Source organism: Amblyraja radiata, chromosome 3, assembly GCF_010909765.2.
Source record: "Amblyraja radiata isolate CabotCenter1 chromosome 3, sAmbRad1.1.pri, whole genome shotgun sequence".
In the NCBI taxonomy this organism is placed as follows: Eukaryota; Metazoa; Chordata; class Chondrichthyes; order Rajiformes; family Rajidae; genus Amblyraja; species Amblyraja radiata.
Window position 1 is genome coordinate 4577204 of NC_045958.1, and position 144179 is coordinate 4721382.

The 144179-nt window shown below is 45.6% G+C and overlaps 1 pseudogene; it reads right to left on the reverse strand.

Moving 5' to 3' along the window:
- Window positions 1-141983: 141983 nt before the first annotated feature.
- On the reverse strand, window positions 141984-142084 carry LOC116971664 (annotated as a pseudogene).
- Window positions 142085-144179: the final 2095 nt, after the last annotated feature.

Sequence of the window (144179 nt, forward strand, 5' to 3'; positions counted from 1 at the left end):
GCTGGGCAGGAGGCGGGCCGACTGAATTTGGACGTCACACGGCGTCGGGTGGTAACGTCATCACGCAACGGCATGCCGGGCGGTGACGTCATTGCGCAATGTCACACGCTAGGTGTACGCCGTCAGGACGCTGCGTACGGCATCAGGACGCTGCGTACGGCATCGAAACGCTGTGTACAGCATCGAGGCGCTGCATATGGCCTTAATGCGGTGTCGGGCTGACAGGCCGTTGCCGCGCAGAATTTTTGGACAGTGTCAGTTTTTCAGAGCCCCGCGCGATGTCGGGACCAGCTCCGCACAACTCCATACGGCTCCGGCGATCGAAGTGGGACCGGCCCCGCGAGGCCGTACGGCTCAAGCGACCACGTTAGGTCGTGCTTGCCGCATGCAGTCGCATGCTCGTGGGACAGGCCCTTTACCTTCAAGGATCCACTCTAAAAATGAGACTCTTTGCACTTGGACCAATGCAATACACTGCAGGTTAGTACTGGGTGAATACTAAAATCTCTAAACTCTGTTTGGTACATTAAATTTATCAATGATTTGCATTGGCACGATGGGCCGAGAATCTCAACATGCAATGTCTAAAACTATTTAATTTTTCGCAAGTCAATTAATTGCTTACAACGGAATAAATAAGGAACAGGATTCAATAAAGGTGCTGCAGGCTTTAATAGCAGATCAATCTTCATTTGATTGCACTATTTTTACTGACAGTGCCTACTTTATAAGGAGAACGGCTGACAGCTTTTTACTGACAGCACCTTCTGTACAAGAAAACTGCTGACAATGTGGCCATCACTTCTTGGCAATTACCTAACTTAACATCCTGACCATTAACTCACTCCAAACGCTTCACTTATTTTCCTTTTTGTGTTTTAATCTGGAGAAAAGGCTATTGCATTATTTTGCCTGAGATGCATCATTTCCAACCTCCACTCACCTTATATTTAATTCCGTTTCAAGGTAGTGCACAAAAACATTATCCGGGAGATCAGGCAACACCATATCCGCAGTATGTTTTTTGTTCCAGATTCCAACAACTGGAGTCTCTCTCGAGTCTCGAGTTTAAGGATAAGGGGGGAATATTTTAGGACCGAGATGAGGAAAACATTTTTCACACAGAGTGGTGAATCTCTGGAATTCTCTGCCACAGAAGGTAGTTGAGGCCAGTTCATTGGCTATATTTAAAAGGGAGTTAGATGTGGTCCTTGTGGCTAAAGGTATCAGGGGGTATGGAGAGAAGGCAGGTACAGGATACTGAGTTGGATGATCAGCCATGATCATATTGAATGGCGGTGCAGGCTCGAAGGGCCGAACGGTCTACCCCTGCGCCTATTTTCTATGCTTCTATGTCTCCATTTACTGTGATGTCTGTACAAGGTATGTCCACATTGAAGAAGTGTTCCACCTCTATTCGACGAGAGTTCAATGAGACCCTCTCTTACTGTCCCCCCCTCTGTGATTTTTACTGCTATCCTGCTATTTGATCATGCTCTCACCCAAACCTGCTAATTAAACCCCTTCTAGATCCACCTTTAGCCAATCTTTATCCCACCCCATCCCACACTTACATCTCGAAATATTGGCTAGCTGCACTCTACTCTTTCAGTCCAGAGGAAGGGTCTCGACTCGAAACACGACGTCCATTTTATTCCACGGATGCTACTTGTCCCTAAAGGAGTTTATTCTTTGCTCCAGTTTCCAGAATCTGGTGTCCATAATTGGGTATTTCTGTTCCTGAAAATTAACGTCTCTTTCCTCAATAAGCACCAAAACATGGATTTTAAATGCGGTTTACACTGTGCTAAATTTAAACTGCATGCTTGTTATTTTATAGAATTTAAACTAGAGTCATAGAGTCAAATAGTGAAATAGTGTAGAAACAGGCCCTTTGGCCCAACTTGCCCACACTGGCCAACATGTCCCAGCTACACTAGTCCCACCCCCTGCGTTTGGTTCATATTCCCCCCCCAAACCTGTCCTATCCATGTGCCTGTCTAACTGTTTCTTGAACGTTGCGATAGTCCCAGCCTCATCTATCTCCTCTGGCAGCTCGTTCTATACACCCACCACCCTTTGTGTGAAAAAGTTACCCCTCAGATTCCTATTAAATCTTTTCCCCTTCACCTTAAACCTATGTCCTCTGGTCCACGATTGTAAACAGAATATGCTAACTGCTGTAAATACTAACTGAACCGAATATTCTGAGGTATCCAACTCCCAGGCACTGGGGCCATGGATTTAATACAGTCATCAGCAAGAAGGTGAAAGGTCATCTCCTCAAGAATTCACATTATCCATTCAAAACAATGCAAAATACAATTCAACAAGCTGGCAATATAAATTGGCAAACCAGTAATTGCTCTTACAAAAATATTTAAGATAGCTGCATTTTCAAGCAAAAAAATGTCCTTGTAACAACAATATATGGAATATGAATTTAGTGAATTATGCTCAATCAACCAAAGCCAAAAATAATTGGCCAATACTTTTGGAAGGTCACTTTGGATATAAAAATGATTTGCACTTGACTCTATATAAATACCTACGTAATTTTAATCAAGCGAAACAAATCAATTTTTCAAGCCACTCTGTGTCCGAGCTGTTTTTAAAGCACAAACTTTCCTCTGATTAAACTGCAATTATTTAATGGAGCTAAAGGAATGGAAGGTATGGCATGTGAACAGAATGTTTTTGAAATTAGGAATCATGACTAAATTCCATTTAACTTCGGAGTCACGTGAGTGACTACGTGAAGAAGCCCGTTCAGCCGCACGTGCATCATTACGTCAGACGCATTAGTGCAGGCGGCCGGTTGGGGAGCAGGAGCTCCTCCAACGCGGGTACGTTTAAACTCAAGGTAAGCTTGTTTTGTTACCTGTTTTATTCAAGTTCAAGTTCAAGTGAGTTTATTGTCATGTGTCCCTGTATAGGACAATGAAATTCTTGCTTTGCTTAAGCACACAGAAAATAGTAGGCATTTACTACAAAACAGATAAATGTGTCCATATACCATGATATAAATATATACACACATGAATAAATAAACTGGTAAAGTGCAAATAACAGAAAGTGGTTATTAATAATCAGAGTTTTATCCGAGCCAGGTTTAATAGCCTGATGGCTGTGGGGAAGTAGCTATTCCTGAACCTGGTTGTTGCAGTCTTCAGGCTCCTGTACCTTCTACCTGTAGGTAGCAGGGAGATGAGTGTGTGGCCAGGATGGTGTGGGTCCCTGCAGGATGGTTCCCTGCAGGAACCTCTTGTTCCAGAGGCTTCCTGCCGGAAGATTCGCGAGGCCCGACGAGGGAACCAGCTGTGGGCTGTGGGGAAACCCCGGTTTTTGCCGCCAAGCGCGGGTAGCTGGGTTGTCGGATGTCACAAAGTGGGTCGCTGACGGGGGTCAGTGGCTTACAGGCGCTCCGGGTGCCGGGAGGGGTTCCGTCCGATAGGCACAGAGACGCTGGGGTTCCCAGGGAGGGGACCTCCAGTAGGCCGGGTGCCGGGTGGGTTCCCTCCGATAGGCACAGAGATGCTGGGGTTCCCAGGGAGGGGACCTCCAGTAGGCCGGGTGCTGGGAGGGGTTTGCCTCCAACAATAAGATTTATGCGGGGGTGTCCCGGGGAAGGGGGCCTCCAGTAGGCCGGGTGCCAGGAGGGCTTCCCCCCGATATGAATATGAATGCTGGGGTTTCCCGGGGAGGGGATCTCCAGTACACCAGGAGTCGGGAGGGCTTTTCCCTCCGATATGAATGTTAATCTTGGGGTTCCCATGGAGGGGACCTCCAGTAGACCGGGAGGGGTTTCCCCCGATATAAATATATATGCCGGGTGTCGGGAGGATTTTCCCCGATATACATATAGATATTGGGGTTCCCGGGTAGGGGAATCCAGTAATTATGGTGCTTGCAGACCGCAGGGATCCCCAGGTAAGGGGTTAAACGGACCGGAACGGTCAGCCTGGTGCCGGTAGGGGTTTTCCCTCCGGTAATATATAAGGGTGCTGGGATTCCCGGGGGAGGGGAAATCCACCAACTATGCGGTGCCCAGACCGCGGAGGTCCCCAAGATATGGGGTCAATCGACCCAAGTGGTCAGCCTGGTGCCGGTAGGGTTCCTTTCCGGTAAAAATAAATAATGTGGAAGTTGGCCAGGATGGAGCCTTATTGAGAGGAGGCTCAAGATAGATACACCCTAGCATCAGGAGATATGGCAGTGTTGGGCAGATGGGAGAGCCCGTGCCAGCAGCACCTTGTAACAGGGCTGCATAATCTATGGAAGTGCCGGCCTATTGCTCTAGGCCGTATCAGCAGCGCCTTGTATAGGGCTGTTTAAATGTATGGCAACAACACCTGTAGAAGGGCTGCATGATGTCTCCCTCATGGAGGAGGTGAGCTTACCGGGGCATTTTCTGACCCTGAAGGGTGGGCCTGTTGGAGAGGCTGCGCAAGCAGCGCCTTGTAGTAGGGCTGCTTAATGTCTCCCTTATGGAAGAGGAGAACATGCCGGGTCAGCGTAAATCTGATGCCGAGGCTGAGGTTATAGCGTGGAGCATACCTCAAGGGATGAAGGGCACATGTCAGAGGTACGATGCCTGGCAGCAAGGTTGCCATCCCAACACAATGCAGTGAACACCACTATCAGGGGACATTAGAGCCACCTGCCGAATCTTCTATTCAGGTAAGACCTATTCCACAGGCAAAACCTGAAGGACGAAGCATAAACTGTAGGACCAATTAGGCCAATGACGAGCAAGGCTTCATAGTTAGGGGAAAACGCACCCCACGGATTCATCGGCAGGAAGCGGTTCACTGAAGCTGGTAGCAGCATGAAAGCTGACCAGAGTTACTCTACAACTAAGTGACCACAAACAAGTTGGTAAGATTTACAATTGTTTGGGCTATACACAAATAATTGAGACATTGAGGCATTTTAGCCAGGTAACTGGACAATCCTAGTATTCCAAGAAGGTTGGAATTTGGCCTGAAGAGTGTTGAGCCAGGTCCAGTATTTTAGCCAGGTTGCCTTCAGGACAGGCTCGGAGATATGGGAATTGTCTTTCAAGGCAAGGTCAGAATTATGGCAAGAGTTGTCTTGGAACATGTGAGAATTATCGGAACTGGTCCAGAGTTGCTGTTCAGGGCAGACTCAAAATGATGGCAGGTGTGGCCTGTTCATTATGAAAGAAGGGTGATCAAATTTCATAGGGTTTTCCATGTACAATGATCATCAGAGATATTTGAAGGCATTGTTATGATGAGGCAATTTAAACAGTATGATAACAATAAATCATTCAAAGGACTACTTAGAGTTCAAAAACACTTGTGATGTATTGTCACACAGTATTCAGCATTGCTCCAGTAGTTGATCAATAAATATGTCATTATATTGCATTATGTTATATTGCAAAAAAGATGCTATGGCTTAACGTGGGAACATGCGAATGCCATCTCTAGTTGGAGGTGCAGGAGATTTGCAATGAGTTGTTAACTCTTCAGTATTGGTATCAACTATCTATAGACCCTACATGCATGTTATGGGTTAAAGAGTGATTGAGTGAATATGCATAAGGGCATGCTCAACTTCATGTTGATACACTAAGGCCGATAAATCCCCAGGGCCAGATAGGCTGCATCCCAGAGTACTTAAGGAAGTAGCTCCAGAAATAGTGGATGCATTAGTAATAATCTTTCAAAACTCTTTAGATTCTGGAGTAGTTCCTGAGGATTGGCGGGTAGCAAACGTAACCCCACTTTTTAAGAAGGGAGGGAGAGAGAAAACGGGGAATTACAGACCAGTTAGTCTAACATCGGTAGTGGGGAAACTGCTAGAGTCAGTTATTAAAGATGGGATAGCAGCACATTTGGAAAGTGGTGAAATCATTGGGCAAAGTCAGCATGGATTTACAAAAGGTAAATCATGTCTGACGAATCTTATAGAATTTTTCGAGGATGTAACTAGTAGCGTGGATAGGGGAGAACCAGTGGATGTGGTGTATCTGGACTTCCAGAAGGCTTTCGACAAGGTCCCACATAAGAGATTAGTTTACAAACTTAAAGCACACGGCATTGGGGGCTCAGTATTGATGTGGATAGAGAACTGGCTGGCAAACAGGAAGCAAAGAGTAGGAGTAAACGGGTCCTTTTCACAATGGCAGGCAGTGACTAGTGGGGTACCGCAAGGCTCAGTGCTGGGACCCCAGCTATTTACAATATATATTAATGATCTGGATGAGGGAATTGAAGGCAATATCTCCAAGTTTGCGGATGACACTAAGCTGGGGGGCAGTGTTAGCTGTGAGGAGGATGCTAGGAGACTGCAAGGTGACTTGGATAGGCTGGGTGAGTGGGCAAATGTTTGGCAGATGCAGTATAATGTGGATAAATGTGAGGTTATCCATTTTGGTGGCAAAAACAGGAAAGCAGACTATTATCTAAATGGTGGCCGACTAGGAAAAGGGGAGATGCAGCGAGACCTGGGTGTCATGGTACACCAGTCATTGAAAGTGGGCATGCAGGTGCAGCAGGCAGTGAAGAAAGTGAATGGTATGTTAGCTTTCATAGCAAAAGGATTTGAGTATAGGAGCAGGGAGGTTCTACTGCAGTTGTACAGGGTCTTGGTGAGACCACACCTGGAGTATTGCGTACAGTTTTGGTCTCCAAATCTGAGGAAGGACATTATTGCCATAGAGGGAGTGCAGAGAAGGTTCACCAGACTGATTCCTGGGATGTCAGGACTGTCTTATGAAGAAAGACTGGATAGACTTGGTTTATACTCTCTAGAATTTAGGAGATTGAGAGGGGATCTTATAGAAACTTACAAAATTCTTAAGGGGTTGGACAGGCTAGATGCAGGAAGATTGCTCCCGATGTTGGGGAAGTCCAGGACAAGGGGTCACAGCTTAAGGATAAGGGGGAAATCCTTTAAAACCGAGATGAGAAGAACTTTTTTCACACAGAGAGTGGTGAATCTCTGGAACTCCCTGCCACAGAGGGTAGTCGAGGCCAGTTCATTGGCTATATTTAAGAGGGAGTTAGATGTGGCCCTTGTGGCTAAGGGGATCAGAGGGTATGGAGAGAAGGCAGGTACGGGATACTGAGTTGGATGATCAGCCATGATCATATTGAATGGCGGTGCAGGCTCGAAGGGCCGAATGGCCTACTCCTGCACATAATTTCTATGTTTCTATGTTTCTAAGATGTGGCATATGATAAGCACGAGGGTGCAATCAGGGAAAAGATCCTGTAAAAGGTACATAATCTAATTTGCCACTGGAGTATCATTAAGTACAGATCAATGACAACACAGAATGGGAGTTGGACCACGCAGTATTTATGAAATTCTGATTTAATGCAACACCAAATATAGATACACAAAAATGCTGGAGAAACTCAGCGGGTGCAGCAGCATCTATGGAGCGAAGGAAATAGGCGACGTTTCGGGCCGAAACCCTTCTTCAGACTTGTTTTCGTGCTAATTAAAGGTTGCAAAAATGAGTGGCATAACAGTGGCGAAAGATGCATTCTCGCTACAAGCATGAGGAATGGTCTTTTATGTCTTCCTCCAATTTGCTTTATGAGTCGGGTCTTGAAATAGAGTCATCAAGAGTCGCTTTAGGTTCCAGCTGTGGAATTGGCCGATGCAGTTTGATCCCAGATTTGTCGGGAATAATAATAATGCAACATTATATGGTTATTTTAAATGTAACTTGCTGGTCCAGCCTGTGGCTTGAGAGATCAGCTGTTGCATGATAAAATCAATATATGTTCCACAGATTCTCAATAGAATGCTTACGGCTTGGGTTGTCACACCTATTTTTGTATGTATTCACAGTGCTGGAATGGTACCAAAAAGCGGTACTTTGCTGCTTCAGATGGGAAACGTTTGTTTAATGCTCGTGTTATATTTAAAATGGTACATATTCTGAGTTATTGCAGTTCATTTAAATGGTCTTTGACTATATTGAATTATAAGGTCATTAACTGTGCCAAGGGGCTTTCCATCAGACCTACTGCAGCTAAAGAGGTCCAAGTTGTTAGGTTCACCTCGGATATCGAGTTAGTAAAGGATATCTGTTACACAGGTTTCCCAGGACAAGTACAATGCAGTATGAGAGATTGACATTGTGTAACACTATTTGAACCAGGGGGTTCAAGCTACATTCTTAGCTTTGACCGGACCTCATTAGGTAGTTATCCTCCTGGCGCTGGTTAGCGCAACAGGTCACTCGCTACATTATTGTGACAGGAGAGGATGATTACATCTGCAAATATATGCATAGTATTTCATGCTATAATTAATTTAAGCAGAGCAGTAGGGGTGTCAGGTATCAAAATAGCTCAAGACATACCCAGGGACTTTTCGTTAGGTGGGGACACACATATACACCAATACGTCAAGGTCACCAAGAGCCTTTGAGACTCTGAGCTAACTATGATTGTTAGTTACAAAAGACGTTATAAGAACCTATCTGCTCAGATTTGTCAGGTGTTAAAACGGAATTGGTGTATGCAGGAGTAGATACTGATCCGGCTCTCGCTCCACCAAGGCTGCTATAACAGCAGCAGCAAGGGTTAATTACGTTCCACTGGACCACATACTAACGGCTGTAGTGTGGTCAAACAAACAATATTTCAAACATGTTATAATAACTCGTTGCCAGACTAGAGGTATTTGTCAATATATTTTATGTTCTGTTATAGGTTCCATCCGGATGAGAGATGTGACTATTGTTATTGCTTATTTAACAGCATCAGCATGTTTAAATCTATGTCATGACTGTATGCATTATGAATGTTTTCCCTCATTTGTCAATGAGGCAGTTGTGGGTGTATAGGCTTGTTTCTCACGGCATGAAATCACAGAGCTTTGAAATCTTCACGTAGTCACTCACGTGACTCCGAAGTAAAATAGTAGGATTAAACGAGAACTTACCAGTTTGAAGTTTGATCTTTATTTTATGAGGAGTTACGATGAGGGATTACGTGCCCTCCGCTCCCAACCCTCATTAAGATCATCTGGTAGTTCTAGTCTTCTTTCATCTTACTATCATACTTCAGTCACTATTATTATCTGTGATTTCACACCGCTGCCTTGAAAATTGGCGCACGTGCGGCTGAACGGGCTTCTTCACGTAATCCCTCATCGTAATTCCTCATAAAATAAAGATCAAACTTCAAACTGATAAGCTCGTTTAATCTTACTATTTTATTCAATGAAAGTTGAAGGATAAGGATGCGTTCAGTAAGAGCATTGGACGAAAAGCTGTGTAGCATTTTCTTTCTTTACTTCACATTTTATTAAATTACAATCTGATAAATTTGCCGTTATAATATTTGACACAGTGCTTCATTCTACAATATAATTTCATTATTTATTTATAAAAGCAGATTTAATAGATCTGGCAGGAAATTATTTTATTTTGTTGGATCACAAAATCCATGAGCTTCTCGGTTTGGCTTGGCTACACTTTGTTACGTGTTGGGTCTTTCATGATTATTCAGCAGTTAGATAAGCATTTCAGTGGCCAACATTAAAGGGCATCTTTCACAGATAAAAGTTGTTACTGCTAAATACCATGGCTTGGAAATTCTATTTTGCAGCACAATATTACAAGTGAATTTCTATGATAAATATGGAGCTAAATAACATCTGTAACTTTGTATAGACTGTGAAAGTCACAATTTCCTTCTGGCTACCATTCATCCGACATTCTAATGCATGGAGGACTTCAGACATATAAGCATATAACCATATAACAATTACAGCACGGAAACGGGCCATCTCGGCCCTTCTAGTCCGTGCCGAACACTTACCTGCACTCAGACCATAACCTTCCATTCCTTTCCTGTCCATATATCTATCCAATTTATTTTTAAATGATAAAATCAAACCTGCCTCCACCACTTCTACTGGAAGCTCATTCCACACAGCTACCACTCTCTGAGTAAAGAAGTTCCCCCTCATGTTACCCCTAAACTTTTGTCCTTTAATTCTCAAATCACATATTTAGGGGCAGCAAATTTTATTTTTTTTAATAACATCCCACAAGACACTCCTTCGTAGTACTGTTTAAGATGAATACCTCTGCATTAATATTTTGTTAACAATTTATTGAATTTTTCTTTATTATGTCTTATCCATGTGTATTGTACATACAGGCCTGTGATGCTGCAGCACGTAGGAATTTCATTTTTTCATTGTTGGTACATACGGCACTAAACAGTCTTAACTCTTGTCTTCCAACCTACAATAACTGTCCCTCAAGCCACCTGCCCATTTCATCCAGGGTGCAACAATCACCAGTTTCCACAACTCGATTACAACACTGGCAATCCATCCCAAACTGATCACAACTCCACATTCAATACCTCCCAATGACCCTCGAGGTCTCTATTTGCCTAATGCCCTATGTTTGCTTTTGAGCTGGGTATCTCTCCTCTACTATTTGTGAACTGTAACTTTCTATTTTACTTCGGAGTCACGTGAGTGACTACGTGAAGAACCCGCTCAGTGCGCATGCGCGGCATTACGCCAGCAGTGCAACAAGCGGCGGCAGCTGGAGTCAGGCTCTCCAGATGCAGGTTTAAAAAACGGACCATTAGGTAAGTACACTGAAGGTGGAAACTAACGAGAGGAGAGTTGTGTGTGTTCTTTCTATTTTACAGAGATGAGTACACTGAGGAAAAAACTCTCAAAGAGAACTGCCCCCCGCAAAACTCCACCAGAGGAGCGTTCAATCTCAGGGGGACAGCAACAGGCGGTGGGACTGCTCGTAGAGCGGTCCACCATCCCTGACACCATGCCAAGCCCAGTCCCGCTAATGCCTGAACAGCGGACTGGGAAAAAATCCGCCAGTAAAACCAACCGGCCGGTGGTTTCCAACTCGTCGGACGGGGACACGTCTCCACCTAAACGGAGGAGACACAGCCACATGAGCAGCATGGAACGGCTCTTGGAGCAAGTACTCCAGTGAGTGCAGGAAAGGCGCTCTCGCGGAGGGAGGTCAGGCACCCCCTCCACAGTGTTCTGTACACTGCCCTCTGCTCCCTCATTACTGGAGGCTAGCATTGGTGACCAGGACTGGGCTGGTCTGCAACAGGGGTTGGCGGACGAGATCGGGAGTATGCAGGAGGTGCAGGAGCAGGAAGAGCTGCTGGGTGTGGTGGACCGCTATGTAGCAACCCCACGTGCTGGAAGACCGCTGGAACCGAAATTAGCGGCCAGCATTAATCAGCTTTCAAATAAGCCCTTGCAGGACAAGGTGCTCTCTGAGGCAATGGATCTCTACAAAACACCAGAGAACTGGGAGGCCCTCAGAGTGCTGACTGTAAACAGCCAAATCTGGGGGCACGTGGGGGCACACATGCGCAATTATGAAGTTAAGCTACAGCGGATCCTAAGGCTCCTGATGTCGGCCATCACAGCCTCTGCTCGTTCTGTGGAAGACACGGAGATGGATACCTGCCAGCAGGATGTACTGGCATTAATGTGCAACACGCAGTACGAAATTAACAACTTCCGGCGGGAAATCATAAGACCTGCCCTCAATCCCAAGTTTGCTGGCTTGTGTAAAACCCCAGCCGCAGAGACGGACGCTCTGTTATTCGGGACGGACCTCAACAAAAAGTTGAAGGACATGGAAGAGGCATCAAAAAATTTCAACCTCATGAGGGCAGGCCCCGGGACGAGCAAACCAAGACTTACAATACCCAGGCGGCAGCACCCCCACGGCATCCACCAGTCGACGTCCTCAATATGGGACTGGTGAAAGCTCAAGGACCGCATTTTATCCCCAAAGATCTTTTTTAGATCAGGGCCCAGAGCCCCATGGAAAATGCGCCAACCCCCAACATCGCCAACACGTCAGACAAGAAAAATCTTCACGAACGCAAGGAAACAGAACAAACGACAATAACCCTGGAGGTAGGTGGGTCTGGTTCCTGCCAGCATATAGAGAGTAAGGGTGCTTTACTAACAGGATGGAGATTACACTTGTTCAAAACAGCATGGGATAATGTCACGAGTGACAAGTATATACTCAACAGCATTAGTGGATATAAAATACAATTCATGTCAGAAAAATCGCGGCCAGTTCAACATTTGCCCCAAAAGGTATTTTCTCCCTCCGTCAAAGAGAAACGTGAGGGACAAGCTAAACTGGTGAGACTTATCACAAAGGGGGTCATCGAAAAGACCAAACATGAACCTTTGGAATTTGTATCGAATATATTCACTAAAACTAAAAAAGATGGTGGGTGTCACATCATCATTGACTTAACATCACTAAACAAATTTGTTAAGTATATACATTTCAAAATGGACATTTTGGGAGACATTTGTTACTGCCAAACAACTGATTTCCAAAGGATACTTCATGGCAAGCATTGATCTTAAAGATGCTTACTATCTAGCACCCATACACAAGGATCATCGCAGATACCTAAAATTTATCTGGATGGGGCAGCCATGGCAATATAAAGCATTGCCTAATGATCTAACTTCAGCCCCAAGATTATTTACCAAAATATTGAAACAGGCATGGCAATACTAAGAAAACAAAAACATATTGTCATGGCATATCTGGATGATATTCTGATAGTAGGAAAAACAATGGAATTGGCTGTGGCAGCAGTATCAGCCACAAAACAGCTCCTGGAAACTCTGGGGTTTGTCCTACATCCAGATTAAATTGAAGCCATCCACTATCATCGACTACCTGGGCTTCACAATTAACTCAGTCCATATGACTGTTACCTTGCCAAAGGCAAAAATGGTTGAATTAGCACAGTCATGCAACAATCTAATGGTCAACGAGCGACCAACTATCCGACAAATAGCAAGAATAATTGGGAAAATGGTAGCAGCATTTCCGGCTACACAATTCTGACCTTTGCACTATCAAAATTTACAAAGAGCAAAGGTACAGGCACTAAAACGACATAAAGGTCACTATGATCGTATCATGAAATTACCCACTGCAGCAATATCAGAGCTACAGTGGTGGGTAGAAAACATTTGGCATAGTTTCACCCCTATCATTATCACTAACCCTACTTTAATTATTCAAACGGATGCCAGTGCTCAAGGCTGGGGAGTGACTAACTCCATATCCAGCACAGATGGGAGATGGACTAACATAGAGTCATCATTACTACTCACACTGGGCATTAACTATTTAGAGATGTTGGGCGCCTTTTATGGTTTAAAAGCATATAATCTAATATGCGGCACTTGCATGTTCGGTTACAAATTGATAATACTACGGTGGTGGCTTACATTAACCATATGGGCGGCATAAAATCATTATCATGCGACAAATTGGTCAATATAATTTGGCGTTGGTGTGTCGAAAGACATATTTGGCTATCAGCTACTTACCTACCAGGTAAGCTAAACACGGTGGCCGACACCAGGTCACGCAAATTCAATGATAACATCGAATGGATGTTAAACCCTAAAGTATTTGCGAAATTTATTAAGCAATATGGAATGCCAGATATTGATTTATTGCATCAAGGCTAAATCACTAGGTACCTATGTATGTCGCATGGGAACCAGACCCAGAGGCAGCAGCGGTTGATGCTTTCACGCTGGATTGGGGAAATTTCGTCTTAGAAACATAGAAACATAGAAATTAGGTGCAGGAGTAGGCCAGTCGGCCCTTCGAGCCTGCACCGCCATTCAATATGATCATGGCTGATCATCCAACTCAGTATCCCGTACCTGCCTTCTCTCCATACCCTCTGATCCCCTTAGCCACAAGGGCCACATCTAACTCCCTCTTAAATATAGCCAATGAACTGGCCTCGACTACCCTCTGTGGCAGGGAGTTCCAGAGATTCACCACTCTCTGTGTGAAAAAAGTTCTTCTCATCTCGGTTTTAAAGGATTTCCCCCTTATCCTTAAGCTGTGACCCCTTGTCCTGGACTTCCCCAACATCGGGAGCAAACTTCCTGCATCTAACCTGTCCAACCCCTTAAGAATTTTGTAAGTTTCTATAAGATCCCCTCTCAATCTCCTAAATTCTAGAGAGTATAAACCAAGTCTATCCAGTCTTTCTTCATAAGACAGTCCTGACATCCCAGGAATCAGTCTGGTGAACCTTCTCTGCACTCCCTCTATGGCAATAATGTCCTTCCTCAGATTTGGAGACCAAAACTGTACGCAATACTCCAGGTGTGGTCTCACCAAGACCCTGTACAACTGCAGTAGAACCTCCCTGCTCCTATACTCAAATCCTTTTGCTATGAAAGCTAACATACCATTCGCTTTCTTCACTGCCTGCTGCACCTGCATGCCCACTTTCAATGACTGGTGTACCATGACACCCAGATCTCGCTGCATCTCCCCTTTTCCTAGTCGGTCACCATTTAGATAATAGTCTGCTTTCATGTTTTTGCCACCAAAATGGATAACCTCACATTTATCCACATTATACTGCATCTGCCAAACATTTGCCCACTCACCCAGCCTATCCAAGTCACCTTGCAGTCTCCTAGCATCCTCCTCACAGCTAACACTGCCCCCCAGCTTAGTGTCATCCGCAAACTTGGAGATATTGCCTTCAATTCCCTCATCCAGATCATTAATATATATTGTAAATAGCTGGGGTCCCAGCACTGAGCCTTGCGGTACCCCACTAGTCACTGCCTGCCATTGTGAAAAGGACCCGTTTACTCCTACTCTTTGCTTCCTGTTTGCCAGCCAGTTCTCTATCCACATCAATACTGAACCCCCAATGCCGTGTGCTTTAAGTTTGTAAACTAATCTCTTATGTGGGACCTTGTCGAAAGCCTTCTGGAAGTCCAGATACACCACATCCACTGGTTCTCCCCTATCCACGCTACTAGTTACATCCTCGAAAAATTCTATAAGATTCGTCAGACATGATTTACCCTTTGTAAATCCATGCTGACTTTGTCCAATGATTTCACCACTTTCCAAATGTGCTGCTATCCCATCTTTAATAACTGACTCTAGCAGTTTCCCCACTACCGATGTTAGACTAACTGGTCTGTAATTCCCCGTTTTCTCTCTCCCTCCCTTCTTAAAAAGTGGGGTTACGTTTGCTACCCGCCAATCCTCAGGAACTACTCCAGAATCTAAAGAGTTTTGAAAGATTATTACTAATGCATCCACTATTTCTGGAGCTACTTCCTTAAGTACTCTGGGATGCAGCCTATCTGGCCCTGGGGATTTATCGGCCTTTAATCCATTTAATTTACCCAACACCACTTCCCGGCTAACCTGGATTTCACTCAATTCCTCCAAATCCTTTGACCCGCGGTCCCCTGCTATTTCCGGCAGATTATTTATGTATTCCTTAGTGAAGACGGAACCAAAGTAGTTATTTAATTGGTCCGCCATATCCTTGTTCCCCATGATCAACTCACCCGTTTCTGACTGCTGGGACCTACATTTGTTTTAACTAATCTCTTTCTTTTCACATATCTATAAAAACTTTTGCAGTCAGTTTTTATGTTCCCTGCCAGTTTTCTTTCATAATCTATTTTTCCTTTCCTAATTAAGCCCTTTGTCCTCCTCTGCTGGTCTCTGAATTTCTCCCAGTCCTCCGGTATGCTGCTTTTTCTGGCTAATTTGTACGCATCATCCTTCGCTTTGATACTATCCCTGATTTCCCTTGTTATCCACGGATGCACTACCTTCCCTGATTTATTCTTTTGCCAAACTGGGATGAACAATTTTTGTAGTTCATCCATGCAGTCTTTAAATGTCTTCCATTGCATATCCACCGTCAACCCTTTTAGAATTAATTGCCAGTCAATCTTGGCCAATTCACGTCTCATACCCTCAAAGTTACCTTTCTTTAAGTTCAGAACCATTGTTTCTGAATTAACAATGTCACTCTCCATCCTAATGAAGAACTCAACCATATTATGGTCACTCTTGCCCAAGGGGGCACGTACAACAAGACTGCTAACTAACCCTTCCTCATTACTCAATACCCAGTCTAAAATAGCCTGCTCTCTCGTTGGTTCCTCTACATGTTGATTTAGATAACTATCCCGCATACATTCCAAAAAATCCTCTTCCTCAGCACCCCTGCCAATTTGATTCACCCAATCTATATGTAGATTGAAGTCACCCATTATAACGGTTTTGCCTTTGTCGCACGCATTTCTAATTTCCTGTTTGATACCATCTCCAACTTCACTACTACTGTTAGGTGGCCTGTACACAACACCCACCAGCGTTTTCTGCCCCTTAGTGTTTCGCAGCTCTACCCATACCGATTCCACATCCTGCAAACTAATGTCCTTCCTTTCCATTGCGTTAATCTCCTCTCTAATCAGCAACGCTACCCCACCTCCTTTTCCTTTCTCTCTATCCCTCCTGAATATTGAATATCCCTGGATGTTCAGCTCCCAGCCTTGGTCACCCTGGAGCCATGTCTCCGTGATCCCAACTATATCATAGTCATTAATAGCTATCTGCACGTTCAACTCATCCACCTTATTACGAATGCTCCTTGCATTGAGACACAAAGCCTTCAGGCTTGTTTTTACAACACTCTTACCCCTTATACAATTTTGTTGAAAAGTGGCCCTTTTTGATTTTTGCCCTGGATTTTCCGGCCTGCCACTTTTACTTTTCACCTTGCTACCTATTGCTTCTACCCTCATTTTACACCCCTCTGTCTCTACGCTCACACATTTAGGAAACCCTTTCCCTTTAACTCCATCCTCCACTAGCCCATTCGACACCCCATCCCCCTTATTCAGTTTAAAACCACCCGTGTAGCAGTGGCAAACCTGCCTGCCAGAATGCTGGTCCCACACCTGTTAAGATGCAATCCGTCCCTTTTGTACAGTTCCCCCTTACCCCAAAACAGATCCCAGTGATCTAAGAATCTAAATCCCTGCCCCGTGCACCAGTTCCTCAGCCACACGTTCAGGTCCCGTATCTCCCTGTTCCTGCTCTCGCCAGCACGAGGAACTGGAAGCAAACCTGAGATAACAACCCTGGAGGTCCTGTTTTTCAGCATTTTTCCGAGCTCTCTAAAGTCACGCTGCAGAATATTCATCCCCTTCTTTCCGACATCGTTTGTGCCGACATGCACTACCACTTCTGGATGTTCACCTTCGCCCTTGAGGATTTTCTGCACTCTGTCCGTGACATCCTGGATCCTGGCACCAGGAAGGCAGCACACCATCCTCGCATCCCGTCTGTTGCCGCAGAAACCCCTGTCCGTACCTCTCACAATGGAGTCCCCTACTACAATGGCGTTGCCTGCCTTAGGCCTTTTTGGTTTTGGCTCAACAGCCCTATTCGCATCACAAGCCAGTCCGCCGCCCAGTGTAAACACCTCTTCTGTCCCGACAGCTTCTAAGTGGGTGAACCTGTTCACAAGAGGTACAACCCCCGGGGAAGTTGGCATTCCATGCTTCCCTCCCGTTCTCACTGTCTCCCACCTTCTCTCTTCCAGTACCATAGGTGTAACAATCGTACTGTAGGACTTGTCGAGGAACGACTCCGTTTCTCGGACGAACCGGAGGTCATCCACTTGCTTCTCCAGTTCCCCAACACGGCCCTTCAGGAGCTCTACCTGGATGCACTTTTCGCATTTGTAGCAGCTAGAGGCACCAGCGGTGTCCTTGACCTCCCACATACTGCAAGCATCACACTGAATCAGCTTGCCTGACATCTCCTTCTTTCGTCTCTACCTCTCAAGCGTATTGCGTGGTCTCCTCTCCTCAGCCGAAGACTCTCGAGCCAAAGACTCACACTTCCCTCACAAGGCCGCTCACTCACTGCCGCTCCCTAAGAGCAGTCTTACTTAAATTGACTGATAAATTGCCTGATTTACCAATTTACAAACCAAATTCCTCAGTTTTCAGCTGTTTTCCCAGCACTGACTCACTTCTCTCCTCCCACTTGGGCTAGAGCCAATCAGTCGTATCTCTTGCTAATCTCCTCCTGCTGCTGCTGTTGTTGTTGTTGTTGCTCCCAAAGCTATAGCAGTTCTGAGTCAAGTCTGCCTGTCCTTGACCTGTACTTAAACTGTTTTCACTTCTCTCCTCCTACTTGGGCTAGAGCCAATCAGTCGTATCTCTTGCTATCTCCTCCTGCTGTTGTTGTTGCTCCCAAAGCTACAGCAGTTCTGAGTCAAGTCTGCCTGTCCTTGACCTGTACTTAAACTGTTTTCACTTCTCTCCTCCTACTTGGGCTAGAGCCAATCAGTCGTATCTCTTGCTAATCTCCTACTGCTGCTGCTGTTGTTGTTGTTGCTCCCAAAGCTACAGCAGTTCTGAGTCAAGTCTGCCTGTCCTTGACCTGTACTTAAACTGTTTTCACTTCTCTCCTCCTACTTGGGCTAGAGCCAATCAGTCGTATCTCTTGCTAATCTCCTCATGCTGTTGTTGTTGCTCCCAAAGCTACAGCAGTCTTCTATGCTTTCCCTCCCTTCTGCCTCATCAGTCGGGTACTTCGCAAAATACAGATGGACTCTGCTTCAGGTATTTTGATGGTGCCCGACTGGCCTACACAGCCATGGTTCCCAGTCCTGCATGACATGGTGCTTGAATCACCAATGGTTTTTCCCAGTGATCCAGGATTATTAACTCAACCAGTATCAGGCATAAGCCACCCATGCCATGAGAAAATCAATCTCCAGGGTTGCAGGTTTTGAACAGACCTTACCTCATTTTCAAAATAATTGTATAAGGGGTAAGAGTGTTGTAAAAACAAGCCTGATGGCTTTGTGTCTCAATGCAAGGAGCATTCGTAATAAGGTGGATGAGTTGAATGTGCAGATAGCTATTAATGACTATGATATAGTTGGGATCACGGAGACATGGCTCCAGGGTGACCAAGGCTGGGAGCTGAACATCCAGGGATATTCAATATTCAGGAGGGATAGAGAGAAAGGAAAAGGAGGTGGGGTAGCGTTGCTGGTTAGAGAGCAGATTAACGCAATGGAAAGGAAGGACATTAGTTTGGAGGATGTGGAATCGGTATGGGTAGAGCTGCGAAACACTAAGGGGCAGAAAACGCTGGTGGGTGTTGTGTACAGGCCACCTAACAGTAGTAGTGAAGTTGGAGATGGTATCAAACAGGAAATTAGAAATGCGTGCGACAAAGGCAAAACCGTTATAATGGGTGACTTCAATCTACATATAGATTGGGTGAATCAAATTGGCAGGGGTGCTGAGGAAGAGGATTTCTTGGAATGTATGCGGGATAGTTATCTAAATCAACATGTAGAGGAACCAACGAGAGAGCAGGCTATTTTAAACTGGGTATTGAGTAATGAGGAAGGGTTAGTTAGCAGTCTTGTTGTACGTGCCCCCTTGGGCAAGAGTGACCATAATATGGTTGAGTTCTTCATTAGGATGGAGAGTGACATTGTTAATTCAGAAACAATGGTTCTGAACTTAAAGAAAGGTAACTTTGAGGGTATGAGACGTGAATTGGCCAAGATTGACTGGCAATTAATTCTAAAAGGGTTGTCGGTGGATATGCAATGGAAGACATTTAAAGACTGCATGGATGAACTACAAAAATTGTTCATCCCAGTTTGGCAAAAGAATAAATCAGGGAAGGTAGTACATCCGTGGATAACAAGGGAAATCAGGGATAGTATCAAAGCGAAGGATGATGCGTATAAATTAGCCAGAAAAAGCAGCATACTGGGAGAAATTCAGAGACCAGCAGAGGAGGACAAAGGGCTTAATTAGGAAAGGAAAAATAGATTATGAAAGAAAACTGGCAAGGAACATAAAAACTGACTGCAAAAGTTTTTATAGATATGTGAAAAGAAAGAGATTAGTTAAAACAAATGTAGGTCCCTTGCAGTCAGAAACAGGTGAGTTGTTCAGGGGGAACAAGGATATGGCGGACCAATTGAATAACTACTTTGGTTCTGTCTTCACTAAGGAAGACATAAATAATCTGCCGGAAATAGCAGGGGTCAAAGGAGTTGGAGGAATTGAGTGAAATCCAGGTTAGCCGGGAAGTGGTGTTGGGTAAATTGAATGGATTAAAGGCTGAAAAATCCCCAGGGCCAGATAGGCTGCATCCCAGAGTACTTAAGGAAGTAGCTCCAGAAATAGTGGATGCATTAGTAATAATCTTTCAAAACTCTTTAGATTCTGGAGTAGTTCCTGAGGATTGGCGGGTAGCAAACGTAACCCCACTTTTTAAGAAGGGAGGGAGAGAGAAAACGGGGAATTACAGACCAGTTAGTCTAACATCGGTAGTGGGGAAACTGCTAGAGTCAGTTATTAAAGATGGGATAGCAGCACATTTGGAAAGTGGTGAAATCATTGGAGAAAGTCAGCATGGATTTACAAAAGGTAAATCATGTCTGACGAATCTTATAGAATTTTTCGAGGATGTAACTAGTAGCGTGGATAGGGGAGAACCAGTGGATGTGGTGTATCTGGACTTCCAGAAGGCTTTCGACAAGGTCCCACATAAGAGATTAGTATACAAACTTAAAGCACACGGCATTGGGGGTTCAGTATTGATGTGGATAGAGAACTGGCTGGCAAACAGGAAGCAAAGAGTAGGAGTAAACGGGACCTTTTCACAATGGCAGGCAGTGACTAGTGGTGTACCGCAAGGCTCAGTGCTGGGACCCTAGCTATTTACAATATATATTAATGATCTGGATGAGGGAATTGAAGGCAATATCTCCAAGTTTGCGGATGACACTAAGCTGGGGGGCAGTGTTAGCTGTGAGGAGGATGCTAGGAGACTGCAAGGTGACTTGGATAGGCTGGGTGAGTGGGCAAATGTTTGGCAGATGCAGTATAATGTGGATAAATGTGAGGTTATCCATTTTGGTGGCAAAAACAGGAAAGCAGACTATTATCTAAATGGTGGCCGACTAGGAAAAGGGGAGATGCAGCGAGACCTGGGTGTCATGGTACACCAGTCATTGAAAGTATGCATGCCGGTGCAGCAGGCAGTGAAGAAAGCGAATGGTATGTTAGCTTTCATAGCAAAAGGATTTGAGTATAGGAGCAGGGAGGTTCTACTGCAGTTGTACAGGGTCTTGGTGAGACCACACCTGGAGTATTGCATACAGTTTTGGTCTCCAAATCTGAGGAAGGACATTATTGCCCTAGAGGGAGTGCAGGGATGTCAGGACTGTCTTATGAAGAAAGACTGGATAGACTTGGTTTATACTCTCTAGAATTTAGGAGATTGAGAGGGGATCTTATAGAAACTTATAAAATTCTTAAGGGGTTGGACAGGCTAGATGTAGGAAGATTGCTCCCGATGTTGGGGAAGTCCAGGACAAGGGGTCACAGCTTAAGGATAAGGGGGAAATTCTTTAAAACCGAGATGAGAAGAACTTTTTTCACACAGAGAGTGGAATCTCTGGAACTCTCTGCCACAGAGGGTAGTCGAGGCCAGTTCATTGGCAATATTTAAGAGGGAGTTAGATGTGGCCCTTGTGGCTAAGGGGATCAGAGGGTATGGAGAGAAGGCAGGTACGGGATACTGAGTTGGATGATCAGCCATGATCATATTGAATGGCGGTGCAGGCTCGAAGGGCCGAATGGCCTAATCCTGCACCTAATTTCTATGTTTCTTTGTTTCTATGTTTACCTAGAACTGGGACTGTCCGAACAAACCATCACCACCATGTCAGCATCCCTTCGAACATCCACCAAGAGGCAGTACCTAACCAGCATCAAAAAATGGGAGAAGTACTGCCAGGAAACAGGAACAACATATGCAACAGCCACAGCCACCAATGTACTGGAGTTCCTGGCCCATCTACACCATGATGATGGGATCAGCTACAGTGCCATCAACACAGCGCGGAGTGCGTTTTCTGCTTATCTCAAGCCACCACCAGGACAACAGGCGATGGGATCCCATCCACTGGTGGTAAAGCTGATGAGGGGCATTTACAATATCAAGCCCCCTAAGCCCAGGTATACCCACATCTGGGACATCAGTGTGGTCCTGACATACCTCAGGGAATGGCCACCAGCCAGATCCCTCGGCCTCGAGCAAGCTACACTAAAGACACTCATGTTGATGGCACTGGTATCCGCTCAGAGGGTCCAGTCTCTACACATGCTAAGGCTGGACAACATGGTGACCACCCCAGATCAGATTGCATTCAGCATACAGGGTCTGGTGAAACAAAGCAGGCCAGGAACAGCCAATCCAGTAGTGGTATTCCAGGCCTACCCACCAGAGCCACAGTTGTGTGTGGTGACCCATCTACAACATTACATCGACACAACCTATAATATCAGAGGGAGTGAAAAAGCCTTATGGGTCAGCCACAAAAAACCTCATGGCCGGGTAACGAGCCAAACCATTTCAAGATGGCTCAAACAGGTGCTGAAGGCTGCCAGAATAGATACTAATACATTTAAATCTCATTCCACTAGGGCAGCATCTACATCAACGGCAGAGAGAATGGACGTACTGGTTGACCATATTCTGAATACAGCAGGATGGTCGAGGGAAACGACATTCAGAACTTTTTATAATAAGCCGTTGACGAAACCTGATTTATTTGCAGCCAGAATATTACAAGCTGCAAATATTTAATTTAAGCCCGGGGGGAGCAATTATTTTTTGTTATTGTTAATAAATACCTTTTGTTTCTCGAAAAACAGATTCATTGGTTGGTTACGATAACACTTCCTCGCTCAAGAACTTCGGCAGTGAGTGAAATAAAACTGTTACACGGTTTGAAATCACAGAGCTTTGAAGTCTTCACGTAGTCACACACGTGACTCCGAAGTAAATTAGTAAGATTAAACGAGAACTTACCAGTTTGAAGTTTGATCTGTATTTTATGAGGAGTTACGATGAGGGATTACGTGCCCTCCACTCCCACCCTCATTATATGGATCAAACTAAATAACTGATGTCTCCTTTTCTTTATTATGTTTACTTCAAATAACTGTGTCTATCTGTGATTCCACACCGCTGCTTGGAAGTATGCCGCGCATGCGCGCTGAGCGGGTTCTTCACGTAATCCCTCATTGTAACTCCTCAAAAAATACAGATTAAACTTCAAACTGGTAAGTTCTCGTTTAATCTTACTATTTTAGACAATAGACAATAGGTGCAGGAGTAGGCCATTTGGCCCTTCGAGCCAGCACCGCCATTCAATGTGATCATGGCTGATCATCCCCAATCAGTACCCCGTTCCTGCCTCCTCCCCATATCCACAGGCTCTGCTATTTTAAGAGCCCTATCTAGCTGTCTCTTGAAAGCATCCAGAGAACCTGCCTCCACCGCCCTCTGAGACAGAGAATTCCACAGACTCACCAATCTCTGTGAGAAAAAGTGTTTCATCGTCTCCGTTCTAAATGGCTTACTCCTTTTTCTTAAACTATGGTCCCTGGTCATATTTTGGGACCATGTTTCCTGCCTCTAGTGTGTCCAAACCCGTAACAATCTTATATGTTTCAATGAGATTGCTTCTCATCCTTCTATATTCCAGAGTGTACAAGCCCAGCTGCTCCATTCTCTCAGCATATGACAGTCCCGCCATCCCGGGAATTAACCTTGTAAACCTTGTAACCTACGCAGCACTCCCTCAATAGCAAGAATTTTCCTTTGTCATTTCTTGTTGACCATAGAATGTTGTAGCAACAGGCCAACAAGGAAAAACTCCTTGGCCTTCGTTGCATTACAAATTCAATGTGTCTTTCCTTAGTCTGAGAAAACACTGTCAAATTTGTTTTTTGTAATACCACATACTAGTCATTTATGATGCAATAACATAAAGATATTGGAGTAGGTAACTTCTTAGCACTTTGTGGATTGGTATTCCTTGCCCATTATCATTGCATATCTGCATGGTGCCCATGGTGAATTGTTCATGGAATAGAGCATTGTGAAGCCATCAGAAAACATGCCCTAAAGAACACAAAGTGTTGGAATAACTCAACAGGTCAGACAGCATCTCTGGAGAACATGGGTAGGTGATGTTTCGGGTCAGGCCGTTCACCCTTCTTCAGACGGATTGTAGAGGGTGGGATGGCGAAAGCTGGAAGACGGAAGAGGCAGGACAAAGCATGGCGGGTATTAGATTAACACAGCCCGGGGGGGGGGTGGATTAGAACAGAGATCTGTGATAAGAACAATATGTGTGTGTGACAGGTTAGAAGAGTTGCAGATTATGAAGCCAGGGGGAGGTAAATAGCATAAGGGGTGGGGGGATGCGTAGGGGACAGAAAGATGGAGTCCAGGTGGCGCCCAGGGAAGGGAAGAGAGTGGGAAGAGAGGAGGGGTGATGAAGGGAATGAAAGAGGGGAGGAGGTTTAGTTTGAGGTTATCTGAAATTGGGGAATTCATCGTTCATTCCTTTGGGTTGTAAGCTATCCATGTGGAATATGAGATCCGGTTCCACCAGTTTGCATGTGGCTTCACTTTGACAATGGAGGAGGCCCAGGACAGATAGGTCAGTGTGGAAATGGGAAAGGAAAGTTAAAATGGTTAGTAACCGGGAGTTCAAGTAGACCTTGACGGACCGAGTGCAATTATTCAGCGAAATGGTCGCTGAGTATACGCTTGGCCTCGCTGGCCATACAATGAAAGTAAGGTCATTGATGAAGCAGCTGAAGATGCCTGGGGTGAGGATACTGCCCTAACAGACTCTTGCCGTGATGCTGCGATGAATGACCTTCAATAGCCACAATCTTTGTGTGAGTTATGACTCCACCCATTGCAGTTTTATCACCTTGATGCCTTATAACCCTGGATCCTTCATCCACACTCAATCAAGTGCTGCCTTGGTGTCCGAAGCAATCACTCTCACCTTAGCTAAAATGTATAAAACTAACAAAGCTCAAACTCAATGATCCAGGGTTTAGTTTGGAGAGGCACAAAGGCTGATTCTGTCCCTGGACAAAGAATATGTAAACAGCATGTTGTCTCACAGCACATATTATTAACTTCCCTCTATCAGCTTCCCTCTCTGTGATCATTACCTTTTAAACAATAATAATAACAGTATTTAAAAGACACTTGGACTGGTACATGGGCAAGAAAGATTCAGTGGAATATGGGCCAAACGCAGGCAAATGGAACTAGCCTAGATGGGGCATCTTGATCGGCATGGATGGGTTGGGCCAACGGGTCTGTGTCCATGCTGTATGACTCCAATCCTAACAATCTTTGCTTCCATGCCCATTCCACACATTCCCCTTTTGCATGAAATAAGATCAAGTTGCTATTAAAACTGAAAATATTATAAATATTCAGGAGACTCAAGAGATTGCCGATGCTGTAATCAGGAGCAAAAATCAAATGTGCTGGAAGAAATCAGTGGGTCAGACAGCATCTATGGAGACAGAGTCCATGGCCATTATAGTCAACACATAATATTGAACAACCCTTTGCCTCAATAGTTGCTGTCTGACCCACCATCAGTGGTTCTGTGTGTCGTTCTGTGCGATTCTGTCTATCAACATCTGTGGTAAGAGAACAGAATTGGCCTTTCAGATGAATGTCCCTTAATTCGGCTTGAAGGGCCGAATGGCCTACTCCTGCACCTATTTTCTATGTTTCTATCAGAATCGATTATAGAAAATATTAATTCTGTTAAGGGCCTGTCCCACTTTCACGACCTAATTCACGACCTCTGCCGAGTTTGCCCTTGACTCATACTCGGTATAGAAACATAGAAACATAGAAAATAGGTGCAGGAGTAGGACATTCGGCCCTTCGAGCCTGCACCGCCATTCAATATGATCATGGCTGATCATCCAACTCAGTATCCTGTACCTGCCCTCTCCATACACCCTGATCCCTTTAGCCACAAGGGCCACATCTAACTCCCTCTTAAATATAGCCAATGAACTGGCCTCAACTACCTTCTGTGGCAGAGAATTCCAGAGATTCACCACTCTCTGTGTGAAAAATGTTTTTCTCATCTCGGTCCTAAAGGATTTCTTCTTTATCCTTAAACTGTGACCCCTTGTCCTGGACTTCCCCAATATCGGTAACAATCTTCCTGCATCTAGCCTGTCCAACCTCTTAAGAATTTTGTAAGTTTCCATAAGATCCCCCCTCAATCTTCTAAATTCTAGCTTGTTCAAGCCGAGTCTATCCAGTCTTTCTTCATATGAAAGTCCTGACATCCCAAGAATCAGTGTGGTGAACCTTCTCTGTACTCCCTCCACGGCAAGAATGTCTTTCCTCAGATTTGGAGACCAAAACTGTACGCAATACTCCAGGTGTGGTCTCACCAAGACACTGTACAACTGCAGTAGAAGCCTCCCTGCTCCTCCGAGCATGGTCGTCACGAGGTTGTTGGATGTCATAGGTAGGTCGTAGGTAGGTCGTAGGTACTCGTGGCATCAAGTAGGTCGGGGCGTTTTTTCTAGCCTAATGAAAAATGTCCATGAGTTAAAAAGGTCTTGAATTTGGTCATGAAAGTGGGACAGGCCCTTTATTCTCTTCACAGTGGCCATCAGTCTAGCCGTATATTTTCTGTTTATTTATGTTTCTTTTCATTATCCACATAAGTATTTTTTTAAGATAAGCTTGCATAGTACTTGTGTATCTGAGGAACATTGCAAATCACTTTAAAACCACAGGAGTTAGTTTTGAACAACGATCACTATTGCAATGCAACAACAGTGCCAACTAATCTGTTCACAGCAAGCTCCCGTCAACAGCAATGAGATAATGACCAGATTAACTGTTGCAGCAATGTTGATTGAGGGATAAATATTCATCAAAGCATCGGAGATATGAAAAGTGAAATGCTGCAGATGCTGTTTAAGCTCATCTCCTCACAGTTTATACAAATGCCGCATCAGCACCTCCTGCGTATTCTCATTGATGAGATGGTTTTACCACATTGGCCTCATCAGTCACCTCGGAACCCAGGAAACTGGAAAAGAATCAAGTCATCCTCTAACCTGACGGACAGCCTAAGAATTTTTGTCACATTGAAATATCAAAATGCTGGTCTACTGCAAAGAGAAATCAGGAAGTGTCAGATGCTCTCGGTAGCTCCCGTATCATTTGCAAAGAAAGAAAAAGAGATAACATTTCACGTTGATAACCAACCTTCAGAATTCAGCAATGCAATAAAACCATATTTGAAGTAGCAGAGAGGGTCTTCACACTAACACATGTTAGACAGGTACATGGATAGGACAAGTTTGGAGGGATATGGACCAAATGCAGGTAGGTGAGACGAGTGTAGCTGGGACATGTTGGCTGGTGTGGGCAAGTTGGGCCGAAGGGCCTGTTTCCATGCTGTGTCACTATGAATCTTTTACTCCATGTCCGAGTTATTCTCGGCACCCTCGTCCCCCCCTCTCTGCTACTTGTATTCATACTGTCATAGTTCAGATGATGGGCCATCAACATTAAACATTAGGTCTGATTCTCGTTCTACAGAGAATACTCGAGTTATCAAAACCTTCTTCAAAACTTGCACCATCCACCTGGGTGAGCAGATAGTGACCTTCCAGCAACAGTATAACAATGGATTGCAACCACTGGTTTTCTTTGATCAATCCAGTAAGTTGACCAGATGATGTTGGACATCACCTTGTAACTCAAGATGCAATTTTCATTACTGAAAGTCATAGGATGATCAAGTCAAGTCAAGTTTTATTCGTCACTTGCACATAAAGTGCAGTGAAATTAATTTGCCAGCAGCGGTACAATAAAAAAAGAACACACAATACACAATACAAAATTAACACAAACATCCACCACAACATTTATCACTGTGGTGGAATGAATAAAGTTTGGTCAGTCCTCCTCCATTTTCCCCCGTGGTCGGGACCACAACCCTCCGCAGTCGCCGCTGTGGGCGTCCAGATGTGCAGACAAGGTAAGTCCTGAATCGGTGCTTCCCCACTGGAGACCGCGGCTTCACGATGATGTAGGCCGCAGGCCGGCGGTCGAAGATCTAAAGTCCCCGCCGCGCTGCAGCCAGAAGCACCGCAGACCGTAGGGCCGGCGGTCGGAGCTACTCTCCAGGGATCCCCGGTGAGGGAACCCGCTCCGGATGGTAAGTCCCAGCAGCACCCTCGGTTAGAAGTAGGCCACGTGCCGGCGGTCGGAGCTCTTCTCCTCCGGCCGGGATCCAACGAGGGATCCCAGGCTCCGGAAGCCACGCCAGCTGGAGCTCTGCAGACCACGGCTTCAGGCTGCCGCGGGCAAGTGAACGGAGCGCTCCCCCCCGGCGACCCCCGGCGAGGGCTCGCCCGCTCCGCGACCAAAGAGAAAGGCGGCACCGATGCTCTATGTTAGGCCGCGAGGGAGGCAACATGGAAAAAGTCGTCTCTCCGTGGAGGAGGCGACTGAAGCGGTTTCCACCTTACCCCCCCCCCCCCCCACACACACACAAGACACACCAAGAAACATTAAAAACATACATTGAGACACTAAAAAAACAAAAAAAGTAGAAGAAAGTAATACGCTGCTGCCAGGACAGCCGGCTCGCAGCGCCCCCACCGGCACGTAGATATCCTTCCTTGTGCACACTCCTTCTGAAGCATCGCAGTGAATCTTGCAGCATGTTGCCAACCCAAAACCACGTCTGTCCATTCCCTCCACAGATGCAGCCTGACCCGCTGAGTTCCTCCAGCACTCTGAACTTTGCTCAAGGAGTGGGTATTCTGCAGTTCTGCAGATCTGCAGTTTCTTCATCGATAAACACATCAGATGTGTGTTGGAATGTTCACCACTTACATGAACGGGTGTAACAGTAACATTCAAGATGTTCAGCAGAATCCAGAACTAATACAAATACGATCGGTGTCACATCCATCACCCTAAAAATTAATTTCCTCCATTACTGACATGTAACGAGACATTTGCATAAGTGCATGAACTTCAAATAGTGCAGTGCATTTACTTGCCAAGTGTATATGTATCTCTCAACTCCATTCCCTATGCAAGAGAGAAGGATAAAACTGGTGTGCACATGGTCATAGGGTCATACAACATGGGAACAGGCTCTTGGCTCACCTTGCCAACGCCGACCAAGTTGGCATAGTGAGCTAGTCCCATTTCCTGTGATTTAACTCCTTGCTCTCTAAATTAATTGTATCCATATTTCTGTCCATATGTCATTTAAAAGTTGTAATAATACCTGCTTCATGGCTTCCTCTGGCAGATCATTCCAGATATGGACTATACTCTGATGAAAAAAGTTGCTTCTCAGGTTGCTTTTAATTTCTCCCTCTCACCTGACTGACTTACCATCACCCGGCGGGGTCACAACATCGGAAGCCTGGATCACCTCAGCGCAGAGGGAGAACAAGGAGGGAAGGGACAGAGACTTTAAGACTTTTGCCTTCCATCACAGTGAGGAGGTGCCTGGTGAACTCACTGTGGTGGATGTTAAATTTATGTTTATTGTGTGTTTTTCTTATTTTTATAATATGTACGACTGCAGGCACGAAATTGTTGTTTAAGAATCCTTTACTCTGGAAAAATTACCGTGAATATTGACTTTATCCATCCCCTCATGATGTTGTACATCTCAATAAGGATAACCTTCAGCCTCCTAAATAGTCACAGAAATAGTACACATTTATCCAACCTCTCCCTATAACACAAGCATACACGCCCAGGTAATGTGCAGGTGAATCACTTCTGCACCCTTTTCAATGTAAAGACCTCTATGCCATAAGCCAGAACTGCACACAGTACTCCAAGCCCATGATTTGTTCAGCTGCATCATGTTGTGCCAACTTTTGTACTCAGTACCCTTCCCAATGAACGTAAGCATGCTAAACACCTTCTTCACCACATTGTCCATCTGATTTGCCACTTTTAGGGATCCATGCACCCGTACTCCCAGATCGAGGGCCTGAGCTTTAGGGGGAGGGTGAGCAAGCTAGGACTTTATTTCTTGGAGTGCAGGACGATGAGAGGAGATCTTTTTGAGGAGTACAAAATCATGAGAGGAATAGATCGGGAAAATGCGCGGAGTCTTTTACTCAAAGTAGGCGAATCAAGAACCAGAGGACATAAGTTTAAGGTGAGGGGAAAAAAAATTAATAGGAACCTGAGGGGCAACTTTTTAACCCAAAGGGTGATAGGTGTATATAACGAGCTGCTGGAAGATGTAATTGAGGCAGATAGTATCGCAACATTTAAGAACCATTTTGACAGGTACAGGGATAGCATAGGTTCAAGGGCCTGTTCCACGAGCATGCGACTCCATGCGGCAAGCGCGACCTAAAGGGCCGGTCCCACCAGCATGCGCCTGCATGCGGCAAGCGCGACCTAACGCGGTCGCTTGAGTTGTACGGCCTCGCGGGGCCGGTCCCACTTCGATCGCCGGAGCCGTATGGAGTTGTGCGGAGCTGGTCCCGACATCGCGCGGGGCTCCGAAAAACTGACCGTGTTTAAAAATTCCGCGCGGCAACGGCCTGCCGCCTCGACGCCGTGTCACTCACTCGACCTCCGCGCGGCTCCCGCTTCTGGTTTGGTCACGCTTGCCGCATGCAGGCGCATGCTGGTGGGAGCGGCCCTTTAGGTCAATGTTGCCGCATGCAGGTCGCATGCTCGTGGGACAGGTCCTTTAGGAGGATATGGGCCAAATGCAAGCAGGTGAGACATCTTGGTCGTAAATGGGGCATCTTGGTCAGCATGATCAAGTTGTGCCGTAGGACCTATTTGTACTCGTCTGACTCTATGCATCTCTGATTATCTCTCAGTTCTGAAACAACCTACATTCACATGGTTTACTCGATTGCTTACAGGTTTTCTTCCAATTTGCACATCATCCTGATTACATCGTCATAGAGTCACAGAGTGACACAGTGTGGAAAAGGCCATTCGGCCCAACTTGCCCACACCAGCCAACATGTTCTAGCTACACTAGTCCCGCCTGCTTGCATTTGGTCCATATTCCTCCAAACTTGTCCTATCGATGTACTTAGGATATGTTTCCTAATCCCTTGGGTTTAAATCCTCAAAATCCCCATTCAAATGTGCAGTGGTAGTAACTTCAGCAGAACAATTGCAGCAATTATAGTTGGTGGTTCAGCACCACAATCTTCTAAAGTGGTGAATGGACAGCCAATTCAGGCCTTGCTAACAGAGCCCTCATGCCGTGACTTCATTAAACAATTCGAAAAGATAGCATTTTATTCTTTAAAAATTTGTGAAGCAGGGAATGTCAGTCAACCAAAGAAAACACAGAGTTGGTTTGGCAGAATGGTCAGAGAAGTCATTTATTTTGGATAGATTGAGTCCACAAGGGGATTAAAAAATAATAATGTAGATGTTTAAGTTAGTTCTCTCATGTTTCAGAGAAGCACTTCAGCTTGGCTTTGATAAAGGTGCTAAAGTGTGCTGTACTTTTAACCCGTTCACTGCCAAGTTTTTTTTTACATTATTGGCCATGACCCAAGTATACCCGGGGGTGGCACAGAATAGGTTAAATTGATTTGATTTGGTTTCAAAGTTGTGTGTGGTTTGAACTTTATGGAGGATGGAAGTTGGATAACAGCAAGAACAACATTTGGGAAACCAGATTAACCTGATTCAGAATTAGACTTTGATCGATGAAAATAATCAGGGCCCGACATATGACAATCCTCTGGCACCATTGCCCCTGTGCTCATCTTTGGGTTCTACTGCAAATGGTTTTGGGCCATTTTGAATTTATGAAGATATATTTTAGTGTCAGAACTGTTCACAGTGAAAACTGTTTTCATCAAATCCATCGCTTTGGAAATTTGAATGTGTCAAGATAGCTCAACATCATCTCTATATCACTGGAGATCATCTTCATCACCAAATTAAGTTTGTCCACATGGTTACTCTAATTTAAACTATAGGACTAATAGGCTGGAACCTTTAATCTTTCACATTTTAAATTATACCTCGAAGTACCCTGACCTTGGCAGTGTCACAAATAGAAAGGTTTCTATTCTGAATTCTGAATTCACAAATTCTGAAGAAGGGTCTCGACCCGAAACGTCACCCATTCCATCTCTCCAGAAATGCTTCCTGACCCACTGAATTACTCCAGCATTTTGTGTCTATCTTCTGTTTAAACCAGCATCTGCAGTTCCTCCCTACGCAAATATAAAATTGTCCACTTCCCAGTATTAGCAACAACAGGCATGTAAATCTAAAATAAATATATTGAGGAAGCAGTTAGAGGGAAATCAAGTCAAGTCAAGTTTATTCGTCACATACACATACGAGATGTGCAGTGAAATGAAAGTGGCAATGCTCGCGGACTTTGTGCAAAAAACAAACAGACAAACAACCAAACAAACTATAAACACAATCATAAACACACACATATTCTTTTACATATTAAATATTGGAAGGAAAAACGTTCAGTAAAGTTAATCCCTGGTGAGTTGGGAGTTTACAGTCCGAATGGCCTCTGGGAAGAAACTCCTTCTCAACCTCTCCGTTCTCACCGCATGGCAACGGAGGCGTTTGCCTGACCGTAGCAGCTGGAACAGTCCGTTGCATGGGTGGAAGGGGTCTCCCATGATTTTATTGGCTCTGGAGTTGCACCTCCTGTTGTATAGTTCCTGCAGGGGGGCGAGTGAAGTTCCCATAGTGCGTTCGGCCGAACGCACTACTCTCTGCAGAGCCTTCTTGTCCTGGGCAGAGCAATTCCCAAACCAGATGGTAATATTTCCGGACAAGATGCTTTCCACAGCCGCTGAATAGAAGCATTCGAGGATCCTCGGAGACACTCTGAATTTCCTCAATTGCCGCTGCTGAAGCTCAGGTCGGTCTCCGGCAGGAAAGGTCGCGCCATTTCATAGCATAGCAAATCATAGCAATTCTGCAATAATTTTGAAGCAATGCTTCAATGGTACTAACGGGTGGCACCGCATGCGCTAGCCTTGCCAGTCCATTGTTTTTAGTCTGTCTAAAAAGTATGTTTTTGGAGGTTTCTCAGTCTATTTTATGTGGGGGGTGGGGGAGGGGAGAGGGGAAACCGTTTCCCAGTCATTACCTTGTTGAGGATGCGTCTTTTCTCCGTTGTATCATCCTCCCCCCCACCCCCCCACCATCTGGATTGGCGCGACCTTTCCTGCCGGAGACCGGCCAGAGCTTCAGCAGCGGCGCAGCACTGAATTAACATCATGGAGTGGGCGATGCCTTACCGGGGATCGCCGTGTTGGAGCTCCGCAGTGTTGGGCCTACTATTTAACAGCGTGAAGCTGTGGTTTGCGGAGCTTCTAGCCGCAGGCGGCGCTGACTTTAACATCTTGGAGTCCTGGGATGCTTTGCTGAGTGTCGACAATAGACAATAAACAATAGATAATAGGTGCAGGAGTAGGCCATTCGGCCCTTCGAGCCAGCACTGTCATTCAATGTGATCATGGCTGATCATCCTCAATCAGTACCCCGTTCCTGCCTCCTCCCCATATCCCCTGAATCCACTATCTTTAAGTGTCCTATCTAGCTCTCTCTTGAAAGTATCCAGAGAACCAACTCCACCATCCCCTGAGGCAGAGAATTCCACACTCACAACTCTCTGTGAGAAAAAGAGTTTCCTCGTCTCCGTTCTAAATGGCCTACCCCTTATTCTTAAACTGTGGCCCCTGGTTCTGGACTCCCCCAACATCGGGAACATGTTTCCTGCCTCTAGCATGTCCAAACCCCTTAATAATCCTATATGTTTCAATAAGATTCCCTCTCATCCTTCTAAACTCCTGTGTTGAATCTCTGCCCAGCTCGGCCTGTAGACCTCGGGAGCCGCGGTCTCCGGTAAGAAGGGGACGATTCGGAAACTCCAAGCCGCTGAGTGTGTTCTTCTGTTCCGACGTCGGAGTTCCATCATCCCGGTGAGAGGGCCTGAACATTGGGCTGCCATAGTGGCGACTGCGGAGGGCTTAAAGGCCCCGACCACGGGTGAACAATGAGGAAGATGACTGAACTTTATTGCCTTCCCTCACAGTGGGAAACGTTGATTCCACCGTGTGGGGATGTTTATGTTAAATTCTATCGTGTATTGTGTTCTTTTTTATTCATATGGCTCTATGGTAATTAAAATCTCACTGTATCAATTGGTGCATATGACAATAAATGTAACTTGAACTTGAACTTGAATGATACTATATTGTCGCATTTTCCTAGTGTAACAACATGTCTCTTTTAAGGTTTGCTCCTCTCCCAGCAAACATGCCACATCAAGTCCAATTAAGGGTCAGTGGACCAATTAACCTGATCCTACAGACCTACCCCTTATAAAAAATGTAAACACAAAAAGCTGGAGCAACTTAGCGGGACAGGCAGCATCTTTGTAAAGAAGGAATAGGTGACGTTTCAGGTTGAGACCCTTCTTCTAGCAATGTTACAACATTTTGAGTCTGCAATTTATCCCATCAGATAAAGCACAAAATAAGTTTCATTTGACACCTAATTCACTTTCATATCTTCAGTATTAAAAAACTTATGCCCATTTTCATACTCGGAAATTAGCATCTTGTTCCCTATTGATTTTCCATTGACTTAACACAAAAGCTGTGATCGAGGACAGTGAAATGGCCATAACTTTCTTAAAAATTAAGAGAACTGAAAGAAATTTTCAGTTATTATAGATTGAAGCATTCTGAAACAAATATTAAACAATCTTACTTGGATGACCTGAAATTATAGCATATAATTAGTTAGTTTCCCAATTGTAGCTAATTCCAAACTTCAATTACTAGATCTAAACATCTATCCATTTCTTAAGAAAAGATTAACATTTTTAAATAGCCTTTGTGTCCAAATAACATTCACAAAGAAATCACAATAAAACATGATTTTTAAATCTCATTTACATTAATTTATAGGCCAAATGGAAGGAATTTAGTGTTCAATTGCTGTAAATTAATGGCCATTTAAATCAGCTTTCGAGTGGGATCCTGTGGAACTCTGTGGAATGCGCTGGTTTGGAACGTTCCCATTGCGGTGGATTTGTACCCCATATGCCCAGAAAAACACTGCAGGATTTAATGGCCCCCAAATTAGCTACTCGCAACATAAAATTTTATATAAAGGGATCTTAAGAAGCCCTTTTTAACGTAAAAATAAACAATCTACCTTCCGTTGTCCCCTGCATGAGATCCATCCCGTTGTCGGCGGTTGCGGGTTTAGAGGATGATTTTTAACCTACTATAACAATTAAATTAACCAATTTAGTTTAAAAATACCTGCAGCGAACGAACCTCGCAGCGATTTTTCGTCAGCAACTAAGTAGGCTGAACAACCTCGATTTGCATAGCCTAGGGAAAATCGCGTTTTAAACCCACCCCCCTCTCAAAGGCACCAAAATCGCGCACACGGGCAGCGACAGATCTGCAGCGCCGCTGAAGGTAGGTTTTGCAACATACCTACTTCTTCAGACTGAAAGTCACGGGAAAGGGAAATAAGAGATATAGATGATGATGTAGAGAGATAAAGAACAATGAGTGAAAGATATGCAAAACAAGTAATGATGATAAAAGAAACAGGCCATTGTTAGGAATGGAGAGAGAGGGAATGCCGGGGTTACTTGAAGTTGGAGAAATCAATATTCATACCACCATCCCTCCACCACCCAAGTCGCACCATCTTCTCATTTTCACCCAACAAACAGCTAACAACGGCCTGTTTCCTTTATCATTGGTACTCTTTTGCATATCTTTCATTCATTGTCCTATATCTTTCTCCATCATCGTCTATATCTATAATTTCCCTTTCCCAGGACTTTCAATTGTGTCAACCTGAAACATCACACATTCCTTCTCTCCAGAGATGCTGCCTGTCCCGCTGAGTTACTCCAGCTTTTTTGTGTCTATCTTAAACCAGCATCTGCAGTTCCTTCCTACACCGACCTTTTATAAATGCTGGCCCAGGGAGTGGGGGAGTCTCTTGTTTGGCTCTAGAAATGAAGCCCATTGGCTGAGTTCACCTTTCCATGGGTGTGTGCGCCAGTGTATTGATTATTGGTCTGGTGCCACACTAGATACAGTGACATTCTTTGTTCAGTGGGATCATACTATACATAAGCACAATCATATATACGTATAGGAGTGCAATAATTATAGTGTAATGTGTATCCTAGTGTAGCATTGCGGTTGTGGCAGTAATTGGACTAACTATTAAAATGTTGTGTGGGTTGGGTCATAGGTGATTGGAGCTGAATGGGAAAAGGATATAGCAGAGGATTGGAATCATCGCAGTACGCCGACCAACATGTCCCATCTATACTTGTCCCACCGGCCCATAACCCTCTAAACCTATCCTATCCATAGGTGCCCTGCAAAGTGGAGTTAAGGGCCTGTCCCACCAGCATGCGACTTGCATGCGGCAAGCGCGACCTAAAGCGCCTGTCCCACGAGCATGCGACATGCATGCGGCAAGCGTGACCTAAAACGCCTGTCCCACCAGCATGCGACCTGCATGCGGCAAGCATGACCTAAAGGGCCTGTCCCACCAGCATGTGCCTGAATGCGGCAAACGCGACCTAACGTGGTCGCTTGAGCCGTACGGCCTCACAGGGCCGGTCCCACTTCGATCGCCGGAGCCGTATGGAGTTGTGCGGAGCTGGCCCCGACATCGCGTGGGGCTCCGAAAAACTAACCGCGTTTAAAAATTCCGCGGGGCAACGGCCTGCCGGCCCGCAGCCGCATCAACGCCATAAGTCACTCACTCGACCTCCGCGCGGCTCTCGCTTCTGGTTTGGTCACGCTTGCCGCATGCCGTACGGCTCAAGCGACCACATTAGGTCGCGCTTGCCTAATGCAGGCGCATGCTGGTGGGACAGGCCCTTTAGGTCGCGCTTGCCACATGCAGGTCACATGCCCGTGGGACAGCCCCTTAAGTGTCAAGTGTACCACTCTGGACAGGACCCTAAGATATACTGACACCATTAGTCAAATCTTTAGATCTGTTTTTATTTGTATTTTCCAGATCAATACATTTTTAGATATTAAGGGACATAAGAAAGATGAGTAAGATGTAGGAAAGTGATGCTGAGGTAAAAGGTCAAGCAGGTTTTGCAGTACTGCAAATGGCCCATGCATGTCAATTGGTCCAAACACATTCAGTGATATTTACAGATTATTCATATAGATTTAAATATTATAAATTGCAAACAAAAATCAATTAAAATGTAATTAAGCAAATAATTAAAGTTGAGACAAAAGGAACTGCAGACACTGGAAACAAGGGTTTTACACAAGCAATAAGGGTCATGAGCTGAAACGTCACCAATCAATGCTCTCCAGAGATGCTGCCTGACTTGCTGAGTTACTCCGGCTCTATGTTTCACGAATAATTGGAGTCATTAATCTAACGTAAAATGACACAAGCACTAACTTGAACTTAGTTTTTATTTTGTGAGGTCAGGAGCCCCAGACAAGTGAATGTGTTGCCAAGCTTCGCCAACCCTGCTAGTTTATTGTAGCCTTTAATTTAGACTTTAGAAACAGGCGCTTCAGCCCACCAAGTCGTTGCCGACCAGCTATCACCCTATACACTAATGTCCCCTGTCCCACTTAGGAAACCTGAACGGAAACCTGAACGGAAACCTCTGGAGACTTTGTGCCCCACCCAAGTTTTCCGTGAGGTTCCCGGATGTTCCCGGAGGATTTTGTCAGTCTCCTTACCTGCTTCCACTACCTGCAACCTCCGGCAACCACCTGCAACCTCCGGGAACTGCACGGAAACCTTGGGTGGGGCGCAAAGTCTCCAGAGGTTTCCGTTCAGGTTTCCTAAGCGGGACAGGGGGATAACACTATCTTATGCACTCGGGAAAATTTACAATGTTTACCAAAGTCAATTAACCTACAATCCTGCACATCTTTGGAGTGTGGGAGGAAACAGGAGCACCAGGAGAAAACCCACATGGTCACGGGGAGAACGTACAAACTCTGTACTGTCTTGTTAGCTTGGAGAGGGCTGGAAGCACTTTGCATCTTGTCCTCCTCCCTAGCAGTTCAGTGCCCTGTGATGGTAAGTCTAGTGATAGACCAGGAGAGGAGACACTTTGTTATCTGACAGCCCGATTCTCTCAGATATCCATGTTAGGCCAAGCTCATCTTGAACTCTGGGAAGAGCTTAGCCGTAAATGGGTAACAGTCGGCAGCACCCGATGGAAAACGCTGTTGTCCGTCAGCTCGACCCAGCACCTTATATATCTTGGGTAATTATAATTTATTTTTAAGTTTTACCGAACAAAACGATTGCAAACATTATCGACGCACCAGGCATTGCGAAAGATTGTTCTGAAGTATTTTGCTTTGCTTTAATACCACCAATCTTGCTGGATGAGGTGCAGTCAAGAATGGATCTAATCTATTTGCAATTACTATGTGACACAGACTATGTCAGCTTTATTACCGATCATTTACATGACTGGTATAAAAATGCGAGTTAGAAATGTATGAAGATAGATTTATTCCAATTAGAATAAAAGGCCTGGAAATAATATTCATGAGGGCAAAGCTTGGAGTATTTATCTAGACACTAAACACATACAGTAAGTACTATTTAAAATCTCCCATGAATATAATTAAATCTTCTTAAATTAATTGCTAAAAATAGATGTTATTTTCTCCATATAATTATAACGCGAAGTAAAACTAATAACGCATTCATGTGGGTTATCACTTTCTTTTCAACACACATCAGTTAACATATAATTTTCATTCATTTTTCCAAAAAATTACACATCCCTTGTTTGGCTCACTTATAAACAGCTAATCAGATTTTACATGAAAGTGTGAAAGCCCACTTGAAATAAAAGTAATTTGCCACCATAGGACTAGTGCTTTGGCCTTTTGTCAGTGTGTGTCTGACAGAGCTATTAAGTTATGCTGATTTACATTTTTTTTTAAATGAGTGTTAGTAATTGATCTGCAATGATATGTTAGTCTGTATTTCCATTATGAAATTAGTACATCTACCATCAAGTTTGCATAAGCTCGGTTTAATATTGAGTAGGGATGTGAACAAGGTTGGTGGCATTGAGCTAATTGAAACTAAGCTTAGAGGAGCATGACTATTTTAATCAGTAATTTATAGATAAATAAGCTTTTTAGATATCCACATGATAATGCAGAGAATGGAGAGATATGGATCATGTGCAGGCAGAAGAGAACAGTTTGGCACCGTGTTTAACACAGACATCATGGACCGAATGGCCTGTACCTTTGTTGCACCATTCTATAATCTAAAGAACCTTTTCTGGCTGTTGTATCCAACTTTTGAGTGGCAAGGGGCAGTACGGTGGCATAGGGGGCGGCACAGTGGCACAGCGATAGAGTTGCTGCCTTACAGCGCCAGAGATCCGGGTTCGATCCTGACTACGGATGCTGTCTGTGTGGAGTTTATACATTCTCCCCGTGACTGTGTGAGTTTCTCCAGGAGCTCTGGTTTCCTCCCACATTCCAAAGACATTCAGATTTGTAGGTTAATTGGCTTGGGTTAGAATTGTAAATTGTCCCTAGTATGTAGGATAGTGCTAGTGTATGGAGATCGGTGGTTGGAGTGGACTTGGTAGGCCAAAGGGCTTGTTTCTGCACTGTATCTCTAAACTAAACTAAACTTATTGATGAGGCACTTCAAATTTCTTCAGCAGAGCATCAGGAATAGAAGAATGAGGAGGGTAGGTAGACAATTGTATTACAAATCCCAGTACCAATTGACTGATAATAAAAACATTAAATGCTGGGAAAAATTCAATAGACTACATCCAGAGGAAACTGACTAATTTCGCCAACAGACTGATGCCTACTTGAGTAAATTTACAAATGGGCTTTTCAAAGTAGGAAGACAATTCAAACATGGTAGTGTCCTGTTGCAAACAATGGATATTTACAGGTAGCTAAATTCCAAATATGGAAACAGATTTATTAAAATGTTTCAATTGAGGTTGTGTACCACATAATTCAACAATTCTATATCCAATACAATTTTCAGGCACAATTGCGCAAGGCTTGTGCCATTCCAAGATCCAATCGGACACCTTGTCCATGATGCAATATTATGGGCCTGTTCCACTTAGGCGATTGTATGGGTGATTACAGACCACTGCCGCAAAGTTTTCAACGTGTTGAACATTTTCCGGTGACAGTGGCGACAATTTGGGCTGCCGTAGGTTGTCGGCAGGTGTCGTGAGGTGAATTCCATTAAAACTAGTCCCTGGCAGTCGCTTAAAGAGTCGTCTAAGCGGGACAGGCCCATAACCTAGCCTTTGTAACAACGTATGAGCAGGTTTCGAGGATTTAGATTAATGATGGAGGAAGAATACTCAACAATGAGGAGATGAAATATTTACTGAAACAACAATAAAACTACATCACATTCTTTGCAGCTGTTATCAGGCAACTGAACCATCCAATCAACAACTATTGGGTAGCCCTGAGCTACTATCTGCCTCATTGGTGACCCTTGTATTATCTTTAATCTTATGCAGTCTGGCTTTCTCACTCCCTCAGAGCCATAGAGTGTTACAGTGCAGAATAATATCTGAGGGAGTATGTGCTGGTGTAAATATGCTCCTAAAGATTACCCCCCTTAGTCTAGTTCAGTAAAAACATTGGGTCAAGCACTGGACCAACTAGAGTTTATTTTGAATGAACAACAAATCCCTCTATACGATACCTAAACCACCGCGGGTCCGATCCTTGTCTCTGCCTGGCCAAGCCCTTCAGCCTCGTGCAAGGAGACACTATCAAAAGGTCACGCAGTCCCAAGCGCCCTTCCAGAAGATCTACACCGATTCAAATGGGCACTACCTTTTATAGGTCAACGAACCATGAGGGTTCATGGTTGGGGGACTGCCAATAAAGTATTATTGGCAGTCCCCCAACCCAATTACAAAGAGCCCCAAACAATGTTTCTCCAGAAGCTTCCGGAAGGAAGTCAGTTAACTGAATAATGCAACATTTACCCTGGCAGTATAAACAATTCAGCCAGGGCTTCACACTTCGGCCAATCACCAAACAGCAGGGCAACTGTCTTGCAACATTATTTACATTATTTACAATCCCCTTGCAGTAATCCAATCAAACCCATGCATCTACAACACCTTAAAGTTTCTCTGCAACGTCCTCATAGATATCAATTGCAAGGACAGCTGGACATTCCTTATCTGATGTGTTGATCTGGGACTGAGACTTCCTGGCATCAGCTTGCAGCTTGAGCTTCTCACAGAAAAAGGCGAACATGCTCTGTAGATGCATAAATCCTTAGCTTTATTTAGCTCTATCTTGGCCAAGATTGGCTCTGGAGAGGGTCCAGAGAAGATTTAAAAGAATGACTCCAGGGATGAGGGAGTTAGCATATGATGAGCGTTTGACAGCATTGGTTCTATACTCAATGGAGGTTAGCAGGTTGAGGGGGGAACTCATTGAAACTTACAGAATAATGAAAGACATAGGTAGAGTGGATGTGGAAAGGATGTTTCTACTGGTGGGAGAGTGTAAGACCCGAGGCCATAGCCTCAGAATTAAAGGGCATTCCTTTAGAAAGAAGGTGAGGAGGAACTTCTTTAGTCAGAGGGGAGTGAATCTGTGGAACTCATTGCCACAGAGGGCTGTGGAGGCCAAGTCAGTGGATATTTTTAAGGCCAAGATACACAAATTCTTGATTAGAATGGGTGTCAAGAGTTATAGGGAGAAGGCAGGAAAATGGGATTAGTAGGCAGAGATCAGCAATGATTAAAAGGTGGAGTAGGCTCGATGGGCCGAATGGCCTAATTCTACTCCTATAACTTGTGAACATGATAAGCACACTGTTCAGCTCCCCATGCCCATGCTGACCCTTGCACATATCTATACCAGCCCCATTACCAGCATGTGACCCATAGCCTTCTATGTTTTCACAATTCAAGTCTTTTGCCCTTTACACTGACTCCCATGGCTATCTGGACTACACTTCTTCCCACCCTGCCTCCTGTAAGGACTCCATCCCCCACTCCCAAATCCTCCGTCTACGCCGCATCTGCTCCCAGGATGAGGCATTCCACACCAGGGCATCTGAAATGTCCTCATTCTTCAGGGAACGGGGATTCCCCTCCTCCACCATAGATGAGGCTCGCACCAGGGTCTCTTCCATACCCCTCAACACTGCTCTCTCTCCCCATCCCTGCACTCGCAACAAGGGCAGAGTCCCCCTAGTCCTCACCTTTCACCCACCAGCCGTCACATACAACAAGTAATCCTCCGTCAGTTTCGCCACCTCCAACGTGACCCCACCACTCGCCACATCTTCCCATCTCCCCCCATGTCTGCCTTCCGCAAAGACCGCTCCCTCCGCAACTCCCTTGTCAATTCTTCCCTTCCCTCCCGTACCACCCCCTCCCCGGGCACTTTCCGTTGCAACCGCAAGAAATGCAACACCTGTCCCTTTACCTCCCCCCTCGACTCCATTCAAGGACCCAAGCAGTCGTTCCAGGTGCGACAGAGGTTCACCTGTATCTCCTCCAACCTCATCTACTGCATCCGCTGCTCTAGATGTCAGCTGATCTACATCGGTGAGAATAAGCGGAGGTTGGGCGATCGTTTCGCCGAACATCTCCGCTCAGTCCGCAATAACCGACCTGAACTCCTGGTGGCTCAGCACTTCAACTCCCCCTCCCATTCCCAATCCGACCTCTCTGTCCTGGGTCTCCTCCATTGTCAGAGTGAGCAACACCGGAAATTGGAGGAGCAGCACCTCGTATTCTGCTTGGGGAGCCTGCATCCTGCGGGCATGAACATTGAATTCTCCCAATTTTGTTAGCCCTTGCTGTCTCCTCCCCTTCCTTAGCCCTCAAGCTGTCTCCTCCCATCCCCCAGCCCTCGGGCTCCTCCTCCTCCTTTCTCCTTCCTTCTCCCCGCCACCCCCTATCAGTCTGAAGAAGGGTTTCGGCCCGAAACGTTGCCTATTTCCTTCGCTCCATAGATGCTGCTGCACCCGCTGAGTTTCTCCAGCATTTTTGTGTACCTTCGATTTTCCAGCATCTGCAGTTCCTTCTTGAATCCTTTGCCCTACTGGCTTTTCTTCTCCCTAAATAAACGGAACTGCTTGATGAATGCAGTTATTGTCGTTACCCTACATCTGTACACTGTGGATGTAAACATGCATTGTATTTCCGCTGACTGGTTAGCACGCAACAAAAAAGCTTTTCACTATATCGAAGTACATGTGATATTCAACTAAACTAAACTAACCTGGAAGTAAAGCCTTTTCTCGCAAGAGGAAAATGGCTACATTTAATTAGCACTTTTATATTCTGGCAGCTGCAACAGGGAGGTGGTGTGTATTACATCTAGTACATTAATCTCAGGAATCAACACTGCATTGTTATTTCCTTAAGTCCCAAAACAGCTCTAAAGTGCCGGTTCCACATCGCAGCCTGACAACATCTGCATGAAGCAGATCATCTGCATCTTCACTTTTGAAGGATTTGCAGATATTTGAAAATGCTTTCTAATTGTAGGCTTGCATTCTAACAAAGATAGGGCAGCGTTCATTTCAATTATTTGTAAATTTGATCTTCAAAGTGCACTCAGGATACAAGGGCTCCCCAGAAAAGCAGGTGAATGGCAAATGGCAATACCTACAATATGTGCTGGAGTGTTAAAGTGGACTGCAGCGGTTCTTTGGATTCTGCTGAATAAGCACTAAAATCTGAGCCGAGTTTGGGGCATGTGCAGTGAATGAGATGTTCAGGTTCTCTTTTGTGTTGCTGGTACCAGAGGCAGAATGATAAACAGAATGTCCTCCATTGAAAGTCGGAAAACTCTCAACTGATGGCAGAGTCTGATACAGTAATGTATCAATAATACCACATGATAGAATGCATTCTGTTCTCAAAGGAACCTTAAGACCATAAACCATAAGACATATGCAGAATTAGGCCATTTGGCCCAGCCATTGGATCATGGCTGATCTGTTTTTTCCCCTCTCAATCCCATTCTCCTGCCTTCTCCCTGTAACCTTTGATTTACAAATTAAGAACCTATCAATCTCCGCTTTAAAAATATAGCAAGTGACTTGGCCTCCACAGCAGTCCATGGCAATAAATTCCATAGATTCACCTCCCCTTGGCTGAAGAAATTCCTCATCTCCATTCCTCTCCACATGTGCACCGTACACATCTGGTCAACTATCCCATGCTGGAATCGTTGCTTTGATATAATGGCCTTTAGAATTGTCAACACATTGCATGTGTTCCAGATCACAATTTTCTTGCTGTCACCTGTAAATATTAAACTCTTCACATGAAACTTAAAGGAGGTGCTGACAAATCTTGAAAATAACTGCTGTGGTTGCATTGCATATTGTACTTTGTTGAATACCACAAACAAAGTCATGACAATTTGTAATTCGGTGAGTGGAGAAATAGGTGGGATTCCAGATGGGACACAGGAGGGTGTGGGGGTGAAGAGAATGGGGAGGTAGGGGGTTGGGGAAGAAACGAGGGTGGAGGGTTGAGAGGTTATCTATAATTCGAGAATTTACTGTTCATCCTGTTGGGTTGTAAACTACCCAAGTTATCATCCACTCACAACCATCAATGTTCGCTCCCCCGACCCCAACCACCAATCTCCCCTCCCCCCAGCCTACCCCCTCAACCACCAATCTCCCCCACCCCCCTTCCCCAACCACCAATCTCCCCCACCCCCCCTCCCCAACCACCAATCTCCCCTCCCTTCCACCCTCCCCTCCTCTCCCCAACCACCAATCTGCCCTCCCCCACCCTCCCCAACCACCAATCTGCCCTCCCCCCTCTCCCCCAACCACCAATCTCCCCTCCCCCCACCCTCCCCCCTCAACCACCAATCCCCCCCACCCCCCCTCCCCAACCACCAATCTCCCCTCCCTTCCACCCTCCCCCCCTCTCCCCCAACCACCAATCTGCCCTCCCCCCACCCTCCCCCCCTCCCCAACTACCAATCTCCCCTCCCCCCTCAACCACCAATCTCCCCCCTCCCCAAACTCCCCTCCCCCCCTCTCCCAACCACCAATCTCCCCCCCACTCCCCCCCTCCTCCCACCCCTCCACCCCCCCCCAATGCCATTTATTAGGTATGATTGTTAAGTAAATCTAATGTACTTTAACCGAGATAGAGGACGCCCTTCGCCTATGTCCAGCAATTACCTGCCACGCATTGTCCTGCCTTACTTCTCTCCCAGCATTCTTCCCCCTCACACCCCCCCCCCCCCCCCCCCCCACACACGCACAATCAGTCTGAGGAAGGGTCCTGACCTGAAATGACACCTATCCATGTTTTCCAGAGATGCAGCCTGACCAGTTGAGTTACTCCAGCACTGTGTTCAAGAAGGAACTGCAGATGCTGGAAGATCGAAGGTACACAAAAATGCTGGAGAAACTCAGCGGGTGCAGCAGCATCTATGGAGCGAAGGAAATAGGCGACGTTTCGGGCCGAAACCCTTCTTCAGACTGATGGGGGGTGGGGGGGAGAAGGAAGGAAAAAGGGAGGAGGAGGAGCCCGAGGGTGGGGGGATGGGAGGGGACAGCTCGAGGGTTAAGGAGCTGCAACCACTACCAGTGGCAGCTGCTTCCAGGAATTCACTTCAGCCTGTGCTTATGTTCAATGGAGAGTGAACATAACCCATAACTGGAGATAGACACATCAAGCTAGAGAGAAGGAATGGGTGACGATTCGGGTCTAGACACTTCTTCAGACCCGTCTCGACCCGAACCGGAAGAGTTCTCCAGTACTCCAGGTTACTCCAGTACTTAAGGTTACTCCAGTACTGTGCCCATTTGTGTATTAACCAGTATCTGCAGCATTCTGTTTCTATCATTCCATAGTAGTGAATCTTAAAGACACTCAGCTTTTCTCCTGAACACATACAGTAGCTTTATTCTTCTTGTTTGTGCTGCAATGCTAAGCCTAAGTACATTATATATTCTTTGGCTTAGCATCTTCATTAAGAACAAGGGGTAAGCCATATAGAACGGAGATGGGGAAACACTTTTTCACACAGAGAGTTGTGAGTCTGTGGAATTCTCTGCCTCAGAGGGCGGTGGAGGCCGGTTCTCTGGATACTTTCAAGAGAGAGCTAGAAAGGGTTATTAAAGATAGTGGAGTCATGGGGATATGGGGAGAAGGCAGGAACGGGGTACTGATTGTGGATGATCAGCCATGATCACATTGAATGGGGGTGCTGGCTCGAAGGGCCGAATAGCCTACTCCTGCACCTATTGTCTATTATCCATTGTCTATTGTCTTTGTGACAACCCGGCTGAAACATGGTTGAAATGGTTCTCTCTCATGATACTCAAATGATCTGCGGATGCTGGTTTAAATCGAAGATAGACACAAATAGCTGGAGTAACTAAGCGGGACTGGCAACATCTCTGGAGAGAAGGAATGGGTGATGGTTCGGGTCGAGACGGGTCTGAAGAAGTGTCTAGACCCGAATCGTCACCCATTCCTTCTCTCCAGCTTGATGTGTCTATCTCCAGTTATGGGTTATGTTCACTTTCCATTGAACATCAGCACAGGCTGAAGTGAATTCCTGGAAGCAGCTGCCAGTGGTAGTGGTTGAAGCATACAAGATGGTGACATTTAAAATACCTTTGGATAAGCATATAGATATGCAGGAAATGGAAGGATATGGATTATGCGCAGGTGGATAAGTGATGGTATCATGCTGGACACACATATTGTGGGCCGAAGGGCCTTTTCCTGTGCTGTACTGTTCCTTGTGTAGGAGACAACTGCTGGTTTAAATCGAAGGTAGACACAAAATGCTGGAGTAACTCAGCAGGACAGACAGTATTTCTGGAGAGGAATGGGTGACGTTTTGGGTCAGTTCCTCCAGCATTTTGTGTCTCCCTGTACTGTTCGATGTTCTATGTCCTCATATGACAAATGTTTGTCCTTAAGGGACAAGAGTTTAGGGGTAATGGGGCTTTTTCACGGGGCGAGTTGACGCAAGATGTCACCAGAGTGAAGTGGTCGTGGTCCAGCACGAGTCTCGCACGATATAACGGGGGTAGATAAAGAGTTCCCACGGTACTCGGCATTTCTGTTATTTGTGCGAGTGACTTGTCCGTTTCCCGAGCTTTCCCGTTAAATCTTGAATGAACATCGTGAACTACACGTGACACAAATGATGTAACTTTTTTTTTCACACACTATAAATATCCTCCCTTGGTTGAATTGGCTCATTTGGAGACATGTTTTACTGTGTATGTGGGAGACACAGATGGACTGAGCACAGTACCTCGGTCTTACTGTGTGTGGGAGAGGGGGAGAAAGAGACGTACACTCACAGAGGCAGAGTCTCTCAGCCTGTGTAAGAGGGAGGGAGAGAGAGAGAGAGGCACACACAAGGTGGATGTGAAATCTCACCTGCCTGTTTCAGTGACAGACACCCGCCGCCAGTAAATGAAGACACCCCCATCTGTCTCCCCCTCCTCTCCCTCGACTCCCCCACCTTTCCCTCCCAACTCCAGTCCCGTCCCGACCCCCTGGGAAACTGAATAGAGCAACAATATAGATATAGAAACTGAAACAATATAGAAACTGAATAGAGCAACATGGCAAAAACATCTCTGACACGCTTTACCCCCTTTCTTTGAGATTTTCTGGGAGCCATCTCTGCAAGTGTTCCTGTTAAAAAGATTATCCAACAATGACAATTAGGTGGGACGTCCTCGAAGGACACATGTTCCCTTGTCGATATTGAGACCACCTTTTTTACTCACCTTCTGTCCCCTCTGTCCAGCTTCCGGGTTTACCGTTCGCAGGAGTTCCCACGCGCTATATCTCTAAAATCTGAAGTTAGGTAATGTCTAAAGGAACTGCAGACGCTGGTTAATGCTGATTAATACGCACAGAAGGACACAAAATGTTGGTGTAACTCAGCAGGTAAGTCAGATCTGGGAAGAAAAACATAAAAAGCTGGAGTAAGTCAGCGGGTCAGGCAGCATCTCTGGAGAAAAAGAATAGGTGGCGATTCGACAGCCTAATCAGAATTGAGTCTGAAGATGTGTCTCGTCCCGAAACATCAGCTATTTTTCTCCAGAGATGTTGCTTGACTCGCTGAGTTACTCCAGCTTTTTGTGTCTGTCTTCGGTTTAAACCAGCATGTGCAGTTCACTCCTTACACGGGTCTCTGTACAACATTGATTGGTAGCGTTCCGGACCCTGCTTCGGAAAGGTATCGATCGCTAGTCGGCGAGGACTCCGACCTGTATCTCTCAAAGAAGTACATGTGAAAAATTTCTCACGGACCATAAAAATGCGTAACGTAAAAAATTCAGTAAAGTCCCTTTTAAAGTCCCTTTTAAAGATTATAGTTATTTTCTTGAATCTCATTAACATAACTCATGAATAAGTTGATGTCCATATGCGGATGCAAATCTTTATTTTTATTTATTTTTTAAATTCAATCCCACAGAAGACAATATTTACTCACCTTCTGTCCCCTCTGTCCAGCTTCCGGGTTCACCGTTCGCAGGAGTTCCCACGGTACCCGCAAGAGTTATTACGGATATCGCACTGGCCACTACGTCCATATAATGTTGCAATGCTCAACCACAAGTGTACAAGTCACTCTTGGAGAAATTCAAACTTTCTTGAATTTTCTCCCGAGTGACCAAATTACACGATGACCTGCCGTTAGCGCTACGGTGGTCCACGGTGGTCCACGAATGCCGCACTGTTATCGCACGAGGTTCCCACGATGTTAAACTCTGGTTAACTCTTGCGTCAAGTCGCCCCGTGAAAAGGCCGCTTTATATGAGGGGGGACCTCTTTACGCAGAGAGTGGTAGCTGTGTGGAATGAGCTTCCAGTAGAAGTGGTGGAGGCAGGTTCAATTTTATCATTTAAAAATAAATTGGATAGGTATATGGACGGGAAAGGAATGGAGGGTTATGGTCTGAGTGCAGGTAGATGGGACTAGGTGAGAGTAAGTGTTCGGCATGGACTAGAAGGGCCGAGATGGCCTGTTTCCGTGCTGTAATTGTTATATGGTTATATGGTTATGAGGCCTAATCCACAATTCATGGATTCACAAATAACTCAAATGTCATGTCTTCACATAAACAGCTATATCACCTACCTCTCTCATTTATTCCGTGTTGACATGTTCAGTGACCTCAGCCCAGACTTTGACAATATTGTTTGCCTTCAGAAGGACCTTCACTCATTCCGCAAACAGAGCAGGTGGCTGCGTATCTTGGTGCTTCTCAAATGAATCAATATATCTGACTGATCCGCTCCTACTATCATCTGTTCTTTGCCAATGAAATCCTGTTCTGTGTTTTCTTTGCACTGGATCATTGCTCCACAAACAACAGCATTTGAACGTCAGTTCCATTGTAGATTCTTTAGTAATGCTGCCTGGATAAGCAAGCAACAACAAAACAAAAACCTTCCAAAATGCAGTCGTTTTGTTCAGCTTATAGAAACAGTGCGGAAATGGCCCTTTGGCCCACCATGTCCACACTGACCAGTGATCCCCGCACACTAACACCATCTTACACACATTAGGTACAATTTACATTCATACTAAGCTAATTAACCTACAAACCCGTACGCCTTTGAAGTGTGGGAGGAAATCCGAAATTCACATAGAAAACCCAAGTCTTGGGGAGAACATACAATCTCCATACAGGTAGCACCCATAGTCAGGATCGAACCTGTGTGTCTGGTGCTGTAAGGCAGCAACTCTACCGCTGCACCACCATGACGCCCTAAGTAATTCTCAACTATCTGCTGTGCCTAATACAACAATCTATCCAAGTCATTGCACATGCCAAGCTTGTTGCGTTAGGGTTCTCTAACACTTTTAAACACTCCAAATACAATTCAAATTTATGCTCTTAAAGCCGCAGGGCAAAGTATGTGTCTGTCATATTTATTTAATTAATTGTTTGAAGATCCATTGCCCTTCTTTTTTGAGCTCCATGTCTGACCACCAGCATTTCTGGTCATATTATTCTTCTGGAGAATTACTGTGCTTAACATCTTTTGATTCTGTTTATGATCATCACTGATTAAAAAAACTAAATGGCTGGTCTTCATGAGCAATAGTTTTGGAGCCAATGATCTGTTTTTGTTACGCTGATGGCAGATCAGGGTTGCATTCAGAGGGGATAGGTTATGCAGATAACCAATCACCCCAATTCTCCAGCAACATAAGTCAACTTCACCACTTGTTTCAGATTGCAAGAATCAAATTTATTTAACAGAATTTAAGAATAAGGGGTAGGTCATTTAGGACTGAGATGAGGACAACCTTTTTCAGCCAAAGTGTGGTGAACCTGTGGAATTCTCTGCCACAGAAGGCAATTGAGGCCAATTCACTGGATATTTTCAAGTGAGAGTTAAGGGCCTGTCCCATGAGCATGCGGCAAGCGCTACCTAACATGGTCGCTTGAGCCGTACGGCCTCGCGGGGCCGGTCCCACTTCGATCGCCGGAGCCATATGGAGTTGTACGGAGCTGGTCCCGACATCGCGCGCGGCTCCGAAAAACTGACACTGTTCAAAAATTCCGTGCGGCAACGGCCTGCCGGCCCGCAGCCGCATTGAGGCCGTACGCACCGCCTTGACGGGCGTACGCACGCACCGTCTCGATGCCGTACGCACGTCTTGACGGCGTACGCAGCGTCTTGACGGCGTACGCCTTCGCTCGAACTTCACTCGACCTCCGCGTGGCCCCCACTTCCGGTTTGGTCGCGCTTGCCGCATGCAGTTGCTTGCTCGTGGGACAGGCCCTTAAGATTTAGCTCTTAGGGCTGAGGAAATCGAGGGATGTGGGAAAAAGGAGGAAAGGGATACTGATTTTGGATGATCAGCCATGATCATATTGAATGGTGGTGCTGGCTCAAAGGGCCGAATGGCCAACTCCTGCACCTCTTTTCTATGTTTCTATGTTTTTAATAGAAATCTGAGGCTAATAAAATGACTTGCAATGTATGACAGCTGCACCAAATCTAAACTGTACTTGGCAAATGGTGCAACCAAAATATAAAGCAATTATAACTGAAAACATAAGTAAGTGCTTGCAATCTATTTTTAAAAAACTAATTGACGGGTGGTATACTCCGTCATTCAACCACACTCGGGTGGAAAGGAAGCCGCACTTCCGCCTAACTGGCGCCGATGAGTCCAGTGATAGTACCTGTACCACATACACCACGGCGGCACCCCCACGCCCTGTAAAATGGAACCCACTGGGTGTGTTGCCGTGGGCCGTGGACCTACCTCTGGTTCCCAGGAATGCCAGGGGTGAACTTCAGGGCATGGAAGAGACCAATGCCATGGAGGGGATGCTATTACCTGGCATGTGTGGTACCCCACCAGAGACACTTGCCATCCTTATCCTCATACCCCCAGCAAGGACATGAGAAACGGGCTATCACGGAGGCCGTGAGGTTTCGGGCAATTGCATTTGGTATAGAGAAGGGTTTTGGCCCGAAACGTCACCTATTTCCTTCGCTCCATAGATGCTGCTGCACCCGCTGAGTTTCTCCAGCGTTTTTGTGTACCTTCGATCTTCCAGCATCTGCAGTTCCTTCTTGAACACATGGGTAATGATGGCTTCAGCCATGGGAGAAATAACCAATGAGACGGCAGACACCTTGAGTTGGGTAAAAGAGGCCATCACAGAACAATCAGCGGAAGTAGTGCCCATTCGCACTGTAGCCCTACAGAACCGCATGGCCCTAGATTTCATCCTGGCTGAGAAAGGGGGTATTGTGCTTTGATCGGGCGGGAGTGCTATACATATTCCAGATGATTCAGAGAGCATCAGCAACCTTGCTGACCACATCTGGGAAGCCGTGGATAAGACTCGAACGGTCGGAGAACAGTACCACGCCTGCAACCCTTTCGGGATGTTTGGAGGTTGGTGGACAACAGTGGTGCACTGGGGACTGACCATTGGAACAATCTTGTTGGCAATTATATTACTGCGTTGCATGTGCGGATTGGCATCAAGACCCGCGTGGATTTTACTAAAGCCTGTGGGCCGGATATGACGAATTAACGCCTGCGGACCGGATGTGACGGTAACCAGACTGTTCGAGGGGTGGAATGTTGGGCAAGAATTTTGCACGAACAGTCTGGGACCCATAGCGCTGTGGCCATATCGCTATGTCGGCCTTGTCGTCTTCGGCAGCCGCGGGCTCCAACCAGGAAGCGGCCGTTCCAGGTGGCTCAGCCACCAAGAGGACTCTCCCGACGCCGGGGCAAGACCACCCGGTGAGAACGGCCAGGAACATCGGGCCTCCATAGAGGCAATTGCGGTGGCCTCAATAGGCCTGACTTTGGGGTGAACTTGGGGTGGGGACTGGACATTGTGCCTTCCCCCACAGTGCTATCCACTGTGGGGGGATGATTTTTTTGTCTAATTGTAGTCCTGTAGGTCTGTGTCCAAGATGGCTGCCGTGAAGAGAGAGTGGACGCTGGCGCGCTTTGGCTGCCGCTGCTCTCTCTTCACACTGTATTTTTGATTTTCTGTTTTTGGATTGAATTCTGTTTTTAATTTGTGTCTCTGTGATGTCTTTTTTACCTGTTCTATTCCAATTATATGTTTTTATTCCGATTACTATGTAAGGTGTCCTTGAGATGTCTGAAAGGCGTCCATTAAATAAAATTTATTATTATTATTATTATGTTCAGTGCATAGCGCTATGTTTAAACCCCATAGCGCTGCAGCTGACAGCGCTTTGTTTAAATTCCCACGTGTTAAGCCAACAGCGCACTGTTTAAACCTTTGCGTGCCAAACCGGCAGTGCTGTGTGTATTACCTTTACGTGGCAAATCTGTAGCGCTGTGTGTATTGATTTGCGCTCCAAGTGTGTAGCGCTGTGTAATGCTTTACACACCAGTCTGCGGCTGATAGCGTTTTGTACCCAAAGGCCTCGCTCGGATGCAGTCCCCTGCCATTGGTTATAGTTTAATTTTGGAGCAGCGCTTTTGGCCAGGACCTACCGGCTGTTATTTACATAACTGATTTCTGCCTGAATAAAGGCAGGCGCCGGTAAGCCACAAGGTACGGTAGTTCTTGACAAGAGGGGTTCACCGACGGGCTGGGGTGCGATCAGCGCTGGGAACGGAGGCAGAGAGAGAGGGAGGTGCGCTGCTGTAAGAAGGCCTATTGTCTATTGTCCATTGTCTAATGTCTATTGTCTATTGGACCCCGCGCATACCGAGATATGTATTGTTTCTGCTCCCTCTCGTGCCAATAAAACCAATTTGTAACTTAACGGACGAGTGTGCCTTTTTTCTGTTCTGCTAGTCAGATCCTTGAACCTGTTCCCTTGTAACACTAACTTGGTTGTTTTCTTACAAATTGCCGTGCTGTCCTGCAGTAGGAATGAGAATGGCCATTGTGGCTTACCTGACCTGGGGAAATGAATTGCAGATGAAGCATGTGTTTTGTTACAGGCTGTGGGATTTTTCATGGCAGTGAACGTGACTGGTTTCAGATCTTTACCTTCTCAGATACAGATACAGATACAGATACAGATAGCCTTTATTGTCATTCACACCGAAGTCTGAACGAAATTTCTTGCCTGCAGTCATACATACAATACAATAAAAAACAACAATAAACACATATTAACATCCACATTCAGGTGGCTGAATTTGCTCTGAAGCTATTTTTTCCACGGGTGAATGGCAGATTTATTGCCAGTAATGACACTCTCACCCAGAATGTGTCCATTGATGAGTAGAATCACATTCTCCATTCTTTCAGCAGCAATATTCGAATCCAGCAAAGGTAAATGGACAAGATCAAAAATTCTCCCTTCCAATGGAAGAGCCATGTGAAATCAACTTACTCAATTTTAACTATTAGCATGGGATGTGTCATAATTTTAAGCACAATTCTATGCATAATATTAAGCTCAACAGCACTGAAACACACAAACCTTTTAATTTTGGTCTCTGGTTTTTCTTTAGCTTTCCCCAAAACTAATTCAGGGCTGCACTTGGCATTGATTCAATCATGGCTGATCTACCTTTCCCTCTCAGCACCAGAGACACGGGTTCGATCCTGACTAAGGGTGCTTGTCTGCATGGAGTTCCTCCTGTGACCTGCGTGGGATTTCTTCAAGATCTTCGGTTTCCTCCCAGACTCCAGTGACGTACAGGTTTGTAGGTTAAGTGGCTTGGTATAATTGTAAAACAATTGCATAAACCATATGGATACGGCTTTTATTGCTGATTTTAAATGTTGTTGGTGGCAAAAAGCAAAAAAAAAAATTTAAAATATGATTCATCTTGAATTATACTTTTTGATGAGTAGTTCAACTTACCTGAATTTACCACCTGTGAACACAAAACTCATGCCCAGACAATATTTTACTCTCTATTGTTTACGAATGTCACCTGAAGATATCCTCAAATGTCAGCACCTTCGAGTGTTGTCTAAGGTAATCCAGTGAGGTATGTATTTATCTATGCCAGCTCCCATTCAGAGTGCTGACCATTCACACCAGTGCTGGAGCATCTACAAACAAAAACACACCATTGTTTGCAGTTATAGGAGCAGAAGTAGACAATTTGTCCCATTAGAATTAGAATTACCTTTATTGTCATTCAGACCTTATGGTCTGAACGAAATTTCGTGCCTGCAGTCATACATACAATAATACAATAATAAACAACAATAAACACAAATTAACATCCACCACAGTGAGTCCTCCAAGCACCTCCTCACTGTGGTGGAGGCAAAAATCATAGGGCTGCAATCTCTTCCCTCCTCTTCTCCCTCTGCGCTGAGGCGATTCCCCACCGGGCGAAGGTACAAACAGTCTCGCGGCTCACCGAACCCCGCAACGGGCCGGCTCAAACACCGCGGCCCGGGGTGGTCGAAGCTGCCGCCCTCCAGTCCAGTGTACGCAGCCGCTGGCCTCCAGCTGAACCCCGGACTCAGGTCACCGCCGCCAGAACGCCGTCCCAGCCACCGGAGCACCATTCCAGCCCCGAGCCGGATCGCCCTCATGTGAGTGCCGTTCCTCCCTCGGGCTGGGCCGCTCCAACGGGAGCGCCATTCCACCCTCGAGCTGGGCCGCTCTTACAGGAGCACCGTTCCTCCCTCGGGCTGGGCCGCTCCGACGGGAGCGCCATTCCACCCTCGAGCTGGGCCGCTCCGACAGGAGCGCCGTACCTCCCTCGGGCTGGGCCGCCCCGACGGGAGCGCCATTCCACCCTCGGGCTGGGCCGCCCCGACGGGAGCGCCACAGCCCCTCACGGGAGAGTCTCAGCCCCGCGCCAGGCCGCCCTCACGGGAGCGTCACAGCCCCTCACGGGAGCGCCGTTCCAGCCCCGAGCCGGACCGCCCTCACGGGAGCGAGCCCAGGGCAAGTCCTGAATGGCTCTGCCTCCGGAGTCTCGAGGTCGCCAGCTCCGCCATTAGGCCTCAGCGCAGACGGAGGCAGAGAAGGGGAATACGACACACCCCCCCCCACACATAAACACAACCTAAAAACCAAAAACTTAACTAGACAAAATGAAAAAAAACAACACAAAAAGGTAAAAACAAACGGACAGCAGGCGAGCCGCTGCTGCCAGGGCAGCGCCGCCACTTCCGGAGAAGTCAGGTTCACCAGCCGCGGTGAACCCATCCCATCAAGTCCACTCCTCCATTCAATCACGGCTGATCTATCTTTCTCTCTCAAACCTATTCGCTGCACTGGCAGCAGCCTCTACCTACAGCCTGTCTGTCATTTCTATCTTTTTTTAAATTTTCAGTTAGTCCAAAGCCTGTTTTGGGGGGGAACTTTTACCTTTCTATGTGGGGGAGGGGGGCAGGGTAAGGGGGAAACCGTTTCCCAGTCTCTTCCTGACGGGGACGCGACTATTTCTCCGAGTCGCGTCCTCGCCCCCCACCTCGCGGCCTACCAGCTGGATCAGAGCGGCCTTTCCTGCCGGGGACCGAGTACCGGACCAGGGCTGCTACAGCGGCGGCGCAGCGCTGGAGTCACCGCGGAACGGGCGATGCCTACCTGGGTCACCGTTTGGAGCTCCGGAGCGTTGGGCCGTTGCTCCAACATCGTGGAGCTCTGGTGCGGAGAGCTTCCAATGCTGGCGGCGCTGACCGTCATCGTGGAGTCCTGGGGCGCCTTGCAGAGGGTCTCCAGCAGCAATCTCCACCCGGCGCGGCCTACGGACTTTGGAAGCCTCCGACTCCGGTAGGAGGGGGCCGACTCTGTGTCCACGCCGCTGAGGACGTCCCGCAGCCCCGACGTCGGACTTGTATCACCCCGGCGAGCGGGCCTGGACATCGGGCCACCCGTAGCTGCAACTGCGGAGGGCTTGAGGAGGCCCTGACCATGAGGAACAGTGGAGGAAGAGACTGACTTTGGTGCCTTCCCACACAGTGGGAAACTCTGATTCTGCTGTGTGGGGATGTTTTATGTTAAATTCTATAGTGTTGTGTCCTTTATTTTTATTGTATGGCTGTATGGGAATTTCATTTCACTGTGGCATCTGGCACATGTGACAAATAAATGTATCTTGTATCTCGAATCTTGAATCTATTCTCTTACCTCCTCCCCATGACCCCTGACACCCGTACTAATCAAGAATGCCAAGAACTCCCTTATGCCCCTGTCCCACTTAGGAAACCTGAACAGAAACCTCTGGAGACTTTGTGCCCCACCCAAGGTTTCCGTGCAGTTCCCGGAGGTTTTTGTCAGTCTCCCTACCTGCTTACACTACCTGCAACCTCCGGCAACCACCTGCAACCTCCGGGAACCGTACGGAAACCTTGGGTGGGGCACAAAGTCTCCAGAGGTTTCCGTTCAGGTTTCCTAAGTGGGACAGGGGCATAATTATTCAACAGTGTTTAATGTTACCACTTAAACACTGTGTCTACCTTCATGAATCCAAAGAGCTTCAATCCATGAGAAAAAAAACTAAACTGTTGGAAGATCTCAGCAGATGAGGCAGCCACTGGGGAAGGAAATAGACAACATTTTGGTTCATGAATTTTTGTCATGAGAGAGTGGCAACATTCAAGTGAGTGGGGCAAGTTTTTTACACAGAGAGTGGTGGTTGGAGGTAGATAACATAGAGGCATTTAAGAGGGTTTTAGACAATCATATGGAATCACATGGATATGCAGGGAATGGAGGATTAAGGATCACATGCTGGCTGAGGATAACAGTTTAACTTGGCATCATGTTTGGCACAGCCATTTTGGGTCAAAAGGCCAGTTCCTGTGCAGTCATTTTGATGTTTGACAAAGAACGCAAAAAAAGTATGCCTATTCGGAGAAAATTATATATTAAACCCTCATGAAAAGGATTGAAGTCTAATTTAGTCAAGATATTAAGGTATAATTTCCTACTAGTATGCATACTATTGTATTCTTTGTCAAACCATCACCGGCAAGTGGTTTAACATAGGCGCGATTTTATGCACTCGGTATTGTTACAATGGCTACTGACAGCTTATTGCCACCCACACACGAGCTGCGATGAAAAATGCCTGTGGGTGGACGAGATAGTGAATGAATAGATAGATGTCTGGTGTCTCCCAAAAATACTTCAGGTGCCAGAACTATCCTGTCGACTGACCTACATATATCAGTGAAATTTAGTGGAGTTCTTATGATGTTCAAATGTATTGACAAAGATTTTACCTCACAGACAACTAAGGAGCAGTGGAAAAGGATGACTAAAAAAATGCAACACAAAAGGTTTGGTGGCAAAATGTAACATAATCGGCAATTGACTGATGATTTGTAGTTGCCAATACCATGAATTAGGCACTTTGCAAATCAACAGCCAATTTGCAGCATGCTTGATGGGATAACCATTGATCAATGAGTCTGCTCAATTGCTGCTCGGGAATATTTGTTCATGTCATCTATAATAATAGCCATTCTATCTGATGTATTGCATTCTATTAGTAGCTTAGCAACAAACCCACATGATAGTGTTTACAACACAGGCATTGACAGCTGCGTGTTTTAATTAATGACAATATTAATAAGGCGTAGGGTGGCACGGTGGCGCAGCGGTAGAGTTGCTGCGTTACAGCACTTACAGCGCTAGAAATCCCGCCTACGTGTGCCTGTCAGTACTGAGTTTATACGTTCTCCCCGTGACCTGCGTGGGTCATCTCCAGAATTTCCGGTTTCCACCGGCACTCATGTTAATCCTGGCTAAATTGGAGCAGCTAGGACTTCAAAATGGGGTTAAGTTTCAGGGCTGCTGGGAGATTTGGTTAAATTGGAATTGCTCTCTGCAGAGCTGGGACAAGCTGTGGAGAGGTGCCAGAGTGTCTGGAGCTTAGGAACAATTTGCAAGCAAAGAATGGGAAGATCTGCAAACCCTGTCAATTTGGCGCAAAATGCATAGAATGGATTGGATGGCTGCGAACCAGACATACACCTTGTAAATAGTTGTAAATAATGTTGCAGAGTTCTACTTTGCCGAGTGTTGATTGGATGAGGTGTTGAGCCTTGTCTGGGTTTTCTGTAAATCAGGGTAAATGTTTCTAAATTGGCTTCCTCTCGAAGTACGTTTTGAATACAATGTATTGAGCTGTTGCATCATTGGGTTAGGGGAATGCCTGTTATATATGGGGTTAATCGATATCTGTAATTGGGTTATTAAGAGACTACCGCCATGTGGTTCGGCCCCTCAAGGTCCCAGGACATATAAAAGTCCGCGATGTCGAAGCTCAGCGTCGATCTTCTGGAAGAACGCTTGGGACTGCGTGAACTTCTGGATTGTCGCTGCCTCAGCTAGGACTAGAGGGCTTCAATTCAATTCAATTCAATTCAATTCAATTTATTGTCATTTGGACCCCTTGAGGTCCAAACGAAATGCCGTTTCTGCAGCCATACATTACAAACAAATAGACCCAAGACACAACATAATTTACATAAACATCCATCACATTGCTGTGATGGAAGGCCAAAAAAACTTCTCTCTCCACTGCACTCTCCCCCCCGATGTCAGAGTCAAAGTCAAAGTCAAAGTCCAAGTCAAAGCCCCCGGCGGGCGATGGCGATTGTCCCGTGGCCATTAAAGCCACGCCGGGTGATGCAAGGTCGCACACCGGGTCTTGGTGTTAGAGCCCCCGGCGTGCGCTCGCAGAGACCCGCCGCCATTCCAAGCCGCGCGGGGCGGTGCTGTAAGGCCCCGCTCCAGGAGCTCTTCAACCCCGCAACTCGGGCGGGAGAAGTCGCCGCTGCGGAAGCCCCGAAAAGCGGTCTCCCTCCAGGGACCCGCGGGCTCCCGGTGCCGCCCGCCAAACCCGCAGTTGCAGCCACCGAAGCTCCGGGGGTCGGGCCGCAGCAGCGCTCCACCACAGCTCCACCCGCTCTGGACTCGGCCAGCTCCGCGACGGTGAGGTGAGTAGTCGGCACCAGAGCCCCCGGTCTTCCTGTTGGAGGCCGCTCCTCGTTGCAGCCCCAACGACAACGGAGACCCGACAAAGAAAAGGTCGGGTCTCCCGTGCAGGGAGAGATTTAAAAGTTACCGAACAGGCAAACACGGGGGGATAGGTACAGTAGTTGATCTGTAACGAGGTTTTGGTCAAATAAAATTGTGTTGTTTCAAGTGCTTGATTCAGTGTTTTTACTAAAACTAGACTGGGGGGAAGATTAGAAATGAGCGATTATCACTCCAAACTAACCCAAAAATATTACATAGAAATGACAGCACAGAAACACTGTTCAGCCCAAACATTGGGCATCAACGCCCATTTTCCAATGAGTTGTGTTTCTTTGCATTGATGCTTTCCTTAATCATCATCTAACCTATTGCTAAAAGTTGTTTGTTTCACAAGATATGGTTTTATTTTTCACAATCTTACGATCATTGCAAAAAAAGTACACCAGATAATTTTTCCACCTTACCATAAAGCATGTTTTCCAGAATGAATCAGTCAGAAAATCAATGGTACATTTGCCTAGAAAGACATAGTGAATTCCTAAAATAACTTGTAGGCATAATCTTAATAAAACTCTGGATGTGAAAGAAAATGTTAAGAGTTATGTTGCCATATCAGAACAAAAACATCCTGAATGTTAATGTGAAGATTTTCTCCAGAAACTGTTTTCAGGACGTTTCTAACATGAATGAGCATTGCAATCCTCTCATAGATATAAGGAGCTGCAGATGCTGGTTGACACAAAAGGACACAAAGTCATAGAGTCATACAGTGCTGAAACAGGCTCTTCAGCCCAACTTGCCCATGCCGACCAACAGGTTGCATTAGTCACACCTGTCTGCATTTGGACCATATCCCCCTAATCCTGCTTCATCCATGTGCCTATGTAAATGGTTCTTAAACATTCCAATAATATCTGTGCTGGAGTAACTCAATGGATCAGGTGGCATCGTTGAAGGACATGGATAGGTGATGATTCTGGTCAGGAAACTTCTTAAGACTGATTGTGTGAGGTGGGGGGAGGAGAGAGTTGGGAGAAAGGAGAGGCAGGTAATAGCTGGATACTGGTGAAGGGAGTTCTCTTCTTCAGTTACAAACATAGAAACATAGAAAATAGGTGCAAGAGTAGGCCATTTGGCCCTTTGAGCCTGCACCGCCATTCAATATGATCATGGCTGATCATCCAAAATCATTACTCCATTCCTACTTTCTCCCCATATTCCTTGATTCTGTTATCCCTAAGAGCTCTATCTAACTCTTTCTTGAATACATCCATTGAATTGGCCTCCACTGCCTTCTGCGGCAGTGAATTCCACAGATTTACAACTCTCTGGCTGAAAAAGTTTTTCCTCATCTCAGTCCTAAATGACCTATCCCTTATTCTTAAATTTTGACCCCTGGTTCTGGACTACCCCAACATGGGTACATTTTTCCTGCATCTAGCTTGTCCAATCCCATAAGTTATTATTTTTAATGAAAGAAATGCTGATGCTGGTAAAATTGAAGATAGACAAAAATGCTGGAGAAACTCAGCAGGCGTGGCAGCATTTATGGAGCGATGGAATAGGTGACGTTTCGGGTCGAGACCCTGCTTTAGACTGATGTGGGGGTGGGGGGGGGAGCGGGAAGAAGAAAGGAAGTGGCGGAATCATTAGGCTGTGGGAGAGCTGGGAGGGGGAGGGGAAGGAGGGAGAAAGAAAGGACTACCTGAAATTGGAGGTCAATGTTCATACCGCTGGGGTGTTAACTACAAGCAAAATATGAGATGCTGCTCCCCCAATTTGCAGTGGGACCCTCTGACCATGGAAGAGGCCCAGGACAGAAAGGTCGGATACGGAATGGGAGGGGGAGTTGCTGAGCCACCGGGAGATGAGGTTGGTTATTGCGAACTGAACAGAGGTGTTGGGCGAAGCGATCGCCAAGCCTACGCCTGGTTTCACCGATGTAGAGCAGTTGACACCTAGAGCAGTGGATGCAATAGATGAGGTTGGAGGAGGTGCAGGTGAATCTCTGCCTCACCTGGAAAGAATGCTCGGGTCCTTGGATGGAGTCACGGGGGGAGGTAAAGCGACAAGTGTAGCATTTCCAGTGGTTGCAAGGGAAAGTATCAGGGGAGGGGGTGGTATTCCTTATGTTCTTTTATATCCTGGGGAGCTGTGTGCGCAGCGGGAGTGTACTGGGGATACGCGCGGGCCCGATCCACCCGCAGAACAACCACGCCGCCGCCGACCAGAACGATGACCGAAGTCCATGACGCGCCCCAGTAGACCCGACTTGTCCCATAGGCTCACATTGCCCCTGTCGTGAAGCCGGGCGGCGAGGCCTGTCTGATCCGAAGGAGCCTCAGCGGAGTCAGTGAAGTGAGCCTCGGTGGCAGCAGCCGGTGCCTCGGCAGCAGTGGGCTCTCGGCAGCAACGTGGGCGACGGTGGCAACGGGAGCCTCGGTGGCGGTGGGGCCTGGCAGTCGATGAGCGCGAAGGGGGAGGGGAAGACAATGGGGATCCAGCGTGGAGGAATCGCTGTGATGGACGGTGGGAGAACAAAGGGGGAGGAGGGGGTGGGCACTCTCGTGTAGAATCCTCTGCCCAGGGGATAAGTCTGTGTTTGTTTGTTTGGTTGTTCATTTGTTCTGGTGAAGTCGCTGTGCATACGGCAGCCAAACAACAGTCGCTTGTCTTTTTATTTTTGTTTTCACGTTTATGTGTGTTGTGACTGTCGGCAGACCAATTTCCCTCCAGGGATGAATAATGTTTTATCGTATCACATCGTAAATGTTTCTGTAAAATTCATCCTTATAAATTTCAGTGAATATAAGCCCAGTTGATCCATTCTTTCATCATATATCAGTCTTGCCATCCCGGAATTTAACCTGGCGAACCTCCGCTGCACTCCATCAATAGCAATAATGTCCTTCCTCAAATTTGACCAAAACTGCACACAATACTCCACGTGTAGTCTCACCAGAGCTCTGTACAACTGAAGTAGGACCTCCTTGCTCCTATACTCAAATCCTCTCGCTATGAAGGCCAACATGCCATTAGCTTACTTCACTGCCTGCTGTACCTGCATACTTACTTTCAGTGACTGATGTACTAGGACACCCAGGTCTAGTTACATGTCCCCTTTTCCTAATCTGAAACCATTCAGATAATAATCTGCCTTCTTGTTCTTGCTACCAAAAGTGGATAACCTCACATTTATCCACATTATACTGCATCTGACGTGCATCTGCCCACTCACCCAACCTATCCAAGTCACCCTGCAGCCTCACTTTTTCTCACGTAGTGTCATGAGTCTGTGGAATTCTCTGCCTCAGAGGGCAGTGGAGGTCGGTTCTCTGGATACGTTCAAGAGAGAGAGCTCTTAAAGATAGCGGAGTCCGGAGATATGGGGAGAAGGCAGGATCGGGGTACTGATTGGGGATGATCAGCCACGATCACATTGATTGGCGGTGCTAGCTCGAAGGGCTGAATGGCCTACTCCTGCACCTAATGTCTATTGTTTATTGTCTATTGTCATGTCAATACCCCTACCCCCAATTCCATGTGCTCTAATTTTGCAAACTAATCTCTTGTGTGGGACCTTGTCAAAGGCTTTTAGAAAGGCCAGATACACATTAAAGCACATTAGATCTATTTAACAAATCACAACGAACAAACACCAAAGGAATAACACTGAAAATGTTGTGAATAAGTCAGGCAGGTGCAACAGCTGTGACAAATGCTGTTGGCCTTTCTCTTTCTCTTCCCATAGGTATTGTCTGATCTGCTGAGTATTTCCAGCATTCTGTTTTATTTGATATTTCAAATATCTCCAGTATCTTACTTCTAGAGTACAAAACTTAACTTCAGTGCAAATCAATTTTATTTGTATAAGAAAATATGTGGCTACCTGTTGTCGAGTTGGACATCTCCAGATCTAACAAATAGAAAGGTTCAAATTCAAATTCAGAATAGTTCATAGTATGTACACCAGGATGCCATGAAATTCCTTGTTTGTATGAAGCTTGCAGAGTTACTTAGTAAGCACTTGCAGAGTAAACTTAGAAAATTCTTACGGGGTTGGACAGGCTAGATGCAGGAAGATTATTCCCAATGTTGGGGAAGTCCAGAACTAGGGGTCACAGTTTAAGGATAAGAGGGAAATCTTTTAGGACCGAGATGAGAAAATCATTTTTTACACAGTGAATCTGTGAATCTGTGAAAATCTCTGCCACAGAAGGTAGTTGAGGCCAGTTCATTGGCTATATTTAAGAGGGAGTTAGATGTTGCCCTTGTGGCTAAAGGGATCAGCGGGTATGGAGAGAAGGCAGGGATGGGATACTGAGTTGGATGATCAGCCATGATCATATTGAATGGCGGTGCAGGCTCGAAGGGCCGAATGGCCTACTCCTGCACCTATTTTCTATGTTTCTATGTTTCTAGACACTACACAGTAATGATAGTTACGATAATAAATGCAAAGATGAATGTGAAACAGCAGAGTGGTATAAAGATTATGGTGCAATCTGAGGTAGTGCCAAAAATATAGTGGGGTTGCAGTTGGTTAGGAAGGCTGACAAAGAATGCAGCAGGACGTAGAGTAGTTACAGATGTGGGTGGAGAAATGCCAATGAAGTTTAATCCATTGCATTTGGTAGGTCATATGTATGGGGAAAGTATACAACTAATGGCAGAACCAGCACTAGTGCTTGTAGCCGGTACAATAATGATGTTAAAGAGGGTGTTAGATGGGCACAAGGAAATGCAGGGACTGGAGGAGAATAGATAATGTGCAGACAGAAGGGATTAATTTAATTTGGCATCATATTTGGCACAGACATCGTAGGCTGAAGGACATGTTCCTGTGCCATTCAATGTTGTACAAATTAATCAACAATAACAGAATATAAGACTTGACGCTCATTTTCCGTAAATTGTTATATTGTGTTAAAGGTGTCCAAACATTCAAGGAAGTACACGCTCGAAGTAGGAAATGAGAAGTTGTATTTATTGCAAAGATGAAGTTGTGAGAATAGGCACCCTCAACGCATGTGGCCCTTCACCTCCTTTCCCCATCCTGTAAATCCTGATATTGTTCCCAGAGTATTGGTGCTCCTGGCGTGACTGGCAGCTTACAGAATGTTCTGCCAAGCAAGCTGAATCCATCATTGCCATGGACGTCTAAAGATGATGCTGTTACTCCAGCGGTGAGGTGTCTTTAATGGATATTAGTACTGAGGGACTTTATGGAATTTACACAAAGCTTTGCCAACCTGAAATCCTTACAACCATTCCTACATATTGTTCTGCCTTACAGGGCTTAAGAATATACCTCTGTGAAGAGCACTGGTCAGGGAAGTATAGCTATTAAAATCTTTTCTACAAGCGGTGTGTATTTTTGCCCCGCATGAGTTAATTAGGTCTTACTGTATGCGTTCTTCTTTGAGGGACTGTTGCTGCTAAAACATGCCCCAGTGATTGGTTGCTGTACTTTAATCTGCAGAATCCTTTCTTGATTTTCCTTTCTAGGATATAATACATGAACTTTAGGTTTGTCCACAGACCTTTCTGCACTAAATTCCTTAAGCAACCAACAGATGATGAAATAACACTTGTGTATTGAGCATCTGAGACCAGGTGAATTGAAATGAAAACTGTAAATTTATCTTTTCTTCCTGTGATTACGCAATTGCTATATTTTGCTTTGAGTAGCAAGAAAATGTCCCTTGCAATCCATTACATGCACCAGCCCCGAGCCTTGCTTTTCTTTTTTTGGCTGGATCTTCCCCTCTGCTTATCACCTGCAGTGCCATCTGGGACTAGTAAGGTGACACACCTCAATGACTACCAACCAATGGCACTACCAACAGGTGACACTAACTTCTGTGATGATGATGTGCTCTGAGAGGTTTATTTATAGAAACATAGAAAATAGGTGCAGGAGTAGGCCATTCGGCCCTTTGAGCCTGCACCGCCATTCAATATGATCATGGCTGATCATCCAACTCGGTATCCTATACCTGCCTTCTCTCCATACCCCCTGATCCCTTTAGCCACAAGGGCCACATCTAACTCCTTCTTAAATATAGCCAATGAACTGGCCTCAGCTACCTTCTGTGGCAGAGACTTCCAGAGATGAGTAAAATGTTTTTCTCATCTCAGTCCTAAAGGATTTCCCCTTTATCCTTAAACTGTGACCCCTTGTCCTGGACTTCCCCAACATCGGGAACAATCTTCCTGCATCTAGCCTGTCCAACCCCCTAAGAATTTTGTACGTTTCTATAAGATCCCCCCTCAATCGTCTAAATTCTAGCGAGTACAAGCCGAGTCTATCCAGTCTTTCTTCATATGAAAGTCCTGACATCGTAGGAATCAGTCTGGTGAACCTCCTCTGTACTCCCTCTAAGGCACATACCAACTCCTACCTCAGCAAGAAACTGAACCAACTATAATCCCCACAATAGATCAATAGGGGATACGATCTCGTTGGGTCTCCATTGTGCACTGGCCCACTTGGACAATAAATACATATATGTCAGGCTGTTGTTCATAGACTACAGCTAGGTAATAAACACCATTATCCCCTCCAAACCTGTTACGAAGCTCAGAGAACTAGGTCTCTGTGCATTCCCTTGCAACTGGATCCTCGACTTTCTTATCAACAGAACTATCTGAGTTGCACTTGGGACTTTTGGCTCCTACAGCATGGAAACAGGTTCTTTGGCCCAACTTGCCCACACCGACCTAGAGGTATTGCCATAGAGGGAGTACAGAGAAGGCTCACCAGACTGATTCCTGGGATGTCAGGACTTTCATATGAAGAAAGACTGGATAGACTCGGCTTGTACTCGCTAGAATTTAGAAGATTGAGGGGGGATCTTATAGAAACTTACAAAATTCTTAAGGGGCTGGACAGGCTAGATGCAGGAAGATTGTTCCCGATGTTGGGGAAGTCCAGAACAAGGGGTCACAGTTTAAGGATAAGGGGGAAGTCATTTAGGACCAAGATGAGAAAAACATTTTTCACACAGAGAGTGGTGAATCTGTGGAATTCTCTGCCACAGAGGGTAGTTGAGGCCACAGCTCAGTGGCTATATTTAAGAGGGAGTTAGATGTGGCCCTTGTGGCTAAGGGGATCAGGGGGTATGGAGAGAATGCAGGTACAGGATACTAAGTTGGATGATCAGCCATGATCATATTGAATGGCGGTGCAGGCTCGAAGGGCCGAATGGCCTACTCCTGCACCTGTTGTCTATGTTTCTATGTTTCTATCCCATCTGCTGCATTTGGCTCATATGCCGTTAAACCTTGTTTATCCATGTGTACTGTCCAACTGTTCTATTTATACTCGACCCTCCATGTGCAAAAGTTCCTTCTCGGATTCCTATTATATCTTTCCCCTCTTACCTAAATCCTATGTCCTCTGGTTCTTGATTCCCGCTACTCCGGGTAAAATACTGTGCATTCACATTCTCTATTGCCCTCATGATTTCATACACCTCAATAAGAGCCGTCCTCAGCATCTTGCACTCCAAGGAAGTCTGCTCAACCTCTCCCTACAGCTCGGGTCCTCAAGCCTTGGTAACATCCTCGTAAACCTTTCCAACACTTTTTCTAGCTAGGAAATACCTGTTAGAGTATTGCATTCAACATATCCAGCTAAAGGGAGGGTACAAAAAATGGTGTTAACTGAAAGAGATAAAAGTATCAGAGAGGATAAATGAAATTAAGCCATTTAGTTTAGTTTAGTTTAGTTTAAGAGGTACAGCATGGAAACTAGCCCTTCGGCCCTCCAAGTCCATGCAGACCAGTGATCACCCTCACACTAGTTCCATTTTATCCCACTTTTGCAACTTACACACCAGGGGCAATTTACAGAGGCCAATTAACCTACAATTCTGCACGTCTTTGAAATGTGGGTGGAAACCAGAGCACCTGGAGAAAACCTCACAAACTCCATATAGACAGGACTCATAGTCAAGATCGAACCTGGGTGTCTGGCCCTGTGAGGCAGCAGCTCTACTTCTGCGCCACTGTGCCACCCTAGGTCTTTTAATCTCCACCAATAATTAAATTCTGAAGGAACAGGCGTCCACAACTGCAGGTTAGGGACGACAGATGGCACAATGGGCTAAGTGTTCGGCTGGCGACCGGAAGGTAGCCGGTTCGAATCCCGCTTGGAGTGCATACTGTCGTTGTGTCCTTGGGCAAGACACTTCACCCACCTTTGCCTGTGTGTGAATGTGTGTGAATGTGTGTGAATGATTGGTGGTGGTCGGAGGGGCCGTAGGCGCAGATTGGCAGCCACGCTTCCGTCAGTCTGCCCCAGGGCAGCTGTGGCTACAGAAGTAGCTTACCACCACCGAGTGTGACTGAGGAGTGAATGAATAATGCGATGTAAAGCGCCTTGAGTATTAGAAAGGCGCTATATAAATCCCATCCATTATTATTATTATAATATCAAGTCCCAGAGAGATGGCTTGACAAAAGTTAATGCTCACCCTGCTGCCAAACAGGTAATTGTACTGGAACGAACAGCTCCTTCGACTTTTTGGTTGGATTTAGTTTACTGCTTTTTCGCGCAACACCACACTATTCAGGATTGGTGAATGGAGGAGTAAATGATAACATGCTGTTTTCGAAAAAAACTTGCTGAAATGTAACATCTCCGGCAGCAATTTTCTAGTTTCCACATTTAGCCATTGGCGTGCAGTCACTGAAAATTGCTGTAGGATTTCCACATAGGCAACAGTGTGGGATGTTCACCTCACAGTTTGTACTAGTATTATACCTTTCTAGCAGATTTAATCACATCTCTGTCATTTTCATCCTCTCCAGGACTGCAGGGAATTTGCAAAAGAAGCGAAACTTACAAAAGTTTATAATACTAATTATAGGTTTGCCCGTAATTTCACACTCCAAAGATCTTTAGGAAGTTTGAGGTCATAATTTAAATTTGCAATATTGAACAAAGCCATAACATATGGTGGTTTAACCTTGGTAATCAAGTCAGTATTTATAAAACCATGAACATTTCTTTCAACACACACCAATGATAGTTTCAACCACTGTGCTCCAAATGTTTTCGTCAAGATGTTCTATTCTGTTGTTCACAGTTGGAAGGAGAATTGTATTAATCAGAAGTGGAACTCATTCTTGAGCAAAACTTCTTTGATTTCCCCATTGAAATAAAATTCCACCGAGTCTGTAAGGTATTCAGAGGTGAAGCCAACTTAGAAGCAATTCATCCGTGACTGTGTGTAATGAACCGGATTTGAAAAGGGAACTCAAGGTAAAGGAGCCATTAGGAGGTAGTGACCATGATATGATAAGTTTTAATCTACAATTTGTGAGGAAGAAAGGAAAATCAGAAGTGTCAATATTACAGTTGAGCAAAGGGGACTATGGAGGTATGAGGGAGGAGTTGGCCAAAGTTGACTGGAAAGAGTCCCTAAGCAGGGATGACAGTGGAACAACAATGGCGGGTATTTCTGGGAATAATACAGAAGGTGCAGGATCAGTTCATTCCAAAGTGGAAGAAAGATTCCAAGGGGAGTAAGGGGCGACCGGGGCTGACAAGGGAAGTCAAGGACAGTATAATAAATAAAATAAAAGTATAACATAGCATAGAAGCCGGATGATTGGGAAAACTTTTAAAGAGCAACAGAAGATAACTAAAAAGGCAATAGGGGAAGAAAATGTGAGCTAGCCAAAAATATAAAGGAGGATAGTAAAAGCTTATTTAGGTGTATGCGGAGGGAAAAAAAAGTTAAGGCAAATGTGGGTTCCTTGAAGACAAAAACATGTCACATGCACCAATTAAGGTACAGTGAAATGTGTTATCATAGAGCCATACAATTAAAAATAACACAATACACATTAGAATTTAACATTACTGTCCACCACATTATTCTTCACTGTGATAGAAGGCACCAAAGTCTTCCTCCTTTGTTCACCTGTGGTTTGACCCTCCATAGTCGCCGTACGGGCAGCCCGATGTACAAGCCCTCTCATCGAGATGATCGAAGCTCTGATGTCAGGACAGATCGAACACACTTCCTTACCAGATACCGGAGAATCGGCCACTTCCTTACCGGAGACCGCGGCTTCAGGATGTTATAGGCAGCAGGCCAGCAGTCGGAGCTCTACTCCGGCGATCCCCAGCAAGGGATCGGCCCTCTCCGCGGTGGTAAAGTCCGCACCACGCCTGCTGCTAGAAGCTCCGCAGCCCGAAGCTTCAGGATGTTATAGGCAGCAGGCCAGCAGTCGGAGCTCTACTCCGGCGATCCCCGACATGGGATCGCCCCGCACCATGATGGAAAGTCCACGCTGTGCCCGCTGCTGAAGCTCTGGGCCAGCACCAATCCAAGTTCTTAGGCTGCGTGAAGGAGGCGAAGAAGTGACAAGGAAAAAAGTTGCATCTCCGTCGCGGTAGATGAGTGAAAACGGTTTCCTCCTCCCCCCCCCCCCCCCCCCCCCCCCCCCCCCCCCCCACTCCCAAGACATACCGAGAGACACTAAAACATACATCTGGACATACTAAAAAAACGAAAAAAGTCTAAATGACTAATCCGCTGCTGGCAAGGCAGCCGATGCACAAGGCCACCCGATGCAGTTTAATGTGGATAAATGAGAAGTTATCCACTTTGGTGGCAAGAACAGGAAGGCAGATTATTGTCTGAATGGAGTCAAGTTAGGAAAAGGGAAAGTACAATGAGATCCAGGGTGTCCTTGTACATCAGTCACTGAAAGTAAGCATGCAGGTACAGCAGGCAGTGAAGAAAGCTAATGGTATGTTGGCCTTCATTACAAGAGGAGTCGAGTATAGGAGAAAGTACAGGGCCCTGGTGAGACCACACCTGGTGTATTGGGCACAGTTTTGTTCTCCAAATTTGAGGAAGTACATTCTTGCTATTGAGAGAGTGCAGCGTAGGTTCACGAGGTTAATTCCTGGATGGCAGGACTTTCATATGTTTAAAAAATGGGGCGACTGGGATTGTATACACTGGGATATAGAAGGATGAGAGGGGATCTTATTGAAACATATTGAAGGGATTGGACACGCTAGATGCAGGAAACATGTTCCCAATGTTGGGGGAGTCCAGAACCAGGGGCTACAGTTTAAGAACAAGGGGTAGGTCATTTAGAACGGAGACGAGGAAATTTTTTTCACCCTGTGAGTTGTGAATATGTGGAATTCTCTGCCTCAGAAGGCAGTGGAGGCTGAATCTCTGGATGCTTTCACGAGATAGTTAGATTGAGCTCTTAAAGATAGCGGAGACAAGGGATATGGGGAGAAAGCAGGAACGGGGTACTGATTGTGGATGATCAGCCATGATCACATTGAATGGCGGTGCTGGCTCGAACGACCGAATGGCCTACTCCTGCACCTATTGTCTATTGTCTATTGCCTATTGTCTATTGTCTGTTGTCTAAATGAGCAATCTGGTGGTGGCTGTATGTCACACTCGATTTCTCAAATTGATATCATTAACTTCAATGGAACTAAATTATGGAGGTAGTTTGTGATGTGTATTGGCTTAGTGTGTGTGATTGAGGTCAAATTCTTACCATAGGTCCTTAGCTTAACCGCACATGATGTTGATACATATCAATATTTAAGCAGTAATTAAGAGAGTTAAACTACTTGTTTATCCCCTGGGTCGATCATGCAGTTCAAGTGGCTTTCTCCAGTGTGTCTACTTCATTATTACCGAGCAATCTGCTTCACCTATTTTCTTTAAATCCTTTGGGCGGCAAAGTGGCTTCACTGCCAGAGCTGCTAACTCACAATGTCAGAGACCCGGGATCAATCCTGACCTCAGATAGTCTGTGTGGAATTTGCATCCTCTCTCTGTGACCGCATGGGTTTCCTCCAGGTATTCTTGTTTCCTCCCGTAACCCAAAGACATGTGGGAGTGCAGGTTAATTGGCTTCTGTAAATTGCCCCTAGTATCTCAGGATTGGATGTCAAGTCAAGTATCAAGTATATCTTTATTGTCATTTTCCTGAGTGCTCACATACCCAGAGGAAACAAAAAAACGTTGCTCAACCAGTGTCCATTCAGTGTGCAGTAAAAAATAAATAGAAATAAAAATACATATATCATGAACAAATTAAACACTCAACTCTCTACTAAACATCATCAGGCGTTCCGATCGACAGCTGCGGCAGTGTGTCCAGGTTGGTGGTTGGTGCGCGATACTTTGGCAGGGGGCAAAGTCCGTTTATCAGTCTTATAGCCTGCGGGAAGAAGCTGAGGAGCATCCTGCTGGTTTTGCAGCTAATGCTCCTGTACCTCTTCCCAGATGGCAGGATGGAGAATATGTGATGCGATGGGTGGTAGGGGTCTTTGATGATGGAGATGGCTCTGCTGATACATCTCTTCCTGTATATGTCCAGCAGGAAAGGGAGTGGAACACCAATAATCCTGCTGGCGGTCTTCACAATCCTGTCTAGTTGGTGCCGTTCGTACGCCTTGCAGCTCCCGAACCAGGAAGTGATGCCGTAGGTTAATGTGCTCTCGATTGTCCCCCTATAAAAAGTTCGTAGGTGTGTAGTGGGGAGACCTGCTTTCCGTATGTGTGTAAATTGTGTTGTGTCTTGGTTCTTCTACTTGTTCGTATGACTGCAGAAACCAAATTTTGTTTTAAACCTCATTGAGGTTCAAATGACAACAAATAAATTGGCGACTGATGATCAGTACGCACTCGATGGGCCGAATAGTCTGTTCCCATGCTGTATTTCTAAAACTAACATTATTTCTGTCACTCGGCCACCTGAAAGATGATTCTGGATCACAGTCAATATCTCTTCACATTTGTCTTCCTTTCAGGTTTAGTCTTTGTCATTCATTGCTCTGAGCTGACTGGAGCCATCTGGCAGTGCTGGCTTGAAGGGCCTAATGGCCTACTCCTGCACCTATTGTCTATTGTCCATGAGATGCCATCAGGCAATCCTATCCTGGGTTGAAAGCTCCCAGGCTCTGCACATTTAATAGGCCATGAAATTTGATTAAGGAGGTGACCAAATAAGGAAGCAAAATTCAGAGGGAGCTCCAGATGTATCTGAAACAACAGAGATTGTGGCCATTCCTCTCAAGCAGCGTTCAGTAACTCAAGAACATAATTAAAATGATTTCACCAAGGCTGCTATTTCAAACGGAAATCAGGGATTGCTGTAGAAACAAATACAGATGCTGGTTTACAAAAGGGAAACAAAATGCTGGAATAACTCAACGGGTCAGGCAGCAGCTGTGGAGAACATGGATATGTGACGTTTTAGGTTGGGACCCTTCTCCAGACTGATTGTGGGGGGGAAGAAAGATGGAAGAGAGGAGAGCCAGAACAATGTGTGGCAGGTAGACAAAAATGCTGCAGAAACTCAGCGGGTGCAGCAGCATCTATGGAGCGAAGGAAATAGGCAACGTTTCGGGCCGAAACCCTTCTTCAGACGGGGAGAAGAAAGGAAAAAAGAGGAGGAGGAGCCCGAGGGCTGAGGGAGAGCTAGGAAGGGGAGGAGACAGCAAGGGCTAACAAAATTGGGAGAATTCAATGTTCGGCACCAGAGACCCGGGTTAGATCCCGACTACGGGTGCTGTCTGTACGGAGTTTGTACGATCTCCTCATGTCCGCATGGGTTTACCATTGTTCCCGATGTTGGGGGAGTCCAGAACCAGGGGCCACAGTTTAAGAATAAGGGTTAGACCATTTAGAATGGAGATGAGGAAAAACTTTTTCACCCAGGGAGTTGTGAAATCTCACCCAGAGAGTTGTGGAATTGTCTGCCTCAGAAGGCAGTGCAGGCCAATTCTCAGGATGCTTTCAAGAGAGAGTTAGATAGAGCTCTTAAAGATAATGAAGTCTTGGATTAATGTAATAACTCCAGGGTTATAAGAGATAAATTGAAAATGTGTATATATATACATAGAATTGAACACACGTGTTTGATTTGTTCTCTGGGGTTTTTTCTGTCCCTCTCTTTCTGAAGTCTTTTCTGTTTTTATCTGCTCTGGCTGGATAATTTTAAAAGAATATGAAAACGGCCCGCAGCCTTTTACGATACATTGTTAAGGGGATGGAGCTCAATGTACAACATCAACAACGGAAGTCTACAAATTTTTCCACCATTGGTGGCTTTTTGTTTTTAAGGTATCGCCTCCTAGATACCTTAATATCACTTTTTTTTTAAATTCACTACCACGAGTCTTATTTGTTATTTTTTTTAATTAATATCACAACACGTGCTTTCTTTCTTTTTTATTACAGTACAATAGAGGAAGGAAATGCAAAATAATTCTAAAGGGACTGCACATACTGGTTTACAAAATGGTTCACATTTAATAGTTACTTCATAAGACATATAACATAGAATAGAGCAGAAACAAAGAACTGCAGACGCTGGTTTCTACCAAAGATAGGCCGAAAGTGCTGGCGTAACTCAACAGGTCAGGCAGAGCGGCCCGCCGAGTTACTGCAGCAATCTGCGTCCTAAGAGAGGCATTCTATTTTCAGCTTTGCCACTGGAAGTATTTGCCAGGTAGGTAAATGCTCCCTTCATTGTCTAGAGAGCATTTATCCATCAGTTGATGTTCCACATGTGAGACCAACACACATGATGTTGTGCGCAAATTGGCCAGTGAGGGATGCTTATTCTTCAATAAATACTTTATTGGCTGTTTTGTTGTGACCTGAGATTGTGAATGGTAAATATACATCTATTTTATATAGTATATGCCACAGCCCACTGTAAAAATAATATTCTTCCCATCCTTGAAATGTATTTTTATCCCACCAGCTGACAGCCAAGGTAAGCTTTCTATGTTTCTTTTATTCCTTTGATACTTCATTAGACAGATTTCCTCAATCTTATTTAGCCTGCTGACAAATGTTAGTTTTTCTGGGCTCTGCTTGTTATTTAAACCTATCGTCGCTGGTGTCACCTTGGGTAAATCTCACCCACAACCAATCCTTCATATAGGTTTATTGTGTGACACTGGAAACCAGAATAAAATGTTCCATGCACTTCCAATTGCTTCGCCGCTGGTACGTGAGCGGCACGGTGGCGCAGCGGTGGAGACTTAAGGGCCTGTCCCACGAGCATGCGACTGCATGCGGCAAGCGCGACCAAACCGGAAGCGGGGGCCGCACGGAGGTCGAGTGATCCCGTACGAGTTGACGTGAAGTTCGAGCGGTCCGCGGGAAGTTCGCGCTAGGCGTTTGCCGTCAAGACGCTGCGAACGGCGTCGAGACGCTGTGCACGCCCGTCGAGGCGGTGCGTACGGCCTCAATGCGGCTGCAGGCCATTGCCGCGCGGAATTTATGAACAGTGTCAGTTTTTCGGAGCCCCGCCCGATGTCGGGACCAGCTCCACACAACTCCATACGGCTCCGAACGCCACCGACTACATGAGTCAAGATCATCCCGTTAACGGGGGCTCGAGGCCCACGACCCAAGAAGAACACAAGGGAAGGACTTGAACTTTATTTCGCCTTCCATCACAGTGAGGAATGTGTAGGAGTCACTGTGGTGGATGTTCATGTTAAAATGTGTTTTTGAGTGATCTGTTGCTTTTAATTGTATGACTGACCTGGCCAATGAAATTCCTCGTATGTTGCAAAACATACTTGCCGAATAAAGTGTGATTCGGATTCTGATTCTGATTCTGATTCTGCTTGCTGTCCAACAATGCACAAATTCCCTCTCGGCAACAAGGATCATATTTCTCAAAGCAGGACATAAATAAGGATCCTGATGGGATGGTCTGGAAGATATTGTCCAAGACTTTTGTCCAATCGCTATGTCAATAAAGAGAGAAGCTACAATAGTGGATTGCTTCATTCTCTAAGCTGCATCAATGCATATCTTCACACTAACCCTTTAAATATTGGATGTCATTGTAACTTTCTTATGACGTTTTTGTGATTAATTTGTCATCATGTTCGGTTCAGGTATTCTGGGTTGAAGGACCTGTTCCCTTGCTGCACTATTCTGTGGAAAAGGAAGGAACTTCAGATGCTGGTTTCAACCAAAGATGGACACAAAATGCTGGTGTAACTCAGCGGGACGGGCAACATCTCTGGAGAGGAGGAATCCTCCAGAGATGCTGAGTTACTCCAGCAACTTGTGTCTATCTACAACATTCTATGACAGGCACAAAGTGTTGGAGTAACTCAGTGGGTCAGGCAGCATTTCTGGAGAAAAAGGATGGGTGATGTTTCAGTTTGGGACCTTTCTTCAGACTCAGAAGAAGGGTCATGACCCGAAACTTCACTCATCCTTTTTCTCAAGATATGCTGCCTGACCCACCGAGTTACTCCAGCACTTTGAGCCTATTTGTGGTATAAACCAGCATCTGCAGTTCTTTGATTCTGCACTATTTTTTTTATATATGACTTATGAATAGACAATAGACAATAGGTGCAGGAGTAGGCCATTCAGCCCTTCGAGCCAGCACCGCCATTCACTGTGATCATGGCTGATCATCCACAATCAGTATCCCATTCCTGCCTTCTCCCCATATCCCCTGATCCCGCTATTTTTAAGAGCCCCATCTAGCTCTCCCTTGAAAGCATCCAGAGAACCAGCCTCCACCCTCTCAGGCAGAGAATTCCACAGATTCACCACTCTCTGTGAGAAAAAATGTTTCCTCGTCTCCGTTCTAAATGGCTTACTCCTTATTCTTAAACTGTGGCCCCTGGTTCTGGACTCCCCCAACATCGGGAACATGTTTCCTGCCTCTAGCGTGTCCAAACCTTTAACAATCTTATATGTTTCAATGAGATGCCCTCTCATCCTTCTAAACTCCAGAGTGTACAAGCCCAAGATGTGATGAAGTAACTATCACAATCACACAATAATACTTTATTAGCCAAGAATGTTTTGCAACATACAAAGAATTTCATTAGCCGAATCAGTAATACAAATAAAAGCAACAGAACATACAAAACACATTTTAACATAAACATCCACCACAGTGACTCCTCCACATTCCTCACTGTGATGGAAGGCAAAAATAAGTTCAAATCTCTTCCCTTCATTGTTCTCCCGCAGTTGAAGAAAGAGTTGAGAGTTAATAACCACATCACACCCAGTGGTGCTGTCTTGTGAAAAACACAGAAGATGGGGTGATATTGTGGCTTCTATTGATAAATCTTCTGCTTTTCAGTCTACCACATAAATTCCAAACCACCGCCCGTGTTCACTTGATTCCCAGTTAATATTAATATCTTGTTACAATTCACTCATTTACTAATCCAAAAATATTATTTGCTGAAATAAATCTACATGATTAATCATTTGAAAATATCAATACACTTTTGCTTCTATCATTTCCCCTAGGGAGCTGTTCATATAGATTCATATCTGAGCTCGTTTTGAATTGAATTTCTTTCAAATGCTGGTTGTTTTACAGTCATAGATCCTTGGAAACAGGGCATCAGGGTCAACTTGCCCATGCCCCATCTATGCTAGTCCCACTTCCCTATGTTTGGCCCAAATCCCCCTAAACCTTTCTTATCCATATACCTGCCTAATTGCCTTTTAACTAATGTTACAGTACCTGCCTCAACTACCTCCTCTTGCAGCTTGTTCCATTTCCCACCCTCTGTGTGAAAAGGTTGCCGCTCAGGTTCCAATAAAGTCTTTCCCCTCTCGCCTTATTCCTTTGTCCTCTTGGTTCTTCATTCTTGTCCACTCAGTAAAAGACTGTGCATTCATTTCTTATAGAAACATATAAAATTCTTTATGGCTTGGACAGGATAAATGTTCATGATGTTGGGGGAGACCAGAACCAGGGGACACAGTTTAAGAATAAGGGGTAGGCCTTTAGGACTGAGATGAGGAAAAACATTTTCACCCAGAGAGTTGTGAATCTGTGGAATTCTCTACCATAGAAGTCAGTGGAGGCCAATAAGCGAGTTCGGTATTTCAACTGTGCATGCCCAGGTCATAGGTCACTCGAGATAAACATTCTCAGCAGCTGAGCTGCTGCATGTATACAGACCTGCGTTTCATCCATAGTCAGGATCGAACACGGGACTCGGGCGCTGCAAGCGCTGTTTGTTTGCTACTGGAGTTAGTGACACTATTTCTCCCTTCTCCACTGGTCCATGCAGAAATCTCAGCAGTGACAATCTAATGTGACAAAAACGTGCGTGAGAGGGCCAATTTCTCGGCATTAATATCGGAGTTTGGGCGGAGGTGATGACATGCCAGATGGTGGGGACTATTCACAGGAAGAGAAAGGCCTTAGGGTACAAACCAGAACCAAGATATTACAAAGCATCAAACGTCCTGGAGTGCTGATGTTGATGATGTTACTGTGAAATGCGCCAATTGGTGGTGGTTTATTTGGTGAGCTTATGTGGATGTAGTGGGGAAACAAGGGGTCACAGTTTAAGGATAAGGGGGAAATCTTTTAGGACCGAGATGAGAAAAACATTTTTCACACAGAGAGTGGTGAATCTGTGGAATTCTCTGCCACAGAAGGTAGTTGAGGCCAGTTCATTGGCTATATTTAAGAGGGAGTTAGATGTGGCCCTTGTGGCTAAAGGGATCAGGGGGTATGGAGAGAAGGCAGGTACAGGATACTGAGTTGGATGATCAGCCATGATCATAGGAAAAAGGGAGATGCAACGAGACCTGGGTGTCATGGTACACCAGTCATTGAAAGTAGGCATGCAGGTGCAGCAGGCAATGAAGAAAGCGAATGGTATGTTAGCATTCATAGCAAAAGGATTTGAGTATAGGAGCAGGGAGGTTCTACTGCAGTTGTACAGGGTCTTGGTGAGACTACACCTGGAGTATTGCGTACAGTTTTGGTCTCCAAATCTGAGGAAAGATATTCTTGCCGTAGAGGGAGTACAGAGAAGGTTCACCAGACTGATTTCTGGGATGGCAGGACTTTCATATGAAGAAGGACTGGATAGACTCGGCTTGTACTCGCTAGAATTTAGAAGATTGAGGGAGGATCTTATAGAAACTTACAAAATTCTTAAGGGGTTGAACAGGCTAGATGCAGGAAGATTATTCCCGATGTTGGGGAAGTCCAGAACTAGGGGTCACAGTTTAAGGATAAGAGGGAAATCTTTTAGGACCGAGATGAGAAAAACATTTTTCACACAGAGAGTGGTGAATCTGTGGAATTCTCTGCCACAGAAGGTAGTTGAGGCCAGTTCATTGGCTATATTTAAGAGGGAGTTAGATGTGGCCCTTGTGGCTAAAGGGATCAGGGGGTATGGAGAGAAGGCAGGTACAGGATACTGAGTTGGATGATCAGCCATGATCATATTGAATGGCGGTGCAGGCTCGAAGGGCCGAATGGCCTACTCCTGCACCTATGTCTTCTTCTCCCTCAATCAAGCATCCCCACCTGGATTTAATTACATTTCCAAACCCCGCCCCTCCCGCCATGGAGGTGGCCTCGCTGTTGTTTTCAACCAGAATTTTCGTATCACTGAACTCACCTTCCCCCCAGTAGCATCATTTGAATTCCTCGCCTTCAAAACCCTTTCCTCCATGACAGTCATCCTCATTTACCGGCCACCTAAACCAAACCCTATCTGACTTCACTGAACTCCTCACACTTGCCTCATCCCTCTCCCCACGTCTGCTGCTACTTGGTGACTTAAATATTCACATGGACTCCCCCACCTGCAAGCTTGCATCTGAATTCGCCTTTTTACTTGACAACTTCTCTCTCACTCAGCACGTCACCTTTCCCACCCATGACAAAGGTCACATCCTTGACCTGGTCTGCTCCACAAATCAACCGGTACTCGACCTCCATCCATGCCTCTTCCCCCTCTCTGATCATAAGCTTATACGGTTCACCATCCCTTCTCCGACACCTCGCCCCCGCTTCCTCCGAGAAATCACCTTCCGTAATCTAAAATCCATCGATCCCCACCATCTCTCTGACCTCCTCTCCACCACTCTCCCCCTGGACTCAACCCATATCTCACCTGATGATCTCACAAACCATCTCAACTCCACCTTGTCTACCTCCCTTAACACTCTGGCCCCCCTCAAAACAAGAACCGTAACTTTCAACACATCCTCACCCTGGTACACACCTGCACTTCGTAAACTGAAACAGACTGGTCGCCGACTTGAACGACTCACAAAGAAATCATCTCTCACAGTCCACCTTGAAGCTTACAAACTCCACCTCACTGACTACAAAGATGCTCTCATTGCTGCAAAATCTGCCTACCTCTCCTCCATATTCACCGCTCCCTGCCTAAACCACAGAACCCTCTTCTCCACAATGGGCAACCTCCTCAAGCCTCGAGCAAACACTCTCCCTACCTCTACTCCGGATCTCTGCAACTCATTCCTCCACTTTTTCGCTGCTAAAATCAGCACCATCTATCAATCTTTATCCCCTGTACCCGACTCCCCAGCATCTACTCCACCACCTACCAAGGCCCCTCCTTTCAACATCTCCACTGACCTCCTTACCCCTCCTCCACACTGCTTCCTCTCCCATCTTGACCTGGTCACCCCTATTGAAATCTCCAAACTCATCAGCTCTTCCAAACCCACTACCTGCTCCCTCGACCCTCTCCCCACCCCTGCTGAAGTCCTGCCTCTCCGTTCTCTGCCCCTACCTCACTAATCTCTTCAACTCCTCATTGTCCCAAGGAATTGTCCCCTCCGCTTTCAAAACTGCTGCTGTCACACCAATCTGAAAGAAACCTGGTCTTGATCCCTCCTCTCTCATTAACTACCGCCCAATCTTAAACCTCCCCTTTCTTTCAAAAACCCTGGAGCGTATCGTTGCGTCACAACTTCATTCCCACCTCCTTGCGTATAACCTACTTGAACCCCTCCAATCTGGCTTTCGCCCCCTCCATAGCACGGAAACTGCTCTCCTCAAAGTCCTCAACGACCTCCTCACCTCTGCTGACACTGGTTCCCTCAACATCCTCATCCTCCTCGACCTGAGTGCAGCCTTCGATACAGTGAACCATAACATCCTGCTCACCAGACTCAAAGACCTCGGCATTGAAGTCTCTGCACTCAGCTGGCTCCGTTCCTACCTTTCCAACAGATCCCACTTCATCTCTCTCCATAACCACACCTCTGCTACAGCCACAGTCACTCAAGGCGTTCCCCAAGGCTCCGTACTCGGCCCCCTCCTCTTCATCATCTACATCCTCCCCCTTGGTCAGATACTCCGCCACTTCAACCTGGACTTCCACTGTTACGCTGATGACACCCAGATCTACCTCGGCACCAAATCCCCCCACAACCCCCTCCTCTCCCATATCAACCCCTGTTTGTCAGCTATAAAAACCTGGATGCAACATAACTTCCTCAAACTCAACAGCGATAAGACAGAATTCCTCCTCATAGGCTCCAAAGCCACATCAGCAAAATCAATAACCCCACTCTCACCATCGACGGCACCACTGTCTCCCCATCTCCCCAGGCCCGCAACCTTGGCGTGATCTTTGATTCCACCCTCTCCCTTGAGCCTCACATCCGCCATGTAATTAAAACCTCCTTCTTTCATCTCCGCAACATCGCCAAACTCAGACCCTCTCTCACACCTCCCGCTGCTGAAAGACTCATCTGTGCCTTCATCTCCTCCCGACTGGACTATTGCAACTCACTTCTCCTTGGCATCAGCTCCACCTACATCAACCGACTCCAACTGGTCCAGAACGCAGCCGCCCGACTCATCACCCACACCAAATCCTGGCATCACATCACTCCAATCCTCAAACAACTTCACTGGCTTCCCATCTCCCACCGGATCACCTACAAAATCCTGATCCTCACCTACAAAGCCCTCCACCATCTGGCCCCCCCATATCTCACTGACCTCCTCTCCCCCTACCAACCCTCACGGTCCCTCAGATCCTCATCAGCCGGTCTCCTCTCCATCCACAAGTCCAACCTCCGCAGTTTTGGGGACAGAGCCTTCTCCAGGGCAGCTCCCGGGCTCTGGAACTCCCTCCCCCAACTGATCCGCAATTCCGTGTCCCTCACCATCTTCCAGTCCCGCCTCAAGACCCATCTCTTCACCTCTGCCTATCCTTAGCCCCACGTCCCCGTCCCTTTTCATCTGTGCATTAATTGCCTCATATTGTGTTTTGAATTGAATTCTGTCTTTACTTTGTGTACTAGTCATGTCTCTACTATTTATTTCATTCCGCTTACATGTTTTTCCTCTACCTGCTAAATTTTTGTAAGGTGTCCTTGAGACTCTTGAAAGGCGCCCATAAATAAAATTTATTATTATTATTATTATTTTCTATGTTTCTATGTTTCTAAATCTGGCCAATTCCAAGCCCCGGGTTGGACCCTGAGCTGAGTCACTGCCTGTGTGGAGTTTGCACGTTCTCCCTGTGCAATATAACATTGGTTTCCTCCACATTCCAAAGATATGCAGGTGCGAACGAGCGATCGGCGTGGGGTTGGTGGACCGAAGGGCCTGTTTCCGTGCTGTGTCCCTAAACCATATTAATCTAACTAGGTTAAGGTAATCATCGGAGGATGCAGGGAGTGTGGATATGGGAACAGATGGGTTGAAGGGAGGAAGGAAAGTTGTCTGGGACCAATTCCTGGGATCAAAAAGAACTATGCCGCTTAGGTGAGAGGGGAAAGATTTAATAAGAACCTCAGATTCAACTTTTTTCACATAGTGGGTGGTGGGTGGAAGTTACTCAGGCAGGTGTAACAACATTTTGAAAGTCATTTACACATGTGCATGGATAGGAACCCTCTCTCTCCCCCCCCCCTCTCCTCCTCTCCCCCTTTTTTTTTTTTTTTTTTCATAACCAAAAAAGAAATTACATTATATCAAGTGTCATTATAATAGAACATTACATTCATTGTTCACAATACTCTCAACCCCACGCGGTGACCAGCGCCCACGGAAAACCTCCAAAGTCCCCGTGGACACCGCGTGTTCCCTCTCCAGGGACACACGTGCACGGACGTAGGCCCGAAAGATTGTCAGATTCTAGCCTGACCATCGACCGCCTGCTGCCTGGACCCGCGAATGGCCATCCTGGCCAGGCCCAGGAGTAAACCGACAGGTAAGTCCCACCCCCCCACTCGGCTCTCCCCACACCCTGCCTTGTGTCCAAACACAAGAATCGTAGGACTAAAATGCATCCAGAACTTTAGGAACAACCCCTTCAGATATTGGTACAGGGGCAGTAGCCTCTCACACTCCATATAGACGTGGAACCGACGAGCCCGTGAACCGACTCAAAAGTTTGTTACATGCCACCGCTCTGTGCAGCACTCTCCACCCCAGGTCCCCAATGTAAAGGGGGACAACTCCCTTGTAGAGGGACCCCCACTGGGGACCTTCCCCGCCTTCAGGTGGTAACACCGTCCGCCATGGAGTGTCGGGACGGGAAACGTAGGCAAGGAGGTGCAGAATGTGCAGGAACATTCTATACAGTGAGCGTCTCTTCCCGTCACGAAACGGCACGCTAATCATCTCCAAAAGGCGGCTCAGGTTGTGTGGAGCCGGTGCCCGAGATATATCCCGGAACCGAGGCCCGATGAGCAGATCTGACGGAGCGGGTAAAAGCTCATTCAAAACCACTCTAGGCTCGCGCCTCTCCTCGACACCCGCCATTACTGGGTGAGGACCGGCCACTCCCGCATCCGACACATCCCCCTCCCCTCGTGGAGCAACACGCTGGCTGAAAACAACCAGATTCCTTACTCTTAACACATCCCGCTAAAAAACAGGCAAACCCCTTAGGGCGGGTCGACTGATGCCCGCCACCGGGAGCCGTGAGACCCCCCTTAGACAACGACCCCGTCGGAAAAAATACGTGGCCAAAACGTGCCATCTGGGGGGGTTCTCTATATACATATACCTCCTCAGAGTCCTGAGGTGGAGAGCCGCCACCTGGGTACGCACGCATACCAAGGACTGGCCGCCCTCCTCTAACGGGAGACTCGGGACCGCTGCGGAAACCCAGTGCTTCCTATTTCCCCAAAAGAAGTCCACCAGCTTCTTCTGTAAAGCATTTACAAAAATGGAAGGCGGGACCAGAGTAGCCAGCCGGTACCATAACATGGAGGCCACCAGCTGGTTTATGACCAACACCCTCCCCTGAAAAGAAAGAACTCCAAGCAGGCCTGACCAGCGCCCCAGCCTGGCAACCACTTTCGTCTCCAACTCCTGCCAGTTTGCCGGCCAAGCATCCTCAGTGGGACTCAGGTACACCCCCAGATAGAGGAGGTGCGTGGTGCTCCACGCAAACATTACCATAATAATAATAATAATAATACATTTTATTTATGGGCGCCTTTCAAGAGTCTCAAGGACACCTTACAAAAATTGAGCATGTATAGGAAAAACATGTAAGGGGAATTAAATAAATAGTAGAGACATGACTAGTACACAAAGTAAAGACAGAATTCAATACAAAACACAGCATGAGGCAATTAATGCACAGATGAAAAGGGACGGGGACGTGGGGCTAAGGATAGGCAGAGGTGAAGAGATGGGTCTTGAGGCGGGACTGGAAGATGGGGAGGGACACGGAATTGCGGATCAGTTGGGGGAGGGAGTTCCAGAGCCTGGGGGCTGCCCTGGAGAAGGCTCTGTCCCCAAAACTGCGGAGGTTGGACTTGTGGATGGAGAGGAGACCGGCTGATGTGGATCTGAGGGACCGTGAGGGTTGGTAGGGGGAGAGGAGGTCAATGAGATATGTGGGGGCCAGATGGTGGAGGGCTTTGTAGGTGAGGACCAGGATTTTGTAGGTGATCCGGTGGGAGACGGGAAGCCAGTGAAGTTTTTTGAGGACTGGAGTGATGTGATGCCAGGATTTGGTGTGGGTGATGAGTCGGGCGGCTGCGTTCTGGACCAGTTGGAGTCGGTTGATGTAGGTGGAGCTGATGCCAAGGAGAAGTGAGTTGCAATAGTCCAGTCGGGAGGAGATGAAGGCATGGATGAGTCTTTCAGCAGCAGGCGGTGTGAGAGAGGGTCTGAGTTTGGCGATGTTGCGGAGATGAAAGAAGGAGGTTTTAATGACATGGCGGATGTGAGGCTCAAGGGAGAGGGTGGAATCAAAGATCACGCCAAGGTTGCGGGCCTGGGGAGATGGGGAGACAGTGGTGCCGTCGATGGTGAGAGTGGGGTTATTGATTTTGCTAAGTGTGGCTTTGGAGCCTATGAGGAGAAATTCTGTCTTATCGCTGTTGAGTTTGAGGAAATTATGTTGCATCCAGGTTTTTATTGCTGACAAACAGGAGTTGATATGGGAGAGGGGGGGGTTGTGGGGGATTTGGTGCCAAGGTAAATCTGGGTGTCATCAGCGTAACAGTGGAAGTCCAGATTGAAGTGGCGGAGTATCTGACCAAGGGGGAGGATGTAGATGATGAAGAGGAGGGGGCCGAGTACGGAGCCTTGGGGAACGCCTTGAGTGACTGCGGCTGTAGCAGAGGTGTGGTTGTGGAGAGAGATGAAGTGGGATCTGTTGGAAAGGTAGGAACGGAGCCAGCTGAGTGCAGAGCCTTCAATGCCGAGGTCCTTGAGTCTGGTGAGCAGGATGTTATGGTTCACTGTATCGAAGGCTGCGCTCAGGTCGAGGAGGATGAGGATGTTGAGGGAACCAGTGTCAGCAGAGGTGAGGAGGTCGTTGAGGACTTTGAGGAGAGCAGTTTCTGTGCTATGGAGGGGGCGAAAGCCAGATTGGAGGGGTTCAAGTAGGTTATACGCAAGGAGGTGGGAATGAAGTTGTGACGCAACGATACGCTCCAGGGTTTTTGAAAGGAAGGGGAGGTTTGAGATTGGGCGGTAGTTAATGAGAGAGGAGGGATCAAGACCAGGTTTCTTTAAGATTGGTGTAACGGCAGCAGTTTTGAAAGCGGAGGGGACAATTCCTTGGGACAATGAGGAATCTCCTCTGGCAGGGAGTCCACCTGCCACTGACCCACTAAAAGTCCAGAGCACTTGCTCCAATTAATCCTGGCAGAAGATGCAGCCGAGAATATCTTCTGGCAATCACGCATCCTCCGCAGGTCACCAGGATCGGTGAACATAAGGAGTACATCATCGGCATATGCCGAAAGAACCAACTCCACCCCCGGGCGAGGTAGGGCCAGGCCTGTCAACCTCCTCCGAAGAAGACACAGGAACGGCTCCACACAGACCGCGTACAACTGACCTGACATGGGGCACCCCTGACGGACCCCACTCCCAAAATGAAAGGGAGCCAACAACGCACCATTAACCTTCACAAGGCACTCCACTGCAGCATACAAGAGGCGGACCCGGGCCACAAAATGCGGTCCAAATCTGAACGCTTGCAACGTCCCGAAAAGGTATTCATGCTCTACCCTATCAAAAGCCTTCTCCTGATCAAGAGACAGAAAAGCAGCTGACTGACCAGTTCCCTGTGCTAGATGAATCAGGTCCCTAACCAGGTGGATGTTATCCTGAATGGACCGACCAGGGACTGTGTAGGACTGGTCATGGTGAATCAATTGAGACAGCACGGAGCCCAGGCGATTTGCCATCGCCCGTGCAAAAACTTTATACTCTGTGCATAGGAGAGAGACCGGGCGCCAGTTTTTCAACAGGCGGAGTTCCCCCTTCTTGGGCAGCAGGACAACAACTGCTCTACGCCACGAGAGGGGCATCTCCCCGGTCGCCAGGCTCTCCCCCAGAACCAACATGTAATCACCCCCCAGGATACCCCAGAAGGCTCTTACAAACTCTACCGTCAGCCCATCCAGCCCGGGGGACTTACCCCTCCTGAGCTGATGCAATGCACGAGTCAACTCCTCCAAAGATAAAGGGCCATCAAGAAGATCGGCCACCTCCCTATCTATAATCGGTAGACTCTCCCACAGGTCCTGCTGAGCTTCCCCACTGACTCCACCTGCGGAGAACAGGGATCCATAAAAGGACCTGACCAATGCACTAATCCTCTCTGGATCCGTGACAGAGGAGCCATCATCTGCGAGCAGCTCTACGAGCTGCTTGCAGGCTCCCCGCCCCTTCTCCAGTGAGAAAAAGAAAGGCGAAGCTCGATCCAGATCGTGCAGCATCTGGACCCGCGCCCTCACGTAAGCGCCTCGGGACCGCTCAAGTTGCAGGTTCCTCAAGGCTTCCTTCTTCTCTTGAAACACACCCCATTCGCAAGAGTCACCTCCAACCTGACCCAGGCGAGACTCTGCGTCCATCAGCTCCCTCTCAAGCTTCTCAACCGCTGAGTCCCGCCGCTCGGTCGACCCCCACGTGTATTCCTTACAAAAAAGACGGATGTGAGCTTTCCCCACATCCCACCACTGCCTTAGGGAAGAGAAGCACCTCTGCCTCTCTCTCCACCTCACCCAAAACCGACTGAATGACTCCCGGAAACACCGATCCTCCAGCAGCCGGTTATTAAAGTGCCAGTAAGCAGACCCGGCCCGAGCGCGCGCTGGATTAAAATCCACACGCACCAGACAGTGGTCGGAGCATGGCACCAGCTGCATTGAGGCCGCTGAGACACGGGAAACAAACGCTCGGGAGATATATATTCGATCAATGCGGGAACCACCGCCCTCAGACCTCCGCGAAAAAGCAGTGGAATCTGGGTTGAGGTCCCGCCACGCATCAACCAACTCAAAAGAATCAATCAACCCTCTCAGCTTCTTCGCTACAGCAGGGGCACACTGAGTACCAGAACGATCTCGCACCTCAAGTGTGCAGTTAAAGTCCCCCCCGATGGAAGACACACTCTCCCCGATCAATAGTGCTGAACAGAGCACTCATCTCCTGAAGTAGGCCGGCCTGCATCGTGCCGGAGCTGGGGGCATACACGTTAATGAAATGCAACGGCATGCCATCCAGGCTCACGGCCAGATGGAGCAAACGTCCTGGCACAACTTCTTGCACTTTTATAATATTGGGCAGGAAATTCTGAGCCAACAGAATGGCCACCCCACTCGAATTTGAGCTAAGATGACTCATATAGACCTCACCTTCCCACTCCAATCTCCAGGTGGGTTCATCACTGACAACAGTATGCGTCTCCTGCAGGAAACACACTGCAAATTTCCCCTCCCTAAGGACCGATAAAAGATGGAATCTGCAAAAACTCGCTCTACTCCCGTGTAAGTTTAATGTAGCTAGCGTGAATGCACTGGCACACTAAATTGAAACCCTCACACTTCTCCTCGTGGGCTCTGTAGCCCTCTCTCTTAGGAACTCCAAAAAGTCCCTAAGCTGGCACTGCTCAGAGTCAGGATGATCACTATCCTTGGTGGCAAGGATAGCCTCGAGAGTTTTAACTAAGGTCGGCAGATCAGCCCACCGTCTCTTAGCAGCATCAATCTTTGTCCTGCTGGTACGGCTTGTTTTTAGAAACTCCCGCACCTCACAGATAACAATTGCATGAGACTCGACCTTGGTTCCTGGGCTATCGGCCAAGTTACTCGCACCTGACACAACACGCTCAGGATCACCAAGGTCATTGTCAGAAGTCGAAAGACCAGAGCTCTCTGGAATTTCGCAAACCCCTCCACACAAAATGGCCCCATCACTCTCCCCCTCCTCCGACATGACACCACTCCCAGGATCAATGCCGGGGAAGGATCCCAAAGCCCCTATCCGCATCACGCAGCCCACTGACTGGCTGGGCTCCTGCGCTCTGCCCTCACCCTCTACATCTGGGCCTGGGGAAGAAAAAACAAGAGGCACCCCCAGGGTCTGTGGTAAACTGGCACCCCCAGAATCTGAAGGAGGATCGCTGCCTGAAATAGCTCCGACCTCCACAGCACCTAAAGCACCCTCTCCACTGGCAACACCCAGAGGCTCTCCACTTGCTTTTCTACTCTCCCCTGCCAACTCAGCCGGCAGTACAATACACACCTCAGCACCTCCACTTTGTTACTCTCCCCTGCCAACTCAGCCGGCAGTACAATACACACCTCAGCACCTCCATTGGCTCTAATATTGAGCACAGATTGGTACACCATTCCCCTCGACACCCCCCCCCCCCCCCCTCGGGCTGACTCTGCTCATCCCCCGTCTCAGGGTCCACACTACCAGGGGAGCTTACCCCACCCTCTATCGTGCCAACACCCTCAGTAGGCCTCTGAAACGAGGGGACCTCCTCCGACCCAGAGGACACACCCCCAGGGGAGCTAAGCTCAACACGCGATGAGATAACTCCCTCGGAGGGCCCCTGGGGCGAAAGGACATCCCATTTCTCTGCCCTAAATGACTTTAGGGCAGAGAAACAGTGCCAAAGACGCCGCCTCCCCCTCCCCTCCCCCTCCTCCCCCTCCTCCTCCTCCTCCTCCTCCTCCTCCTCCTCCTCCTCCTCCTCCTCCTCCTCCTCCTCCTCCTCCTCCGCCTCCTCCTCCTCCTCCTCCTCCTCCTCCTCCTCCGCCTCGTTTAATCTTACTATTTTACTTCGGAGTCACGTGAGTCAAGATTTCAAAGCTCTGTGATTTCATGCCGTGGAAACGAGTCCATGCATCACATCTGCCTTAATTGACTAAGGGAGGAATTGTGTTAACATGTTTAAACATGAATCCGACATTGAAATCCATGATAAAGTTATTAACAACAAATTATAGCCCCTATTTCATGGGGTGAAATCATATTACAGAACTTAAAATTGATTCTGCAAAAGTTCTAGGTTTAACCAGTGGTTTATGGTAGAATTGTTGGAACGTTTTTTCCCTTGACCATCCTGCTGTCTCCAGGATTTGGTCCATCGGTACGTCCAACTCCATAGCTGCCGATGTAGCTGCAGCCCTGGTGGAATGAGATTTGAATATGTTAGTATCCACTCCAGCTGTTGTTAAAACCTGTTTCAGCCATCTGGAAATAGTTTGAACCGACAATTTTTTGTGGGGTTGCTTGTGGCTGATTAGTAGTGCCATCTCATTGCCTCTGATTTTTTTGGTGTTCTCTATATATAACAATAAATGTCTTATTATACAGAGACGATCATCTATAGGGTAAGCCCTAAATTCTATTTTGCGGCCTGATGGTCCCGGTCTGTTCTGTTTGACTAATTCGTGAACATGAAAAGTTATATTTCTTGTTGAAGAAGTCATATTATCCAGCCTTAACTTATGTAAAGACTGTACCCTTTGTGCTGTGATCAAAGCCATCAGCATGACTGTTTTATGCATCAGTTTTTGCAGGGACAGAGCTGTTGCTGGAGACAGTTCCTTAGCAACGTTAGGACAATACTCACATCCCATATTTGAGAGTACCTGGTTCTTGGGGGATTGATATAAAAAAATTCCCCTCATAAGTTTGGTTACCAGGGGATGAGTCCCAACAGAATGACGCTCTGATCCTCGCCATAGATATGCTGAAAGGGCACTTCTGGCATAGTTAATGGCACTGTAACTGAGCCCCTCATAATAATGGAGGCCTGCCAGGAATTCCAGAACAGACGTTTTGTTCGTCGTACAGTAGTGATGTTGTTCCTAGAACAATATTTCCCACTTCCTGATGTGGACCTGATATAGTTTCTTCGTGGACTGCCTGTGAGCCGCTGTATATGTTCATTGTTCGGTTCGTTAGTCCCAGGTCCGGAAATGGTTACTTAAGACTCTGCTGATGAACACATTTGTCCTATTATGGTAGGGATGATTTTCCCGCCCGTTACGGGATGAACCAACAATCTGGTTATTTCGGAATGGAGAGCCATGTTTAGTTGTATTTTGCATAATACCCGACTGATGAGGCAGAAAGGAGGGAATGCATAGAAAGAACAATTCCCCCCCCCCCCCCCCCCCCCCCCCCCAATGCAGCGAGAAGGCATCCATCGCTGATGCCCCAGTCTGATTCCCAAGAAACACAGATAGGCAACTGGTGATTAAGCCGAGATGCAAATAGATCGATCTCTGGTGTTTCATATCATGCTACAATATCAGCAAACACTTTGTGGTCCAACATCCATTCGATGTTTGTCATGAATTTGCGTGACCTGGTGTCTGCCACTAAATTTGAGGTTACCTGGTAGGTAACTAGCTGATATTCAAATGTTTTTCTGAATACACCATTGCCAAATTGTGTTAGCCGGATTATCACATGATACCGATTTGATTCCACCCATGTAGTTAGTATATGTCACCATGGTGGTGTTATCAATCTGTAGTCTAACATGCAGGTGATGCATTTCTGAACAGTATGATTTTAGTCCATAGAACGCACCCAACATTTCCAAGTAGTTTATGACATGTATCTGAAACAATGATGCTTCTTGTGCATCCCATCTATATCCACAACTAGAGATGGGGTTAGTAACACGCCAACCATGAACACTGCATCAGTTTGTAGCACCACTCAATGGTTGCTGACAATGATAGGGTTTGAACAATGCCCAATATTTCCCCTATCATTGTAATTCCGTGATTGCTTAGATTGGTAGCCTCATTGGTCTCTACACATGACCAGTATTGATTTTAAGTGCTTATACCTTTGTCCTTGTAATTATTGGTAATATAAAGGTCAAACAGTGTGGCTGGAAAGGCCACAGTATTGCCAATTACCATTGCTACCAGTCGAATTGGTGGTTTACTGATGTCAATGAGGTTGTTGGCCTCAGTTAAGTCTGTACCTTCCTTTGATAAGTTACCCACATGTAGACTAAGTCAAAGGTGAACCCCAAGTAGTCCTTAGTGGTGGAAGGTGTTAGCTTAGAATTAATAACGTCTATAATCCTTCCGCATAGGCACCGTATAGTAAGCATCTTTTAATGGATGCAATCCATAAAGTAGCCTATGGATCAATTGTTTGGCAGTAACAAAGGTTTCCAATTTCGAATGAATTTACTGCACAATGTATTCAGGTTTGTCAGACCTGAATGATTGGTAACCACATCTTTTTGTTTTTCGTAAAGATATTGACACGAATTCCAAAGAGTCGTGTTGGGATTTCCCCATGATTCCCTAGCATCTAGCCTCTCCAGTTCAGCATGCACTTCCAGTTTTTCTTATCGTGAAGGCACGAACGTTCAGTTCGGTACATGCTGAACCGGGAAATGTTGTGCACAAATTCAATTGCATATCCCTGAACACTAGGTAGAAAATAAGTGTTAGTAGTTATTGCACTCCATGCCTCCCAAGAAAATGTAATCTACACACCAATTTGTGTTATTTACACCTCCTGTTTTTTGGAAGAGACCAGACCCCCCTACCTCCATGGTGACCAGTGGAAAGTTTGTTTTCTTCCTTGCAGTCGCCGTAGAGGTTGTGGCGTCGGTTTTTGGATTTGGGATTTGGGGTTGCACGTCTTCCACGAAGGCCGGTCTGGGCCAGGCCTAAAAGACCTCTGTCCTGTAGCCCGGCCTTTGAGCTTTCACCAGCTTCTGTGTGTCTTCCTGCTGGTGGGTGCATGGGGGTGCTGTTGTCGTGTGCAGGAGTTCGTGCCTGTTGCCGCCTTTATGAGCCCCAGGGTATTGGCCTCCTTATTGAGCTCTTTTACCTGTTTTGACAGGTTGCCCCCAAGTAGTAATATTGGTGGTTTAATCCCTCCAGGTCTGCACAGCTCTGCAAACTTAGGGTTTAAAGCTGGGCGGATGGCGTTCTCCTGAGACTATTAATCTCATACTCCGTATTGCAGAATAATGCCACAGCGTCTTAGCTAAACATCCTGCCTTCTGACTCCCGTTCCAATGTGCTTTCAGATGTAACTGTTCACCGTGGGAAATATTTGAGGGCTACCCATTTTCTGGTGCCAAGTAGTTGGCAGTAGTGTCTATTACAGCCATGTTCCTGTAGTTGTTTTTAGATGTACAAACTTGGACTCCTTTTCCAGGAGGTTTCCTTGTTCTTGCACCCCCTGCACACTGATTTCTTCCTTCAGCAAAACCCCTCTTCAGAGCCAGCCCAGAATTGGCTCCCAGTACTCCCCTCTGTCGAGGGAGATGCACTGTGCAGCCCTGATAAGGTGCTGCCATGGGTGTATTATATACGCATTGTGACTAGACTCCATCTCCCAGAGTCTGTCACAGTGGAGCATGTGCTCCATAAGCCGCTCCATTTGGCCCCAGTAACGCTGGTCCCCGCGGCATTTCTTTGCAGTTCGACTTGTCAGCCAAGCCGCGCACAGCTGATCCCACTAACGGTGATCTGGTGCCGTCAGCCGCTGCTGGCTGTCCGCAACTCCGTAGTTCTTCCCAGCCAGTGCAGCCCTTGTGGACTCCTGCCCATAGTTTCCCCCTGTGAAACACAGCACGGGAAACAAAGTATGACCGCAGTAATTCCATTACCTGTCGGTCTTGGTTTTAAAAAAACTTGCCACCCCCCCCCCCGCCTGCTGTTTTGACTTGTCAGAGTCAACGGCTCTGATCTGTGTAGCCTTCCCGCCCGGCCGTGGTGTTGATCTGGCCGGCGCGGGTGCTAAGTCGGGCACAGCTGATCCCACTCACGGTGATGCTGGTGCCTTCAGCTGCTGCTGGCTGCCCGCAACTCCGCGGTCCTCCCCAGCCAGCTTTAGACGCAGCCCTTGTGGACTCTATATTTGTCCAGTTTCCCCCTGTAAAAAACAGCGCGGGAAACAAAAGATGACCGCAGAGTAATTCACTTACCTGTCGGTCGCGGTTTCAAATTTACCGTTGCGGGGGAACGTCGTTCCACCCCGTCTGTCGTTTCGCAATGCGTGAAGCGATATGACACGCATGCGTCCTGGCGGGTTCTTCACGTAGTCACTCACGTGACTCCGAAGTAAAATTAGAGCATTGACACAGAGCTTTTCTAATATGGGATGATCCATTTTGTTTCAGAAAGCCACAGGTTTCTTGGCCTAGCCTTAATATTAATTACATGCAGACTGCTGGAAGTGCTCAGCAGGTCAGGCAGCATCTGTGGAGGAAAAGCTGCAAGCTACACGTTTGGGTCAGATCCTGCATCAGGACTTAGAAGGAACAAAAGATTTTCAGTGTATAAAAATACAAAGAGAATGGAGGGGGGGGGGGGGGTGGGGGGGTGGGACAGAGGCTAGTAGGTGATAGTGAAACCCTCTCCTCCCTATCATATACAAGAATGAGGGGGTTAGCACATGATGAGCGTTTGACAGCACTGGGCCTCTACTCGCTGGAGTTTAGAAGATTGAGGGGGGACCTCATTGAAACTTACAGAATAATTGGAGCATGGGTGAAGCTCAATAGACTTGGTATTGGAGTTGGGCATTTCAATGCCAGCGTGTGGAGACGGGGGCTCCACCAGAGCCCAGCCTGTGAATGTGGAGCAGAACAACAGACAAGTCAGTGGTTATTTTTTAAGACAGAAATAGACAAATTCTGGATTAGAACGGGTGCCAAGGGTTATGGGGAAAAGGCAGGAAAATGGAATTAGGAGGCAGCGATCAGCCCATGATTGAATGGTGTAGACTCGATGGGCTGATGGCCTAATTCTACTGCTATAACTTGCGAATCTATTGCCTCCACAGCTGCTGTTTTGTTTGTTATTCCAGCATCTGCACACTCTTTTGTCTTCATTAATATTAATTATACCAATTTGAAACAAAAAAATGCAAACATGTTTCATTATATTTGTATTGCTTTGGGATTTCAATTCGGAATTTGTCAAAATGAAAGAAAAATTTAAATAAGCTCTATACAAAATGTAAATCTGACTGTTCTCAGGAGACTTATACAACGTTCTCAGTCAGAGAACTTCTAACACTTTTCCAGCTAGTGTTAGCGGCTGGCTTTATCCTACATATTTATAATGTTTGGATAGTTTTCTTCTTTCAGTTGGATGCTTTTTAGAAGCAAACACCGAGTGGTGACTTTTGGTATGATCTCTAAAGAAACTCTCTCTTCATATTTGACAGTTTACTGTATAAAGAAAAGAAACTCGAAAGAATTCAATCAAATAATTTTGCTTGTCAATTCTGAAGCTGAGGGGGTTATTAAACATAAAATAAATAGATAAACTGCAAGAGCTATTGATAAAAAAATAAGCCCATTATATTGTCATTCATTTATATTCAAAAGGCTTGTTTCAGTACTAGGTGTATGTTACCTGCTATTACAAAGGCACATTTGGTAAAAAATAAATTGATGAATTAAGATTACTGTTTGCAAACTCCAAATAAATATGTAATTTGAATATTTGTGGGGTGATTTGATCACCATTTTTAGGAGTATGAATAGAACAAGTAATGTCAGCCATAATCTCTTTAACCTTATTCAGGGTTCACGAATGCAGAAATGTTGCAGAAAAAAACGAGGAAGTTGCCAGGACCTGAGGGCCTGAGGTTTAGGGAGAGGTTGGGCAGGCTAGACTTTATTCATTGAAATACAAAAGGCTGAGGGGTGATCTTGTAGAGGTGTATAAGATCATAAGGAGAGTAGATAGGGTGAAGCATAGATACATAGACAATAGGTGCAGGAGTAGGTCATTCGGCCCTTCGAGCCTGCACCGCCATTCAATATGATCATGGCTGATCATCCAACTCAGTATCCTGTACCTGCCTTTTCTCCATAACCCCTGATCCCTTTAGCCACAAGGGCCACATCTAACTCCCTCTTAAATATAGCCAATGAACTGGCCTCAACTACCTTCTGTGGCAGAGAATTCCAGAGATTCACCACTCTCTGTGTGAAAAATGTTTTTCTCATCTCAGTCGTAAATGATTTCCCCATTATCCTTAAACTGTGACCCCTTGTTCTGGACTTCCCCAACATCGGGAACAATCTTCCTGCATCTAGCCTGTCCAACCCCTTAAGAATTTTGTAAGTTTCTATAAGATCCCCCCTCAATCTTCTAAATTCTAGCGAGTGCAGGAATGGAGCAGTAGGCATCATTGATGGTTGTGTAGAACTATTCAAAGGTGTTTGAGCCTCTGGTGGGACAGGAGATTTGTTGATAATTTTTTTTGGTAGCACAGTCTAAAGGTTGGTCTGGCTGAAGTCCTCAGCTATGCTGAACAAGGCCTCACAGTACTTTGTTTCAAGGCAGCGGGCAGAGGTATAGTTAATTCAATGTAAACGCGGGTCCACGTCAGGAGTGGGATGTAAACTGCAGTTGGGATGACTTGAGTCCATTCCTGTAGCAGGTAGTTGGAATGTCACTTAGCTGTCTGCAGAGAAGGAACTCTCCACAACCACCATATCAGGGCACCATAAGATGATTAAGAAGCAGGCCCATCCATGCCCAAGGACCCTGCCATTTGGAAACAAAATCATGAGCACAATAGATCGAGTAACACACAGAGTCTCTTGGCCGGAGTAAGGGAATCGAGAACCAGAGGGGGAGAAGATTTAATGGGAACCTGAGGAGTAACCTTTTCATGTAGAGGGTGGTGGATGTATGGAACGAGTTGCCGGGGGAGGTAGTTGAGGCAGGTATGATCGCAACGTTTAAGAAACATTTGGACAAGAACATGGATAGATTAGATTAGATTAGATTAAACTTTATTAATCCCCTTATTCAGGGGAAATTCTGATGTCCTTGCAGCACACTAATAAAAATACAACATAGATTCAAAAAGAAGTTCAACACAAAAACATCCCCCCACAGTGATTCCCACTGTGGGGGAAGGCACAAAGTCCAGTCCCCATCCCCTTGTCCACCCAAAGTCGGGCCTATTGAGGCCTCCACAGTCGCCGCCACGGCGCCCGATGTTCTCGCCGGGTGATGGTGCTTCGGCGTCGGGAGAACCCCCAGCGGCTTGGGGTGCCAGGAACGGCCGCCTTCCCACCGGAGACCGCGGCTTCCAAGCCAACAGACCGACCGACCGCGCCGGACGGAGCTCCGCACACTGGCGATCTCAGCAAGAGATCCCAGGCTCCGGGATGTAAAGTTCGGCGTCGCAGCTGGCCAATCCACAGAACCGCGGCTCCACAATGTTCTCATCGGCGGTCCCAACATACCGGAGTTCCAGCGCGGCGACCCAGGAAAGGCATCGCCCGCTCCGCAATAGCGCTCCAGCGCTGCGCCGCCGCCAAAGCCGATGTTCTGCGCCGCCGCCAAAGACGATGTTCTGCGCCGCCGCCAAAGACGATGTTCTGCGCCGCCGCCAAAGCCGATGTTCTGGCCCGGTCCCCTCAGGGAAACGTCGCTCCAGGACCCACTGGTAGGCCGCAAGGACAGGTCGAAGTCGCTGCTCGGAGGAAAGCAACCCCTCCGACCAGGTAGGGACTCGAAAAGCAGTTTCCCCCTTCCCCCCCACCACCCCCCACACATAAAAAGATTAAGCCCCCTGACTGCACACTCAACATACTAAAAATAATAAAAAAGAAGGGAAAAAAACGGACAGCTGCAGGACAGGCAGCCGTTCAGGACAGCGCCTCCTCCGGATAGGACAGGGATATGAGCCAAACGGAGGCAAGTGGGACTAGTGTAGATGGGACATGTTGGTTGGTGTGGGCTGTTGGGCCAACAGGTCTGTTTTCACACTGTATCACACTGTGACAATATGAGAAGCCCTCAGGTTGTTTGGCCTAGTCGGGTGAAGCAGGTGTGAGCATATCTTTGTAAAACAGCACACACAGCAGTCTCCCAGATCTGCTTTTAGTTCCAGATTTCAGCATCAATGGTATATTTTGTCTTCATTGTATCAATGCAACTGCTTTCTTTCACTTCAACTGAAAACAATCATTTAATTTGTCTCCAATATCCACCATCCCCACATAACTCATCTCTGATTCCTTTCTTCCCCTAGGACCGGCTGCTTTTATCTATATCTACTGTAAGCCCACAGACAGAACATTGAATACACTTCTACTCACTACACTGGTAAAGTCTTTATTCCATTCCCACTGTATCCCTGGCTCCATGATATATTGTCCTTATCATTAGTTGATATAATCAATTTAGATAGCACTTTGGCTTTGGGCTTGGTTTTCTTGGTTGGGCATTATCTTGGTGTTATAGCACGTACTTTGTGTTTTAACAGTAATCCAAAGATGCCATCTTCCATACCAATCTCCCTACGATACGATATAGCTTTCTTCACCCCCAGAGGAAAAATTTCCCTTTCCAAGATTTTTTCCTATTTCAAAAATAAATGTCCAATGTCCAGAACAAGGGGGTCACAGTTTAAGGATAAGGGGGAAATATTTTAGGACCGAGATGAGAAAAACATTTTTTTACACAGAGAGTGGTGAATCTGTGGAATTCTCTGCCACAGAAGGTAGTTGAGGCCACAGTTCATTGGCTATATTTAAGAGGGAGTTAGATGTGGCCCTTGTGGCTAAAGGGATCAGGGGGTATGGAGAGAAGGCAGGTACAGGATACTGAGTTGGATGATCAGCCATGATCATATTGAATGGAGGTGCAGGCTCGAAGGGCCGAATGGCCTAGTCCTGCACCTATTTTCTATGTTTCTATAAACATCATTAGCATTTGACATAAAAATGCCAAATCAGTTTCTCTCTCTCCCCATATTTGAAGCATTTCATTCAACACAAATATTGACTGGGTTCACTTTCCGCAGATGCTGCTGCACTGGATGAGTTTTCCTCACGTTTCTGTTTTAGTTCAAAATCATTTATTTATTGCATTTCTCGATTAACATCTTGCAAATTGTTTCCTAATGGATAAAACTTTGGAAGGTATAAGTTCATAAGTTAATGGGTTATAGGAGCAGAATTAGGCCATTTGGTCCATCAAGTCAACTCTGCCATTCAATTTTAGCTGATCTATCTCTCCCTCTGAACCCAATTCTCCTGCCTTCTTCCAATAACCCCTGACAATTTCGAATCTGTCAATCTCCGCCTTTAAAATACCCATTGACTTGGCCTCCACAGCCTTCTGTGGAAATGAATGCCACAGATTCACCACCTTCTGTCTAAAGAAATTCCTCCTCCTAGAAACATAGAAACATAGAGAATAGGTGCAGGAGTAAGCCTTCGAGCCTGCACCGCCATTCAATATGATCATGGCTGATCATCCAACTCAGTATCCTGTACCTGCCTTCTCTCCATACCCCCTGATCCCTTTAGCCACAAGGGCCACATCTAACTCCCTCTTAAATATAGCCAATGAACTGGCCTCAACTACTTTCTGTAGCAGAGAATTCCAGAGATTCACCACTCTCTGTGTGAAAAATGTTTTTCTCATCACGGTCCTAAAAAATTTCCCCCTTATCCAATGGTTTCACCACTTTCCAAATGTGCTGCTATCCCAGCTTTAATAACTGATTCTAGCAGTTTCCCCACTACCGATGTTAGACTAACTGGTCTGTAATTCCTCGTTTTCTCTCTCCCTCCCTTTTAAAAAAGTGGGGTTACATTCAATCCCTTCAATCCTCAGGAACTACTCCATAATCTAAAGAATTATCACTAATGCATCCACTATTTCTGGGGCTACTTCCTTAAGTACTCTGGGATGCAGCCTATCTGGCCCTGAGGATTTATCTGCCTTTAATCCATTCAATTTACCTAACACCACTTCCCAGCTAAACTGCATTTCACTCAGTTCCTCCATCTCATTTGACCCCCGGTCCCCTGCTATCCGGCAGATTATTTAAGTCTTCCTTAGTGAAGACAGAACCAAAGTAGTTATTCAATTGATCTGCCATGTCCTTGTTCCCCATGATCAATTCACCTGTTTCTGACTGCAAGGGACCTACATTTGTTTTAACTAATCTTCTTTCTGAAGGTACTTAACTTTATTCTGAGGCCACAGCCTCTGGTCATAGACACTCCCACTAGTGGAAACAGGCAGATCTTCCTGGTTTTGTGTCATGTGAGACACAATGCAACTGCAATGCAAATCAATATAGTTCGTGCCTGATTTTCCTGCCATTAGCACAAATGGAAAACAAAGGATTGTGCTGCTACAGTACATACCTGTGCGCTCAACCTGTCTTTGACTCTGAGTCTGGTTAGGACCTAGGAAAATCCAAATCTGCTATTTAGAGGAAGGATCATTGTATCCCTAGCATTTTTCTGGATGAATAAAATAAGTTGGTTAGCTGTACAATTCTTCTAAGTATGTGACCATCATTAGTACTGAGCAGCACTTCAATGACAAATGAGTTCACATTAAGGATTTAGTGATTCCTTAGATGTAAAAGATGTAAAATTGTGTCTCACCAACATGGGTCAGGGACAGGATCAGAGGTGTCAGGGATTCTGGGGGGAATGTAGAAGAATGGGGTTAAGAGTGAAAGAAAGATCAGCCCTGATTGAATGGCAGAGTAGACTTGATGGGCCGAATGGCCTAATTCTGCTCCCATCACTTATGAACTTAAGACATTAGCCACGGAATAAATTTCCCTAATCTCTTTGCGCGGTTAGATACATCAACAGAGCAATGCCTATGAATGTGGCATTGAAGAGCTGGTTGGTGTGATCACATCCCTGACTGTAAAGTGGTCTGGGACAATCTTAAGTGAGGAAAGGTATCCTGTAATTGCCAGCCATTCTTCACAGAAATACGGAAACATTTCTGTCACATTCACTAGATTGAGTCATTCCAGTCATTTACAGAGGAAGAGACTTTAATAACATCAATATTTTATGTCTGATTTGCCGTATCAAGCAATTCCATAGTTCTTTATCCATAACTCAGCCACGAGTTTATTCCCGAGAGCAATAACTGACAGACAGCAAAGTCATGACAGTTTGCTGAACACCTGAAGATTATATCACAGAAAACATTATTTCAACAAGGACCATTAAAAATACATAAAGTGGATCCAAAGAAATACAATTAAATCCATTTTGTCCTGTCCAATTCAGTTGGATTTTTTAAATGACATTGTCCAAAAAACTGCTGAGAATGACAAAAAGGAATGGAATTAATATATAGCCTGATGCCAAATCATCATTGAGGCTATGATTGTATTTCAAGTCATGTAAATCAATTCATAAAATGCTAAGCTTAACAATTCTAGTAAGTTGTAGCACTCTGATCTCATAAATGCTCACTTTTAAACTGGAATAAATTCAAACCAGCTGCTTTAAATACATTTAAACATAGAAAACATAGAAAATAGGTGCAGGCCATTCGGCCCTTCGAGCCTGCACCGCCATTCAATATGATCATGGCTGATCATCCAACTCAGTATCCCGTACCTGCCTTCTCTCCATACCCCCTGATCCCTTTCGCCACAAGTTCCACATCTAAATCCCTCTTAAATATAGCCAATGAACTGGCCTCGACTACCCTCTGTGGCAGTGAGTTCCAGAGATTCACCACTCTCTGTGTGAAAAAAGTTCTTCTCATCTCGGTCCTAAAGGATTTCCCCTCTATCCTTAAGCTGTGACCCCTTGTCCTGGACTTCCCCAACATCGGGAACAATCTTCCTGCATCTGGCCTGTCCAACCCCTTAAGAATGTTATAAGTTTCTATAAGATCTCCCATCAATCTCCTAAATTCTAGCGAGTACAAGTCGAGTCTATCCAGTCTTTCTTCATATGAAAGTCCTGACATCCCAGGAATCAGTCTGGTGAACCTTCTCTGCACTTCCTCTATGGCAATAATGTCCTTCCTCAGATTTAGAGACCAAAACTGTACGCAATACACCAGGTGTGGTCTCACCAAGACCCTGTACAACTGCAGTAGAATCTCCCTGCTCCTATACTCAAATCCTTTTGCTATGAATGCTAACATACCATTCGCTTTCTTCACTGCCTGCTGCAGCTGCATTCCTACTTTTAATGACTGGTGTACCATGACACCCAGGTCTCGTTGCATCTCCCTTTTTCCTAATCGGCCACCATTTAGATAATAGTCTGTTTTCCTGTTTTTGCCACCAAAGTGGATAACCTCACATTTATCCACATTATACTGCATCTGCCATGCATTTGCCCGCTCACCCAGCCTATCCAAGTCACCTTGCAGCCTCCTAGCATCCTCCTCACAGCTAACACTTCCCCCCAGCTTAGTGTCATCCGCAAACTTGGAGATGTTGCATTCAATTCCCTCGTCCAAATCATTAATCTATCTATATTACTAAAAGTCTGTTCTTGACCGGTTTTGGCCATCTGTGCTGCGATTTCCGAGAGAACGCCGCCACCTACGGCCGTCGTTTTTGGCCACCTTGCTCAGAGCCCCCCTCCGCCGCATGTGCGCCGAGGATTTTTCCCGTCGATTAAAAATGACAGAGATATTAATGTTTTTACAAAATTCCCCATTCTCTCTGCTGCCCCCGCTGGCGGCAGTGGGGAGGGACTATAAAACCAGGAAGTGGTGTGCCACAAAGTCTCTTCAAGATGGAGGAAGGCAGAGGGTCACGTTTCTCTGAGCTGTGAATAACACCGAACACATGTCTACTCAAATGTAAGTGCCCTTAGTGGTTCTAAAATGCTTACAGAATGTGTCTATTGGTTCTAAAGCTTGCAAAAAAATGTCTATTGGTTCTAAAGCTTGCAATAAAAATGTCTATTGGTTCTAAAGCTTGCAATAAAAATGTCTATTGGTTCTAAAGCTTGCAAAAAATGTCTATTGGTTCTAAAGCTGGCAAAAAAATGTCTATTGGTTCTAAAGCTGGCAAAAAAATGTCTATTGGTTCTAAAGCTGGCAAAAAAATGTCTATTGGTTCTAAAGCTGGCAAAAATATGTCTATTGGTTATAAAGCTGGCAAAAAAATGTCTATTGGTTCTAAAGCTGGCAAAAAAATGTCTATTGGTTCTAAAGCTGGCAAAAATATGTCTATTGGTTATAAAGCTGGCAAAAAAATGTCTATTGGTTCTAAAGCTTGCAAAAAGTGTCTCTATTGGTTCTAAAGCTGGCAAAAAAATGTCTATTGGTTCTAAAGCTTGCAAAAAAATGTCTATTGGTTCTAAAGCTGGCAAAAAAATGTCTATTGGTTCTAAAGCTTGCAAAAAAATGTCTATTGGTTCTAAAGCTTGCAAAAAGTGTCTCTATTGGTTCTAAAGCTGGCAAAAAAATGTCTATTGGTTCTAAAGCTTGCAAAAAAATGTCTATTGGTTCTAAAGCTTGCAAAAAAATGTCTATTGGTTCTAAAGATTGCAAAAAATGTCTATTGGTTCTAAAGCTTGCAAAAAGTGTCTATTGGTTCTAAAGCTTGCAAAAAGTGTCTATTGGTTCTAAAGCTTGCAAAAAGTGTCTATTGCTTCTAAAGCTTGCAAAAAAAATGTCTATTGCCTCTAAAGCTAGCAAAAAAATGTCTATTGCTTCAAAAGCTTGCAAAAAAATGTCTATTGCTTCAAAAGCTTGCAAAAAAATGTCTATTGCTTCAAAAGCTTGCAAACAAATGTTTATTGTTTCAAAAGCTTGCAAAAAAGTCTATTGGTTCTAAAGCTGGCAAAAAAATGTCTATTGGTTCTAAAGCTTGCAAAAAAATGTCTATTGGTTCTAAAGCTTGCAAAAAATGTCTATTGGTTCTAATGCTTGCAAAATGTGTCTATTGGTTCTAAAGCTTGCAAAAAAAATGTCTATTGGTTCTAAAGCTTGCAAAAAAAATGTCTATTGGTTCTAAAATGGTTCATACTAGCGCTCCAGAAAGCCCCCCCCCTCCCACCCCCTCCATCCCCTCCCCCCCCCCCTGCTGGTTGGCTTGGCTTGGGTGTGTCTTGAAATTGAAAGGCACTACTTACTGCAAAGAGTGGCATGAAGTTGAAAGGCACTACTTACTGCAAATGGTGGCGGGAGCTTTGGCTTGAAGTTGAAAGGCACTATTACTGCAAATGGTGGCTTGGTTGCTTTGGCTTGAAGTTGAAAGGCACTATTACTGCAAATGGTGGCTTGGTTGCTTTGACTTGAAGTTGAAAGGCACTACTTACTGCAAATGGTGGCTTGGTTGCTTTGGCTTGAAGTTGAAAGGCACTAACTGCAAATGGTGGCTTGGGTGTGGCTTGGGTGTGGCTTGAAGTTGAAAGACACCACTTACTGTAAATGGTGGCATGAAGTTGAAAGGCACTACTTACTGCAAATGGTGGCTTCGGAGCTTTGGCTTGAAGTTGAAAGGCACTATTACTGCAAATGGTGGCTTGGGTGCGGCTTGAAGTTGAAAGACACCACTAACTGCAAATGGTGGCATGAAGTTGAAAGGCACTACTCATAAATGGGGGGTGTGGGTGCATTGGCTTGAAGTTGAAATACACTACTACTGCAAATGGTGGATTGGTTGCTTTGGCTTGAAGTTAAAATGCATTACTTACTGCAAATTGGGGCGTGGGTGCATTGGCATGAAGTTGAAAAGCACTACTTACTGCAAATGGTGGCTTGGATGCTTTGGCTTTAAGTTGAAAGGCACTACCTACTGCAAATTGTAGCTTGGGTGCTTTGGCATTAAGTTGAAAGGCACTGCAAATGGTGGCATGAAGTTGAAAGGCACTACTTACTGCAAATGGTGGCTTGGGAGCATTGGCTTGAAGTTGAAAGGCACTACTTACTGCAAATGGTGGCTTGGGGCTTTGGCTTGAAGTTGAAAGGCACTACTTACTGCAAATGGTGGCTTTGGAGCTTTGACTTGAAGTTGAAAGGCACTACTTCCTGCAAATGATGGCTTGGGTGTGGCTTGATGTTGAAAGGCACTACTTACTGCAAATGGGGGGTGTGGGTGCATTGGCTTGAAGTTGAAATACACTACTTACTGCAAATGGAGGCTTGGGAGCTTAGGCTTGAAGTTGAAAGGCACTACTTAATGCAAATGGTGGCATGTGGTTGAAAGGCACTACTTCCTGAAAATGATGGCTTGGGTGTGGCTTGGGTGTGGCTTGAAGTTGAAAGACACCACTTACTGCAAATGGTGGCATGAAGTTGAAAGGCACTACTTACTGCAAATGGTGGCTTGGGAGCTTTGGCTTGAAGTTGAAAGGCACGATTACTGCAAATGGTGGCTTGGTTGCTTTGGCTTGAAGTTGAAAGGCACTACTTACTGCAAATGGAGGCTTGGGAGCTTTGGCTTGAACTTGAAAGGCACTTTTACTGCGAATGGTGGATTGGTTGCTTTGGCTTGAAGTTGAAAGGCACTACTTACTGCAAATGGTGGCTTGGGAGCTTTGGCTTGAAGTTGAAAGGCACTATTACTGCAAATGGTGGCGGTTGCTTTGGCTTGAAGTTGAAAGGCACTACTTACTGCAAATGGTGGCTTGGGAGCATTGACTTGAAGTTGAAAGGCACTACCTACTGCAAATGGTGGCTTGGGAGCTTTGGCTTGAAGTTGAAAGGCACTACTTACTGCAAATGGTGGCTTGGGTGTGGCTTGGGTGTGGTTTGAAGTTGAAAGGCACTACTTACTGCAAATGGTGGCTTGGATGCAATGGCTTGAAATTAAAAGGCATTACTTACTGCAAATGGTGGATTGGGTGCATTGGCTTGAAGTTAAAAGGCACCACTTACTACAAATGGTGGCATGAAGTTGAAATGCACTACTTACTGCAAATGGTGGCTTGGGTGCTTTGGCTTGAAGTTAAAAGGCACTACTGTAAATGCACTTACTTCCTGTTTGCAATGTATATTGATTCTAGATAAAACGCTACCACTTACGGGTGTGATTTTTGGCCATCTTACTCTGTCCCCCTCCGCTGAGCAGGTGCCGATAATTCTTCCCATCAATGAAAAATAAAAGTGTTATCAGTTTTTTTTTTAATGTTGAGAATCTCTCTCGTCAATCACTCTATGAAAGCCACACCTTTTCCGGTGGGTGGGGGAGGGGTTATAAAACCCAGAAATGTGGGTGTGGCTCAGTCTCTGCAAGATGGAGGAGGGAGAGGTCACGACTCGCTGTCTTTAGTGGCTTTGCACCCTACTTCAAATGGTATGAAACTGCACTTGAATTTGGTGGCCTTGCACCCTGCTAGAAGTGGTAAGAAACTGCACTTGAATTTGGTGGCCTTATACCCTGCTTGAAATAGAATTTCAAGGATTAGCCGTGAGTCAACTACCAGCCCACCAGCCGTGAGTGAGTGAGTTGCCAGCACAACAGGCTTGATTGACTGATACGCCAGTCCAAGAATCCATTTGGCGCACAATTTGCATACCAGCCCTCTGGAAACCAGTCCCTTCAGCCCACAACACCCATACTAGCACTCCAGAAAGCCCCCCCCCCCCCAACTGACCATCAATATTAGAATTGGTGGAGAGGTGGAATATTGTGTTGGATGACCAGCCCTCCTGTGTGTTGCTGTGATCCAACGGGTCCCACATAGTCTAGTATATATTGTAAATAGCTGGGGTCCCAGCACTGAGCCTTGCGGTACCCCCCTAGTCACTGCCTTCCATTCTGAAAAGGGCCCGTTTACTCCTACTCTTTGCTTCCTGTTTGCCAGCCAATTCTCTATCCACATCAATACTGAACCCCCAATACTGTGTGCTTTAAGTTTGTATACTAATCTCTTATGTGGGACCTTGTCGAAAACCTTCTGAAAGTCCAGATACACCACATCCACTGGTTCTCCCTTATCCACTCTACTAGTTACATCCTTGAAAAATTCTATAAGATTCGTCAGACATGATTTACCTTTTATAAATCCATGCTGACTTTGTCCAATGATTTCACCACTTTTCAGTGGTAGTGATGGTGATAATCATTGCAAGGAAACACTATTTATACAATGACAGTACATACTCTAGACGTGTTACTCAAAAAATGAGTTTGATGCACCTAGTGGAATTTTTCTTCATCTAGAAGCCAATTTATGTATCTTGTCACTAAAGGTCCTTTGTATTGCTGTGATAGCGTTTAGTTTAGTTTATAGATACAGCGCGGAAACAGGCCCTTCGACCATCCAGGTCCACGCCAACAAGCAATTCCCACCAATAGCACAATCCTACACACAAGGGACAATTTCCAATTTTTACTGAAGCCAAATCCACCAACAAACCTGTATGTTTTTGGAGTGTCGGAGGAAACCGGAGCACCCGGGGAAATCCCATGCGGTCACAGGGAGAACATACAAACTCTAAACAGACAGCACCTGGAGTCAGGATTGAACATGGGTCTCTGGTGCTGGAAGGCAGCAACTCTACCACTGCGCCACAGTGCTTCCCTTTCAGCCTAACATATATATATATTACCAAAACTCTCATCTTGTTTGTTTGTATGTATGTGAGGATGTGGGTGAGTGTGTGTGATCCTGAAACTACACCAATACGGTACATGATAGTGCTACAATTTTGGCCCACCTTACTCACCATTATCCTGTGGTGTATTGTGGCAAGTGTTGTTCAGATTGATGGTATATTTTACAAGTTAATCAAATTTTAAACTTTACAAAAACCACTTTGACAAAAAATCACTTCCGTCTGCACTGCCCATTAGTAGCGTATGACGTCACAATGGGATCCCGAATCTCATTTACCTAAAAAAATTGCTCTTTCAAAAAAATGCAGTTTTATTTAAATTCTTCCGTTTCCATGCACCAGGATGTCACAATGGGGTTGCAAATCTCATTTATATCAAAAAAATCGCGATTTAAAAAAAAAACTGTTTTAATCAAAATCTTGGGGGGAGGTTTCTTTTGAAAAAAAAATTGGGATTTTCATTGTGGGAGGGATGGTGTTGGATAAGGGGGAGGATTCATTTACATAAAATATCGCAATTAAAAAATCCATTACAAAAATTAGCGATTTTCATGGGGGGGGTGGGGTCGGATAAATGGGAGGTTCCATTTACATTAAAAATTGCGAAAAATTCCACTCAAAAAAAACATTGTCATTGTGGGATGGGAGGAAGTTTCATTTGAAAAAAAATTGCAATTGCAAATGCGGTAAAAAACTCCCTTTTAAAAATAAATTGTGATTTTCATTGTGGGGGGGGGGGGGATAGGGGAGAAGTTTCATTTGAAAAGAAACATTGCGATTTTCATTGTGGGGATGGAGGGGATGGGATGAAGGGAACGTTTCCATTTACCTAATAAATTGCGAAAAACATTTTGTTTGAAAAAAACAAAATCGCTGTTTTCATTGTGGTGGGGGGGGGGGATAGGGGGGAGGTTTCATTTAAAAAAACATTGTGATTGTCATTGACTGAGGGTAGGGGAAAGGAGAGGGAGGGAGAGGTGAGGGAGGGAGGCAGTGGGGAGGAGGAGAGGGGAAAGAAGAGGGAAGGTGTAGAGCAGGGGGGGAGTTCTGCGGGATGAGGGGGAATGGAGGAGGATAGAGGTAGGAGGAGGGTTGGCAAAGTAATTGCGTTGGGGGACCAGGCCTCCCATGTGACAGGGACCCATCCTGTCCCACTTGTTTTAGTTGAAGGTGATAGATTTTCTAAGAATCTGAGGGGTAACTTTTTCACACAAAGGGTGTTGGGTGTATGGAATGAGCTGCCAGAGGAGATACAAACATAGAAACACAGCAAATAGGTGCAGGTACAAGCCATTCGGCCCTTCGAACAAGCACTGCAATTCAATATAATCATGGCTGATCATCCAAAATTAGCACCCCGTTCCTGCTTTTCCCCCATATCCCTTGATTCCGTTAGCCCTCAGAGCCAAAAAAAAAAAAAAAAAAAAAATAACTAAGAGATTAATTAAGACGGGGAAAATAGACTATGAAAGGAATTTAGCGAACAACATAAAAACTAATAGTAAGAGTTTTTATAGCTATATAAAAAGAAAAAGGGTGGCTAAGGTGAACGTTGGTCCATTGGAGGGTGAGACTGGAGAGTTGTTGGTGGGGAACATGGAAATGGCAAAGGCATTAAACGAGTATTTTGTATCAGTCTTCACCATAGAAGACACAAAAAATATTCCAACGCTGGATAAACAGGGGGCGGTAGGAATGGAGGAGCTAAATACTATTAAGATCACCAAGGAGGTGGTATTAGGGAAATTAATGAGACTGAAGGAGGATAAATCCCCTGGGCCTGATGGATTACATCCAAGGGTCTTGAGGGAGATAGCGGTGGGGATTGTGGATGCATTGGTGATAATTTTCCAAAACTCCCTGGAGGCAGGAACGGTCCCAGTGGATTGGAAAATGGCCAATGTAACACCTATATTTAAAAAAGGAAGTAAACAGAAGGCGGGTAACTATAGACCGGTTAGTCTAACATCGGTGGTGGGTAAAATGTTAGAGACAATTATTAAAGAAACACTAACGGGGCACTTGGATAAACATGACTTCATCGGACAGAACCAGCATGGTTTTGTGAAGGGGAAGTCCTGTTTAACGAATCTGCTCGAATTCTTTGAGGAAGTAACAACCCGGGTGGATAAAGGGGAACCGGTGGATGTGGTATACTTGGACTTCCAAAAGGCTTTTGACAAGGTACCACATAAGAGACTATTGCTAAAAATAAAAAATTATGAGATTGGGGGTAATATATTAGCATGGGTAGAGGATTGGCTAACAAATAGGAAGCAGAGAGTGGGGATAAATGGTTCATACTCGGGATGGCAACCGGTAACTAGCGGGGTTCCGCAAGGGTCGGTGCTGGGACCCCAGTTGTTCACAATTTATATAAATGATTTGGAGGAGGGAACCAAGTGTAATATATCAAAATTTGCGGACGATACAAAAATGGGAGGAAAAGTAGGGGATGAGGAGGATAGGAAGAGTCTGCAAAAGGATATAGATAAGCTAGGTGAGTGGGCAACAACTTGGCAGATGAAATTTAATACTAATAAATGTGAAGTCATTCACTTTGGGAAAAAAAATGATAGGGCAAGTTATTTTCTAAATGAGGAGGAGCTGCGTTGTAATGCAACGCAAAGGGATCTAGGGGTATTAGTACATGAATCACTAAAAGTTAGTATGCAGGTGCAGCAAGCAATCAGGAAGGCCAATGGAGTTTTGGCCTTTATTGCTAGGGGGATTGAGTATAAAAACACGGAGGTCTTGCTGCAGCTGTACACAGTATTAGTGAGACCACATTTGGAATACTGTGTACAGTTCTGGGGTCCATACTTAAGAAAGGATGTACTAGCCCTGGAGGCAGTGCAGCGAAGGTTTACAAGATTAATTCCTGCAATGAGGGGATTGACATATGAGGAAAGGTTAAGTAGGCTGGAACTCTACTCTTTGGAGTTTAGAAGAATGAGAGGCGATCTCATTGAAACATATAAGATCGTGAGGGGCCTTGATCGGGTGGATGCACCGAGGATGTTCCTAATGATCGGGGAAACTAGAACTAGGGGACATAGTTGCAGAATAAGGGGGGGCTCTTTTAAAACTGAGATGAGGAAGAACTTCTTCACCCAGAGGGTGGTTAATTTATGGAATTCACTGCCCCAGGGAGCAGTGGAAGCAGAAACGTTAAATATATTTAAGACTAAAATAGATGGTTTTTTAGCTGCCAAGGGGATAAGGGGCTACGGGGAGAGGGCAGGGATATGGACCTAGGTATGGTTAGTATAGTAAGACCTGAGTGATCTCCTGGACAAGTGTCGATCGCCTGGATTGGGGTCGGAGAGGAATTTCCCGGATTTTTTTCCCGAATTGGACCTGGGTTTTTATCCGTTTTTTTGCCTCCCCCAGGAGATCACGAGGTTCTTGGGGTGGAGAGGGGTGATAGCGGTATAAAGGGGAGGGTAGTGTCTTGTGTTCTGTGTCTTGTGTCTACTGTTTGTGGGTAAGTGTGTCTGTTTAGTGTTCAGCCATGAGCGAATGGCGGTGCGGGCTCGACGGACCTGGTGGTCTACTCTCGCACCTACTTTCTATGTTTCTATGTTTCTAACTCTCTCTTGAAAACATCGTGAATTGGCCTCCACTGCCTTCTGAGGCAGAGAATTCCACAGATTCACAACTCTCTGGGTGAAAAAGTTTTCCTCATCTCAGTCCAAATGGCCTTCCCCTTATTCTTAAACTGTGACCCCTGGTTCTAGACTCCCTCAACACGGGGACATTATTTCCTGCATTTAACCTGTCCAATCCTTTAAGAATTTTATATGTTTCTATAAGATGCCCTCTCATCCTTCTAAATTCCAGTGAATACAAGCCCAGTCGACCCATTCTTCCATCGTATGTTAGTCCTGCCATCCCGGGAATTAATGTGGTGAACCTACGCTGCACTCCCTCAATAGCAAGAATGTCCTTCCTCAAATTAGGAGAACAAAACTGCACACAATACTCCAGGTGTGGTCTCACCAGCGCCCTGCACAACTTCAGTAAGACCTCCTTGCTCCTATACTCAAGTCATCCCGCTATGAAGGTCAACATACCATTAGCTTTAATCATTGCCTGATAGTTGAGGCACAGACTATCACAACATTTAAAAAGCAGATAGTACAGGTTGAGAGGAATATGGGTCAAACACAGGCAAATGGGACTAGTGTAGATGGGACCTATTGGTCGATGTGGGTGTTGGGCCAAAGGGCTTGTTTCCACACTGGATGACTAAATATCACCAAAATAGAGGCGCTGTCCGAGGTCTCGACCCGAAATGTCGTATATTTCCTTCGCTCCATAGATGCTGCCTCACCCGCTGAGTTTCTCCAGCATTTTTGTCTACCTTTGATTTTCCAGCATCTGCAGTTCCTTCTTAAATGTTTCCTTTATCACCATTACTTTTTGGCATATCTTTCATTAATTGATCTATATATCTTAACATCATCGTCTATATCTCTCGTTTCCCTATCCCATGACTTTCAGTCTGAAGAAGGGAATCGACCCGAAACATCACCTTTTCCTCCTCTCCAGAGATGCTGCCTGTCCTGCTGAGTTATTCCAACATTTTGTGTTTATCTTCAGAAGAACAACAATAATAGGAGCAGAAATAACTAATTCAGCCCCACATGCCTGCTCTGCCGACTGACATTTTTAGCTCTGTGCCACTTTTCTGCATTATGCCCGCATCTCTTGATATCGAAAAATATAGAAGCCTCTCTCTCGAATATATTCAGCATCAAATCTTCAGTAGGTACACAAAAATGCTGGAGAAACTCAGCGGGTGCAGCAGCATCTATGGAGCGAAGGAAATAGGCGACGTTTCGGGCCAAAACCCTTCTTCAGACTGATGGGGGGTGGGGGGGAAAAGGAAGGAAAAAGGGAGGAGGAGGAGCCCGAGTACTCCTCTTCCATGGAGAACAATAAAAGTATCCTACTCTCTGGAGTGAAGAAACCATTCCTCAATTTTATCCTGACTGGCTGGACCCTTATTTGATTTCTCTTGAGGGATTCTCATTGAAACATATAAGATTGTTAAGGGCTTGGACACACTAGAGGCAGGAAACATGTTCCCGATGTTGGGGGAGTCCAGAACCAGGGGCCACAGTTTAAGAATAAGGAGTAAGCCATTTAGAACGGAGATGAGGAAACACTTTTTCTCACAGAGAGTGGTGAGTCTGTGGAATTCTCTGCCTCAGAAGGCGGTGGAGGCAGGTTCTCTGGATGCTTTCAAGAGAGAGCTAGATAGGGCTCTTAAAAATAGCGGAGTCAGGGGTTATGGGGAGAAGGCTGGAACAGGGTACTGATTGGGATGTTCAGCCATGATCACATTGAATGGCGGTGCTGGCTCGAAGGGCCAAATGGCCTACTCCTGCACCTATTGTCTATTGTCTATTGTCTTTCTGCACACCACACCCACACCCAGGAAAGTGTCAACTATCCATCCACCTTATCAACTCCTCTAACGATTTTAAACTTTAGGCTTCAGACTTTAGAGATACATCCTGGAAACAGGCCCTTCGGCCCACCGAGTCCGCGCCGTCCAATTAACCTACAAACCTGTACGTCTTTGTGACGTGGGAGGAAACCGGAGCACGCAGTGAAAACCCACATAGTCACAGAGAGAAAGTAGAAACTCCATATGGATAGCACCCATAGTTAGTCAAACTTGGGTCCCTGGCGCTGTAAGGAAGCAACTCTACCGCTGTGCCACGGTTCTGCCACATGTTTCAGTGAGATCCCCGTTCATTCTCAGTTTTCTTCAGCTCTTTGAGTCTGTGCCAGCTCTCAGAGCAATCCCAGGAATCACATTATCCCAATTATTTTCTTGCAGCCTCCATGTCTCAGATGTCTATTTACTCTCCTCCGTTTCATGGTGATCTACCTACTCCAGGGGTGATTTGCAGGGGTAGCATGCCAACTCTACACAGACAGCACCAAATACACTATGAGGCAATAAGACTACTGTGTCACCTACACTCATGAAGAAAAAGCCAAGATGGTTTGTTCTCCAACAACAATGTCAAGTTATTGAATATTATCAGAGCTACACTGCAATGGACAATATTCCTTGATACTCCTACTTAGGTCATGCAGAATCCAAGAACATTGTGTGGTATAGACAGTTTTAGTTTATGGTCATGTGTATATATTGAAAAGCTTTTGTTGCATGCTTTCCAGTCACAAGGAACTGCAGATGACAGTTAACCAAAAAAAATCACGAAATGCTGGAGTAACTCAACGGGTCAGGCAGCATCTCGGGAAGACATGGATAAGTGATGTTTCACATGGTGACACTTCTTTAGACATTTTGAGGTGATACAGCATACCCAGCGTCTGACCTGAATTGAATTGAATTGAATTGAATCCTTTATTTGTCATTCAGACCTTTCGGTCTGAACGAAATGCTGTTGCCTGCAGCCATACATGTAATAATAACAAAACACAATAAACACAAATTAACATCCACCACAGTGAGTTCACCAAACACCTCCTCACTGTGATGGAGGCAAAAGTCTTAGAGTTACTGTCTCTTCCCTCCTCTTCTCCCTCTGCGCCGAGGCGATACCCCACCGGGCGATGGTAAGTCAGTCCGCGGTTCAAGCTCCGCGGCCCGGGGGGTGGTCGAAGCTGCCCGCAGCTGTTGCAACGGGTGCTCCGGAAAACAGGCACCAGCCTGTGACCTGCGAGCTCCCGACATTGTCCTCCACTGGCCCGCGGCCGAACCCCGGATCCAGGTCGCCGCCGCCAGAACGCCGCCTCAGCCGCCGTAGCACCGTCTCCGCTCCGCACCGGGCCGCCCACAAGGCAGCGTCTCAGCCCTGCACCGGGCCGCCCCCACGGAAGCACCTTCCAGCCGGGAGCCGGTCCGCCCACACGGCAGCGTCTCAGCCCCGCACCGGGCTGCTCACACGGGAGCGCCTTCCAGCCGGTAGCCGTGCCGGCCGCACAGGAGTGTCTCAGCTCCGCACCGTCCGCCCTCACCGGAGCGCCGAGTCGTGCCGCTACCCGGACGTCGCCACAGCTCGAAGACGGCCAGCCTCGCGTTGGTGAGTCCTGGCTGGCTCTACCTCCGGACCCTCGAGGTCGGTCGCAGGTTGGAGGCCGCCAGCTCCGCCATTAGGCCTCAGCGCAGACGGGGGAAGAGAAGGGGGATACGACAAAAAGTCGCATTCCCCCGAAGGGAGAGACAGAAAGCTCTGTTTCACCCTCCCCCCACACACATAACACCACCTAATAACCAAAAAAATTACTAAACTAGACAAAAAAAAACAACATAAAAAGTAAAAACAGACAGACTGCAGGCGAGCCGCAGCTGTATCACAGCGCCGCCACTTCCGTCTCAGTATTCATGGTCAATAATAAGCCCCTGAATGTTGATGGTGGGGCAATTGTTGATGAGAGCGCTAGGAAATGTGAGGTGAAGGAAGTTAGATAGTTTCCTTTGGCAGATGGTCATTGCCTTGCAATAGCACTGTATGAATGTTATGTCCTCATACTAGCTAAGCCCAAATGCTGTGCAGGCCTCAATGTTTGTGAGCACATACTTATCCCGTGTTTATCTACAGCTGAAGGTTGCATAGGGATTTGCCAGCTGTCAATAGCTCAATGTCCAGCGCATCGCAAACTGTGCTCCCGTGAATTGATTCTAACAGCAAGAAACTCTTTCCATTTGGTGTTTGTGTCATATATCTTATATGCCCACACATATGTCACCACATCCTTTAACCAAATGCCATATTTGCATAACTATATACAAATACACCTCTTTGAGAAAAATGTGCAACTACTTTTCACAGTATATACACTGTCATTGCCAATTTAATCTGGTGATGATTTATTTAATGACTTTGCGCACAGTCCTGAACTACTATCTACTCATTGGATACCCTTGGACTATCTTTGATTGGACGTTGCTGGCTTTATCTTGCACTAAACATTATTCATGTTAGTCTCTTTTTCATGTTTATGCACACAGTGGATGGCTCAATTGTAAGTCTTTCTGCTGACTGGTTAACAAAAACTTTTCAGTGTACCTCGGTACACTTGACAATAAACTAAACTCAACTCTTCCATTGCAAATCTTTCTCCGAGAACTGAGGAAGCTGCAATGTCTTGACTCACTGTCACTCTGTGGTTCTTCGACATTTGTTCACTTTGATTCAACGTTAAGAATAAGGCGGTCACGGTGGTGCAGCGGTAGAGTTGCTGCCTTACAGCGAATGCGGCGCCGGAGACCCGGGTTCCATCCTGACTATGGGTGCTGTCTGTACGGAGTTTGTACGTTCTCCCCGTGACTTGCGTGGGTTTTCTCCGAGATCTTCGTTATCCTCCCACACTCCGAAGACGAACAGGTTTGTTGGTTAATTGGCTTGGTAAATGTAAAAAGTGTCCTGAGTGGGTGTAGGATAGTGTTAATGTGCGGTGATTGCTGGTCGGCACGGACCCGGTAGGCCGGGGGGCCTGTTTCCGCGCTGTATCTCTAAACTAAATAGTTTCATGTACATGCAATGCCTCAGTGTCCACAGGTGTATCCTTTGATCCACAAGATATTTCTGACATGATTTCCAGTAAGAACTAAATACTTTGCAGAATGTAAATTTGAACGATTTCCCTAAGGCTCCATTGCCGAGCCCCGTACTCAGATTCAGATTCAGATTCATACTCGCCCCCTTTTTCTCCCCCACTCTCTTCTCTGGGCACTGCCCGCTCATCCATATTCCCCACTTTCCAGCCCTCTCTTTCCCCTTTCCCCCAACCCCTTCCAATGGACGTAACAAACTATTTGTAGTTTGATACTCCAGCTATTGTCATTATAAATGTTCTTCGACTTTCAAGATTGATCCTAAATAAGTCTTATGACGGACCTTGATCCCTCTGAACGATCAACAACTGAACTACTTGCTTTATAAATGCTTCTTCAAAACAAAAATATCGGCAATGTAAATCTGTATATTCCTGTCAATCAGGATGTGGCTCTAAAGACCTGCTTAAGTCGTGAATATCAGTTTACAAGGGCATAGCTTTAAAGATATTATAGTGTGTTAGACATTCCCACCCTTGAAAAAAGATTCTGAATGCCGCTTTTCCCTCAACCTCTGGCATTCCAGGGAAAACAATCCAAGTCTGCTCAACTGCTCCCTGTAGCTAATATTCCCTAATCCAGCCAATATTTTGGTAAACCTCTTCTGCATTTCTCCAAAGGCTCCTGTAATGGGACAACCAGAACTGCATGCAGTACTCCAGATGCATCCTAACCAAAGTACGATAAGGCTACAGGAAGACATCCTGACCATAGAATGACTCTAATAAAAAAAACAGCCTGATCTAATAAGCAGTTTCAGTTTTTATTTCCGATTTCCATAATCTATAAATCACGTTGTGAACATCAATTCTGACAACTCGTACCATGGACAGAGCAAATGTTTCTGATCAATCATTTTGTGATCTTGTTAACCAATCTTTGCTTTTTATTGGTGGTTGCCCGATGTCTTTCAGTTTTCAAGGTCTCTCTATTGTCTATTATAATTATTGTTAGCTTGAGACTCTGGCTCTTGCCATTAAAAATGTTCCAAGACTTTCAAGAGTGATCCCCAAATAAGTCTTAAGACTGACCTTTTCCTTCTGGATCAACAACTGAACCACTTGCCGTATTGTTGCTTCTTCAAAACAAAATAGTTGGCAATGTGAATCTATATCTCCATTGGCTTCCTGTTAATCAGGATGTGACATTGATGACATGTTGTCTAATATTACAGCTGCATGTAATACAGAAATCACAGAATATACAGTATGCCTGTGGTCATGAAAATCATTTTACAAGCTATTTCTACATGTACCATCTTCTGATGCAAATAACGCTTAGATGTTTTGAAGAACAGTGGTGTGGAGAACTAATGGGCCTGTCCCACTTAGGCGACTTTTTAGGTGAGTGTAGGAGACTCTGCGCTCGCCTCATGATCGCCACATGTTCAGTGGTGGCCTCTGGTGAGTCTCCTTCATGGTCGCGAGGAGTTCCCACATTCTGAGAACTAGTCGTGTCCTCAGTAGGGTTGGCGTAAATTTTTCAACATGTTGAAAAATTTTCTGCGACCAAAAATTGGTCACCATGGAGATAATCGATAATCATGTAGTCGTGGGTGCAGCTGTAGTGGGGTCGCCATGTAGTTGTGGGTAGTCGAGGTAGTTTTAGTTAATCGCCTTTGCTGACCGATCATTTTCATTGGCTCATTTGGGGAAAAGAACGTAAGCACGAGTTTTCAGAACCAAGGATAACCGACCGGTAATGTTAAATGTCTGCCGAGCTTCACATCTGTGTATCTCTGGCTTATTAAAAGTTGTCTGGCTTCTTAAAAGTTGTCTCCACACCTTCTCCCCCTTTCTCTCCCCCCCCCCCTCTCCCCCTTCTAACCCCCCTCTCCCTCCCCTCCCCCTCACCCCCCTCCTCCCCCCCCTCCTCCCCCTTTTAAAAGACTTACCGTACACTGTGCTAACCGACTTAATTACAGCGCCAAACTTCCTGTTCATCGCGGTGTGCGTCTGTAACACCTTGGCTTTGCACCGTGTGAATTTCAGACAGCACTCCCCCCGCTTGCCTTGGCCCCCGCATTTGTGATGTGTTTGTGTGCGCGTGTTCCAATCTGACAGTCGCCGTTCCAGTTCCCAGTTTTTCAGGCGACTGCCGGCAACTTGACAGTCGCCGGCGGTCCGCTGAAAAATCGCCTAAGTGGGACAGCCCCATAACTGACTGTGCGTCTATTAAGGACTCATGTCTTTAGACTTTACTTTTGACTTTAGAGATGCAGCTTGGAAACAGGCCATCGGCCGACTGAGTCCAGGCCGACCAGCGATAACCCATTAGGCTAGCTCTATCCTACCCCCTCGCGACATTTTTTACCCCCTCAGTACAATATTACCAAAGCCTATTAACCTACAAATCTGCACATCTTTGGATTGTGGGAGGAAACTAGAGCACCTGGAGAAAACCCAAGCAATCACAGGGAGAACGTACAAACTCCGTACAGACAGCACCCATAGTCAGGAGTGATCCCAGGTCTCTGGTGCTGTAAGGCAGCAACTCTACTGCTGAACCACCGTGCCACCCTTGTCTCTTCTGGTCATTTGATGGTTGTTTCTGGACCAACATGGAAGTTTGGGAGTTTGGGGAGCTTTGCCTTATAGGCGAACATTACATTTGTGGTTGGCAGAGGATGGAACTCACTGGTATTCTTGGTCACCACATCCTTTAAAGGCTCAACCCTACATACCAAATTGAAGCTAAGGTCTTTACTGTTTAGGAACTTTCAATAGATATTTTCTTCTCTGATTGTCACTATAATCCCTCTCTGAGTGAATGATCCAAAGCTCTCCAAAGCTACTAACGGTTCTACCATATACCTACACGCTTGGGGGAATTTAAGGGGCTGTCCCACTTGGGCGACCTAATCTGCGAGTTTAGAAGAGTGTCTTCGACCTTCAAACTCGCAGCATGGTCGACACGTGGTCCTAGGAGGTCCTATTAGGTTGCTGGAACTCTCCTTCATGCTCGATGGAAGTTCCCGAATACTCGTGGCCTCCGCTAAGTCGCGGAAAAATTTTCAGCATGTTGAAACATTTTCCCCGAGTAAAAATTGGTCGGCATTGTTCTTTTTGACTCATAGTGTAGTGGAGTGGGATCACTATTTAGTTCCAGACAGTCGAGGGCAGCCGTAGGCAATCTCCTTCGCTGTCCGGGCATTTCGATTGGCTCATTGGAGTTTTCAGGACCAAGGAAAACTTACCGGTAGGTAAAATGCCCGCTAAACTTTATTGTATTTCTTAAAAGTGTCTCCACTCCTTCGCCACCCCCCCTTCTCCCTCCCCTTCTCTTCCCTTCTCTTCCCCACCCCCCCCTCCCCCACCTCCCCTCCCCACTCCGTGCTCTCTAAAGGACTTACCGTTACTGTGGCAGCCGTTTCCCTTCCTCTTCATCGACCAGACAGCGCTTCCCCCGCTTTCCCTGGCCCCCGCCTTCACAATTTGTGTGTGTGTGTGTGTGTGTGTGTGTGTGTGTGTGTGTGTGTGTGTGTGTGTGTGTGTGTGTGTGTGTGTGTGTGTGTGTGTGTGTGTGTGTGTGTCTGTCTGTCTGTCTGTCTGTCTGTCTGTCTGTCTGTGTGTGTGTGTGTGTGTGTGTGTGTGTGTGTGTGTGTGTGTGTGTGTGTGTGTGTGTGTGTGTGTGTGTGTGTGTGTGTGTGTGTGTGTGTGTGTGTGTGTGTGTGTGTGTGTGTGTGTGTGTGGTCGATCCAGCTCCCGGTTTCAATTCGGACGATCAATCCAGCCTCGAGTTTGAAGTTCAAAGTCACTCTTCTTAACCCGCGGATAGGTCGCCCAAGTGGGACAGCCCCTTTAGTGTCGATAATTAATTTACTAATCACACATTTTTGTGACATGGATGAAAATTGGAGCCTTTGGAGGAAACGTATGTTGTCGCAGAGGGAACTTGCACACTCCACACAGACAGCACTGAAGGTCAAGATTGAACCCGGGTCGTTGGAGCTATGAGATTACTGCTCTGTTAACTCTGCCACTGTCCCACCAACATGGATTTTTTCCCTTTAAGACTTTCAACATCCTCAGTATGTAGTTTGTAATTTGTCCTCCGAATTTCCCTTCATTCAAGCAGGAAAATGACCGGTGATTTCAGTGGACACAGCTGTGAATTAGTTATGGAAGTGGTGGAAGTACTTTGTTACATTCGAGTACACATTTTCTCACATTCTGGAACACTGAGGTTCACATTAGTGTGATTACTTCTGTCAGTAATGAAACACACTGTACATAAGCACCCTTTCCATTTTACAGATGGTTAGATACAAGCTTTTAGACTCATATTTACTGGTTTATGAAATTGGATGTCTTTTTTTAACTACTTTCATGTTTTGTTGCTTTTAATTCTAGGAAATATGACAGAACAGTCTAATTAATTTAAAAAAAACACTATTGTGTGAGGGCACTTCTGTTTTGTTTATTTTGTCAGAGCTTTTTCAGAATATATTGAAATGCTCATCAAATGCCCAGTCAACCCTGATTTCCACCAGTAAAATTGTGGGATTACTTTCAGAAAGTTTCACCATTGTTTATTGCAAACCTGAATGTGTATGAGCTGTTTAGAACTTTTAATTCCCATCTCATAGATGGTTTCCTGAGGATTAGTTGATGTCATTATTAAAAGGTGTTTACCAATAGTTAAGTAAGTAAGTTTATTGGCCAAGTATTCACATACAAGGAATTTGCCTTGGTGCTCTGCCCACAAGTGACAACATGACATACAGTGACAGTTACGGATGACTCAGAAAACACTAAACATTAATAACAATAAGACATTAATGATAAAACACCATTGATCAAGCATGTGAACCAACAAAATACCAGATCAAAGGGAGGCTACAGATTTTTGGCTGTTGAGTAGAGCAACTACTCGTGGATAAAAACTGTTTTCATGTCTGGCTGTGGCAGCTTTGACAGTCCGGAGTCGCCTTCCAGAGGGAAGTGATTCAAAGAGTTTGTGACCAGGGTGAGAGGGGTCAGAGATGATCTTGCCCGCTCACTTCCTGGCCCTTGCAGTGTACAGTTCATCAATGGAGGGAAGGTTGCAGCCAATAACCTTCTCTGCTGATCAGACGATTCGCTGCAGCCTCCAGGTGTCGTGCTTGGTGGCTGAGCCAAACCAGACCATGATGGAGAAGGTGAGAACAGACTCTATGATGGCCGTGTAGAATTGGACCATCATTGCCTGTGGCAGATTGTGCTTCCACAGCTGCCGGAGGAAGTACATCCTCTGTTGTGTCAATAGTTCATTTGTTGTTGTTATAGTCACGATGGTATGTGTTATACAATTCATGTTTTTTCTTCACACTGTCGATATAATCTTTCCCTGAGTTTGGATTCTTTATGCAGTTTGAGCATTATTTCTATTTGCAATTTCTCATTCTCATTCCTGATCACAATTTCTTGCAGTTGATGAACATCGAACAATGAGGATGTTGACAGGACTCGAGGGCCTGAACTAAAGGGAGCAGTTGAGCAGGCTAGGACTTTATTCCTGGGAATGCCAGACAATGAAGGGTGATGTTATAGAGATGTATAACATCATGAGAGAAATAGATAGGGTAAATGCACAGTCTTTTACCCAGAGTAAGGGAATCAAGACCAGAAGACAAAGGTTTAAGGTGAGGGGAGAAAGATTTCATTGCAACCCGAAACATTTAGACAGGTACATGGATATGATAATAAAAAATTATAATATACTTTATTACAGACTCAAGGTCCAGACAAGGGGCAACATTACATAAAAAATGCATTGCATATTAAAAAATATCATAAAGTACATATAAAATCTTAATATATCACTTATAAAAGAAAATGATACATGGTTTTCAAATTTTTTTACAAATAAAAAACTGAAAAGTGTGGCGTGCAAAAGTATTCAGCCCCCCTGAGTCAATACTTTGTAGAACCACCTTTCGCTGCAATTACAGCTGCAAGTCTTTTGGGGTATGTCTCTACCAGCTTTGCACATCTAGAGACTGAAATTTTTGCCCATTCTTCTTTGCAAAATAGCTCAAGCTCAGTCAGATTGGATGGAGAGCGTCTGTGAACATCAATTTTCAAGTCTTGCCAGAGATTCTCAATTGGATTTAGGTCTGGACTTTGACTGGGCCATTCTAACATATGAATATGCTTTGATCTAAACCATTCCATTGTAGCTCTGGCTGTATGTTTAGGGCCGTTGTCCTGCTGGAAGGTGAACCTCCGCCCCAGTCTCAAGTCTTTTGCAGACTCTAACAGGTTTTCTTCCAAGATTGCCCTGTATTTGGCTCCATCCATCTTCCCATCAACTCTGACCAGCTTCCCTGTCCCTGCTGAAGAAAAGCATCCCCACAGCATGATGCTGCCACCACCATGTTTCACAGTGGGGATGGTGTGTTCAGGGTGATGTGCAGTGTTAGTTTTCTGCCACACATAGCGTTTTGCATTTAGGCCAAAAACTTTAATTTTGGTCTCATCTGACCAGAGCACCTTCCTCCACATGTTTGCTGTGTCCCCCACATGGCTTGTGGCAAACTGCAAACGGGACTTCTTATGGCTTTTTTTCAACAATGGCTTTCTTCTTGCCACTCTTCCATAAAGGCCCGATTTGTGGAGTGCACGACTAATAGTTGTCCTGTGGACAGATTCTCCCACCTGAGCTGTGGATCTCTGCAGCTTCTCCAGAGTTACCATGCTTCTCCGATCAATGCTCTCCTTGCCCGGCCTGTCAGTTTAGGTGGACGGCCATGTCTTGGTAGGTTTGCAGTTGTGCCATACTCTTTCCATTTTCGGATGATGGATTGAACAGTGCTCCGTGAGATGTTCAAAGCTTGGGATATTTTTTTATAACCTAACCCTGCTTTAAACTTCTCCACAACTTTATCCCTGACCTGTCTGGTGTGTTCCTTGGGCTTCATGATGCTGTTTGTTCACTAATGTTCTCTAACAAACCTCTGAGGCCTTCACAGAAAAGCTGTATTTATACTGAGATTAGATTACACACAAGTGGACTCTATTTACTAATTAGGTGACTTCTGAAGGCAATTGGTTGCACTGGATTTTATTTAGGGTTACCAGAGTAAAGGGGGCTGAATACTTTTGCACGCCACACTTTTCAGTTTTTTATTTGTAAAAAAATTTGAAAACCATGTATCATTTTCCTTCCACTTCACAATTATATGCCACATTGTGTTGGTCTATCACATAAAATCCCAATAAAATACATTTACGTTTGTGGTTGTAACGTGACAAAATGTGGAAAAGTTCAAGGGGTATGAATACTTTTGCAAGCCACTGTATTAAAAAAAAACCACAATACATGAATTAAAAATCCAGATTAAAAGAATGATCAATGTCCTACAACGAGACAACGATACCAGTGTCTCCACAGCTGGGATTCATAGCGTGTAGTGCTAACCCTTATGTTTGACAAGGCCACAATAATTACATTTTTAGAGTCTTTTATCCTGCAAATGAATTTATACATATGATTTCTTAGGATAGCTTCTAAAGTACTGACTCCTGCAGCCACAAACAATGTTACTAGATTTGATATGACAGATTTAGAGGGATATTGGCCAAATGCAGGCAGGTGGGACTAATGTAGATGGGGCATGTTGGTTGGCATGGGCAAGTTGGGCCGAAGGGCCTGTGTCCATGCTGTATGACTCTATGACTCTATGACTCTAGACAATAGAGCAGTACAGGACAAGAACAGGACCTTTAACCTGTAATATCTGTGCCAAACAAGATGCCAAAACCAATTCCAATCTGCCTGCACATAATCTATATTCAAGTTCAAGTTCAAGTGAGTTTATTGTCATGTGTCCCTGTATAGGACAATGAAATTCTTGCTTTGCTTAAGCACACAGAAAATAGTAGGCATTTACTACAAAACAGATAAATGTGTCCATATACCATGATATAAATATATACACACATGAATAAATAAACTGGTAGTGCAAATAACAGAAAGTGGTTGCTAATAATCAGAGTTTTGTCCGAGCCAGGTTTAATAGCCTGATGGCTGAGGGGAAGTAGCTATTCCTGAACCTGGTTGTTGCAGTCTTCAGGCTCCTGTACCTTCTACCTGAAGGTAGCAGGGAGATGAGTGTGTGGCCAGGATGGTGTGGGTCTTTGATGATACTGTTAGCCTTTTTGAGGCAACGACTGCGATAAATCCCCTCGATGGAAGGAAGGTCAGAGCCGATGATGGACTGGGCAGTGTTTACTACTTTTTGTAGTCTTTTCCTCTCCAGGGCGCTCAAATTGCCGAACCAAGCCACGATGCAACCGGTCAGCATGCTCGCGACTGTGCACCTGTAGAAGTTAGAGAGAGTCTTCCTTGACAATCCGACTCTCCGTAATCTTCTCAGGAAGTAGAGGCGCTGATGAGCTTTTTTGATAATTGCGTTAGTGTTCTTCTAACGCAATTATCTTCTTCTATTCCCAGCATATCCATGTGCTTATCCAAAAGTCTCTTAAATGCCACGATCGCACCTGCCCCACGCACCACCCCCAGCAATGTATTCTAGGCACTCACCATCCTCTGTGTAATAAAACTTGCTCTGCACATCTTTTAAACTTTGCCCCTCTCAAAAAACTCTTCCTGTGGAAAAAGGTCTCAAGTTCAAGTTCAAGTGAGTTTATTGTCATGTGTCCCTGATCGGACAATGAAATTCTTGCTTTGCTTCAGCACACAGAACATAGTAGGTATTTACTACAAAACAGATCAGTGTGTCCATATACCATAATATAAATATATACACACATGAATAAATATACTAATAAAGTGCAAATAACAGATAATGGGTTATTAATGTTCAGAGTTTTGTCCGAGCCAGGTTTAATAGCCTGATGGCTGTGGGGAAGTAGCTATTCCTGAACCTGGTTGTTGCAGTCTTCAGGCTCCTGTACCTTCTACCTGAAGGTAGCAGGGAGATGAGTGTGTGGCCAGGATGGTGTGGGTCTTTGATGATACTGCCAGCCTTACAGTTTACCCAACCAATGCCTTTGAGTTTAGGAGCATGGAGGTCCTACTGCAGTTGTACAGTGCCCTGGTGAGACTGCACCTGCAGTGTTGTGTGCAATTTTGGTCTCCTAATTTGAGGAAGGACATTATTGCTATTGAGGGAGTGCAGAGTAAGTTCACCAAGTTAATTGCCGGGATGGCAGGACTGACATATGAAGAAAGAATGGGTCGACTGGGCTTGTATTCACTGGAATTTAGAAGGATGAGAGGAAATCTGATAGAAACATATACAATTCTTAGAGGATTGGACTGGGTAGATCAGGAAAAAAATTCCCAATGTTGGGGGAGTCAAGAACCAGTTTAAGAATAAGGGATAGGACATTTAGGACTGAGATGAGGAAAAACCTTTTCACCCAGAGAGTTGTGAACCTGAAGAATTATCTGCCACAGAAGGCAGTGGAGGCCAATTCACTGGATGTTTTCAAGAGAGTTGACCCAAGCAGTCGTTCCAGGTGTGACAGAGGTTCACCTGCATCTTCTCCAACCTCATCTATTGCATCCTCTGCTCTAGATGTCAGCTGATCTACATCGGTGAGACCAAGCATAGGATTGGCGATCATTTCGCCGAACACCTCCGCCTTAACCAACTTGACCTCCCGGTGGCTCAGCACTTCAACTCCCCCTCCTATTCCGTATCCGACCTCTCTGTCCTGGGCCTCCTCCATGGCCAGAGCGAGCACCACCGGAAATTGGAGGAACAGCACCTCATATTCCGCTTGGGGAGTCTGCATCCTGGGAGCATGAACATTGAATTCTCCCAATTTTGTTAGCCCTTGCTGTCTCCTCCCCTTCCGATCTCTCCCTCAGCCCTCGGGCTCCTCCTCCTCCTTTTTCCTTTCTTCTCCCGCCCCCCCCCCCCACCCCATCAGTCTGAAGAAGGGTTTCGGCCCGAAATGTTACCTATTTCCTTCGCTCCATAGATGCTGCTGCACCCGCTGAGTTTCTCCAGCATTTTTGTCTACCTTCAAGAGAGTTAGATTTGGCTCTTAGCGGTAAGGAAATCAAGGGATATGGGGAAATGGCCTGAACGGGGTACTGTTTTTAGATGATTAGCCATGATCATATTGAACAGCGATGTTGGCTCGAAGGGCTGAATGGCCTACTCCTGCACCTATTTTCTATGTTTCTATGTTTCTCTCATAATTTTATATACCTCTATTAGGTCACCCCGCAACCTCCAGTGCTCCAGGGGGAAAAAAAATCCAAGTCTGAATCTCTGAATCTCTCATCTCAGAGAATTATAGAGCCTAGCTCAGTAGAAATCATTAAAGTGGAGGTAAATAAATTATTGAAAGATCAAGGAATTGAAGAATATGGGGTCCTGGCAGAGAGGAGGATTTGAGGCCTAAAGTAGGTCAGTCATAAAATCATGTTGAATGATGGAACAGGCTTGTGGGGCCAGTCTCGCTTCTATCTTCTTGTGCTCTTAAGTCCAGTTTTTAAATGTTTGTCTTTGCTCACTTGACATGTACATTTCTTTTATTATCTCTGGCTTCTGCAAATGATGGTAATCTTTTCTTCAATGTCTATTTAATGATTATTACTCATTTGGAACATTTCTTCTCTGCTGTATATAACCTGAGTTGTTTACATAGGAGAGGTGATATCTCCAATGGGAATCATTAATAAAGCAGCAGACCAGCTCTTTATGGTCTAATGATTAAATGGGCCGGATTGTACTTTATCTGACTTGATTCCCACAGTAAACCCTGTACAGCTGCCAAAGGCCTTGATGCTGATTCTGCGACCATCCTCTGATCAGTTTGGGTCGAAGGTGTCAACCAAGTCTATGAATAATGCATCTTAAGGGTCCACCTTGAAACCTTTTAACAGCTAATTTTTCCAGAGGCTTGTTTCACTTTTTTAAAGTCTTTGATCATCAGAGATATTTAGAAACAATTGACTTTTGAGTTTAAAAGGAAAAAGCGTAAACAAACTTTAAACAACTTCATTCAAAGCAAAGATCTTAGAGCAGAGCAAGATAGGCCACTCCTGCGAAATACAATGGGCTGACGTGTAGTACGCTACGGAGGGGATCCTGGGCATTTTTCACCGCCCATTTTAGTAACCGGAGCCTACCTGACCCGACCCGACTCGCAGTGTAATCAATGTTGCGGGGCAACAGTTTGTGTGTGTGATATAGGGTTAGATTCATAAATCTGTCAGTTCATACTTCTTATCAAGAATAAAATTTGACTCTGGTAATTGTCTTTTTTAATGTTTTTTAAATCATTTCTTTTTAAGTGGCTCACAAGCAGTGTTTGAGTTGATTTTGTAGTAACTGGAACCTACCCAACCCGACCCGACTCGCAGGGTGATTAACATTGCGGGGGAAGTTTTTGTGTGTGATATAGGGTTAGATTCAAAATTCCGTTAGTTCATAATTCTGTTAATTCTTGTTAAAGAATAAAATGTTTATAAACACACATACATGAATGTGATATAAATGTATATAATCATATAACACACACAATTATATTTCTTCTGATCCAATGGTGAACTTTATTTCAGACTAGACAAGGGACATTAAATAAGAAACATTGTAAACCTCCCCGCAACTTCACACACACTAGGCCTTATCCCACCCCTCAACTCTCCCCCCCCCGGCACTCCCTCGCCTGCCCCCACACTGCAATGTGTCTCCACCCTTACTATGCCTCTCTCCCTGCTGCTCCGGGCCGTGCACCCCCTCTCCCCACTGTCCCGGGCCGTGCACCCCCTCTCCCCGCTGCGGAAACAAAGATCCGATCTTTGGCCGGAAGCAAGATGGCGGAACAAGATGGCGGAGCAAGATGGCGGAGCAAGATGGCGGGGACTGGTTGCTAAAATGGGTCCTATAATCACCCATGAATCTGCCCATGAGCGTACTACGCGTTTGCGTGAGAGTAACCCATCTTGCTCTGCTCTAAGATCTTTGATTCAAAGTGCGTCTTAAGATAATCTTAATTGGTTAACAACAATTAGATAATCAGAGAGAGATGCAGAAATAAGAACAAGAAGTACCTAATCCAATCTTTTTAATGAAGGTCATGATTCCATTCATATGAATGAGTTCCCATCACCAATCTGAGTCTGGAGAAACTCAGCGGGTGAGGCAGCATCGATGGAGCGAAGGAATAGGTGACGTTTCGGGTCGAGACCCTTCTTCAGACTGATGTGGGGATGGGGGGGGAGGGGACAAGAAGAAGAAAGGAAGAGGCGGAGACAATGGGCCGTGGGAGAGCTGGGAAGGGGACGGGAAAGAGGGAGAAAGCAAGGACTACGTGAAATTGGAGAAGTCAATGTTCATACCGCTGGGGTGTAAACTACCCAAGCGAAATATGAGGTGCTGCTCCGCCAATATACGGTGGGACTCACTCTGGCCAGTGAGGAGGCCCAGGCCAGAAAGGTCAGATTCGGAATGGGAGGGGGAGTTGAAGTGCTGAGCCACCGGGAGATCAGGTTGGTTATTGCGAACTGAGGTGTTGGGTGAAGCGATCGCCAAGCCTACGCTTGGTCTCACCGATGTAGAGCAGCTGACCTAGAGCAGCGGATGCAATAGAAGAGGTTGGAGGAAGTGCAGGTGAACCTCTGCCACCCCTGGAAAGACTGTTTAGGTCCTTGGAAAGAGTCGAGGGGGGAGATAAAGTGACAAGTGTAGCATTTCCTGCGGTTGCAAGGTAAAGTACCGGGGGGGGGGGGGGGCGGTGGTTTGGGTGGGAAGGATCGAATTGACCAGGGAGTTACGGAGGGAGCGGTCTCTGTGGAAAGTTGACAGGGGAGGAGATGGGAAGATGTGGCCAGTGGTGGGATCCCGTTAGAGATGGCGAACATGTCGGAGGATTATCTGTTGTATGTGACGGCTGTTAGGGTGGAAGGTGAGGACAAGGGGGACAAAAATTAGATTTTATGTTCTTAAATCAGTTATATTTTGCAGTGTTGCTCATCATAAAAATGCGACGGATATGACTGAATGCAATGGACAACCTGGAAAAAGAAGAGGGAAAAATAAATTAAATTCTCTAAAAGATTGTGCCAAACATATTTTTCCCATAGTAGAGAGTTTCATCTATGTGAAACAACATTCACAGTTGCAAACATTTAAGTTTTATAATCGGGTTTCCAGAAACTTAAAAGTAGACACTTACTAAAGAATCACCCATAAACGCCATGGAACGCATCTTATCAGGTTTCATCACAGCCCGGTTTGGGAACAGCTTCATCCAAGACCACAAGCAATTGCAGAGAGTTGTGGACCATCACACAAACTAGCCTCCCTTCTCTTGATTCCATCTACAATCCACGCTGCCAGCACAATCAAGGACCAGTCTTAACCTGCTCACTCCCTCTTCTCACCTCTCACATTGGGTAGGAAGCACAGAAGTTTCAAAACACATACCTGCAGGATAGGAACAGCTTTTTCCCATCCACTATTAGGCAACTGAATGATCCTCTTATCAGCTCGATTGCCAACAGACACAAAATGCTGGTGTAACTCAGCGGGTCAGGCAGCATCTCTGGAGAGAAGGAATAGGTGACATTTCGGGTCAGACTCAGAGTCACAGAAGAGGATAATTTGAGATAACAAAGAAACTCCCATCTGCCTCATTGAACTATGTGAACTATTTTTTTATTTTTTTTAATTAGAAGCAATGTACATACTTAATCATAATATGCAACATATTACATTTCTTGTACAACTTCTTTTTTTTTAACTTTAACCTATGATAGAAAAAGAGAAAGAAGAAAAGAGTGAGGATAGCAGTGAAGTGCAGTCCGCAGTAGTTGGCGTTAAGTGAATGATAATGGTTAAGTAGATTGCGTGCTTGAAAATGTGAAAAAAAAAAGAAGAAGAAAAAAGGCCCCACAGAAAAGGGGGGCCTTAAGAAAAGAAAAAGGAAATAAGTAAGGAAACTAAAAAAGGTAAGGCTCAGCAAGAAAGAAAGGAAATGTGCCTAATTCCTGGCGATTCACACCCATCACCCAGTTCTAAAAGAATTATTTTCCAGGGTTGTGTTGCACAATATTACACCCGTAACAAATCAATGAAAGGTGACCATATTATTAAGAATTGCTCTTGTTTTCCTGCTAGAACAAGTCTCATTTCCTCAAGATGTAGTATTTCCGACATATTTGTAATCCACATTTTAAACGCTGGGATAGGAGCGTCTTTCCAGAATTTAAGTTTAAGTTTTTTGAACTATTTTTAATCAGACTTTATCAGACTTCAATGTTTTATCTTACACCAAATGTTGTACCCTTTATCTTATGTCTGTGCACTGTGGTTGGCTTGGTCATATTCATGTCTTTTCTTTGACTGGATGCTATCTGACTCTATGACTCATAGAATCATATTGCCACGTTAGTTTACTCTCTAACTCTTGTTGGCCAAAACCAACAACACCATTAGGTGGTCCAGGAAATAAGTGTGTCCAACATGACCAATGTATCTAATACAAACATTACAAGTATCACGTCAGCTATAGTAAACATTGGTTGATGAGCTGTAAAGGCAGCACCAGTCGAGTCACAGGGCAAAGGTGAAAAAACCTCAGGTTCGCGAGAATCAAACAGCAGAAAAAAAACAGATTTATTTAATAGAAAACTCAGCACGAATATCTAAACCGCTTAAACCAGCATATTTGTTAAAGATAATCTTCCAATGTTGAACGGCAAGCTGGGCTTTGTTTACTTGTTACCAGAAAAAAAAGACAGTCGACAGACTCCCTCTTCTTTCTCAGAAAAAAACTGATCATTTATACAGAAGCTGTTCACAATGCGGCCTGATTTAAACCTGACCAGGCAGCTGTGAATAAGTAAAGGCATGACAGGGCTGGGTTGAGTAAATGATAAAGGACACAGTGGGATAGACAAGACTGATGGGCCTGTCCCACATGGGCGTCATTTGCGCGTAATTTACACGACATCATTTACACGTCTCGACGCACGACGTGCATGTGATGCGCGCATGGTACACATTACGCGCGCATGATACGTGGTGACGCAGGCAGAGACGCGCGGTCGTGCGCGTCGCCCCAGGATTCTTCGTGCGCCCCACAAAATCTTCGTGCGCCATCTGCATGACGCGCAAATGACGGCCAAGTGGGACACGCCCTTGAAGGTAGGACAGGATGAGACAAATTGGGATGGGGCACAGTAGGCTCAGATGGATGGTTTTCTGACTCCAGCCCAAATTTCCAAATCATTGAGCTATGAGTTTTCAAAAGAGCTGCCGAAGTGAGAAATGATTGTGTGTCAGAGCAAGGGTTTGTTTTTGTCAGTACATATTTATACTTCTTTTCCTTCTCCTCTGTGGGGAGGTTTTCAACTTTCATTAAAATTAATTGACAAAGTAACAAGCTCTGGAGTAGCATGATTTCCCGATAAGCACACTAACTGTTCACCAGGATTACTGACGCATAACATCTCCCTTGAAGTTGGTTTGGCCTGTAAACTCTCTGGCACAAGTATAATATTCCAATTCCAAGGAGAACGATACGGTGGCACATCAAGAAACAGATTAACAAAGTAAGAAGAATGGTTAATTCTCGGGATTACACGGCTCTTTGCAAAGCAAGTCAGGAACAAAAGTGTTGGATCCTGGCTGAGAGAGATAAGTATGCACAGGGAATTATTGTAAAACAATTGCAATAGGCAAGGTATTTTAAAGCAATCTAAAATCACAGCTGCACATATGTTAACCACCCACATTCGACATGGAGAGTGCCAGAGGAATAATAACCCGAGGCTTGCTTTTGCATCACCCCCCATTTTGCAAAAAGTGCAATTCTCACTTCGCAGTGAATTAGGTTATTCCTGATGGGGCTGCCACCTATCCAAGTTATATTTTCTGATAAAAGGCAACATAGGTTCAATCTTCTTTCATTAAAGTAAGCCATCCGCCGCTCAGTTGCAATATCGATGGTCTCAAGGGAAATACAAGATCTCGTGTTGGGTTAATGTTTCGCTGCATCTGAACGTTACACACAGGGCTGTGCAATCTCCAAGTAAATCACTAAGAGCAGGTAGCACTCAGGCACAGTGATGAGTGACGACTTAAGTGGTTGCCTCCATTGGGGTGAGGGTGGGGAGAGATGCTCATCTCTGTAAACGCAACAAACAGAGGAGGGAAGAATACCAGGGTGAAACCATGAGAGCAAAACGATTCCAATTTTGTCCAAAGTAGTTAAAAACATCAGATTTCACAGCAGATTTCACCAATACCTGTCCACAGTGACTTGCATCTCCTCCAAAAATTAGAAAATAAATTCTCAAAATGTTACACTATGACTAAGAGAACATTGGTTACAGTTGCTCATTAACATAGAAACATAGAAACATAGAAAATAGGTGCAGGAGTAGGCCATTCGGCCCTTCGAGCCTGCACCGCCATTCAATATGATCATGGCCGATCATCCAACTCGGTATCCTGTACCTGCCTTCTCTCCATACCCCCTGATCCATTTAGCCACAAGGGCCATATCTAACTCCCTCTTAAATATAGCCAATGAACTGGCCTCAACTACCTTCTGTGGCAGAGAGTTCCAGAGACTCACCACTCTCTGTGTAAAAAATGTTTTTCTCATCTCGATCCTAAAGGATTTCTTCTTTATGCTTAAACTGTGACCCCTTGTTCTGGACTTCCCCAACATCGGGAACAATCTTCCTGCATCTAGCCTGTCCAACCCCCTAAGAATTTTGTAAATCGTAATCCACTGTTGATTCAGTGTATCTGTATGTCTAGGTTTAGTTTAAATTAAAGATACAGCGCAGTAACAGGCCCTTCGGCCCAGTGAGTCCGTGCCGACCAGCAAGCCCCACACATTGCCACACACACTAGGAACAATTTACAATTATACCAAGCCGATTAATCTACAAACCTGTATATCTTTGAAGTATGGGAAGAAACTGGAGATCCCGGAGAAAACCCATGCAGGTCACTGGGAGAAGGCACAAACTACGTACAGCCAGCACCCATAGTCAGGATCGAACCATGGCCGTGTTGCACAATCCTGAAGGTTCAATTACAGGACCACCTACCTCTAACCACTTCCACCATTTATTGCCCAATATGTCAATCCGCAAGTTCCATTTACTTCCCACCCTGAATGGAAGGCCAATAAACTCAATTGCATCATTTCTGACTCATTATATTTCCAATTCCAATCTGTTTTTAAGAGAAATGTTTGCAAAAAAGTTTGCCATTTTGTTTACCACATCAATGATTTTTCTCCTGGGTTTCTTGCAGGTTTCGTGCCCTGGAAATTAATCTTCAATTCATGGGCGCTCCAATTCAACCTGTCACGTTGCCATGCCGATTGTAGGCTTCATCTCTGAGCCATATTTATATCACGTTCACAAGTTATAGGAGTAGAATTAGGCCATTTGGCCCATCGCATCTACTCTGCCATTCAATCATGGCTGCTGATCCAATTTTCCTGCCTTCTCCCCATAACCCTTGACACCCGTTCTAATCAAGAATTTGTCTATCTCTGCCTTAAGTTCATATCTTAGGTTTTCCGCTGGCCTTGTGGAGTTATCTGAATATTTTATTTCCTTAAATTGCAAGATTATGCAATTTGAACCCAATATTTTAGTACAGTGCCACGGGTATGATTTATTAATACGTCGATTTTCTTGTTTTAAATGTTTTTTGATTGTGACCAATAATCAAAAGATTATGCATTGCCATGTTAAGAAATTGTTTTCTGTAAAATATCTTAAATCTGACTGTTCTGCGTTAGTGAATGTTTCCTCAGCAAAGATCCATTCCTTTGAATAATTTGTTACGTTCACAGATCTACCTTCAGGAGCTAATAAAACAAAATATATAGCACTACAAAACATTACAAACATGTGTTTCATCAAGTGCAAGAGGTATTGTATGCTTGCAGTGTATAAGCCTCAATCGCATCTGCTCACAAACCTTTGCACATTGATAAATGTAATGATGTACACTTTTGTTGAATAATCATACAATTGCAATAGCAGAGTGCCTATGTAACAACAATTGTGTTAGACTGGAGCAATTCAAATAAAAATATGTACAATGAAAAATAACACAATTACTTTACAGCGGCACTAGTTAGAGCAATGATTTTTGAATTTTCTAAATGAAATTGAAATTTAGCTTCCTTTTTTTGAAGAGGAAGAAGTTGCAATATTTGTTTTTTAATTTTAAAAAAATAAAAAAAAATTATTAGAAGTACAATAAGTTACAGTAATACACACCACATATATCTTATTACATTTGTTGTACCCCTTCATTTTTTGAGCTTTAAGAGAGATAGAAATAAAAGAAGTAAGGAAAGTGAGAAAGTCGTGATAGTGCAAGAAAGTGTTGGGAAAAGAAAGCCCATTAGAAAGAGAGAAGAAAGTTAAGAAATAGACCCTAGAAAAGAAAGAAAAAAAGAGAAACAATCGCTCTATTATAAAAAAACTCCGCAAAAAGGGATATACCAACCATATTTTTCATCCCCCCGTTACCAGATCCTGGCACCATTTATTTTTTAAATTACTGTTGCACCTTATGCTTGTAGTAAGTTTTACTTATTACAATTACCTCATTCATGTGTCTATATTTGAGCTAGCCCACGTTGTCCACCTCTGAATTACTTGATAAAACATAATGTTAAAATAATGGCAGAAATCGCTAGATGCACTCAGAGAGCTTTGCAGAGAGGAAAGCAATGATATATTTTCAGGATAATAACCCCCCACCCCCCACTCCCATCATATCTAAGGCAGGATAAAATAATCCTTCCCCTTAGATATTTACTCCTTACCCACACCCAACAGATGAAATGAGTTTCTTACCACTACAACTGAATCTCTCAAATCAGATTCCCACCTCCTCTTGCGCCAACAAGCTAAATCATTCTAGGGCTTTGATTGACTCAACTTAGAATCTGTATTTTCAAATGATTTATTATCTCCCCACATGCCCTCCCACATTTAATCATTTATATAATCTCCAGTCCTGACAATGCTACAGCCCACTGAACATGCCTCGTACTGAGAGCTGGCCCCATTATAAATGTTTTGCTTTTACTTTCAAATCAGTGATCAGCTAGTACTGAAAAAGCCACCAGACCTACTATTTATTGAAACAAAGAACTTCAGATGCCAGTTCACAACACAAGGCACAGAGTGCTGGAGTAACTCAACAGGTCAAGCAGGATCTGTGAAGAACATGGATAGGCAAGGTTTCAGGTTGGGAGTTACACAAAGATGCTGGAGAAACTCAGCGGGTGCAACAGCATCTATGGAGCCAAGGAAATAGGCAACGTTTCGGACCGAAACCCTTCTTCAGACTGATGGGGGGGTTGGGATCTTTCTTCATGTCACTTAAGCATTTTCTGTCTATTTCAAGAGAGAATTAGATTTAGCTCTTAGGGCTAAGGGAATCAAGGGATATGGGGAGAAAGCCGGAATGGGGTACTTATTTTGGACGATCAGCCCTGATCATATTAAATGGCGGTGCTGGCTCGAAGGGCCGAATTGAATAGACATAGAAACATAGAAATTAGGTGCAGGAGTAGGCCATTCGGCCCTTCGAGCCTGCACCGCCATTCAATATGATCATGGCTGATCATCCAACTCAGTATCCTGTACGTGCCTTCTCTCCATACCCCCTGATCCCTTTAGCCACAAGGGCCACATACTCCTGCAACTAATTTATATGTTTTCTATGTTGTCAGCACCTACAGTTTATGATATCCAATCAGTTCTGTCCTGGTTGGCTTCCATTTACCTTCTTTTCACAAAAGCGACCACTTAAAATTCTCACCCCTTTCTATCTCTGCAGCTTTCTTCAGCTTTACAACCCATCAAAGTGCTACATTCTACCGATATATTGTGTTAATTCACCTGCTTTATTTACGATCACAGCTCCACCTGTTTAGGCCAGGTACTGCAGAGTTCTCTCATAAGGTCATATGGTCATGTGATATGAGCAGAATTAGGCCATTCGGCCCATCAAGTCTACTCCGCCATTCAATCTTTGCTGATCTCTCCCTCCTAACCCCATCCTCCTGCCTTCTCCCCATAACCTCTGACACCTGTACTAATCAAGAATCTATCTATCTCGTTAACCTCTCCACTTTTAAGACCCTTTTTAAGACCAAGATATGCATATGCTCACATGTGCTGCTTTGATAGACACAGATGTGCAGGGAATGGAGAAATGTGGATCATGTGCAGGCTCTTCAGCCCTCAGTATGATGTTAAAAGAAACCAATCTCATCTCATTGTCTTGTCTTAGAATCATGTTGAGGGCACGAGGGCTGGTTCCTACACTGTACTTTTCTTTGTTCTGTGTCTCCAGGTTAATTTAATTAAACCTCAAATCAAACGTGTTAATCGAGGAAAGCATCAGTTCAGTATTGAATAGTGATAGAGTTGCTAAGGTTCATGATGTGGAATTAGCTTGGGTGGAAATAAGGAAATAAAATAACTGTAGGAGTAGTCTATTTGGTCACCAAAATGTTGTCTAATGATAGGATAAATCAGGATATAATCGAAGGTATGTTGGCGGAACTTTCAATTTCATAGGTGAAGGGGTTGTGGAATTTAGATCATTGAAGGCATTTAAAGAGTCATAGAGTGTTACAGTATGGAAACAGGCCCTTCGGCCCAACTTGCCCACAACCGGCCACACGTCCCACTTGCCTGCGTTTGGTCCATATCCCTCCAAACCTGTCGTATCCATGTTCCTGTCTAACTGTTTCTTAAAGGATGGGATCAACAATGGGATAAAGAGGAGAAGGATACGTTTTTAAAAGATTGTGGAATCGAGGATGATATGGAACTGGGACAGAAGAGGAGTTGAGACCTGAGCCCGATCGGCCATGTTCATAGTGAATAAGGTGCCAGACTTGTCCTTCTCCTGCTCCTGCTTTTCTTGTGTCCTTGACTCGCTATGCATTCCCTTGGGATGCTTTCAAAATGATATGCACTGCATAATTACAGTATATTGCATTTGTGCTACTCTTATTGTTGGTACATATCTAAACGATGAGAATAGATCACCTCCTGTTCTGGTGATTAGATAATTGCAAATCTCATGCAGAGTAAGGTTTAATTACTCCCTGTCCTGGGTAAGTACACACAGATTCATGACACGCATATGGGTAGCAAGTGACTGAAGTATATAATTTCAATTAATTATAATGACTTCTGTACTGTCTGTGTGCTATTGTTAACACAATTGGCTTTTTGTATGATACATTTATTACTCGTTGTTTATTTTCCAGCACTGACAATCAAATAATTAAGCTCCTATCTGCCTTGCACTATTGCAATAACTGTTTTAAAAAATGTCTAGGCCTATTAACCTACACTAAATTAAATATCCTGAAAAAATAAAGAGGCAGGAAATATAATTTGTCATTGTCGGGTTGGAAGAAAGTCATATGACATGATTAAATGTTGATCTTTGTATACAACTGGCTGAATTACACCGTAGCGGACAGGGAGGCACTACAACGGGTGGTGAAAACCGCTCAGTACATCATCGGTGCCCCGCTCCCTGCCATGGATGCCCTCCACCGAAAACGGTGTCTGAGACGGGCCGGGAAGATCATCAAAGACCCCTCCCACCCTAACCATGGACTGTTTGCCCTCCTCCCATCAGGGAGGCGGTACAGGAGCCTCAGGTCTCGTACCAGTAGGATGAGGAACAGCTTCTACAACAACACTATCACATTGCTGAACTCGGAGTCCCGCCGATAGATTTCTCCAGTCTCTCCGTCCACATTGTTTGCTTATTCTGTATTTTTATTTCTATATTGCACTATTACTACGGACTGACGCTAAACTGCATTTCGTTGTACCCATACTTGTATCTGTGCAATGACAATAACGTTGAATTGAATTGAATTACGTCACCAAAAAGCTGCATGTCCCATAATGGTATGAATTGTTACTCAATTACTTTAAATAATGAATTGGAAATGTTTATTGATGTTTCCAAAAGACTGCCTAGGGTGCCACCCAAAAGACTGTAAAATTACTTTGGATACAAACAATTGGAGATTCCTTTCTTCTGTATGTTCCGTCAATATTACACATTGACCCAGATGCCTCCAGCCCACCGCATCCATTTCCTTCTCACACTTCTCCAGAAGTTTTTTCCTTCTGTCTTCTTCATCTCGGTCATAGTCATACATTGGGGAAACAGGCCCCTCGGCCTAACTTGTCCATACCGACCAACATGTCCCATCTACTTGAGACACTAGACCCACCTGCCTGCGTTTGGCCCAGATCCCTCTAAACCTGTTCTATCCACATACATGTCTAAATGTTTCTTAAACCTTACAATAGTACCAGCTAAAAATTGCAACAGTACCTGCAAAGTCCTTGAAAAGATCTCAGCCCAACTACCCATTTCTTCAATTGTTGCTTCCACTGAAGGAATGGGAAATTGGGCAATTTGATAGATACCATGTTGCAACCAAACCATTCTCTACACCTAGAGTCATACACAGGCCCTTTGGCCCAATTTGTCCATGCCAACCAAGATGCCCCAAGTAAGCTAGTCCCATTTGCCTGCATTTGGCCCATATCCCTTTAAACATTTCCTATCCATGCACCTGTCCAAGTGTCATCTAAATGCTGTTATAGTATCTGTTTCAACTACCTACTCTAGATGCTTGTTCCATACACCAATCACCCTCTGTGTGAAAAAGTTGCCGTTTGGATTTGTGTTAAATCTTGCCCCTCTCACCTTAACATATGACCTCTTGTTCTTGATTCCTCTATTCTGGGTGAAAGAATACGTGCATTCATCCAATGTATTCCCCTCATGGTCTTATACACCTCTATAGGAGCACCCCTCAGCCTCCTGTGCTCCCCAAACTCTCCCTATAGCTCAGCCACTCAAGTCCTGACAGCATCTTTGTCAATCTTTTCTGCACTCTTTCCGGCTGAAAGACATCTTTCCTACGGCAGGGTGATCAGTGCTTCAAGTGCGGCCTCATCAATGTCTCGTAAAACTGTAACATAACATTCCAACTTCTGCACTCAATGCCCTGACTGTTGAAGACCAATGTACTAAAAGCCTTATTGACCATCCTATCTAACTATGATGCCATTTTCAGGGAATTATGTGCCTGAATTCCTAAATCGCTCTGCTCTATAACCCTCCCCAGGGCTCTACCATTCACTGTGAAGGTCCTGCCCTGATTTCACTTTCCAAAATGCATCACCTTGCACTTATCTGCATTAAACTTCATTAGCCATTCCTCAGCCCCCTGGTTCAGATGATCAAGAACCTACTGTAATTTTTGATAACCATCTTCACTATCTATATATCCACCTACTTTAGTGTCATCTGCAAACTTACTAATCATGTGTAGGAAGGAACATCAGATGCTGGTTTAAATCGAAGATAGACACAAAATGCCGGAGTAACTCAGCGGGACAGGCAGCATCTCTGGAGAGAAGGGCTGGTTGACTCAATACCCTGACGGATGTGAATCAGTCGTGGCAGCAGTTTCATCTAAAACTGCATGAGGGTTGTGTGAGTCTCCATGATAGGATCAGCCACAGCATTGAATGGTGAAAAAACCTATGACCGATAACTGCTCCCATCCATTATGTTCTTATGTGGTTATTGCCTCTTCTCTCCACCTTAGAGACCGTATCCTAGTCATTAACATTATCCTTTATTCAAACAACTGTTGGATGGTCTTTGTCATATTTTTGTAACCTATGAACTAGAAATGACCTTCTGAGCACATTCCGACATCAGCACCCACACGACATATTCCCTCCTCTATAATATTGCTTGTCTTCACCAGCTGCCATATTCAAAGCCAGAAGATGATCCAGCCCTTCAATTCTCTAAGTTCCTCCCTCACATCCACCCCCCTCGACTGCAGAAGGAGCAGTTGCTGCAAATCTGTCTGGCGTTGACAAAATCGCCTCTGACTCTGCTCTCTGAACTCCTTTAAATATGAAGAACCTCTTAATGTTCTCCTTGGTTGCTTCCCACCAGTGTGTCGGGGAGTCAAAGAGGGGCCTCACCGTTCTCCAACGTGCGTAGTCCCTCTTTAGCTCCTCAACGTTCTCTGGGGTCAACAGCTTCATGTTTAACTTCCACGTCCCTCTGCCTGCCTTCTGGTCCTCCTGTAGGTGACAGGAAGCCTGAAGGAGGCAGTGGTCAGAGAAGAACACCGGCGTGAGGTCGGTGTGTCTCACCGTGACGGCCTTCGTCGTGAAGACAAAGTCTATCTGGGACCGGACTGAACCGTCCGATCTCGACCAGGTGAACTGCGGCTTGGACCCGCCTGCAGGGTCGGTGAAGGCGTCGTGCAGCTTTGCGTCTTTTACCGTTTCCATCAGGAACTTGGACGTGCTGTCCAGTCTGTTGTCGGCACTGCCGGATCGTCCAGCCGCATCAATGATGCAGTTGAAGTCACCGGCCAGAACGAGCTGCCGGGACGTGGCCAACAGCACTGGGAGCTGCTGGAGAACGGCCTACCGCTCGCTCTGCACGGGTGAGGCATACACATTAATCAGCCGGAGCGGAGAACCACGGTACATTACATCCACCACGAGGAGACGCCCCCCAACCACCTCCCTGACCTCAGTGATGGCGAAGTTCCCTCCCCGCAGCAAGTTCCCCAGGCCGGAAGCACGACAGTCATTGCCCCCCGACCACACCGACAGTCCGTGGGGCCACCATCGTGACCATCTCCGATAGCAGCGGAGGTGTGGCAGACCACACTCCTGGAGAAAAGTCATGTCCGCCTTGACCTTGGCCAGGTACTGTAAGGCGTTTACACATCATGCGGCGTTCTTCACACTGCGCACGTTTAAAGATGCCAGTATTAGCTCCATTGTCCTTTAGAGTCACTGACCGACATCTTGTCCCCTCATGCCCACCACGTTGGTGAATTCCAGCACCGTTTCGGGGCTCTGATACTGGTTGCCGGCATCCTCAAGGAGGGGGGTCTCGTCTGGCGTAGCCGGAATTGTCGTCGGAGGGACCCTCCTTGTTTCTCCCTCTTCTGGGCGCACCGCCCCCTTCCGTCTCCTGTAGCTGGGGTACGGTGACTGGTTCATTGCTCCCGGTCTCCCGGAGCTGGGGCCCATTGGCCGCTGCATTGCTCCCGGTCTCCCGGAGCGGGGGGACATTAGGCGTGACCTTTCCCTTTTCCTCACCCGTTTTCTTCCTCTGCCTCCATCGCCGGGTCCTCGATGTCGCCTCATCCGCCGCCAAGGAGAGGTTGCTGCCGTCGGTCTGGGAAAGGAATCTTTTTGTTGACTTTCCCGTCCCCTTCGGCCTTGGCTCTTTGGGAAGAACCCTCCGGAATTTGTCCCTGTTCACCACTTGCCATTCCCCCTGCTGCTCCCCCTCTTCCATCGACTCTCCCTCCTGGACAGGGCGCTGGGGTCTCCGTCCGGAGGTTGGGGGCTCGAGGTGCCCGGGCTGTCCTCATCCCTGTTCCCCTTTCTGCTGGGGTCTTCGTAGTGTTGGGAGGTGTCTAGTCCACCCCGGGGGTGTTGGCAGCAGACCCTCTTGTCGCCTGTGCGTGGGTGCAGGCTCTTTTAGGGCACGCCCAGTAGAGGTGGCCTGCCTCCCAACAAAGGTTGGAGTCCTTGCTGGCCTGACAGTCCTTTGTCTCGTGGCCCTCCAGCTTGCAGTTCTTGCAGACAACTGCACTGCATTGTGCTGCCACATGCCCAGGCTTATCGCATTTCCTGCACAGCCTGGGTTGCCCCACATAGCTCATGTACCCTCGTTTCCCTCCGACAACGAACACCGAGGGAGGGTGGATGATGGCTCCGTCTTTGTCCACACTCAGCTTCACCTTCACTTGCCACTTGCTTTTCCAGATCCCGAACAGGTCCTTCACCTCCACACAGTTCCCTGCTCCATCGACATAACGGGCCAGGAAGGTGAGGACATCCACTACGGGCACATGTGGGTTAAACATGTGCACCCTGATCATCCATTCCTTCTGGGTGGGGAGGGTGAAGAGCAGCGTCCCTTTAGCAGCGACAGTGGGGCTTCATTCCCCTTCTCCCGGAAGTCTTTCATCAACATTGGTAGCAAAAACAGGAAGGCAGATTACTATCTAAATGGCGTCAAGTTTGGAAAAGGGGAAGTACAACAGGATCTGGGGGTCCTTGTACATCAGTCTATGAAAGTACGCATGCAGGTACAGCAGGCAGTGAAGAAAGTGAATGGCATGTTGGCCTTTATAACAAGAGGAATCAAATATAGGAGCAAAGAGGTCCTTCTGCAGTTGTACAGAGCCCTAGTGAGACCACACCTGGAGTATTGTGTGCAGTTTTGGTCCCCTAATTTGAGGAAGGAAATTCTTGCTATTGAGGGAGTGCAGCGTAGGTTTACAAGGTTAATTCCCAGGATGGCGGGACTGTCATATGCTGAGAGAATGGAGCGGCTGGGCTTGTACACTGGAGTTTAGAAGGATGAGAGGGTATCTCATTGAAACATATGAGATTGTTAAGGGCTTGGACACACTAGAGGCAGGAAATGTTCCCGATGTTGGGGGAGTCCAGAACCAGGGGCCACAGTTTAAGAATAAGGAGTAAGCCATTTACTCGCCTTGAGTATTAGAAAGGCGCTATATAAATCCCATCCATTATTATTATTTAGAACGGAGACGAGGAAACACTTTTTCTCACAGAGAGTGGTGAGTCTGTGGAATTCACTGCCTCAGAGGGCGGTGGAGGCAGGTTCTCTGGATACTATCAAGAGAGAGCTAGATAGGGCTCTTAAAAATAGCTATCAGGAGATATGGGGAGAAGGCAGGAACGGGGTACTGATTGGGGATGATCAGCCATAATCACATTGTGGCGGTGCTGGCTCGAAGGGCCGAATGGCCTACTCCTGCACCGATTGTCTAACTTCTGCCATCCTGTTCGATACTTGAAGGTATCTATTACCCTGGAAGTCCTGGAGGCAGTAGATGTCCTTGGCCTCGAATTTGCAGGCCTCCAGCAAGACCTTCCTCCTGAACAGATCCCATGAGGTTGGAGTCCCCTCGCTGAGGTCCTTCACACTGACTCGCAGGGTATTGCGGACAGCCTGTCCTCCCACTCCATTTGCTGCTGCCATTGTGACTGGATGAGGTGTTCGGTTGGTTACCCAACCAGCATGAATCCACCTCTTAGCCAGCCACTGACAGACTCCAAGTCACCAACGTGACCCCCAACTTCGATCCGTCCGAGATCTGCGATCCACGACCCTCATCCCGGAAGGACCGCCAGAACTGTTCTGATAAGAACAGACACTCTCTCTTACTCAAGTAGCAACAGATACTACACTTGTTCTTAGCCAGAAGGCTGAGAAACGTTAACATTAACGAACCCGATCTCCCGGTGGCTCAGCATTTTAACTCCCCCTCCCATTACGTATCCGATCTTTCTGTCCTGGGCCTCCTCCATGGCCAGAGTGAGTCCCACCGCAAATTGGAGGAGAAGCACCTACTGTTTTGCTTGGGTAGTTTACACCCCAGCGGTATGAACATTGACTTCTCCAATTTCAGGTAGTCCTTGCTTTCTCCCTCCTTCCCCTCCCCTCCCCAGCTCTCCCACAGCCCACTGCCTCCACTCTTTCTTTCTTCTTCACTCCCCACATCGGTCTGAAGAAGGGTCGGAAATTGATGTTTCCATGATGTGGCACCATTTTAGTCATGAGCACATGGGTTGTGCCCAAATATGTGCCAGTTATTAAGCAGAGAAACCAATTATCATTCATTATCATCAAATACACAGCATGTCAATACTCCTTAAATGTATTGCCTAAATGTTACCCTAAAAGTTGCTACATTCAAATCACTATTTAAAAGTAGCTTGCTCCAACAGATAAGCATAGGAATTCTTTGGGAATTCAGACCTGCTCCCAATTTTCAGATGCTGAACTAGGGATCTTAGAAAGTTCACAGAGATCTACTACATGGGGATCAAGCCATTGTTTCTACTCAGTGCCCAAAGAATCTGCAGATAAGTTGCCAGAAATCAACACAAGGGTCATTAACCGTCAGAATCAGACAATTATTCTGCAATCAAGTCCACAGCCACAAAGGTTGTTAAGTCAGGCCTTCTAATTCAAATCTCACATAAAACTCTCCTCCGCTCTGCAACAGTTGTGCTCCCATTCATTACAAGCCAATATGTGAAAGATACATAGTGCTGGAGTAACACAGCGGGTCAGGTGGCATCCCTGAAGAACATGGATGTGATATTTCAGGTCAGGGCCCATCCTCAGACTGACGGCAGGATTGGGAGGAAAGGAAGCTCGAAGAGATTTTCTTTCCCCTGCACCCCTGCAATCAGTCTGAAGAAGGGTGGGAACCGGAAACGTCACCTATCCATGTTCTCCAGGGCTGCTGCCTAATCCGCTGTCATTCCATCGCTTGGTGTCTTTCCTGCCTAGCATCTGCTAATTTAAAGTACTCACGAGGTGACTAGAAATTGTGGATGCATTGGTGATCATTTTCCAATGTTCTATAGACTCTGGATCAGTTCCTATGGACTGGAGGGTAGCTAATGTAACCCCACTTTTTAAGAAAGGAGGGAGAGAGAAAACTGAATTATAGACCAGTTAGCCTTACATCGTCAGTGGGGAAGGTGCTTGAGTCAATAGACAATAGACAACAGGTGCAGGAGTAGGCCATTCGCCCCTTCGAGCCAGCACTGCAATTCAATGAGATCATGGCTGATCATCCACATTCAGTACCCCGTTCCTGCCTTCTTCCCATATCCCCTGACTCTGTTATCTTTAAGAGCCATATCTAGCTCTCTCTTGAAAGTATCCAGAGAACTGGCCTCCACTGCCCTCTGAGGCAGAGAATTCCACAGACTCACAACTCTCTGTGTGAAAAAGTTTCCTCACCTATGTTCTAAATGGCTTACCCCTTATTCTTAAACTGTCGCCCCTGGTTCTGGACCCCTCCAATGCCTCTAGCGTGTCTAAACCCTTAATAATCTTATATGTTTCAATAAGATATCCTCTCATCCTTCTAAATTCCAGAGTATACAAGCCCAGCCACTCCATTCTCTCAGCATATGACAGTCCCGCCACCCCGGGAATTAACCTTGTGAACTTATGCTGCACTCCCTCAATAGCAGGAATGTCCTTCCTCAAATTTGGAGACCAAAACTGTACACAATACTCCAGGTGTGGTCTGTACAACTGCAGAAGGACCTCTTTGCTCCCATACTGAACTCCTCTTGTTATGAATGCCAACGTGCCATGCACTTTCTTTGCTGCTTGCTGTACCTGCATGCTTACTTTCATTGTCATCAGTCTGAAGAAGGGTTTCGGCCCAAAACGTCGCCTATTTCCTTCGCTCTAATAGATGCTGCTGCACCCGCTGAGTTTCCCCAGCAATTTTGTGTACCTTGCTTACTTTCATTGACTGATGAACAAGGACCCCCGTTGTACTTC